The sequence below is a fragment of the Chionomys nivalis genome, chromosome 7 (genome assembly GCF_950005125.1).
Source record: "Chionomys nivalis chromosome 7, mChiNiv1.1, whole genome shotgun sequence".
In the NCBI taxonomy this organism is placed as follows: Eukaryota; Metazoa; Chordata; class Mammalia; order Rodentia; family Cricetidae; genus Chionomys; species Chionomys nivalis.
This window is the reverse complement of record NC_080092.1, coordinates 31,655,668-31,798,085: the sequence shown is the minus strand read 5'-3', so window position 1 is coordinate 31,798,085 and position 142,418 is coordinate 31,655,668. Positions and strand designations below refer to the sequence as shown.

Genomic DNA, 142,418 nt, shown 5'->3' with positions numbered 1-142,418 from the left:
AGCTACTTCTCCAGCACCATGTCTGCCTATAGGCTGCCATGATCCTCACCATGATGATAATGGACTAAACCTCTGAAACTGTAAGAGGTCCCAATTAAATGCTTTCCTTTATAAGAGTTGCCATGGTCGTGATTTCTCTTCACAGCAATAGAGTAGTGACCAAGGCAACAAAATATGAAGGAGTATCAGTTCCTACTCCTCACTCTGGCCTTGTAGCTGTGGCCCACTGCCATTCCTCAGTGTGAAGAGATGAGTTTACCTCATGTGGTTAGCCCAGGGAAAGGCCTTTATTCAAAACCCAAAGTGTCCCTTCTACCAAATGCCTATTGCCTCCACATTGTAGTGAAGAAAAACATTCCTTAAGTGACATCACTGCTGAGCTGGGGCCAGCCCAAGCAAAATGTGCAGATGTCCTAACCTGTTTATTCTTTTTTTTTTTTTTGGTTTTGGTTTTTTCGAGACAGGGTTTTTCTGTGGTTTTGGAGCCTGTCCTGGAACTAGCTCTTGTAGACCAGGCTGGTCTCAAACTCACAGAGATCCGCCTGCCTCTGCCTCCCGAGTGCTGGGATTAAAGGCGTGCACCACCACCGCCCGGCTAGCCTGTTTATTCTTGGCAAAACACACCCTGGTGTGTGAAAGGTCATAGACCAATAGAGGGGTCGCTGGGGCTTAGGGTTGAGAGTTAAATAGAGACAAATTCACAACTGGTTCATCCCAGGAGCAATAACAGGCCCCTCTATGCCAAGCAACTCTCTCAGTGGACTTGTAACACCCTCTTTCCAGATAGTACTTGTTAACCCCATTTGTGGAGTGCCTTCTACCTCCTGCCCCACCCTCAGGTCTGGAAGGCCTAGGAATTTGCAGAAGTTTCTATGGACAATCAACCCCCTGCCCCAGATTCTGAATTTTAGGTCTTAACCACTTCCAGAGGAGCGAGGCTGGAGAATAGGGGTTCCTAGACCCCTTCCTTAGCCACAGGCACAAAGCATGATGGCTCTCACATATATCTGATCCTGTCTGCTCAGGGGGGTTCTGGGAGGCTGCTCATTCAGCTGAGCTTTCCGTTCTGTGTGTTGAGGGAGTATGGAAGGGGCGTGTCATCCCTAGGCACCAGGCACTCGGGCAGACAATAAGAAGGGGAGACCCTGCTCCCCCCAAAGCACTGACTCCGTGAATGAAGTTGTGTGTAAGCTGGGCGTTAGCCATTCCTGGGTTTGGGGTTTGTGGGGGAGGAAGCTGGGCCTGAGACCCAGACACCAACAGCAGAGGGTGCTTTCAGGTGGGTGAGGCTGCAGTGTTGTAGGGGAGGCAGGGTGTGGTGGTTTGGGCTGGGGCTGGTGATGCGTTTGGAATTCCCCAGGGCTTTCCAGAAGTCAGAGAACTGGGGTGGAGTAGGCTGTTTCTCCAATCTTGTCCTCCCTGCTGGCCACAGAGGGGAAGCCCTGGGCGGGTGCTACAGACAGCTGGTACGCCCTGTCTTCAGCTGCGCTAGGAAAACACTAAGCGGGAAGGAGAGGTATCCTGGGGCTCCAAGATGAGGTCATGCCTCCTCTGTACTCAAGATAAGAATCCAGGGGCTAGGGGCAGGATGGCTCAGTGGTTAAGAGTACTTGCTGCTCTTGCCAAGACCCAGGTTCAAACCCCAGAACTTACATGGTGGTGCACAACCACCTGTCACTTCAGCTGGGCACATGTGTACATGTGCACACATACACACTCACTATGTATGTGTGTGTGTGTGTGTGTGTGTGTATATATGGAGAGAAAGAGAGAGAGAGAGAGAGAGAGAGAGAGAGAGAGAGAGAGAGAGAGAAGGTAAAGGGATAGTGAGTCAGGAAGCTACCTATCCATCATGGCATTGGAGAAAGGCTTGATTGGGTCGTATCAGGCCCAGAGGTGACTGCTTTGTGGCTATGGGACCTCTCCAGTTGGTCCTTATCCTCTACTGACCCCGAGGACCCAAAGGAGGGGAAGAAGAGAAATACATTTCACATGGTCAGAGAAGAAATATTCTCTCCCCAGTTTCAGACACAAAAGCTGAGGTTCGGGGTAGGGTTAAAGCATCAGTAGGTCTGGGCAAGTAGAAATAGACTTGGAGGAACTCAGGGTGCCCAACCACTGACCGCTGGAAGAAGGGATCAGCTCGTGTTGGGACAGGGAACAAGAGGGTGGAGAGTTCAGGAAGGTCACGGGGGTCAGAGCAGAGAAGGCTGCTATAGTCTTAAAGGGCCCCTGAAGTTCATGTGTTAGAAATTTCATCTTCCAGACCAACCAGTTGGCTCAACTAGTAGAGGCTAATCGTGTTTACCTGCGTTTCAGTCCTAGGACCTATGTGGTAGAAGGAGAGAGCTGACTTCTGCAAGTTGTCCTCTGACCTCCATATGCTTGCGTACACGGGAGTGCATGTTTGTGTACACACACACACACATACACACACAAATGAATAAATAAATAAATGTTTTTTTAAAAGCCAAAACCAAAATCTTTTGACTTCCATGCAGCTGTTTTGAGATGTGGGCTCACTAGGATTAAGTCATAAAAGCTTGGCTTCCATATATGCATGGATGCCATTACTGCAGGTTGTTTCATTATCTTTAGAATGGGCTTGTATAAAAGCCAGCCCCATAGCCGGGCGGTGGTGGCGCATGCCTTTAATCCCAGCACTTGGGAGGCAGAGGCAGGCAGATCTCTGTGAGTTCGAGATCAGCCTGGTCTACAGAGCTAGTTTCAGGACAGGCTCCAAAGCCACAGAGAAACCCTGTCTCGAAAAAACAAAAAAAAAAAAAAAACAAAAAAAAAGTACAAAAGCCAGCCCCACCCCCATAGGTTCCTTTGCTCCTCTGCCTTCTGCCATGGGATACACCTAAGACCCTCACTAGATGCAGGTCTTTCCTATGTCACAGCCTCCAGAACCATTAACTCTGTAAACTTCTGCTCACAAGAAATGATTCAATACTTGGTGTTCTGCTGGAGCAACACAGAAGGGGCTGAGGCAGAAGCAAGGGTGAGCTCAGACCCGGGTATCCCAGCATTAGCCAAGTTGCTGCTGGCCCAGAGCGCAGGGTCAAGATCAGGGCATCAGAACCAGAGCTTAAGTAGTCCGACAGGACTGTGACTCTGCCCAGAGGCCTCTGAGGTTTCCTGGGTCCAGCCCCCTCCCACTGACATTTGAGGCCTTCTGTGTTGATATGCCTGACCTCTGAAACCATTCCCGTGGCCTCCCTTTAGACGGGCCAGTCTCTCCTGTCTCCCATAAGCACATGTCAGCCTCATCTCTCACACTTTACCCTGCCTGAAATAGTCTATTCTTACACAAAGCCAGTCCCTTCTCCAGCTTTATCTCAGGAAGGCCCTCCAGGAAGCTCTTCCTGAGCATTCCAGCCAGAGAGACATGGAATGTCTCTGGAGCCTGGAACACATTGGCCAGTCACTCAACACAGGCATGGATTCCAGGATATGCCACCAGGCATCCTGGGGGAAATTGGCATCTGCTGTCCTTGTTGCATGGGACTGAGGGTCATAGGGGAGAGACAGACAGTAGCCAGGAGAATAATCAAACATACCGTCACAATGCTGACACCTATGAAGATGGAAACACACTGGCCACTGATGTCCTAGAGGATCTACTCTAGGGCTCCAAATGAGACCTTTCCTCCAAGACTGTCCAGGCTCTGACCTCTTAGCCCACAACCTGGCCCCTACTGGGTCTGAGCACCTCTTTCCTTGGGTCTGAGCTCATATTGGATTCTCCTGGTCCATTTGGTGCTGTATGTCACAATTTCCTCCCAAATATTCAGATGCTCAAATCCCTCTTCTAAAATAGTGTAATTTTTACATATAATCTGTATGCATCCTCCATATCCTTTAAATTATCTCTACATGACATATCTAACACAATACAATATCTTATTAATTTTTAAATAAAAAAATACACTTTATTTATTTGTGTGTGAGAGTGTATATCATAAGTGGGTACATATGTGCCAGGCGTAAGTGTGGAGGTCAGAGGACAATTTGAGGGGGTCAGTTCTCTCCTTCCATCATGTGGATCCTGGAGATTGAACTCAAGACATCAGGCCTGTCGGCAAGGTAAAGACCTGCTGAACCATCTCGCTGGCTCCATAAACAATTATTATATTGTATTATTTAGGAAACAGAGACAAGAAAATAATCTGTGTATGTTGGGTACAGACAAATGTTTTGAATATTTTAAATCTAGGGTTGACCTAATCCATGTTGCAGAACTCTGTGTTCTTAGAGTAGGCAAGCCTCTGACTTGGGCACAGAAGGTGACCCAAGACACTTAGGAAATTCTACAGCTACAGAGAGCTGGCCTGACTGGGATGGAGGCTGTTGTGGGGGACATGGGAAGTGGCACAGGGGGAGCGGAAGAAGCTGCTCCGCATCTCATGTGCTGAGGACCTGGTGACAAGTTTGAGCCGTGGTCTCAAAGCAACAGGAAGCCACCACTAGACAACACAGCTGCCCTGGAGAATACCTCTCTGACTGAGAGCAGCAGAGTGGGTTAAAGGAGTCAAGGCCGGATCCCAGGACATCACTTTACTTGAAGTGGTAATGAGAAGTGGATGTATTCGGGGTGCAGCATCAACCAAACTTGGGCGACAAGAAAGAGGAATGCCTAGGATCCTAGCAGAGGTGACCAGGTAGCAGGCAGGTCTAACTTTTTGACATTTTGAAACGTTATCTTCAAAGCAGGCTGAACATGCCTGATACAGCATGCAATCCGCTGAGGGAACCTACACAGCAGATCGGGCCGTGGGGGAGAAGTCCATGAGCTCCTTTGGGGATGGTAAGCACGAGATGCCAGTGGGTGACTCGCTGTGGGGTTTGGTAGCTCCGTGGAAGAACCTAGACGGAGCACTCAGGTCACCAAGGACACAAGTAGGAGGCATAGCTTATCCTGAACACAAAGTGTCCCCCATAGCCTCCGACCCTCCTCCTACCACCTCACTCCAAGTATCTGCAACACATCTTCAGAATGTGCAATGGTCTGTGCACAGCTTCAAGATTGAAAAGTCCTGGTCTAGTGGGATAACTAACCAGGATTCTGGCTGTTATGAGTGGGTGGAATAACATCATCCATGATAGAGGACAGAGAAGAAGGAATGGGAACAGGTGTGTGTGCGTGCATGTGTTTGTGTGTGTGCATGTGTGTATAACTATTGAATTCCATTTAGATCTTTAGAACTGTGCAAGCTTAAGAGCACTCAGTAGCAGTGTCTGAGAGGAACTAGGCACATGAAGAAGCAGGGATCTGGTAGGAGTGTAGCCATGGTAGAATTCTGTTACTGTGACAAACGCCCGAGATGATCAATGTTCGAAGAGAAGTTTATCATAGCACGGACTAGCATCATTTGTTAAAATATACATGCTCTATTGCACAAAATCATGACGAGGATAAATAACGCATCACAAACTTGAAAATTGCTAAAGGAGCAGGTTTTAAATGTTTTCAATTTAAAAAGTGGTAAGCATGTGAAGAGATGGATTTCATAATTATCCTGCTTTAATCATTCCCCATTGTAAACATGCATCAAAGTGTCGGGCTGTACCCTGTAAACACTCAGTTATTATTTGATAATTTTTAAAGTGTGCAAGGCTTTGACACCAAAGACTTGGATTCTGCCTCCCGGGGGTGGGGTAGCCATCATTTTAAAACAAAACAGAAATGAGGTTTAAGCTGCAGCTGTCTGCTCCTTTGAGCATTGCCGTGCTTAGTCAAAGAGGCTAATAGCGCCACCTTGTGGCGTTCATAGCGGTCACACCACCTTCCAAAAGGGAGATTTTCCCTTCTTGGACCCAGACTATCCTAATTCCCAACATTTCTGCAAGAAGACATTCTCACCTTCGTTTCATTCACGGGGAAGGCAAGACACAAACAGTCAAGAGAACATCTCTAAATAAGTCACACACTTGAGATGTTGAAGAGAACTAAATCCCAGCTCCGTTGTCTGTGCCAATGGTTTATAAATCTGGCTAATAAATAAAACCTTCCAGGCAGTCAGTCAGTCTTTGTGAACTGGTGGTGAGGCCCTTGGACCACTCACATGCATGTGGATTTTTGTCTTCCTAAGCAAGCATGTGTTTACCATAGATGGAGATTGGAAGAAGCCACCCAGGACAGGGAGTGACCTGGGATAGGCTCTGGACTTCCCTAATTTTATTGTCATTATTCTATAAGCAATGTCCTACAATTGCCCAGCTGCCGGCAATGCCCAAAAGTGCCAGGTTGGGAGAAAGGTGTCTACTATCTGCAATCTTACTCTGCCTTGTACTGACACTTGTCAGTCAACGAGTCCTGGCCTAACGTCCTGCTTCTTTCTTCCACATAAATATGAACAGGAGGAAGAGAACCAGTTAAAGGGCCTACAGAGTGTGGGAAGAGGCAGCACCCTTGAGATCCTCAAGGCATCCAACCAAGGTCAGCAAGTTACACAGCAATTACATTGTGTTGGGTACTGTGAGGAATCTAGAGCTAACTTAGTCTATGGAAGGATAAACATGAGCAAATGCACACACACACACACACACAAGAACTTATATGCCATATGCCATTTTATAAAAGGGCTTAAGCATTCTTGGGCTTGGGTATCTGGGGGGGGGGGGTCCTGTAGCCAATCCCTTACACTATGAAAGGATGAGTGTGCACTCTTGCACACACATGAACTTACAAGCATGAGCAAGAAAGGGAAGAGGGAGAAACACCAGCAATATCTGAAAGCCAGAAACAAACTCTTGAGTGGCAACTGACCTGGCTGTGTGCACTGATTTTCTGCTGTTTTCTGAACATCTCACAGAAATGAAGAGACCAGGCATAAAGGTCCTAGAACCTCTAACATGAAGGAAAGGGGATGCCAACAGTTAAAGGGCCCACAGAGTGTGGGAAGTGGCAGCACCCTTGAGATCCTCAAGGTATCCAACCAAGGTCAGTTCTGGCATCATGCCCAGCTGCCGGCAATGCTCAAAAGTGCCAGGTTGGGAGAAAGGTGTCTGTCTATCTGCAATCTTACTCTGCCTTGTACTGACACTTGTCAGTCAACGAGTCCTGGCCTAACGTCCTGCTTCTTTCTGCCACATAAATATGAACAGGAGGAAGAGAACCAGCCATTGACACTTGAGGAAAACCTGCTTCTGAAAAAGGAAGGCCAAAAAAGGGGAAGGAGACGGACTTTATCCCATGACCCTCACAGATATGGGGACAGATCCAGAAGTGGGGAAATCAAGAACAAGGAAAGCTAATGTTCTAATTAGCTTAGATTCTAATTAGATTCTACTACGGAAAGACGAGAAAAGCGATGCCGACTATCCTGTTTAGCTAAAAGATGTCTGCACCTCAGTTTTTCTCTCAGCGTTAGTCATGAGAGGTAATCATCAGTTAATTTGTTCCACATTTCTTTGTGCTCATGTTTCATCACGTGCTGGAGGGCCTGCGAGTTGATTCTGGGTTCTTTCTGTGTGTTTATGTGTGTGCATATGATGCATGTGTGTCTGTGGTGTGTGCACATGTGGAGATCAGAAGACGACACCGGCTGTGCTGTTCTAGAACACTCTACCTTATTCTCTTGAGACAGGATCTCTCACTGGACTTGAAGCCAGCCTGGCAGGGAGCAGACCCTAGCAAGCCTATCTCTACCTCCCACAGCTCTGGGCTTACAGACATGTATTCAGTCACACCAGACTGTTTATGTGTATCCTTGGGATGCGAATTCAGGACTCCATGCTTGCACAGCAAGTCTTCTTACCCCTGAATCATTTCCCCAGCTCCCCAGCTTTGATTTTTGTTTGGTTTTAGTTCTGTTCAAAATTACAAATGATGGGGCTGGAGAGATGGCTCAGCGGTTAAGAGCATTGCCTGCTCTTCCAAAGGTCCTGAGTTCAATTCCCAGCAACCGCATGGTGGCTCACAACCATCTGTAATGGGGTCTGGTGCCCTCTTCTGGCCTGCAGGCATACACACAGAACATTGTATACATAATAAATAAATAAATATTAAAAAAAAATTACAAATGATGCTTAGATTACATTTAACTTCCTTGGACTTCTGTTTATGGATATTAGTTCTGTTTATAACTTGTTATGTGTAAAATCAGGATGTATAATATATATTTATGATGTGGATTAAATGTAATTCATAGATATGAAACCGTAGAGCAATACTGGTTCCCAAGTTGGGGTGATTATGTACTCAGGACATCTGAAGGTATTTCTGGATGAAGAACTGACGGGGATGTTACCGGCATCCAGTAGGCTAGAGACAAAGGACGTTACTAAGCATTTCATGGTGTACAGGGTAGCCCTACAAGAAAGACTTTCCAAAGCCCAAAAAGTGGGAGTGCATGATCCAATCAATAAGTACAAGCCCTTGTTTCAAAGCTTCAATGAAAGTTCTTTCCTTTATTGTCTGCATAACACAGTGAGTCCCTCGAGACGATCATTCTCTTCAAATATGCATGAAGCTATTACCAAAATCACTTTACTCAGCCACTGGGACATCTAAGTGAATTAAAAAATGTAGGAGTTATTCTATGTTTCTTACCATGAAGCAATAACTGAGAAATTAATACAAAATGTAGATTCATCCTGCTCCATCCTTATCCTCTTGCCACATGCTCATAATTCTAACGCCAGTAAGAAGTTTAAATCTCACAAATAACCTTCCTCCTTCCTGTTCTTTTGTTTTTCAAGACAGGGTTTCTCTCTGTAGCCCTGGATGTCCTGGAACTAGCTCTTTTAGACCAAGTTGGCCTCAAACTCACAGATATCCGCCTGCCTCTGCCTCCCGAGTTCTGGGATTAAAGGTGTGCGCCACCACCACCCAGCAAATAACTATTTTCTAAAGAAGAAACAGAAAGGAAACAATCATTCCTGAAGTTATACCAATTAGAGTATTAGATGTTCAAAGTTCTTGAGTACACCCAAATGAAAACCCAGGGAAATAAACAGTCTTGTGAAGTTTTTAAAAATAAAGACAATTGAAAACAAAAGAGATGGGTTTTCTTTAACTTGTAGAGAGAAAACAAGGAAGGCAATAGTTACCAAGAGAGTAGGAGGAGAAATTTCATAATAATGAAATGAAACTAATGAAATACAAACCAAATGTGACCTCAATAAAGGCTGCTTTAAAATTCCAATAAAAATAAAAATAAAAATAAAAAAAGAGAAAAACTTGGATTCATAGTCTGACTTTAAAGGGGGAGAAACATTAGAAACAGAAGTAAGTAATATTGGGGCAATACATAATATGTAAGTAATATGAGGGAAGGACTATGAGCACAGATGCACAGGAAAGGGGCAGGGTGTAGAGTTCCGTGGTGGAGCACTTGGTTCTCATAACAGGCCTGGGTGCCGGCTACAGGTCTATAAAAGGATTCTGCAAATTCTGTTTAAGATGGAGTGTTGACTATACTGACCCAATTTCAGTTGTTCTTAAAAACTCCATGGGGCTGGAGAGATGGCTCAGAGGTTAAGAGTTCAATTCCCCATCAACCACATGGTGGCTCACAACCATCTGTACTGAGATCTGGCGCCCTCCTCTGGCGTGTGGGCATACATCGAGGCAGAATGTTGTATACATAATAAATAAATAAATCTTTAAAAAAAAAAACTCCATGAAAAATACAATAAAGAATCAAGACAGGAGAACAACACTTCCCCCCCCCCCAAAATAGGGAGAACAAAAGGGGGGTGACAACAAAAGGCTGGAAAGTAGGCACTTGAGTCATAATTTACTTAGACTCCAGATCATACAAACGAGCTGAAAACTCAGATTAAAACTTCAGTATAGCCGGGCGGTGGTGGCACACGCCTTTGATCCTAGCACTTGGGAGACAGAGGCAAGCAGATCTCCGTGAGTTTGAGGCCAGCCTGGTCTATAAGAGCTAGTTCCAGGACAGCCAGGACTACATAGAAAAACCTTGTCTTGAAAAGAACCAACTAACCAAATCCAAAAATTTCAGTATATTGGGTCAAGGGCGATGTCTCAGTGGGTAAACACGAGGAGTGTCTGAATCCCCAGCACCCATGTAGACAGCTGGGTGTGGTCATCCAAGAGCCCACAATACCAGCACTTTGGGGGTCAGAGACATGACATAAGGATCACTGGGACTTGTTAGCTGCCACCCTAGCTCCAGGTTCAGTGACAGACCCTGTCTCAATGGATTAAGACCAAGAGTAAGAGAGAGGACATCTGACATTCTCTTTTGACCTCTGAACTCACATGCCAAGCCCAAATAACACACACACATGCATGCATGCACACACGTACACATGCATGCACAAACACGTATGCATGAACACACATCTCTTCAAAATGCGTCTATCTGCCTCACTACAGCCAGGACTATACAATCCACCTGCATCAGTAGAGTGGTGAAATCACTCGCCATGCCAACTCTGGTTCTTTCGGGAGTGAGTAAAGTCCTGAGTCAATGTGTACTGTTCGACAGGGCACAGCCATATCAAGGACTCCAGTGCCTCAGACCCGTGGGAGTGGAAGAGCCTTGCCTGGGTGAGGCCAGAGAGACTGAGTGTGAATGCTGACAATGTGTAGATCTTTATAACCCCGCCTCCTTGTTTATCTGTGTACAATAATCCTCCTCCCTGTTCAGCTGTATAAAACAGACGTGCTGAGCTTCGGTCCTATTGTGGCTCCTCTGTCAGCACAGCCCACCTGACCCCAGTTTTTCTGTGCCTGGGTCTGTGTGTCCATACCCTTCCTTCATTCTCTCACCACTCCTAGACAGGTTTCTAGGACCAGGCCGTGTAAGGACATAGTACCTACTGTTCCACAGTCAAGGCCCTAACTATTACACTATTTGAGGTCACCGTCTTTAGCAGCAATGGTAGCCAAACCTTGGCAGGTTCCAGACCATACTCTACAGTCAGATAGACTTGAGGTGGCGACATCAGCAAAGCCCTGTGTCTTCTACCCTCCTTACGGTGGCATAAGGAGACCGCGGATTCTTCCTTTCTCCCTCCCTCCCCCCAAAAAAGTAGATAGGTGCCTTCTGCTGTCACAGAGGATGAAAGCAGGAACGGAATGGGAGTGCGGAGTATGAGGTGGCCTTGCAGCATCAGAAAAACAAACAAGACCAGGAGGGTACTGCAAGAGCTCAAAAGCCAAGTTATTGTCAGAGCTAAAGCTCACAAAGGAAGGCAGGACGCACTAATGTGGGTGACTGAAATAAGAGACTTAAAAGGTTCTCTCCTCCAATAACCAAAACAGGAAGGGTGCAGCAGAGAATCACTCATCATACCCAGAACCAGGGAAGCCACAATTTGCATTAGGGATGACCATCTCTGCCAATACTGACATGAACCAGATGTTGGGATGATATGTCAAGGAATCCAAAGTGCCAATCATAAAGGACATCAACAGTCACTTACAAATTCTATTGAAAAATTAAAAAAATAAGAAAGAAAACCTCATCAAAAGAAAAGTTGTAAAACAAAAAGGGAAATTATAAAACTGGAAAATGCGGGCTGGAGAGATGGCTTAGAGGTTAAGAGCACTGTCTGCTCTTCCAAACTCCTGAGTTCAATTCCCGCAACCACATGGTGGCTCACAACCATCTGTAATGAGGTTTGGTGCCCTCTTCTGGCCTGCAGGCATACACGCAGACAGAATACTGTATACTTAATAAAACAAAACAAAACAAAAAAAACCTGGAAAATGCAAGAATCACAACTTCAAGTCTTACAGGACAGACTTGGTCCCATGGAGGTGACAAACACCTCCTTCAGTGTCTCTCAAAACCCCGCATGGGTGACAGAGGACTCCTGAAGACAGACTGGAGGAAGTTACTCAGTCTGAAGAACAGAAGAATACAGACGGAGAGGGAACAATGTGCTGAGACTTGAGGTATGGCGTCAGCGCTCTCTTCTCTGTAATTTCACTGTCCATGGTTTTGGCTGTCCATGGTCAAGGGCAGTCATTTGGGAGAAAATGTCTTCAAAAAACAGTTCACAACTTTTAAACTGTGTGCCATTCCAAGTGGCATGATGAAACTGCATGCCTCCCTGGTCCAGACCATCCGGGATACGAAGCATCCCCTTTTCATGTCCTACCTGTTTGTTAGTCCCTTAGCAGACATCTTGGTTATCAGATGAACTGTTGTGATATTGCAGTTCAGGTAACCCTTACATTAACTGATAATGGCTCCAATGTATAAGTTTGTATTATATTGTTATAATTGTCCAATTTTGTAGTTAGTTCTTTTATTTAACTCATGGTGCCTAATTAACATTTTGACTTATTAATAAATTAAGCTTACCATAGGAATGCATGTATAAGTGGGAAAACACAGTATATAAACTGTAGTTTTACTATAAGTCTTGTAATATAACTCTGAGGATAAGGAGAAGCTATATAGGAAAGAATTTATACCATAAGAATTCTGGAAGGTAAACAAGACCATAAAAATTCTCAGTGAATGGCTATTTCCTTGGTGAAAGATATAAGTCTATAGATCCAAGAACAGAGGTGACTCTCAAATAGGAGGCCAAAGAAATCCATAAGACACATCATAATTAAAATTCTCAAGCCCAAACAACTTAAAAAATATTTAAAGCAGCTGAAGAAGAACAGGGCAATTACCTACAAAAGAACAATTAGGATTCCCATCTGAAACAATGGGTAGGAGGAAGTGGTGCCCTTCAAGTTTCTGGAAGAACCAAGACTCCCAGACTGTATAGCAGGTCAATCTGCTGTTAGGGAATTAAAGGGGAAGAGGACACCCTGAGTAAAGGAAAATAAAGGAAATGTGCTGCTGGCATGTTGGGGGCACGAAGGTCCTTGTGCCCAGAGCACTTGGCAACTAGAAATGTTAAACATACAGGGGGCCTCTCTTCAACAGAGGAGATAAAACACCTGTTTTCCCACCCAGGAAGGTGGGAGTAGATATTGTTAATGATCTGGTGACCTTTTGACTATCTGTGGAGGCAGACCTCATCCAAATCCCCCACAACGGTCATCCCAGATTCTCACTGCCTAGGCCATTATTTTAGCTCCCAGATAATAGAACCCATCCTTAGGGAAGATGCCACATGTACCTTACGGCTTGCTGATCTCTCTGCTCTCAGTCAGAGACCACACTAGACTCTAGGCCCTTTGCTCTAGAACCCATCTTCGTGGTCACACGTACTTTGTAAAGGAGTTTCTAAGTTGTCACACCTTAAGCTTTATTGTGCACCTGGAATTGGAATTGATTGTTGCCTGGAAACCTAGAATAGGACTGATTGTTGCCTGGAGACTTTTCCCAAACTGTATGGTGTCTTAAATATGCTGACAATGAACTGCCAGGCATTAGACTCTCCGAAGTCTGATCCAGGTTGACGACACACAAATAAAGTCGAGCAGTGGTGCACACCTTTAATCCCAGCACCTGGGAGGCAGAGGCAGATGAATCTCAGTGAGCTTGAGGCCAGTGTAGTCTACAAAGTGAGTTCCAGGACAGGCTCCAAAGCTACACAGAGAAAAAAAAACCCTGTCTTGAAAAACCAAAAAGAAGAAGAAAAAAAAAGACATACAAATAAAACTGTTACAGTTTGAATATATGTCCTCCACAGGTTCCTATAGTGGGGACTTGGTGGCTTTGGGGAAATAATTGGATCCTAAGGGCTCTTGTTTAAGCAATGGGATTATCTTTCGTGGCTTCTCAATGTGACAACATTGTTGGGAGGTATTAAAATTAGGCAGTGGGGTCCAGTTAGAGGAAGTAGGTCATTAGAAAGATATATCTCGGCCCCTTACTCTCTTACTCTCTTCTTAGCCACCATTAGGTGGACGGAGTCCTCTTCTGCATGCTCGTGGTTGGCCTCGTCCCAGGCCCAAAGTGATGGGACCTGTAGCCATGTACTGACACCTTTGAAACCACGCGCCACCGTAAGTTACCTCAAGTATCTTCGTCATGGCAACAAAAGTCTGGCATAGTCAAGAAAGTAAACAGATGTAAAAAGATAAAGGAATCCCGAGCTGAGAAGGAGTATTTCACCAAATATAAGATGTGTTCCTCCAAATAGAAGAGGGAGTACTTCACTGATTTTTAGGGACCAGTTTGACTCTCATACAAATATAGCACAAGAAAGAAAACCACAATCTATATTGCTCCTAAGCTTATGTAAATACACGCATGAAAACATTGGCAGATCGACTCCAAGAACGTACAAAAGGAATGACATGCCCGGGCTAACTGGGCTCTGTCCCAGTCACCCAAGATGTTTCAGTATTTGAAAATCAACAAGGAAAGTATATCAACCTAAGCAGAAGAGGCATTTGGTTGAAGACACCATGTATTTGTGATAAAACATTCATGATAAGAACTCTGTGTTGGGGCTGGAGAGATGGCTCAGGGGTTGGGAGCACTGGCTGCTCTTCCAGAGAACCTGAGTACAATTCCCAGCACCCACATGGTAGCTCACAACGGCTTGTAACTCCAGTTCTAGGGGATCCAACACCCTCATACAGGCAAACCAATGTACAGGAAATAAAAATAAATAAACCTTTTTTTTTTTTTAAAAAAAAAAAGGAGGCACTTTCTAAAACCTTGAGGGTACAATTCTCAATTTATTAAAAACAAAAACAAAACTCTGGTCTGTGAGTTGGGCATGTAGCTCAGTTGGTTAGGCGCATGCTTAGTGTATTAGTTAGGGCTCTGCAGAGGAACTGATAGAATAAATGAATGAGTATATTAAAGATTTATTTAATTTTATATGAATGAGTGCTTTGATTGAATGCATGTCTGTGTATTACATGTGTGCATGGTACCCAAGGGAGTCAGAAGAGGGGGTTGGATCCTATGGCACTGGAGTTGTGGGCAGTTTTGAGTCCGTGTGGATACTGGGAATTAAACCTGGATCCTCTGCAAGAATAAGTACTCTTAACTACTGAGCCATCTTTTCAGTCCCAAATCAATCTCTCTCTTTCTCTATTATTAGAGTAGATAATAAACCATGGTTCAGCCAGTCCACCAATGGTTGTCTCCTGACAGAAGGACCTAGAATCTGGTAGTGGGTCAGTCCACAAGGCTGGATGTCTCAGCCGGCCTTTCACTCTTCACTGGACTCCTGAAGTAGGTTTTACTAACAGCAAAGGAGTGCCTCAGCATCGGGTTAGATGGACTTGCCAGAGGAAGTGAGGGCAAGCAGGTAAAAAACAAAACTTCATTTTTTCATGCTCTTTATAAAAGCTGCCACAAGAAGATGTCACCAAGATTTAAGGTGAATCTTCCTACTTCAAATGATCCAGATTTAGGGTGAGCCCACTTCAGATAATCCAATCAAAAAAAATCCATAACAGGCATGCCAAGCTACTTGGGTTTTAGTTGGTTCCAGATATGGTCAAGTTGACAATCAAGATTAGTCATCATGTTTAGTGTGCGTAAAGTTCTGAGCTTGAAACATGGAACCACATAAACCAGTGGTGCTGCATGCCTGTGCGCTGAGCACCCAGGAGGAGGGGTCAGGAGGATCAGGAGCTCAAGGTCTCAGCCTGCGAGACTACTCAGTTGGTAAAGATACTTGTTGCCAAGCCTGATGATCTGAGTTCAATCCCTGGGTCCCAGATGATGGAAGAAGAGAACCAACTCCCTCAGGTTGTCCTCTGACCTTCACACATGCCCCCCCGACACACAAAGTATAAATAAAAATGTGTGGTTAAAACTTTAACAAAAAGGAAGAGGGCTAGAGGTATGGTTCTGTGGTTAAGACCACGTATTGCTCTTTTTGATGACTCAAGTTTGGTTCCCAATACCCACGTTAGGTACAACTTACATCTACCTGTAACTCCAGCCCCTGGGGGAATCTGATGCCCCCTCCTGAACTCTGCAGGTACCTGAATTCATATATACAAACCTTCCTCTCTCATGAACATAATTTAAAATAAGATAAGCTAGGCGTGGTGGTGCATTCCTTTAACCTCAGCCTACATAGCCAGTTCTGGCCAGCCAAGGCAATATAATGAGAACCAGCCTAAAACAAGATAATAATAAAGATGTTCAAGATAATCTTTGGCTACACAGCAAGTCCACAGCTAGTGTTGGATACAGGAGACACCATCTTTTAAAAAAAAAAAAAGGCATGGGGAAGTCTCAGTGTGTGAAGAACTTATTTCAAAAGCACAAGGATCTGAGTTTGAATCCCCAGAAGTCACATAAACACTCAGTGCAGTAGTGTTCTGTAATGCACATGTTCTTAATGCAAGATGGGAGAAGACAAGGGAATCCCCAAGGTGCTCATGGGCCAGCTCGTACCGCAGACACAGTGGAGAATAACACAGATACTCACACAAAGGAGAGAACCAATACTAGATGTGTTCTCCAACCTCAGTAACATGCTATGGCAATCTCATACCCACATTCACACACACGCAAACACATTCCTCACACACCATTACAGCTACACATGCCAAAATTAAAAAAAGAGTCTCTGGTAATAATGATTCATGCATGCACCCAGGTTGTCTGGAAGAACAATAAATGCTCTTAACTGCTGGGCTATCCAGGCCCCAGTTGCACATTGAAACAGTGTAATCAGTAATAAGTAATTTGGTGAGCCTAATGCCTGCTGTTTCACAGCAGTAAATGAGTTAAAGCAGTATCTCAAGTCATCTCCAGTGTACTCTTCTATGGGATGGAAATGCTTTACAACTGGAGAGAGGAGGTGGGTTTACAATATCACAAGTACACTAAATGCCGCTAAATTATACATTTTAAAGTGGTTAACTTTTACACAGTAAGAATCTTACCTTAGTAAGGAAATTGATTAATTGAATTATTTGAGGAGAAAAATGAGCTTCTCCACAACTGGATAGAAAATGAAAATACCTGCTTTGAATTTCCAGTGGTGATAGAGGTGCTGCTCACCTTCCTGTGCTTGCTACCTGTTCTTAGTTTCTATTGTTGCTAACACTTCAGCTCATGGTTCCAGGTGATAGCCCATCATTGCAGGGAATTCACAGCAGCAGGAGCTTCAGATAGCTGGGCATACTGCACCCGCAGTAAGAAGCAGAGAGCATAGATGAATGCATACTGCTGCCTAGTCTACTTTCCCATCGACGGAGTCCAGGATCTATGTTAGGGGATGGTGCCACCCACTTCAGTTAACCTAGTCAGGATAATCTATGGGCCTGCCCAGATGCCCATATCTAGAGGGATTTTAAATTTGGTCACGCTGACAATGAACACCAATGTCACTCTGTTCTAATCTATTTTTCTTTTGCTAATATTATAAAACCACAGGCTGATTAACTTATAAAGGGGAAATGTTTATTTCAGGTCATGCTTTAGATCAATATTGAAGGACCATGTCTGATAACGGCCTTCTTGATGCCAGAATTCAAAGACATCTCAGGCGTTACAGTTTGGAACTGGTACATTCACCAAAAGCTCATGTGTTAAAAGACTTGGCCACCAACCGGTGGTGCCAATGGGAGGTGGTGAAGACTTTAGGACAGTGGTTCTCAATATGTGGGTCACAACCCCTCTGAGGGTGCTGTGAGACAATGGTCTGTCCCCTGTCACTTGTATTTTAAATAAACGCTGATTGGCCAGCAGCCAGGCAGGAAGTATAGGCAGGGCAATCAGGCAGGAAATAAAGGCGGGGCAATGAGAACAGGAGAATTCTGGGAAGAGGAAAGTGTCAGTCTGTAGTTGTGACCAGCAGCGGAGAATGCAAGATGAGAATGTCTCGCTGAAAAGGGACCAAGCCATGTGGCTAACACAGACAAGAATTATGGGCTAATATAAGTGAAAAGAGTTAATAAGAAGCCTGAGCTAATAGGGCAATCAGTTTATGATTAATGCAGACCTCTGTGTGTTTTTTGGGGACTGAATGATTGTGGGACCCAGCGGGATAAAAACACTTGCCAACATGAGGGGTCGAGCAAACTTACAGGGGTCGAATATCAGATATCCTGTATATCAGATACTTATATTACAATTCATATACAGTAGCAAAATTGCAGTTATGAAATAGCAATGACATAATTTTAAGGTTGGGGATTACTACAATATGAGGGACTGAATTTAAGACCATAATATGAAGAACTGAATTTACAAGTCACAGCATTAGGAGTGTCCACTGCTTTAGGAGGTAAGCCTAGTAGGAGGAAGTTAGGCTATTGGAGGCATGCCCTTAGGAGGATATTGCAACCCCTGTGCCTTCCTGTCCTTCTTTCTACTTTCACCCACCATGAGCTAAGGAGCTCTCGGCACTGTATGCTCCCACCACCAAGTACCATTTGCTTGCCTCTGGCACAAAGGCAACAAGGGGAAGCAACATGAGCTGATGCCTCTAATAAACCTTTTTGTAATTTGGTCTGCATAATGAGTTCCAGGCCATCTAGGGCTGCATAGTGAGCCCCTGTGTCAAAACAAACAAATACACAGATAGAAATAAAAATGAGTATTCCTCATAGAGACCTGCCATTTAATTGATTCCAGACCCAGTCAAATTGACAGGCAAAGCTAATCATCACAGGATGCAGGATCAGTTCTGAGAAACTTAACAGGCTTGCTATCTGCCGCAACAAAGTCCTTCTCTCAGTGTTTAGGCCACTCTCTCTAGTAAACCCATTTCGGACTCTCCAGTACAGGCTCCTGCCATCACTCTACACCTCATGTCTCATAACAAGAATGTACCTGGAAGTGCTCCTCACCCAGGGGAGTATCGATGATGAATCGCTTGAAGGCGTTGGCATCTTACATTTGAGGTGGGAGGAATCGCCAGGTTTTTCCAGCATTGCCCAAACCAAACTCCAACTTCTGCCCTACACATCAGAGCTGACACCAAAGCACCTACCAGTTGCTGGAGCCAAAGCTCTGAAAGCCATACCTGACTGCCCTCCGCCTCTCACCCCACACCTCAAACCCTCAGACATTCCTGGGGAAAGTACAGTAACTACTAGTCAGGGTGTGTGTTGCACACATGAGGAGATCAGAAAGATGATGGACGTCTTTGAGCTTGCACAGGAAGTGCTCTTACCCACTGAACCATCTCCTCACCCAGCCACCTCTGATATAAATTTACAGGTTCACTCACCTGAAATGGTATCTGGTACTGAAATAAATTGGGCATATTATATGGAATGTGATTGACATACTTTTAAAACTTGTTTTAAGCTGGGCGATGATGGCGCACGCCTTTAATCCCAGCACTTGGGAGGCAGAGGCAGGCGGATCTCTGTGAGTTCGAGACCAGCCTGGTCTACAGAGCTAGTTCCAGGACAGGCTCCAAAGCCACAGAGAAACCCTGTCTCGAAAAACCAAAAAACAAAACAAAACAAAAAAAAAACAAAAACAAAAACAAAAAACTTGTTTTAAGATATTCTGAGCACATATATTAAACCTTAGGACATGAAACCTTTAGGAGTTCAGACACCTCAGTGTGACTTCTCATCTAAGTACTTTTGTCTGGGGATAAGTTTGAGGTTTACCAATAATTAATCCAAATGCTCAGCTTTTCAGGGTGTGGCTGAGGTGTGAACCAGGGCGAAATATACTTTCTTCTTCATGCTTCTCTGGTATTTTTGTTTGTTTTGTTTGTTTGTTTGTTTGGTTTTTATTTTTTATTTTATTATTATTTTTTTTTTTTGGTTTTTCGAGACAGGGTTTCTCTGTGGTTTTGGAGCCTGTCCTGGAACTAGCTCTTGTAGACCAGGCTGGTCTCGAACTCACAGAGATCCACCTGCCTCTGCCTCCCGAGTGCTGGGATTAAAGGCGTGCGCCACCACCGCCCGGCTGGTTGGTTTTTAAAGACAGGGTTTCTCTTTGTTTTTTAAGACATGTTTCTCTAAGACAGTCCCAACTATCCTAGAACTCACTTTGTAGACCAGGCTGGTCTCGAACTCACAGAGATCTACTTACCTCTGCGTCTCTAGTGCAGGGATTAAAGGCATGCATCAACACAAACTGGCTCTTTTCTGTTTTTTAAGGGTTTTTCCCTCCCTCAAATTCACAACTAACCATTTTTATTATTTATTTCCAGTGAGGATCCAAGCCAGAGCCCTGTGCACAATGGGCAAGCGCCGCACCCCAGGGTGTCTTCCTAGTTCCTAATAATTTTTGTTTAGCAAAAATTTAATTCTTTGAGACTGTGACATATATACAAAAAAGCAGAAACAAACCTGGTGCCTTGACCATTTCTGGCGGGTCTTCTAAGGTGAGTCCTCAGGGAGCACGTTGAGTTCAGAATGGAAGTTTATAAGGTTTCCAGGTATCTTCTCACAATTCCACCTACTAGGAGTGAAGCCAGGACAAACTGGGCGTGCTGAGAAGAAGCTAGCAGGGCTCTGTGTGCAGGAGACCTGACAAAGAATAAACCTTAGGTTGTTGTGTCTTTCTGCTTCTCTTTCCCAACAACATCATCTCATCTCCATTTCCCTCTCTGCCTATTCTCTCCATCTGTTCCTTATATTCTTTTGTTGGGGTGGATATTTTTCAAGACAGGGTTTTTCTGTGTAACAGTCCTGGCTGTCCTGGCACTCTCCCTGTAGACCAGGCTGGCTTCAAACTCACAGAGATCCACCTGCCTCTGCTTCCCAAGTGCTGGGATTAAAGGTGTGTGCCACCACCGCCACTGGCTGTGCTCCTTATATTCTTTAGGAGAGACTGAATCCTGCTCACTTACATGGGATGGGGTGGACTGTGACTTCTTTCTGGCCAGGGCACACTATGTTCCCCTAAATCATGGTTTTTTGTTCAGGAATGGAAATGAAAGCTAGTTCAGGACAGACTCATTTTCTTGCTGGTCTTAAACCCTGTAGAAGATGGAAGCAGGTAGAGCTTAGAAAGTCTTCAGTCCTCACATCAAGTAACACCTGAACGGTGTATTTTCCCTGACCTTTAAAACTATTTGAGCCAACTATCTTAGTTAGGGTTTTTGTTTCTGTGAAGAGACACCATGACCATGGTAACTGATAAGGAAAACATTTAACCAGGTGGCTTACAGTTAAGAGGTTCAGTCCCTTATCATCATGGTGGGACAGGGCAGCATGCAGGTAGACATGGTGCTGGAGAAGGAGCTGAGAGTCCTACATCTTATGCAGGCATCAGGAAGTAGTCTGAGACACTGGGCAGTATCTTGAGCATATAAGAGACCTCAAAGTCCACCTCCACAATGACACACTTCCTCTAACAAGACCACACTTTATAATAGTGCCATTCCCTTTGAGCTTATGGGGGCCAATTACATTCAAACCACCACACCAACTACTTCCTTTCCTTTCTTTTTTTACCCTAAAGCTGTTTGAACTTGATTTTGAATCAAATGAAGTCTAATACACTAGGCCTAGAGACGATAAAGAACATGAGGAAGATCTATGGAGACCTGTAACTTTATAATACCAGATTCTAACTAAAGAAAACTGTGACCCTGAGCCCAGAGAAATGGAGGAAGGCAAGGATATACAACGCCCTTAGTCCTAAACAAGGAAAAAGAACTCAGGTTGCCAGTGACAATCCTTGGATACCAAGTCTCCAGCCCTACAGAGGACATGTCAGACTTTCAGAGTTGACTAGCTAACCAGGGTCCATATTTCAGGATCACCAGTGTCTGGTGCAGCTTGGTTTTCCCTGTGCTTACCCACTAGAAGAACCATGAATCTTCCGTCACAGCATTCTGGTTCCTTAGCAGTTCAGATTGTCAGGATCGGCTTCGATGGGCAGTCTTCATGGCAATTTTGTTACTGGAATCAGATTGAACAGTATCATGCATTTCTGGGGACCCCAGTATTTGCAGGGTGTGTGCCTCAAAGGCACTGAATATGTCCACCACTCCCTCTGTGTTCACACAGCTATTCCTTTGTTCCTGTCCTCTTTTAAACCTGCCCTGGGCTTATGACGGCTTGGTGATGAATACAGAGGAAGAGACATACTTAAGGAGAGCTGAGTCCTTCTATTTCTTCCTCTTGGAGCCCTGAGTTGCCCTGTTAGTGACCCAGGATGACCTCAGCTGAGGAGAGCATCCACAAAGGAAGTATTGCCAACACAGAACGAGGAGCTTTATTAAGGAACATGGAGATGCCAGGGATCCAACATCCATCCACCTTTGCGAGGTATTGGCATGAAAGACCACAAGTGAGACCAGCAGAACTGTCTAGCTAAGCATCTGATTCATGAACTCTAATAGAATTATTGCTTAATGAAGCCAAGGCTTTTGTTACACAACCAGACTTCTCCTCTGGGGGCATACAGTCACTCTCAAACAGGCAGTTCCCCTTGGGCAAGTGAATTACAACAGGAACCCTCTTCTCTAGGCGGGAGCACAGGTTGCCAGGGCACAGCAGTGGAATGGGAATGGCCCAGGAGGATCAGTGGCCCCTCAGCCTCGTACCCTTTGTATAAGATAGACAGTGAACAACTTGAGTAGGTCAGGCTGGGAGGTTATTGGAGGAATATCTTCAGGTAGCTACTCTGCACCCGTCCTTACTAACTCCTCATGGATGACGGTTGCCTGCATTGCATTAACTTTGTCTAGTGTCCCACGGCACCAGAGGCCTAGGCTAGCACTGCTATCCTGGCGAAGGGCAGGCAATGATCATCTCAAGGCAATGCTGGAGCCAAGCAAACACAAAACTGTTTGTCTTGAACAGAACGTCTGCTTCTGGGAAGGGCTTTTGTCCTTCAGCGCTTTGCCCTCCCAGCTCTCCTCAGCCTCAGGCAACAGCCACCCATTTCCCAGACTTCCGTGAGGGACGCGCGCTTATTTCTTCCTTGTTAGTTCCTGGAAACCATTTCGCCTCATCTTTTGGGCTGATTTGACACGAGGTAGAGACAGCTATTGTCCTTCACACTATACCTTACAACAGCAGTGTATTTTGTCTGTCAAGATGTTACTCTTGCCCATACACCATCACTCTGACTCAAGACAAGGTGGAGTCTGATTAATCCCTGTGCCCCAAATACCAGTCAACTATTATTCCCTGACGTAAACATCATTAATCAGCCCATTTCTTTCCCGGTTTACCTGCAACCACAGTTTGCCCAGGATGGATAGACTGTGTTAGCCTTTGAATGCGGCTTTGGTTCCTAACTTAAACTAGGATTCTATAAAAACAAAACAAAACAAACAAAAACTGCCTGCTAATTAATTTTTTTCTGCATAGTTAGGACAGGAACAATTGGTCACCTATTCAAGATTGAACGTTTTTTTCTCTGGCCAGATCAAGATACTGGATAGGTTAAAAGTCTGTGAGAGTTTATCTGTGCTTCCAAGTGACTGACAGGCCAAAGAAAAGAAAAGTGAATGAAGAGAAGGAAAACATCAAGGGAAAAGTGGAGATAAAGGTGAACGAGATGAGAGCAGCTGAAAGGCGGAGGAAGAGGAGGAGACCGGAGGCATGGAGAAGGCTAGGCGCAAAGAGAGCGGGAAGAGAGGCAGGGAGGGCGGGCAGGAGCGCGCTGGCCCGGCTCATTGCTCCGCCACGCGGGGGGAACGGAGACCGGGCTTGAGCGACGGCCCGCGAAGAGCCACCCCTCCCGACGCGGAATGGTCGCGCCCAGTAGTATCAGCCAATGGGAAGCCAGGATGTTGGCGAGGCGGCGGTGAGCGGGGCGCTCGCTGGCTGGGGTGGGAGGGGGACGGCGGCCGCCGCCATGATGCTTGTTTGCTTTCAATGAAAACGAGGGGGGCGCGGAAGAGGAGGCGTCGGCGTCGGTGGCGGCGGCGTCGACGGCGCGGAGGCGAAGGCGGCGGCGGGCGCGGCGAAGAGGGCGAGGCCGGGGGTCGAGAGGGCGGCAGAGCGTAGCGGCGGCTCGTGGGGTCCGGGCGGCCGAGGCGGGCGGCTGAGGAGCGGCGCCTGAGGAGGGGGAAACAAAGAGCGGCGGCTGAGGCGGCTGAGGAGCGGCGGCGGCGGCGGCGCTGCAGCAGCGGGCGGGACTGGTATGGTGGTTTCACAGGGCAGACCCCGCTGCACTCACCGGGAGGAGCAGGCGGCGGCAGCGGCGGAGGAAGGCGGCGCGGCTCGAGAGGTGAGCGCGGCCGGCTTAGCCGAGTCCCGCCGAGGCTCTGTTGCCTGCGCTCTCTCCCATCCCCCGGGGGGTGGGGGGGTTCGTGCCCTGGGGACCCCGAGCGCGCAGTCACACACAACTTAGTAGTGCTCGGAGAGACGTCTGTCGCTCCCCCTTCTTGACACCCAGCGGTCGCGATCCCGTTGGTGCCCGGGCCGCGCCCCCGCGCGGAGTCCCGGGGATTCGGTCGGGTGTGTGTGTGTTGGGGGGGGGGAGTGTTGATTGACGGCAGGGCGACGGCGTCTGGAGGGGCGGTGGCGTGAGCCCCAGCTTCTCGGACCCCCGGTTCTGGTCACGCGCGCCCGGAGACGAGCTGGTGTCCCGGGACTCGGGGCGAAGATCGGTGGCAACTTTAGTGAAGTGGCCGTGTGGGGTGGCGCTCTGTGCGGCGTGGAACTTGGCACTCCGTGGACAAACTTAGCGCTCACCGTTCCCCCCCCCCCCCCGAGTGTTGGAAAGTCAGTTTAAGGCTGATATTTTCTTGTTAGTGTGGAGCGGATTACGTGGCCAAAGAAGTAATTCTCAGATGTCGAGATTATCAGGACTTGGCGTACTAATTCCTCGAAGAAAATTTCCATGGTTTAACCAAAAAGCTAAACTAGCCTTTTCATATTTCAGCAACAGTGGTTATTTTCTTTGGTAACTCCCCCCCCCCCCCGACTCTTTCTATTGACATGATCTTTAGAGGCTGTTCCGAAGCAACTGTAATCTTTGCTTTTAACTGCAAGTGACCAAATTGCGAGCGTCGTCTTGTTACCGAGTTGAATAGTCTGCTCGAATTTGCGTTCAGGCAGACCTGTTTTGCGGGTAGACTGCCTGTGTTTGGGATTTTCCCCTTGGGAGAAGAGCGGGGCTATACATTAAGCGAAAACCAATTCGGTGTGTAATAGAACCACTTCCCACACTTGCCTAGCCTTCTTCACCGTTCCACAACAGTTCTGTAGGCTAGTCAAAAGATTGTGAAAGCATAGTTTGCTGTTTGTAATTGCTTTTGAATTTGATGCTTTCTAGAATAAATTTTAGAGTTAAAATTACATGGAACTTGTGGTCTAGTTTAATTCTCTTAAGATGCCACAAGGAAACTGAACCCTAGAAAGAATACGGTGATTCAACCAAGATATTAGTTATGAGGATAAACATCAGGCTTTGTGTGTTCATGATATTAAGTAAGTATTAGTTTTTAGAGAAGGAAGTGTTTTAACCAATAGTTATTATTTAAGGTAGGTAGATCATTGTGGCTGTTTCTCACTAGGTGGACAAGGTGCTTGCTAACCTGGACAAAAAGTATGTGACAAAAAGACATTTTCTTGTGTGACTGGTGATATCTCCTTGGAAGTCAGTACTTGTGTAACTTAAATGTGTCTGGTTGCTGGGAATTTTCAGGGTTTTTTTGTTTTGTTTTTGATTGAACAAAGGTTGGAGTACAGAACTTGGTTCTGACTACAAATAAATACTATACATGCAGTTTTTTTTTTATACATGCAGTTTTAACTAGTATTTTGGTTAATGTTTCGACATCCCACTGTACCCATGTTAACTTAAAAAAAAGTCAGGACTCTAAGTCCCTGCTGTCCTGACACTTAGAAATCCTCCTGTCTGCCTCTGGAGGGCTAGGATTAAAGGTGTGCAGCACTTTGACTAAGTTTTTCTTATAGTGCAGTCCAGGAAGGTAATATATATATAAGATACTGGAATAAATGTTTGAGGTAGCTTATAGTTGTGTTCTTGGTCCTTGTGTGGTGAGAGCTCAGTATCTTCAATACATTTGCAGCCCTCTGCTAAGTGCAAGATCCACTGGTTAGGAACCTCTGGCTTAAATCTTCTGTCACTTTGAGAATGCCCACATATATTCACTTACCTGGTGTGAATTTTTTGAAACCTTATAGCTTCTGCAAAATCTTTTGTTGATTTACATTTCTCCTTAATTGTACCCATTATCAGGCTATGGATGTAGCTATGTTACAATGAAATATGATTAATAAACACTAGTAAGTTAAGTGCTGACTAAACCCAAGTATAATCTGACTATATATTCATAGCATATGTGCATTTGAGCACAGTGGAATGCAATGGAGTTTGGTGTTTGAATAAGTACTTAAAGAAGAAAAGAATATTGCTTGAATCTAAGATGGAGGCTGGTTCAGGCTGCCTTCATTTTACCCTCTGGGCTTTACTTTTATTTTGTCCATTTATATTTTTCTGTTAAGCTGCACATCAAGGAGTAGCATATGATGGTCCTGAGGTAGACGATGAGAATTCAGAGGTGACCGAATTCAGTTTCTGCCTTCCTGTCCTGCGTAGGAGTAATGGGTGCACAAAGTGCTTCAAGGAACAGAAGAAAGATTAAATTTACGGAGGGTGTGGTGCCAGTTTAAAAAAAGTAACACTGACTAGAAGCTTGCCAGGTTGGAGATGGGGATCATTCTAAACAAAGGGAACAGTGAGTGTACTCAGGTATCAGGTTTGAGGGTAAGGCCAGTGGTAAGATGTTACTGAACAGTGGAGTGACTTGAGAGCAGCTTTACAAAGGTATGTCTAGCCTGGATTGTGAAGGGCTATGCTTGCTAAGCTAAAAGTTTGTTCCTTTCTCCTGTAGCAAAGGAGGGTCTAATTTTTTTTTTTTTTAAAGCTAGGGACAGAGTGATTTAAAGGTCACTGGGCATCAGTGTGGGGAATAGAAGCAGCAAGTAAAATTCAAATCATACTTGAAATAATACTGAATTTGTAACTAAGTGTGTTTTTTGACTTAGATGTGGTGTCTGTGGCTCCTTTTGTAATGGGCTTGAAGACTGCCCAATTGCTCTACAATAAAGGGCCTTGTAAAATCAGAATGGCAGTGTTTTGGAAAACGTTAAAAAATAGTCAAAATTGTGAAAGCCCTAAAATGGTACACAGGAAACTTCAGGTTTGTCAACTTTACTTCTTAGAGGCTCAGGCAGGCTAGAGAACTTAAATGGAACAGACAACCCTGTGCTCAACTGGAAAATCAAAACAATCAAGCTGTTGTTAGGATATAATAAATATTTGTGGGTTTTTTTGGGGAAAGACAAGAGTTTTTGTTAAAATTCCTGAAAGTAGAATATTGAGACAGAAGCCTTAGACTTTTTTTTTTCCTTTGGTTTGGTTATTCTAGAGAGTTTCCAGGCTGGCCTTGAACTCAGAGACCCACCTGCCTCTGCCTCCTGAGTGCTGGGATTTAAGATATGTGCCACCATTGCCCAGTCATAGAACTCTTAATAAAGCTGTTGTTACAGGTTTTGTATGGAAATCACAGGACTTGGGAGGAAGTGGAATTGGGGTATAAAACCCAAAACTTTAAAAAAACAGGAACATGATAAGACTGGTATAGGAATGATAGGATAAAAGGGTAGATTATTGAATCTTTTAAACTAAAAAACAACTATTAATCTCATATTTTACATTGGTATGAATTTTTGTATATTAATAGAAATTTAAGATTATGCTGTGTATATGTTTCTACTCTTGTTTACGGTATTGTACTCTACAGCTCATTTAAAAATGTAATGTATAGTTCTAGTTCTTAAAAGCTTTATTACAAACTATTTAGGATAATTAAGAAATACAGGTTAGCAGTTAGTCATCAAATTTGTAGTCATGTTAGATATGTTTTTAAGGTCAAACATATTTTAGATAGACAGATGGTCTTTAAATTCTTGAGAGACCTACAGAATATTTTTTAATAACATAAGGCTTTTTATAACAGTGAGACATGTCTGTTCCTGATAGCACCAGTCCACTTCAGAAAAGAATGGTGGGCATCAAAAAACCTCAATGTGGAGTTTGCATTCATTTGTGGCAAAGTTAGCCGCTGGACAAAGAAACTGCATTTGCCTTGACTACTGACAGTATGCTGTCCAAATTTGGACAAACGAGACATAAAGGCAACTGCCGTACTTTGCTATGACAAGGTGAGACAGTTCTTCAAAATTCCTGCATCATAGAAGAGTCTGTTAGATATTTTAGGCCTGCAGGCTGAAGATGGGTACCCTAACGTTGTAGAGGAATCCTGGGGTGACTGTCCAGGTAGCCAAATGTCTCTGTTGATTCTTAGTTTTAGAAGTTGGCTTGCTCTGCACCTCCTGTTTACCCAGGTAATATTATATCCTTCTTGGATCTTTGATGGGGTTGAAGACTGGATAGTTGTAGTTACAGTTTTCCTTAGTCATAATAGAAAGTAATAAATTAGGTACAAAATTTTGGACTCATCAAGAGAGGATAGTCTAATGGAATAGTTTCTCTGAATTTGCAAAATACAAATGGACTGGACATTGTGAATGTAATTCTTACCTGATGATTGTTACTGTATATAGTTTTACTGTGTTAGAATTAAAACCCTTTCCATTTTATTTAGACAAAAGGGAAATATTGCAGAATATTTGTTTATACTGTGTGAAGATTGTGTCATTGTGATTAGCTTAATAAAGAGCTAAATGACCAATAGCTAGGCAGGAGAAAATAGGCAGAGAGAGGAACTCAGGATGAATCTAGACTCAGGGAGAGACACCAGCAAGACCCTGAAGAAGTTGGACATACAGTACAGAGTAAAAGTAACCAAGCCATATAGCACAACATAGATTAATAGAAGCAGGTTAACTTAAGTTATAAGAGCTAGTTGGGAGCTGGGCGATGGTGGCGCACGCCTTGAATCCCAGCACTCGGGAGGCAGAGGCAGGCGGATCTCTGTGAGTTCGAGCCCAGCCTGTCTACAAGAGCTAGTTCCAGAACAGGCTCCAAGGCTACAGAGAAACCCTGTCTCGAAAAACCAAAAAAAAAAAAAAAAAAAAAAAAAAAAAAAAAAAAGCTAGTTGGGGAAAAGCCTAAGCAGCTTTCATAATAAGTCTCGTGTTGTTGCTGGTGGCCCAAAGGAAAGTCGAACTACAATGGTAGCATTTTTTTCATGTTAAATGATTAAGAAGTAGATAAATATTATAATAACTGGTATTTAAAAGCCACCTGGTTTGTTTGTGTGGCTGTACATCCACAGAATTGCTGCTTGTAAGTTACTCTGAATTGCTAGGAGAGCCTGAAAGCTGTGACACCAGAATGAATAGGTGTGGTACAAACACAGGGAGGAGCCGACTTGCTAGTTAGTCTTGCATATTTTTGTACAGCTCAGTTTCACCTGGGGCAGTTTTCAGTCTTTGTCTAGTGGGTTTTTTTGTTTGTTTGTTTGTTTTTATTCAACAGATAAAATAGCACATAAACAAGCGAGAAATTTGCAGTGTGCTCAAATTGTTCAGTATTAAGTCAGTCATGTTGGAATAAATTCACATTTTTCCAAATAAGTGTTATATATTTGAAAGTAGTATTATTCGTTTCAATGGGTTTTTATTAGTGCAGAGAGAAAGAAAAATGAAAATAAATGTATGAAGTTATATGATAATTAAAAGTATATAAAACAGTTTGTGTGTCCTTAGGAAGACACACAAATCTAATTTTGCCTGGGAACTTGGAAGGAGTTACTTCAAAGATCTTTGGGCTGCAGTTAGAAGATGAGTAAGGGTGATCAGGCTGAATAGGGTATTTCAGAGAAAGCATCAACGTGTCCACAACCTGGACTATGCAGCATAGGTTGCCAGAATAAGAGCTAGGAGTAGAAGTCAGTAACAGCCTAGGCTGCTTTTCTTAGTGTTAGAACATCTTCCTGTATATGGTGGGAACCCACTGATTTGGGGTGGAGATATGTCGCGTGTGACTTACTTAGGAAGTAGGTAGTAAAAATAGGGAGATTGGATGAAAGGGATAAGGATATTGGGACTAGAGAGTTCATTTAGGTCTTAATGAGAGGATATGAGCATCAGCATAGAGGATAGAAAAGCTAGCGTACTGTATAATTTGAAAGTACTAGACTTAGTGATAGATAAGCAGTGAGCTGTGGTTCAAAAATTAACTTTACTGGAAAAAGATTTTGTCTCAGGTTCAGTGAGAGTCAAATAAAATGTTGTTTGGGGGCAGTCACAAAGATGATACCTAGAATGGATGAAGGTAGGAGGAGAGTAGATCAAAGAAATAAATCTGAGACTGTACAAATGACTCAGATAAGAGCTGAAGGGCTTAAGGCAGAATTGATGAGAAATTTGTTAGAATTGGAGTCTGAAATACTCACTTTTGTCTTAGAAAACTTTTAGTGTTCCACTGAGTACGACTCCTGCATGAGGTTTCTTATCTGTTAAGTATGTGATGGAAATTTGCCCAGAAAGAACAAATGTGATACTTTTTTTTTCTCCCAAGGCTGTCTCAGCTTCCTGGTTCTTTTTCCTCTACCTCTCTAGTGCTGGGAATACAGGCTTTCAGCACTACATGGGGCAGTATGATGACTTTGAGAATCTAGGTGATGCATAACTAAGTTGAGGTTATAAAGTAAGTTAGGACTGTCTTCCAAGACATCATCTTAATTTATAGAATACAACTAATATATATTAAAACAAGGTAAATGTTTTTTCTTTTTTTACTCTCATACAATATATCCTCCTGCAGCCTTTCCTCCCTCTACTGCTCTCAGTTGTCTCCCCCATCCCTCACCTTCTCCTCAGAAAAGAGCAGGCCATCTAGAGACATTAACTGAACAAGGCATAACTAGATGCAATAAGACTAGACACACCCTCGTGTCAAGGTTGGATGAGGCAGCCCAGGAGGAGGAAAAGCGTTCTAAGAGCAGGCAAAAGAGTCAGATAACTCCACTTGCAGGAGTTCCACAAAAAGCCCAAGCTAAACAAGCATAGCATGTATGCAGAGGACCTAGTGCAGACCCATGCAGGCTCCGTGGTTGCTGCTTCAGTCTCTGTTAGCCCCTATGAGCCCTGCTTAATTGATTTGTGAACCATGTTCTCTTGGTGTCCTAAATTCCACTGGCCCCTACAATCCTTCCTCACCCTCTTCTCCTGGGTTCCCTGAGCTCCACCTATCATTTGGGTATGGGTCTCAACATCTGCTAGAGGAATCCTTCTCTCTGATGACGATTGGGCTAGGTACCAATCTGGTCTTCTAGCAGGCATGGTCTGTGGACAAGATAAATAGTTTAAGGCATGTGGTAGGCCTGATGTCATGCCATAATTTTAATGCAGAATTCCATATTATTTCCATCTTAAAAAATAGTATTTGCCAAATTCTTGCATTTTTGTGACATTTTAAAATTGTTTATGTGTCTTAGGAGAAACAACACAACAAATTAGTCTTCATTTTTACCTAAAAATTCTTAAATGTACCTATGAATGAGTTATCTCTTTGTGTTATATTCCAAAAGAAATTAATTTGGGTTGTAGGGTTTATAGCTTCAGAGTAGTGGCTTGGTGACTTTTTGTAATAATGAAAAGTGGGAAGTTTTCTTTTGATAAACAGTAATTTACTTTATTTCTATTTTGCACTATCAGTGTTTTGGGCTTGTTGTACAGTTCAGTGGTAGAGTGCTTGCATAGCATGCACAAGACTTAGCTTCCATTCCGCAGCACTGTTACTGTTTCCATAAAAATTACTATTTCCCTACTTCTCCCATTGAAAATATAGTTTAGGACTCAGTTCTGTTCATCTATATTGAAATTTGTAAACTAATATTGAGTTCTCTTCCCACTGTAAGATAAAAGGCTATATATAGTATATTTGGTATAGGATTATTGGAAACATGAGTTATTGTATTCTATTGTCTTATGACACTATTAATTTCCAGATGGTCTTTGGAAGATGAATAAATCTTGAGACTGTTCATTGTGGTGGACTTCTTTAATCTCAGCGTTTGGGAGGCAGAGTCAAATGGATCTCTGAGAGCTCAAGGCAATCTGGTCTGCATATTGAAGGTCCAGGCCAGCTAGGGCTATATAGTGAGAATCTGCCTACAAACAAATAGGCCTGGGGAGCACTTGCTGTTCTTAGAGAGGACTAGGGTTTGGTTCCTAGCATCCATATAGTAGCTCACAACTACCTATATATAGCTCCAGTTTGAGGGGATCCAGCAACTCCTTTTTTCTGTAGGCACTTTTGTATACACATAAAATGAAAACGAATCTTTAGGGATGTTTTTTGAAGGACATTCAACAGAACGTTATTATTGTTTTGTCTAATCTTGTTTGGTGAGTGTATTCATGCTTCTATGTTGTGGGAAAACAGTGTGGTCCACCAGTTAGCCTTAAAGATAATAGCCTAGAGTTTCAATGTGCAGATGACAGAACTAATATTTTGGAGGCAAAAGTAGAGCATATCTGAAGCATGTTATTTTGTTTGCTGGCTCTGTCAAAAAGTTTAAAAAAAAAAGTATTGGGACAGAAGTGGGAAAGATAGGGTAGCATACATCTTTAATCCCAGCACTTAAGAGGCAAAGACAGGCCGATCTCTGAGTTGGAGGACAGCTTGGTCTACAAAGTGAGTTCCAGGACAGCCAGGGCTACACAGAGAAATCTAGTCTCAAAAAACCACCACCACCACAAACAGAGAGTGGCGGCGAGGGGGGGGGGGGATTCTGAATGATAACCTACGGAGTTTGAGTTTATTTTTTATGAGATATGGAAATTTTTTTCTCTTTTTCAGTGCATAAGGTAGAATCCATAGCTTTGTGTATGCTAAGTAGGCACTCTTCCATAGAGCTACATTTCCATTCCAACAGATCAGAAAAAGGAGTAGAGGGGGTGCCGTAGATTCTTAGTTTAAAACTCACATAGGATCAGAAGTTAACTCTAGTTAAGCTTTGCCATTTTAGAGTCAGAAGTATGTGTGATGAAGGATGGCTCTTTAATGTAGTATAATTAGATAGAACTCAGCTGTAGGAAGAATGATTGAGTGGTTTATAGGCCACTCATAATTCATATCATCTAGAAGAAATAAAGCAATAAAAATAAATGGCTAGAGTATGATTATATTGCTGTAACATTTTTGTTTTTCTTTGTAGGTTAAAGCTTTCTCGTTTATTTTTCATTTCTAGTACCTGACTCTGCTTGACACTAAAATTTCTCAGCAGATATTTCATGAATGGATGGCTGTATATAGAACTTTCACTTAAGAAAGCTTAGTTTAGCCGGGCGGTGGTGGCGCACGCCTTTAATCCCAGCACTCGGGAGGCAGAGGCAGGCGGATCTCTGTGAGTTCTAGGCCAGCTTGGTCTACAAGAGCTAGTGCCAGGATAGGCTCCAAAGGTACAGAGAAACCCTATCTCGAAAAACTTTAAAAAAAAAAAAAAGCTTAGTTTATCTGTATCAAATTGTTTTTGGACTTTTGTAAAAATTTATTTCTGGGCCACAGGGAAAAAATAAATCTTATTGCTCTTGAGGTATCATCTGGTCAGATCCTTTCGTTTTCAGTCAAGGTAAACATTCATAGTTTATCACATTACGTCACCTGAGGCCTAGTTCTCTGCTGTTATGATTGACAAGGAAGTGGGTAACAGTTTATTTCTCTGCTGAACATTTTTCTAGTTTATGCTCTAAAAGTAGCCCATGGTGTTATTATCTTAGCATTCTTTTTAGTGCTAATGGTTTTAACCTAGCTTATATTCCTTGCCTAAATAGTGTTCATTAGGAGTTACAAAATTGCTATATCTTGTACATTATAGAATTGACTTTTAATTCTTTCATTTGATTTCTTAGCTGTTTTGTCTATCCAAAGCAGGGTTTTCTATGTTACCTTGGCTTTTTTTTTTTTTTTTTTTTTTTTTGGTTTTTCGAGACAGGGTTTCTCTGTGGTTTTGGAGCCTGTCCTGGAACTAGCTCTTGTAGACCAGGCTGGTCTCGAACTCACAGAGGAGTTACAGACAGTTGTGAGCCACCATCAGGGTACTGGGAATTGAGCCCTGGTCCTCTGAAAGAACAGACGGGGATCTTAAACTTTGAACCATCTCTTTACTAGCCACAAAATCAGGCTCTGTTAGTTGTCATTCTTTTGTAAAGTAGCGCTTTCCTTTAGCTGAGGTTTGATTCCTCTGAATGCCCTTCATTTCTGAAAGGATAACTAGATAAGCTTCTCTCTCTCTTTTTAAATTACTGTTTTTATTGAGCTATATATTTTTCTCTGCTCTCCTCCCTTCCTCCCCATTCTCCTTCTACTGTCTTCCATGATCCCCGTCCTCCCAATTTACTCAGAAGATCTTGTTTTATCTACTTCCCGTGTAGATTAGATCCATGTCTCTCTTAGGGTCTTCTTTGTTGTCTAGGTTCTCTGGGGTTGTGAATTGTAGGCTGGTTTTTCTTTGCTTTATGTGTAAAAGCCACTTATGAGTGCATACATATTATATTTATCTTTCTGGGTCTAGGTTACCTCACTCAGTATGATGTTTTCTAGACCCACCCATTTGTCCACAGATTTCAAGGTGTTATTATTTTTTCCATCGTGTAAAATGTACCACATTTTCTTTATCCATTCTTCTGTTGAGGGGCATTTTGGTTGTTTCTAGGTTCTGGCTATTGCAAATAATGCTGTTATAAACATAGTTGAGCACATGTCCTTGTGGTACAACTAAGCATTCTTTAGGTATATACCCAAAAGTGGTATTGCTGGGTCTCGAGGTAGGTTGTTTCCTAATTTTCTAAGAAAACACTATACTGATTTCCAAAGTGGCTGTACCAGTTTGCACTTCCATCAGCAATGCAGGAGTTTTTCCTTTACCCCACAACCTCTCCAGCATAAGTTGTCACCAGTGTTTTTGATTTTGGCCATTCTTACAGGTGTGAGATGGAATCTCGGAGTGGTTTTGATTTGCATGTCTCTGATGGCTAAGGATGTTAAACATTTTCTTAAGTGTCTTAGCCATTTCAGATTTGTCTGTTGAGAGTTCTCTTTTCAAGTCTGTACCTCATTTTAAGAAAGCGTATTCAACAAATAGTGCAGGCATAACTGGATATCAACATGTAGAAAAATGAAAATAGATCCATATCTTTTGCCATGCACAAAACTCAAGTCCAAATGAATCAAAGACTTCAACATAAATCTTTTTTTTTTTTTTTTCCCCAAGACAGGGTTTCTCTGTGGCTTTTGGAGCCTGTCCTGGAACTAGCTCTTGTAGACCAGGCTGGTCTCGAACTCACAGAGATCCGCCTGCCTCTGCCTCCCAAGTGCTGGGATTAAAGGCGTGCGCCACCACCGCCCGGCCTCAACATAAATCTAACCACACTGAACCTCATAGAAGAGAAAGTAAGTATACTTGAACACATTGGCACAGGAGACCACTTCCTAAATATAACTCCAGTAGCACAGACACTGAGAGCAACAATTAATAAATGGGACCTTCTGAAACTGAGGAGCTTCAGTAAAGCAAAGGACAGGCATGGTCAACAGGACAAAACGACAGCCCCAGAATGGGAAAAGATCTTCACCAACCCCACATTGGACAAGGGGCTGATCTCCAAAATATACAAAGAACCCAAGAAACTGGTCATCAAAAGAACAAATAATCCAATAAGCCTTTCTCTTTAGGTTATCAGCTCTCTGTTTTTCTACATCAAAGTGACTAGTTTGCATACTGGTCTCTGCTACTTGCTCTCTTCTGCTCTCTCCTTCTTGCTTTGATGGTTATTGTAGTAGTATCTCTGCTATTATTTCATCTTCTACATTACGCTTTTCTGTAGGACATGTAGCATCATGTTAATCCCTCTTATTTTAGCATTCTTTCTTTGAGGTACTCATATTTTATTGATTGTGCTTTAGTCTATTATAATTGTGTTTTTTCTTAACTAAATTATCACTATGATCAGTGAAATAGTTCCTTTAGATTTTGCTTTTTGGCACTGAAAGATATACTAGATTTATGTTTATTTCTTGTATCATATTTACAACTATCTTTTGTTGTTAGTACTTTATTTTTCTGAAGTTTCATTTTTCTCTGGTCATTATTACTTCAAAAATAATAAGTGGAAAATTACTGAAGTAAGCATAAACTCATAAGTTTTAGTTCACAAGCCATTTCAATAGCATGCTTAATACTTGTGCTTTCCCACACCCAAGAAATGAATCATGCAGCCAGGCGGTGGTGGCGTACGCCTTTAATCCCAGCGCTCAGGAGGCAGAGGCAGGTGGATCTCTGTGAGTTTGAGGCCAGCCTGGTCTACAAAAGCTAGTTCCAGGACAGGCTCCAAAGCTACAGAGAAACCCTGTCTCAAAAAACTTAAAAAAAGAAAGAAAAAAAGAAAGAAAGAGAAATGAATCATGCATGCCTTTATCCCATGAATTCATATTGTATATATTACCAGCCCCTTAATCATTTGCTCTGGCATATTAGATGAATTATGAAAGTACCACAATAACTAGTGTTCAAGTAATTCTTATTTTACTCGGTGTCCCCAAGACACTAGATACTAGCAATTTGGTGGATACACTGAAGAGAAGTGTAAGCGGCTTATCTAGAGTATAGAAGTTTACCCCATATATAGTGGAGTTTATTCTAAGATTCTCAGTGGATGCATAAGACTCTAATGATACCAAATCCTGTGTATATTGTATGATTACTCTTCATACACATTTATGTTTAATTTCTAAATCTTAAGCATGATGGATTAATAACAGATTAATGAACTTGCTTTTCTTAAGTTGAGAACTTTTATAAGTCAAATAAAACACTTTGCTATATCTCTTTGCTTACTAAATTCTGAGCATCACTGTTGTTGCTTCTTGGGATATTAGTAAACAAGATACTTAAATATAGGCACTATGATACCGTGACAATATATTCTTTTTTTTTTTAATATTTATTTATTTATTATGTATACAATATTCTGTCTGTGTGTACGCCTGCAGGCCAGAAGAGGGCATCAGATCTCATTACAGATGGTTGTGAGCCACCATGTGGTTGCCGGGAATTGAACTCAGGACCTTTGGAAGAGCAGGCAATGCTCTTAACCTCTGAGCCATCTCTCCAGCCCCCGTGACAATATATTCTAAATAACTGCTAAGGGACTAATGAACAGCCAGTGTATACAGTGTGGACATACTGTGTAAAAGCATGATTCCCTGGGTCCCACTTGGTAGAAGGAGAGAGTGTTTTCTGCAGATTTCCCTTTGACCTCTACATGTATGGCACCTGCAGTTTATATTGATTCAGTTGTAGTTACTCATGTGATGTTTAGATTTTCTTATTTTTGGCCAGTGGAACCCTTTTCAAGCTAACAGTATGTTTTCTTCAACTATCTCATCTTTATTATCTTTCTGGATTTAATCAGCTGTATCCTGGCTCTAAAAAATCGCTATTTCTAGCCTGGCAGGTGGTAGTGCATGCCTTTAACCTCAGTACTTAGGAGGCAGAGGCAGGTGTATTTCTGTGAGTTCAAGGCCAGCCTGGTCTATAAGAGCTAGTTCTAGGATAGGCTCCAAAACTACAGAGAAACCGTGTCTCGAAAAACAAAAAACAAACAAAAAAAGTTGCCATTTCTACATGTAATTCCTAGTTCCTTTTGGTAACAAATTGTATTTAATGAATGATCCTAATATAGGTGTCTGCTTTTTAAAAAAATGATACTTTTATATATTTGGTTCTTCAGTATGTACTGATCCATTTCTTTTCTTCATTTTTTTTTAACAGGCATGCCCAAAGAAAAATACGAGCCCCCTGACCCTCGGAGGATGTACACAATTATGTCCTCTGAGGAAGCAGCAAATGGAAAGAAATCACATTGGGTAGAGCTTGAAATAAGTGGTAAGACATGGAAACATGGATTTATGTATAGAAATTAAAAATTTGGTGGAAAGTTAGGTTTTCTAATACTAATATATAAAAACAACACATTTGAATCAGAATTTAAATCTCATTGACTGCCCATTACTTACTTCTACTTGTGTATGCTCTTCCTCTCACTTCCTTAAGATGTCATAAACTCTAAGGATAGGGACTGTAGATTTTAGGGTTTTTATTAATATGTTCACTTTGTTGTTTTGGTATGTAACAGGTAAGCTTGTATTTGGAAGCAGTCTAGTTGAAGTCTTAATGTTGAGACTGTTTTCTTTTTTTTGTTGTTGTTTATTTATTGTGTACAACATCCTGCTTCCCACACACCAGAAGAGGGCGCCAGATCTCATCACAGATGGTTGTGAGCCATCATGTGGTTGCTGGGAATTGAACTCAGGACCTCTGGAAGAGCAGTCAGTGCTCTTAACCTCTGAGCCATCTCTCCAGCCCGAGACTGTTTTCATAGAGATGATTTAGCTTAAGTTTTCTCTTTTTCTTTTCCAAGACAGGGTTTCTCTGTGTGGCCCTAACTGTCCTAGAACTTGTTTTGTAGGCCAGACTGATCTCTACTCACAGAGATCCGTCTGCGTTTGCCTCCCAAGTGCTGTGACTAAAGGCGTGAGCCACCACCACCTGGCTGGCATAAGTTTCTTAAGAGACTGTATTTAAAAGTTCTGTAGGAAATTGGAGAGATGGCCCCATGGTTCCTAGTACGTGCTGCTTTTCCAGAGGACTACAGTTTGTTTGCCAGCACTCATATCAGGATCATACCAGTCCATCCTTGTAGTTTTTAATTATGTTTATTTAATTATAGAATAGCTCCTCTACTCTCTTTATCTAATATCTTTCTTTATTTACAGGTTCCTCCTTCAGATTTTCTTTTTCTTGCAGTTTATGTGTTGACAATCAAGCATTTTGTTTTCCCAGCCTATATTTTTTAGGTTGCATAGTCAAAATGAAGCTCAGTATGTTCTTCGTTTTGAGTATTTTCTACAGATGGGCGCATGGGTCCAGAGTCTAGAACAGACCTGGGGTTTAAGCTTTTGGACAGGATTTAAGGTGCTATTTCATAGGTGTCGTGCAGATGGTGCGGTACCTTTCCTTCAGGAGCAATGTTAGGACCCGAAAGCTTTCCTATTGCCGTTTTTTGGCCAAAGCCATTAATTCTTTGAGGATTTGCAGTATGGATTCTTTTCTATAATTTTTTCATTAGCTGAAATATATTTATAAAAAGTGACATTCTTCTGTTTACCTTTTATTGCCTGATTGTCCTAGTTAAGGTTTCTATTGCTGTGAAGAGACACCATGACCACAACAGCTCTTATAAAGGAAAGTATTTAGTCGAGGTTTAGTCTACACTCAGGTAGACATAGTGCTGGCGAGGTTCCTGGCTTGGGCATTTGAAACCCAAAACTGACCCCTCCTCCTCCATCAAGGCCATACTTCCTAATGCCACTCCCTAAACACTATGCTTAGGGCGTCTATGGGGTCATTCTCATTCAAACCACCACACTGATAAACATTTTGTATAGGAAGGAAAGCTATCTGTCTTTTCATAGGTATGTATGCCAGAGGTTGGTGGTAGGTGTCTGCTCAGTTGTTCTCCACCTTAGTTTTTGAGGCTTTGTCTTTAGCTGAAAAACTTCCCAGCAAAACTGAATCTAAGTCTGTAGTTTCTATGTTCCTGCCTATAACAGTCTTCTCCCATAGGTAACATCTTTTATCAGTGATACATTTATTACAATTAGTAAGTTGACACATCATCATTCAAAGCCTGTAGTTTACGTTAGGGTTTCCTGTGGTGTTCTGCATAATGGTACAGAGGGTATAGAGCAGAAGTTCTCAACCTGTGGGTTGGGGCCCCTTTGGGGTCATATTCCAGATATTTACGTTATGATTTATAACAGTAGCAAAATTAGTTATAAAGTAATGAAACTTTTTTTTTGCTGTTTACTTTATTTACTTTGTTTTTTCTTTGCAAATGGGCAGTACTGTACTGTTGACAGAAACTTACATAGAGTGGGAAGGCAATCTCCAGTTAGAAACTCGCAACACAAGACTCACCACAAACATATCAGTAAAGGCATGTCAGGAGAATGCAAGGAAAAAGAATCCATTGGGATCACAGTATGATCTTATAGAAAATGGTAGAAGTCAAGGCATAAGCAGAATTCATCATGATGTTTATGGTGATTAAGAGGTCCCCGTAAGACTATGGGGATCAACTGTAGCTCCCTAAGTTTCCCCTGATTTCTCTCATCTCTTCCATGAACATTTTCATATGATCTCCCTCTGCACCCAACACATCATTAATCTGCCTATTGGGTATGACTCATCAGAAGTTAGGGGCAGGTCGACCAGCCTGTCCTCTGGTTCTGGTTGTTTACAACAGGCTGGAGGCCATAACCTCCTCCCTAAGGATAGTCTTCCTGTCAGTTCTGCAGGGGCTGCTCCATTTCTTCATTTTTCTGGATCTCTGCCTTGCCACATAGACCTCTCAATTCTCACTGCAAGATGCATTGCCCCAGCTCTCAGCAGACCTGCTCTGCTCGGTCAGGGCCTGATGCTAGCCCGCTGTGCACAGGGAAGCATGGAGCTGGTGGCCAGAAGCAAGTCTCAATGAAATAATTGTATGGTTGGGGGTCACCACAACATGAGGAATTGTTTTAAAGGATTGCAGCATTTGGAAGGTTGAGAGCCACCATTATAGTATTACACAGAATAGTTTTTCTTCTCAAGAAATTCTGTTTCAGAATATTCATTCTCCCATGCCTGGCAATCATATTTCTGTTCTCATAGGTGCGTCTTTTTTGTGAAGGTGGAATAATTGGAATCATACAGTATGTATTCTTTTCAGATCAGCTGTTTTCACTGAATCCTGTGCCTTTCGTGACTCGGTTTCATTTTACTTAGCCCTGCATAATGCCACACTATCTGGAAGTACCATCATCTCTTGCTTACTCATGTCCTAAAGAACATCTTGGGTTCTTGCATGTTTTGACATTTTTACATATTGCTACTCCAAACATCTGCCTGTGGATTTTGCTAAGGACAAAGAAGCTCATATGCTAAGAGTATGCTTGGTTTTTACGAGAAACTACTCAAGTGTTTTCTGAAGTGCAGCTGTGTACTGTGTTTCCACCAGAGCGAACAAAAATTTCTATTTTACAGTCTCTTTAGGATTTCTTGTCCTCAGTGCTTTGAGTTTGGCCATCGTGATGGTGTGTGTTGGTTATCTCCTTTTAAATTCAGTTTCTTAATGACATGTAGTATTGTCTTTTCATATGCTTGTCATTGATGTTTTCTTTGATAAAGTATCTGTTCAGATCTTTTGACCATTTTAAATAAGTTTTTTTCCTTTGTTGTTTAACTTTTAATAGATCTCTATATAGCATAAATAACAGCTCTGTTGTGGTTTAAATGCGAAATGTCCGCCTTTAGGTTGCTGTGTTTAAATACTAGCTGATGGTGTGAGAGTTCTGTAGGCTTTAGGAGGTGGAGTCTTGGAGGAAGTGGGTCATTGGGGAAGGGCCTTGAGGCTATATCTGTCTTGGTTCCATTTTCTGTTCATTCTGTTTTCCTGAAAGTTGATGCTGTATTTTCTGCTTTCTACCTTCCTTGTCTTTCCTGCTGTGCTGAAATGGAGGCCCTAGAATACTGATTCTCAAGTTGTGGGTTGTGACTCCTTTAACAAATCTCTATCTCCAAAAATATTCACATTATGATTCATAACAGTAGCAAAATTACAGTTACGAAGTAGCAGCCAATCAATTTTTGTTGTAGAGAGGCCTCTTGCTTGTTCCCAGCCGCCCAGACTCCTGAAATAATCACACAGAAACTATATTATTTGCAATACTGTTTGGCCAATAGCTTAAGCATATTGTTAGCTAGCTCTTACATCTAGAATTAATCCATTTCCATTATTTTATATTTTACCACAAGGTTCGTGGCATACTGGCAAGGTTCCAACATGTTTGTCTCCAGCGGCAGCTCCATGGCTTCTCCAACTCTACCTTCTTTCTTCTAGCATTCAGTTTAGGTCGGTCCCCCCCCTCCCCCCCCGCCTCCCCAGATCTACTCGGCCCTATCAGGCCAAGCCAGTTTATTAACCAATGATATTCACAGCATGTAGAGGGGGAAAGGAAAGTTTTAACTTTAATATAGTAAAATTACATATAACAAAACAGGTATCAATTAAGAATTACAGTTACAACATTTATTCTACTTTTTCTTTTATCATAACTAAGGAAAACTATAATTATAACTATATATTCTTAACTCTATCAAAGACTCCAGAAGGATATAATATTACCTAAGTAACAGAAAGTGCATTGAAAGCAACTTCCAAATCTCTAGAATTGACAAAGACATCTCGCTACCTGGACATTCATTCACCCAAAGTTTTTCTGTATTATTGGGGCATCCATCTTCAGCCCACAGGCCCATACTATCCAGCAGACTTTTCCATGAAGCATAAAATTTCAGACAGTTTTGCCTATATTGGCAGTTTGTAAGTAGCCCCACCAGAGACAGATGCCGGATGGAACTTTACCTGGTAAACCACAGCCATCTGGCAATGCAGTTTAGTAGAAATAGGTTAAATTAAGATGTTAGCCAATAAGAAACTAGAGCTAATGGTCCAAGCAGTGATTTAATTAATACAGTTTCTGTGTGGTTATTTTGGGATCTGGGCAACCGGGAAATGAACAAGCGGCCTCCTACAACGAATTTTATGGCTGGGATCACCACAACATGAAGAACTGTATTAAAGGTTCATAGCATTAGGGAGGTTGAGAGCCATTGGGTAGAACAATGAGCCAGAACAAGCCCATTCTTCCCTTATAATGCTTTGTCAGCAACAATAACTAATACAGTCTTTAATCAGATGTCTTTCCCACTCTTGTGTTTTCACTTTGGAGATGAAGTCCAGGGCCTCATGCACGTTAAGCGTGTTCTTCTCCAGAACTACATCTCCCAGATGTGCCCTTTTATAAATAGCTTCTTTCAGTCTATGGCTTATCTTCTCCATAGTCAAGGGCAGACTTTTTTTTATTTAAATGTTTTTCTTTTCTTTCCTTTCCTTTCTTTTTTTTTTTTTTTTTTTTTTTTTGGTATTACATTGAGTCTGTATATTAAGTTGAGAAGAACTGACATTTTTGGCAATATTCAGTTTTCCTAGCCGTGAACGTGGACTGTCTTTTTACTTATTCATTCTTACTTGATATCTTTTTATGGAATTTCATACTTTTCCTCATTTTGTATCTCTCCTTTTTTTTTTTTCATAGTGCACATGTAAATGGTGTTTTTACTTTGAATTCCATTATTCGTTGCTGGCATATCAAACAGACTGACTTTAAGTCTTCCTTTATGATTTTTAAATTTTACTCTTGTATTCTAGTTCTAAGCCTCATTATATGTTGGTAGTTTCATTACATGAGAAATAATAAGTTGTTTTTGCCCACCTAGGTTTTCTAGTGTTCTTCAGTTTTATAAAGGCAAATTTCTGTTTCTTTTCTCCTTCTAACTGAAATACTTGTAATGAAAGTAGTGATAGGTTTTTTTTTTTTTTTTTTTCAGATTCTGGGTCATTTTGTTTTGCTGTTTTGAAAGGTTTTAGCTGGAGGAAGAATTCTTCGTTAATGGATTGTATTCTTCAATAAGGCTCACCTTTGCCTCTTGTTTATGTCGTTTTTCTTAAGTCTACTACAATCATTCCTATCATTGCTTCTGTTATGCTGTTATGTATGTCCATTTTATGAAACAATTTTTAAGAGATTTTTGTCATTGGTTTTAAGTACCATGATTATAATGTGTTTTTGTAGTGTTCCCCACACATACACACTTCTTTGGTGATTAGATTTTGTTAAACTTCTTAGATCTGTGGGTTTACAATTTATATTGTCAGATAATTTTGTTCTGCTTTCTTCCCTGTCCATTTAGGAGTGTGTGGTTAGTTGCATTTTAGCTTACTTAAATTGTCTTTTATATTGGTTAGGCTTAATTTACTGTTACCTTTATTGTATTATTATTTTTTTTAATTTTGAACTAGTTTTCATTTCTATACCCTTAATTTCATTAATTTTATTGCAGTGTCATCTAATATTTTCATCACTAGAGGTTATGGGAATTTCTTTTCCTTGCCTTTACATTTACATCTTTCTCTTTTCAAAGCATATATCAAATATAACTATTATCTTTTTATTATCTTTGGAACTGTTTCCGTTTGAGGTTGGTTAAAGTCATTTTGTTTCTTCTTGTTTGCATGCTTTTATAATTTTTGTTTGAATATACAAAGTACAGAGGTCTATTTCTTGAGTTCTGGATAATTTTATATTCTTAGAAATACTCTTGAGCTTTGTTCTGAGAGTTAAATATCTTGGAAACCGTTTGATTTCCTTGAAGCTTGCTTTTAAGTAGTACTTTCCTAAGTATTCTCTGGCTAATAGGTTTTCCGTTCTGGCTGGTGGAAAATCAAATCAAATCATTGAGATCCCAAGCATTGCTTTCTCTGTTCTTATCAGTTTTTCTCTGCTCTCCTCTTCATGTTAGGGTTATTTCGTGCATGAAAACTTTCTTCACATCTTATGTAGCTCTCTATTTAGCGCTCCATTCTGTGAATGTTACCTGCCTTGACCTCTCCCGACTCCAGCTTCATCTCAACTTAAATAGACCATCAGACTCTGCCTGGGTTCTGTCCTGTTGCATGTTTTCAGGACACTGGGTAGAAGGCTGAAACAGTTATTTGAGCTGACTTTATTTTCCACCTTTAACTGCTGCCGTGCTGCCTAGTGCCCACCATCTGGAAATGTCCCCTTCCTTCTGAGCCTCTTAGAGGTTTTGGTCTATTGTTTTTCTTTTCCTTGCAGTTTTCAGTTCTTTGATAGTTGCTGGAAATGGAAATTTCATGACCTTTTTTTCTTTAGGAGTAAATCTACTTGTTTATTTTTCAGCTATTATGGAGGGGTGGGTGACCTTAATCTAATCAGGGACTGATCTGACTTGAACCAGATTTCACTGGTTGTGAGCACCTCTGCCTGTTGTTAGATCATCCCTCTTCCATTTATAGCTCCCAGCTGGAATTTTGGTTTAACATGCTCTTCTTCCTCAGGTTTCAGAGTTCCCCTTCTTGAATATATAAGATAGCTTAGATTCTGTTTGGCCTCGGCATCTGCTTTCAGTTTACTTTTCAGCTGCTGTTGGTGATTCTGCAACTGGTACTCTTGGAGCGTGTCCCCCTTCATACCTGTCTATGCTTCCCTGTCTCCAGGTTTCCTGTCATATCTTTGCTGCCTTTGTTTTCCCCAGTACAACAGTTGGCCAACAGCAGTGTTGTTGAACAAACAGGTGCTTTAAACTTAGTTTTATTTATTTTTAAATTTCATATAATACATTTTAATCCTACTCACTCTCCACCCCAACTCCTACCAGATCTTTTCCTACCTCCCTGCCTGTCCAACTTCATGTTCTCTTTCTTTCTCTTAGCAAACAAACAAATAAAAGACATGGAGTCCAGTTTGTATTGGCCAATTACTTCTGAATGTGAGATATGTCCTGGAGTGTAGTTAATATTTCAAGTGTCAGCTCCATTGATGAAAACTGACTTTTCCCTTACATAGCAGCAATCAAATGCCAATAGCTTCTTGACTGGGGGGTGGTACTTTTTGCCCACCACAAACAAACTCTTGTCACAGGAATCTTAAATTAGATGTGTATAAAAAATTCTGCCTTAAGATGTCAACTTTCATATCTCTTTTGTACCCATTTTAATGGGGGGGGGAACTGTGATTATCTACTTTTGAGATGCACCTGTAGTGTTCAACAGCTGTGTTTGTTCCAGGCCTTTTTGAGATGTACCAGTGTAGGGCAGAAGGAATTGCACTAAGCAAAACTATATGCAGTGAACTTCCAGGAGATACAGGCTTGGCTCTGAACTTAGTGGCACTTACTGAAAAGATTTTTGAAGCGGGTGCTTTGCCTTTAGGCCACACATTAGTTTTTATCTGTGACACTGTAACATTTGAGTTTATTGAGAAAGCTTTATTCAGATTTACTTTTCTGTGAAGAATAACATACTATGACTAAAATATTGAATCAATAACTTTATGATTTTTAAAACTATTATATGAAGCTCTTTTGATAAGGATTAAGTATAACTTAAGAATAAGTCAGACTAAAGTGGGAGAGGAAGAAACTCTAAGTAGAGACAGCAGATGCTGAGTGGTGGTTTTAAATCGTCACTCACTTGTTAGAAATTATTTATATGCCATTCATTCATTTCTTTCTGAGCTGATGAGTAGGCAGTTAAATATAAAGATTTCCAGAACTTTACAAACTGTAGGAGTTCCTGACATGATAGTTATGAAACTGTGATACATAGAGAACACAAATGCTTGAAGTGTTATCTTTGAGAAGGTTTTACTAGCTTGGCATGATTAAGGAAAGCTTCTGAGATGATGATATAAGCCAAATAGAACTGAGATAAGGGAACTTTAGGAAGGGAAACACAAAAATATTTTTTAAAAAGAGCACAGCGAAGCCAGATAGCTAGCCCTGCCCCTCACTGGCCTTGTGAGAACTGGCCTGTGTGGCAGGAGAGATGTAATCACAGGAGAGCTAGTTCCATCCCTACCTAGCCTGCTTCCAGAGTGATTCAGGCATGGAACAGTTGGCCCTGGCCCTCACTTTGGCAGGGGGCAGTCCTAGTAGATGCCCGTTGACCAACTCAGCTACACCCAGGCCCACATCCAGGGTTTTGAGTTGGCCTACCCCATGTATGGCCTGCTAGAGTACATGAAGGGACTGGTCCTGGAACCATAGCTACAGGATCTCCATGACAGCAGGATATCTGAGAGGAGTTTGAGTGAGGTATTGATAGTGTTTAAACCAGAACCTTTGAAGAACAAGGCCAATAACTCACTGCAAGAATATTTGCAAGTAAACCTTTTTGGATAAAATGGTACTGTGTGACACATTGCAGCTCCCAATGCCACTACAGCAGATGAATATGCGATAGGATGGGAGGAAAGAAGGAGCAATGTTTTGTGAGTTTTGTTTTTTGTTTTTGAGGGAGGGCGCTACAAGGGTAGAGGTAGACATGGAGGCATTAGGAAATAAGTGGGATTGGGGTACATGATACGAAATTCCCAAAGAATCAATAAAAAACTTTTGTTAAATTTTAAAAAGTACACAGCAGGGCTGGAAAGATGGCTCAGAGGTTAAGAGTATTGGCTCTTCTTCTAGAGGTCCTGAGTTCAATTCCCAACAACCACATGGTGGCTCACAACCATCTGTAATGAGATCTGGTGCCCTCATCTGGCCTGCAGGCATACATGCAATCAGAACACTGTATACTTAATAAATTAATAAGTCTTTACAACAAAAAAGCGAACAGCAAAAGTCTGTTTTCCATTATTTCTCTCTGCATGTTTCTTTGCATCCCTCTAGAGTTGCTTTGTGCAAACACATAAACGAGTTATTCTATTCCTCTTTTTTAATTAAAATGATATATCTGTAGATCTGTATTTTGAGTGGGTTTTTCTTTCAAGTTTATTAAGCACATCACAGTCTCCAGCTTCACTGAGGTGGCTGGCCATGTTTACAACCAAAGCCGCCTCTAAACTGGAATTCAGCTGCTGAGCCAGTCCCAGCCTCAGCTTTCTTTTTCAGCCCCAGAGGACACACAGCATTCCTTCTGTCAATATCTCTGCAGTTCACTCACCCTCCAGAACCCCTAGGCTGATGCCTGCCAGTTTTAAGATGGGGGCAGGGCAGGGCAAGGTGTCAGGCATGATCACCGGATGTAGGTGGGGGTAATTTCAGAGATATTGGATACCCTTGTTCATAAGGTAGCAGTAGAAATGTCTCCAGGCAAACTGCTCCTTTACCTAGCCTTTAGACTTGAGAGGCTTAGTGGCCTTCATTACTTGAAGGTTGGGCACATTCTTGTCTAATAGCTCAGGATGTTTGGGCATATGCACATCTTTTTTGGCAACCATCACTTCTTCCTTAAAAAGGAGTTCATAGATGACAAACCAGTTCTTCTTAGGAATCAACATCTCAGAGGCTACAGGGTTCGAGGCAGAGTCTGGAAAGGAACAAGAAGAGACTTTGTGTTTTTCGAGACTGGGTTTCTCTGCATAGCCCTGGCTGTCCTGGAAATCACTCTGTAGACCAGACTGGCCTCAAGCTCACAGATATCTGCCTGCATCTGCTTCCCGAGTGCTGGGATTAAAGGTGTGTGCCATTGCCACATGGCAACAATGGGCTATTTTATATTGTTCCTAATATCTATAGTCAAAGGTATATCCATTTGTAGTTTTGACATGTGATATTTTGAAGTTTTTTTTTTTTAATTTACAAGGAACAGTATCATCCTGGAGATTTTTTTGTTATGATCATATATAAATTAAGATGGTTATGATGATTTTCTTATGTTTTCTCCATTAGTTTTACATACTTATTATACCTACTAGTTAGTTTACCTTTTTGTTTGTGTGATAAATAAGGTCCTACTTTATTGTTATATGCACAAACATACATTTGGTTAATATATGCATTCTATATGCTAACAGGAATGTTCTTTGTCAATGCTATGAACTTTTTCTTTTTTTCTAAATCTTTGTAGATCTGTGGGTTAGTTAAAGCGCTTTGATTTCTTGATAGGTTCACTCTGCCTAGTCCTTTAGGATTGTTTGCAGGCAGACCTTACTGAACTGCTGTGAATGTGTGCATTAGGTAACTTCTTGTCTGCTTCTCACATATCTGAATGACTGATTTAGTGTTTGTGGGGGAATCAAAGCAATACTAAACCAAGAAACAGTAAAGATCAACTGTAATTCTTGTTTCTTCTAGAATGTCAGTTAGATGTTTAATTTATTTTTTCCAGAATCTTTATAAATGTATAGTTTAGTTATTTGGATTTCTTGGTAGGTTCATTAATTATGCACATAGTCTCTTAGTAGCTTGCTAATCACCACTGTCTAATTTCAGGGAACAATAATTCTTTCTGTCTCCTGATATTTAGCAATAAAATATTCTGGGAACTTTAGAATGAAGTCACTTAGTTGAATGTGGCTCTTAACTGACTTAGGAGTACATTTTTCACTTAGAGAAATGTTCTTGGATCAAAGTAGTCATAGTTTTACCAAAGTGTAATTCACATGCAGAAATTGGCATGCATGGGGTGGGGGGCGCTTGACTGGATAAATGTCTTGGTGACATACTGCTCTTGCATGTCCTCTTACAGAGGACCCCAAGTGAGTTCCTAGCATCCACATCAGGTGGTTCAAAAATAACTGTAACTGCAATTCCTTGGGATTGCATGCCTACACAGCACAGAGTCCCACTCACACACAATTAAAAATAAGTTTTTTAAATCAGCATGTATATATTGTAATAATGTGTATTCTGACCTGTAGGTATGCTTTTTAGTGAGTGTATCCATCATTCCTGAGAATCTGTGATCCTTTGTTTCTCTGCCATTTTTGCATTTCTTCTCTCATTTCTATACTAGATTTGTGTTTTATAGAATTTATGTAAATGACACCAAGATTGTTTTTGTTTTTCTGGTAGGCATGTTTTCTTGTAGTCTTGGTTGTTCTTGAATTTGATATGTAGTCAAGGATGACTTTAATTTTTTTTTATCTTTCTGTCCCTGTGTCCTTCATTCTGGGACCAGCCACATGCATACATGTTATATACCTGGTATATGTTAGCACTGGTAATCAAACCCAGGACTGCATGTATGCCTGGCAAGCACTCTGCCAACTGAAGTGAATCCTCACTTCCAGTGTGTTCTTTTGTTTTGACTTGTTCTTTCTCTAGTTACTCATACTTAATTTGGGGTTCGTTTGTGTTTTCTTCCTTCCTTCCTTCCTTCCTTCCTTCCTTCCTTCCTTCCTTCCTTCCTTCCTTCCTTCCTTCTTTCCTTCCTTTCTTTCTTATTTTCTTTCTTTCTAATGGAGTAGTAGTCTGTTGCATAGTATGGTAGCATTTGTTTATCCATTAACCTGTTGGATGTAGAGGGGCTATTATTTATAGTGTTTCATCATTACAAATTAGGCCACTGTAAATGGTCTTGTTGGTGTGGGCATAGCTTTTATTTCTCTGGGTTAAATATCTGTAGTCAAATGATAGTGTATTTTTAAACTTCTGAAACTCTCGAGACTGTTTAGAAGCAGGTTTGTTTCCTTTTTTCCTCCCTTCCTCCCTTTCTTTTCGTTTCCTTTTCATTTAGTTTCGTTTTACTAGATGTCTGATCAGCATCATTAGCACAGTGGCATATAGTGAGTGTTTTAGACTCAGCTGTCCTTACATGTAATACTATCTTATTGTAGTAAGGAGGATGCTAATTTGTTCCCAGCTACTTAGACCCAAAATAATCACACAGAAACTGTATTAATTAAATACAGTTGGCCCATTAGCTCTAGCTTCTTATTGGCTTAACTCTTACATATTAATTTAACCTATTTCTATTAATCTGTGTATTGCAACGTGGCTATGGGTAGCTTACCAGCTAACATTCCCAGTGTCTGTCTCTGGCGGGTTACATGACTTCTCTCTGACTCCACCTTCCTTCTACCTTGCTATAGGCCAAGCCAGTTTCTTTTATTCATTAACCAATAAAAGCAACACATAGACTGAAGAACCTCCCACATCATCTTATTGTGACTTTAATCTGTGTTTTTTAAATTACTGCTTGTTGAACATATTTCAGTATAACTTATCTGCCATCTCTTTGTCCTTTTTGCTGAAGTGTTTGTTTAAATTTTGCACTTCTTTTGAAAAGAGTATTTTTAAGTTCTTTATTGTCTTAGTCCTTTTAAAATATGCCACAGGCTAGGTAATTTATAAACAGTTCAAAGTTGTTTTATATTGTCAGAGTCTAGAGCAGTGGCTCTCAACTTTCCTATTCCTGTGACCCTTTAATACAGTTCCTCATGTTGTGGTGACCCCCAACCATAAAATTATTTGTGTTGCTACATCATAACTATAATTTTGCTATTGCTATGAATCGTAATGTAAATGCCTAGTTTTTTCAGTGGTCTCAGGCGACTCTGAAAGGGTCATTTGACCCCTAAGGGAGTCACAATTCACGGGTTGAGAACTATTGTTATAGAGACTGAGAGACTGAGATGAAAAGAGAATAGGTGAAAGCATGGCATGGCTGGAGGGTGAGAGAGAGAGAGGTTGAGAAGAGACCATAAACTTTCATAAATTTTTCTCATCATAACAACATCAGTCTGTTGATGAGAACAGAATGTGGTGAACTGAACATACGTCATGTCCTGCTGGCATTATATATCAGATATATATATATATTCATTTAGTATTCAAAGCTGTGTAAGTGCTCACTGTTAGCATTCCAATGCTTGTTTGGAGCACTTAACATCATCCAGTTCCTGCTTGGACAGCTAAATGGTTTTCCTGGTTTTGGAAATGATTGTTAAAGCCACTATAAACTTCTGGGATTTCATTTCATGACCCATTTCTTTCCTTTTTTTCCACATGGTGCTGGAGATTGAACTCAGAGGCTTGTGGACTTTACCCCCAACAGAGTGTGATTTGTTTGTTTTAAAGGCAAGGTCTCACCATTGTCTGTGCTGGCCTTAGACTCATATTTGTTTCTGGCGAGAGGTATGTGTGTGTATTTTTTCACTTGTCAAAAGCACCAGCTGTTGGTTCATTGGTTTAATCTGTTCTCTTACTATTTCAGGTTTGGATTAAAATTCTTCTTTTCTAGTTTATTAATACAGAAGCCAAATCCATTCCTTCATTGATTTGAAACTTATGTTTCTTTTCTTTCTATATAGAATAGTTTCCAGTTAGTCTTTTAATTGTTCTGACCAGTGAGGCAATTTCTAGCATTTTCTAGGCATCTGTACCGATTTCTAAATTTAATCCCAACATGATTTTGACAGAAAACATTTTTTATTGTAATCTCTTTGAGTTTATGGAGTCTTGTCTAGTAAACATTCCATCTACACTTGATGTAAGTTGTCTTTTGCTGCTGTTGTGTGGTCTTTTAAATCAGTGAAGTTAGGTTAGTTGAACTGTGGCATGGTCCGTATCATTTTTGTCTTGTTAATTGAGAGGAGGGTTCTGAAATCTCTTGATTGGATTTCTCTTTCTCTTCACAGTCTTACCTGATTTTGCCAAAGTGTTTTCACAACTTTCTTACAAGTTCCATAAATAACCTAGGAGTCTGTATTCCTGATTAAGTTGACTTTATTATGGTAGGATTTAGTCATTTGGTTCCTTTGTCTGTTAGCAGCACAGCTACTCCAGCTTTCTTCTCACTGTATTAGATTATTTTTGTACTCTTGTCCCTATGTATTTAAAACTGGCAAATAGTACATGTTATTGGGGTCTATTTAGGCATTTTCGTGTGACTGTTAGATCTTGAACTCACCATCTTACTAGTTTTTAATGACCCCATTCTGTTCTGTATTTTGTTTTCTTACCTCTCTTTGAAATAAATGGATGTATGAATGTTTGACATATTTTAGTATACATTATCGTATGCCACTTTCTGTATTGTGTTAGAACCTCACACTTCACTTTCTCATCTTTATGCTTTTGTTATATGTTATATTCGTCTGCCCTAAATCTTGTAGTTTCTATTAGTTTTACTTTAAAATAGTCCATGTTTGTTTGTTTTGAGATAGTGTTATGTGTAGCCAGACTGGCCTTGAACTTAATACACTAAGGATGATCTTGAATGCCTAACACTTGTGCCTAATCCTTCTGCCTTCACTTCCCAAAGGACAGTATTGTAGGCATGTGCCATCACACCTGACATTAGTCAGTTGTTTGGTTGGTTGGTTGGTTTTAGTTTTTTGAGACAGGGTTTCTCTGTGTAACAGCTCCGGTTGTCCTGAAACTTTTTTGTAGATCAGGCTGACCTCGAATTCAGAGATCCACCTGACTCTGTCTCCCAAGTGTGCCACTCCTGCCTGATAAGTAAAAATTATAAGAAAAGGGCAACTCCGCCAGCACAAGAAATCCAATTAGGTCAAATCAAACCAAATCAAAATCCCATTGTTTTATTAAGAATAACGCTCTCGGATGGCCAAGTGCATGGTGGGGAGACAGGGCAGCAGGGAGCCCATGCAGACCTGAAAACAACTTGTTTCTCCTCTGGGAGCTCTTTTAAATACCCTGTGGGAACCGTCCTGACCTCTCCTCCTCTCCACCCCCCTCCCACCCCCCCCCCCGCAGGGAGGGGTCAGGACCTGGCATGCTGGGATTTAGAGTCTAGAGGAGTGCAACTCCCAGACCAGGGGCTGGGGTCCACGCTCCCAACTTAACACTGCCCAGCTAGTCAGTTGTTTTATAGAGAAATTTAAAATTTTTTTAAAAGTTTGTATATTTACTACAGATATGAACATTCCTAATCTGAAGGTCCTGAGATCTAATACTTAATATCCATGTTTTAAAATCTCAGATTTTGGAACATTTCAGATTATTAGATTAGGAATTTCACTGGTCATATCTATATGCCAATAATTCCAAATCTGAAAATCTCAGTAGAGCTCTATAGCTTGTATTTCTAATAAATTTCCATCTGGTAATACTGTTTTTATACTACCTAAAGAATTTTCTACCTTATACAGCTACTGTCAATAAATTCTTTCAGCTTCCCTCTAACAAAAAACTTGCCTTCATTTGGCAGGATCTTTCCCCCAGAACGTTAAAGGCTGTGCTCCAGTCATTTTTTATAACTAGACATCTATTAACATTTTATCTTTGTTCTTTTTGAAATGTAATTTTTCCCCATATGACTGCCTTTTATTTATTTTAAGCCCTATGTAATATTATAAATAATATATAAAATAAATATTTTGTTTATTTTGGTTACTGTGTGTGTTCATATAAGTTTTCTTTTTCTGCAATTTTTTGTTAGAAATAATTTATCTGGCTAGAGAAATCTTGATAATTAACTTTCATTTATTATCAGTGATATAGATTCACTTTCTATAGTGAAGGACTTCCATGAAGGCATTTTCATTCATATTCTCCCTTCTGTCTCTCTTTCCTTCTTCCCAACTTCCCCTTCTTGCTAGTCTCCATGTTTGAATTTGCTGAACTTTTGTGTCTGTTGGTATATTAGTTACATGTCTCATTGCTAGTTCAAAATACGTGACAAATGCAACCTACGGGAAGGGGAGGGTTTGCTTTGGCTCTCAGTTTCAGGAAGTACAGTCTATGATTGGGAGCATATAGTGTCTGGAGCAGGAGACAGGCAAGAAGCAGAGGTGAATGCTGTGAATGCTGGTGCTCAACCGAATGTTTTTTTCCAGTCTGAAACCTTAAGCATAGAATTGTACCACCCACTCCCACCTCAGCTAACCTAATCTAGATAAATCCTTCAGAGACATGTCCAGAGATTTGTTTCCATGGTGATTCTGAGTTCCATCAGATTGACCGTCAAGATTAGCTATCACACTGGCTTAATAGTCCTCTTTGCATAAGTAACTTTTTTTGTCTCCTTTTCTCTTTTTCTTACAACAGCTTGAAATACAATTCATACATCATATAGTTCATCAACCTAAAGTGAAGCTTGGTGAATTTTGTATAGTTATAGATTTATGCAGTGTTCATCTCAGTTTCAAAATGCTGTATTTACTAGCATTCGTGGTTTTTGTTTGTTTGTTTGTTTGTTTTTGTTTTCCATTTCCCCTTAGCATCCTTTCCAAGAAGTGTTTCTCTTCCCTCTTGGTGGGTTTTTACTGTCTGGACATTTCGTGTAAGGGCATTCATATGATAGATGATATTTCATCACCAGCTCTTTCCCTTTAACAAGTATTTTAACAAGTTGGTCCTTGTTCTAGCACATATTTGTTTTGCAAATAATATTGTATGGCGATGAGCATACCATATTTTATTTAAATAATTATCAAGTCAGTTATCTGGATTGTTTGCAGTTTTGAGTCTTAAAACATTCTTCTGTAATTATTTTTGTTGTTGTTATTTGTTTTGTTTTTCGAGACAGGATTTCTTTGTGTGGCTTTGGAACCTGTTCTGAAACTTGCTCTATAGCCCAGGCTGACCTCGAACTCAGAGATCCTCCTGCCTCCATCTCCTGAGTGTTGGGATTAAAGGCATGCGCCACCACCATTCAGCCTTCTGTAGTCATTTATGTGCACATATGAGAAAATACTGAAGTATTACCTGCCTGCTCGTATATTAATTCCATATTGAACTTTTTTTTTTTTTTTTTGATTTTTCGAGATAGGGTTTCTCTGTAGCTTTGGAGCCTGCCTGGAACTCCCTTTGTAGACCAGGCTGGCCTCGAACTCACAGAGATCCGCCTGCCTCTGCCTCCCTAGTGCTGGGATTAAAGGCGTGAGTCACCACCGCCCGAGTTCGAGGTCAGCCTGGTCTACAAGAGCTAGTGCCAGGACTGGCTCCAAAGCTACAGAGAAATGATGGAGGAAGGTCATTGGTTAAATAATAAAGAAACTGCCTAGGCCCATTTATAGGCCAACCCTTAGGTGGGTGGAGTAAACAGAACAGAATGCTGGGAAAAAGAAGCCGAGTAAGGAGTCGCCATGATTCTCCCACTCCAGACAGACGCAGGTTAAGATCTTTCCTGGTAAGCCAGCTCGTGGTACTTACTACACAGAATATTAAAAATGGGTTAGATCAATATGTAAGAGCTAGCCAATAAGAGGCTGGAACTAATGGGCCAGGCAATGTTCAAAAGAATACAGTTTCCATGTAATTATTTCGGGGCATAAGCTAACCATGCGGGCGGCTGGGTGCTAGGAACTTAGCCCCACCGCTCCTATTTACAACAGAGAAACCCTGCCTTGAAAAAAAAAATTGTAAACTGAGAAGCAAACTCCATATTGAACTTTTTAAGGAACTGCCATGCTGATAAGTACCTGGGCCATTTTATGTTTTCACTAGCAGCACATAAATAAGGTTTGAGTTTTTTTCTGCTTATTGTCTCTGTGTATATTGATCCAAGTGGGTTTGAAGTAGTTCATCGTTTTGATTTGGGTGGGCTACATTTCCATTTCCCTTATAGATAATGATATTAAATACCTTTTCATGTGGTTGTTGGCCCTTTGTGTATTTTTTTTGGAGAAATATGTATTACATTGAGTGTTTTTGAGATCTCACTGTGTATGTAGCCCAAGCTGGTGTCAGACTTGTGAGCTTTTTGCCTCCACCTCCCAAGTGCTGGAATTAAAGGCAAACTACTATTCTAGTTGTACTCAGATTTTTTCTTTTTTTGTAAAATTGTGTGTGCACGAGTGTGCGTTCATTTGTATGTAAATACAGATGCACAGGTGCTGCTGTGCTGTATGGAAGTCAGGACAACCTTGGTCTACCCACCATTCAACCTTGTTTGAGACAGGGTCCCTGTATTTTGTTTGTTTGTTTTCTGCATCTGCTGCCAGGACTACAAGTTTCTAAGCGCTTCTCTGGATTGTCTTTTCTCTGCCTCCCATCTTCCTGAGGACTCTGGGATTATAGATGCTCACACTGTCTGGTATTTAGTGTAAATTCTGGGAATTGGAACTCAGGCCCTTATACTTGCCTAAGTGCTTTTACCCATTGAGCCAACTCTCCAGCCTCTCTTGAGTTTTAAGAATATAAATGATTTAGCAGATTTATGATTTGCAAATATTCTTTTTTTCTATGTGTTTTACTTTTCTGATGTAAATAGAAAGCAGATTTCCTATTTTCTGGTGTATAGAATGAACAGTTTTTCAGGCATTAGTACTTGATTTTGTCTTATATTTTATAGTATACAAATTCTAGATTTAGCATTTTAGCATTGCTGTGAATTATTGATGTTTTATCATATCTGAGATTATTTAAAGGATAAATTCTTTGCAGTGTGCTCTTAAAATAAAGGTACTTTCAAGTATTGACACTTCATTTTAAAAGTTTAAATTTTAGTTTTCTTCTGCTAATTAAATTGTTCAGTGCATGCAGTAAATTGTTCTAAAATAGATTAAAATTTTTCTTGTTAAGCTTTCTCAAACTTTTTTAAAAAGTAAGTTAAGTACCTAATCAAAACGTCTGAATTTTATTTAATACATGGGCCAAATTTTGGAGATCGCTATTTAATCCTTTCCTCTTTTTTTCTGTCTTGCAGGAAAAGTAAGAAGCTTAAGCTCATCTTTGTGGTCACTAACTCACTTGACAGCTTTGCATCTGAGTGACAATTCCCTGTCCTGTATTCCTTCAGACATTGCCAAGCTTCACAATCTGCTATATCTGGACCTGTCCCATAACCAAATCCAGAGTTTACCGGCAGAACTCGGAAACATGGTATCACTCAGGTATGCAGACTCAGTTTTGGACATTTAGGTCCCCCAGAACAAAGGCAGCCATATATATATCTTGTTAGGAAATAAAGCCATTTTATATTTAAATAAAGGGGGCATCATAACTGTATCTTTTGGTGAAATATTTTAGTAAGAATTGAATGTCTAATAATAAAAATTAAATAGGTCCCTTGCTTGGTTTTGATGATGTTGCTGTTAATTATTTTTTTGGAGACAGAGTTTTTCTGGTTGTTCTTGCTCTATAGACCAGGCTAGCCTCAAACTCAGAGATCCACCTGCCTCTGCCTTCCCAGTGCTGGGATTAAAGGAATGCACCACTACTTCCTGACATTGCTTAGTTTTTTATTGCTGTTTTGTTATGTATTTTCTTTTTGAACCAAAAAAAAAAAAAAACAAAAAAAACTCTTAAACATAACTCTTTTTTGATTCTTTGGAATTTGACATCATACATTCCAGTCCTGCTCACCCCCAGTCTCTCCTTATCCACCCCTCACCCTGTAGCATCACCCCCCCATCTCCCTCCTCTGTCTTTCCAGCACCTCTTTATTCCTCCCAGTGGCATCAGAATCTGTGGTGTGTCATGCAGTATTCCCTTTTGTCCAGTCAGCCTCACCCACAAAGTGTTCATTACAGTGAGTCATTGGTCTGAACCAAAAAATTTTGAACACTGTAAAGCACTGTGCTGTACTTGGCTTATGGCCAGCAGTTGATGCCACGCAAACATCCTTAATAACACTGGTCCTCAGAACCTGTTGCCTGTAGTAGGAAAGCCCTGGCATGAACCAAGCTAGAGTCAGTTGCTGCGCTCATGGTAGAATTTGTAGTGATGCTGTCCTTAGGCGTTTAAAAGTTACGTGGTCTTGAACAGGCTTCTTAGGCAGAAGTTAGGGATGTTGTCAGTGATGAGTAAACATAACTAACTCCGTCCAGTTTTAATGTTTCAGCAAATGATAATTGCTGAGTGTGCATTTGTTTGTTGTTTTTTTTTTTAAACCTTTGAAGATAGATAAGATCAACATAAATACAAAGCCAAACCCAGTGTACCTACTCTTGCACAGTGGTTTTCATGGCTTCTAGTGTAAAGAATGGAGATTTTTATGGATGTTTCTTTGTCTTTATTGCTCTTACACTAGCCTTTTAACAATTTTCTTGGCTTAGTTATTGAGTATTTACTAGACTATTTTTAATCCTTGGAAACAAAGCAGATTTTATTTTTCTTGTTCAGTTTTCTCAAAAGCAACCAAGATTTGTAAAGAAACAAGAATAGTAGAAATCATTCTTCTAAAATCTGGTTAGTAAAACTTTGTGTAGGAACTAGTCTTTTGTTTATATAAATTTTACTTTTAAACTGAAAATTTTGTAAATCTGGAGAACTATTAAACATAAACTTAACTTGGAGCCATCATTAAGCTCGTTTAAACAGTCCTCATGGTAGCTGCGTATGAACTACTTTTCTTGTTGTGACCAAATACCCCAAAAATAGCTTCAAGGAGAAGCTTTTTCATTTGACTCCTGGTTTGAGTAAATAGAGTCCATCATGGTAGCAGAAATGCCCAGCAGCTGATCACATTGCTTCCACCATCAGGAGGTGAAGTTGGGACAGTCCTAGTCCCCTTTGGTGGTACTACCCATATTGAGGCTGGGTCCTCCTCAGTTGAACCTCTCTGGGAGTACCCTCACATGTACCTCTTGGCTGTTTCATCCTTTCTGCTTTCTTAAGCACATGTGCCAAACTAGCACTGCTTTGCTGCCTGCAAACCATGTGCCTATCGTGAGGTAAGTACTTCAGTTGAGAGTAATCTGATATATCCATGAATTTAACAACTTATAAAAATTGAAGCTTGTATCATACTTTTTTATTTATTTTTCCCCTTAAAATATATTACCAAAGGTTTGATCTGTGGCAGTTTTGTTGCTGTTGTTGTTGTTTAACTACATAGGAAGGCCAAGGCTAGATAATGGAATATAATGTATAAAACTTTGTCACTCTTAGGTACATACTTTCCTAGAAATAACATTGTTGATTTTAGCTGTCAAGGTTAAAATTAACATGTCTTCTGACTTCCTGGAAATTTTTGATCAACAGGGAGCTCCATTTAAATTACAACCAGTTACGAGTTCTACCTTTTGAGCTGGGAAAACTGTTTCAGTTACAGACTTTAAGCCTGAAAGGTAGGATTTTATTTTTTCTTACATATTTTTTTTTTCTTCAAAAAGCTTTAAGAGTTCTTACTGGAATCTTTGGCAGGCAGTGTTGTTACTCTGCTCTATTGCTTTAACTATGCTGCAGTTCTCCGTTTCTGTGACTTGTGACTTCCAACCCCAGGCCAACTGTGTCTTTGTGATCTCTTCTGCTCTCGGCCTCTCTGCTTTCTTGTCTTGATGATACATGACTTACACCATGCTTTCTCATCATGTCATAGATAGCTTTTTCTCATGTTCAAATCAGAGTGTAGCTTTCCATAAAGTAAGAAAAACTTTCCTCAGTAAATAGAAATTTTTGATTTAGTCCTGGTATTAAAAATTGGGCTTTTGGGGGTTTCTTTTTTAAAAAGAAGTTGATTTATGGGTACTTAATTAGTGTTGGAAATGGGAAAGAGGGCACAAATAATGCAGGAACCATTGTAAAGTTCCGTAAGCCAGAAGTCAAAGTCACATTTTTACAGTGTGAAGATAAATGGGCCTGTTTTATGATGTAATTGGTTCTTTACCAGTCTGGGCAGGTGTGGACAGACGGCTGTCTCCTAAAGGAAGGCCTTTGGATAAAGAGTTAAATTCATATTTCTAAAAGATAGGTACAGAATCAGGTTATATTCTTACAAGTCCCTGAGATATATCATAAGAACTTTTTAAGAAGTAAATGTAAAATAAAAATATACACTTACATATGTAATTTTTAGCAGCCATTAGTTTTGCAAGTGGTTCAAATCCATTTCTTGCCAGAGAAAGCTGCTGTCTTATGCCCTTCCAGTTTAGAGCTGACACAGAATACTTGCATATTAACATTAACCCATTAATCATCTTTTTGAGTATTCCTGTAAAACTGCAAATTTTGAGGCTGGAGAGATGACTCAGTGGTTGAGAGTCTTCCAGAGGACCCTGGTTCAATTTCCAGCACCCACATGGTGGTTCACAGCCATTTGTAACTCCAGTTTCAGGTGATCCAGTTCCTCTTTTCTGGCCTCAAAAGTCATAGCCATGCCAGTGATGCACAGACGTAGATGCAGGCAAAACACCCATATGCATAAAACAAATCTTTAAAAAAAAGAAACTTAAAAAACAGTGAAATTTTTATATGAAAATTTCAAAAGTGATATTTTTATTTATTAAGTTTTTAGCAACTATAATGTAACAGTGTTGTAATATTATAATTTTTTGTGGCATTAGGTGATTATTTTGCTAAATTTTTCTAAGTTTGAAACATTGTATTATCTTAATTTACCTACTTAAAATTGCCCCAGGAAATCCACTTACCCAAGATATATTGAACCTCTGTCTGGAGCCAGATGGAACAAGAAGGCTACTGAACTACTTGCTCGATAATTTGTCAGGTACTGCAAAAAGAAGTAAGTGATCATTTGTTTAGACTTTTTATTAGGAAGACATGTAAGAATATCACTTAATTATTATTATTCTTATTTTTATATATATATATACACCCAGTTTCAACAGAACAACCACCTCCAAGATCGTGGATCATGTTACAAGAACCAGACAGAACAAGACCAACGGGTTGGTAGCTCTATTTTCTTTTTAACTATTAATGTCACCAGGTCTTGATAAATCTGCAAGTATTGTTGGAATACTTTAGATTTTTAACAGCATTGAAGGCAGTGTGGTTATAGGTTCATTTAGTTTGGGAAATAATGGTAAAGATTTAATTCTGTAATACATTGCTTGTCAGCCAAGAACAGTTTTTTATGGGGTGGGGTGTTGAGACAGGATTTTTCTGTGTAGCTTTGGAACCTGTCCTGAAACTCACTCTGTAGACCAGACTAGTCTCAAACTCACAAAGATCCATCTGTCTCTGCCTCCCAAGTGCTGGGATTGGATTAAAGGCGTGTGCCACCACCGCCAGGTTAGCTAGGAGCACTTTTATCTCTGGGGAACATGTATCAATTTTGACAATTCTGATTGTTAAAAGTGGGAGAAATATTGCTGGAACCTAGAGATTGAAGTCAGGGACACAGCTAAATACCCTGCATCATCTGATCTAGTCAGTCCTCCTAGCCACACAGAATGTCAGTACTGACACTATTGAGCACTTGACCTCTATTACATCAGGTTTGCTGAAAATTTTCCACCTGGGAGGATTCCATGTGTTGATATGTTCTAAAGGTACTTGATATTATTAAAGTCTAAGATAATTTTCTTACTTGAGAGGAAAAACATTGAATTAATGGTCTCTGGTATATATTTCAATGTAAGTTTTATAAAAATAGTTTAATTCTTAAGGTATTCTTTAACAGGATTTGCTTCTGTATGGATAAACACAGGCTATCTTGTTTAATGTTGCTTTGCATTATTTTGCTTCATAGATAATTAAAATGTGTTGTGGGTTTTTGTTGCAACCCCATGTCAATAAAATCTACCATTGCCTTTTTTTCTGTAGCTCAGACAATAATTTTTTTTTTTTGGCAAAAATATATATCTTAGTCTGTGTGTTTAAGACAGTGCTGTTCTATAGATTATAATGAAAAACTTTTTTGTGCCCCAGGAACCCAAAAATAACTTCTGTGATTTGCTTTGTTGAGTACTTACTATTTTAGTGTTCTGGAGCCAAACGCACAGTTAGTCTGTAGTTGCCTATTATGGAAACTGCTTGTCAAGTTTCCAAATCCTACCGTAACAGTTAGTGGCATAGAGGAAATAAGGAGTCTTGGTATATCGAATTAAGACTCAAGAACCTGTCTTAGCTTCTGTAGATACAAGCACATTGTATCCTAATTGGTTTGTTTATTTGTACTTCCATTACTTATTTTTCTTTCTTTCTCCTCAGCTGGCATAGAATAATAGCTTTTTGGTAACTATAGGTTGAGTGGTTGAAATCAGACTAAATATAGTGAGGACTATTGCTGAAGTAATTTTGGTTATTGGTCTTTTTCTGCCGTGTGTGAATCAGTTATCTTTCCTACAGCCTTGTTTTCTGTCATGTGCTATAATGTTCTTTGTGATAAATATGCGACCCGGCAGTTATACGGCTACTGTCCATCATGGGCGTTAAACTGGGACTACAGGAAAAAGGCCATTATTCAAGAAATCTTGAGCTGCAATGCTGATATTATCAGTCTTCAGGTAAGTCATGCAAAAGACTCTTAAGTTGTGTGATCCTTCAAACCAGGACAAAACAAGAAACAGTTATACTAGAATATATTATGCTAATATATTTGAAATCTTAGCTTCAGCGGCTCTTAAAATTCTAGGCTTTTCTGGTTTAGGAGAATTCTGAGAACAGTAACTCTTGCTTTGCAACACTGTGCTGTCAGATAAAGCAAAACAGGTTTAACTAGGTTTTAAAAATTGACAGTAACTTTCCTCTTTCCTCCAGTGTCCCTGTATACTGCATTTGAATTGGATGGCTAAGTTACTAAAATTGTGGCTTTTCTGGATATATTCTTGTTTTACCAGCACTGTTACTAGAAATGTTAGGGTGAAGTGGAAAAAGATTGGATTGTCTGCATAGTAATGTGGGGTTTTTAACCCAACTCTCATAATAACTTACACAGTTTGAGTCAATTTGTTTTTCTTCAATGGGTCTAGAATTAAAATATGTGACAACTGTAATTCCTTCTTATATGGTTCTTGTTCCATCAGTTCTAAGACAAATCACTTTACTTCTAAAGTAAACTACAACGAACTGGCATTGGCATCTGGTGCAATAAAGTCTTCTGATTGGTTTTAGACCAATTATATTTTGAAAATGTTCTTTTCTTTAGTATATTGTGATCTTTTGAAAAAATATTTCAGACTGTACACATGGGTTAATGTATAGGACATATTTTTGTCCTTGAAGTAACTTTGCTGGTTATGATTTTTCAGGAGGTCGAAACAGAACAGTATTACAGTTTTTTTCTGGTAGAACTGAAAGAACGTGGCTATAATGGATTCTTCAGTCCTAAGTCTAGAGCTAGGACGATGTCGGAACAAGAAAGAAAGCATGTTGATGGCTGTGCAATATTCTTCAAGACAGAAAAGTAAGTCTATCTAACTTTTTGTTTTTTTAAAGGTAGTGTCTTCAATATTTGCAGGGTGGGGCCAAGGATATCTCAGTTACTTAGCAAATAAGAGAATGAAGTGCTATATTATTCAAGAAAACACTAATATTTAAAGTTTAAATGGTCTTTTTGTTTGAAATAACTTGTTTTGGAGGGGATATTGAAAGTGCTGTTATTTTTTAGGGTTGTTTACTAGGGCTTTAATTCCAACTGCTAATTGAAATATATATAAGTAAAATTCCCTCTCGGAAACCTATGCTTTGGAAGATAATTGTTTAAAAATTATGAAATGAAATATTCCAGCACTAATGGTAAGGGTGACTGACCATACTATATTATGTTGTAAAGGTATTTCCAGGTTTTGTTTTTATCAGGAACAGATTAAAAACAACTTTAAGGCCTGGTGATATACATCAGTGTTTAGGGTCAGTGGGTATACAATTAATGGTAGAGAATTTGCCTAACATGTACAAGACCCTGGGCTTGATGCTCAGTACCACAAAAGAAACAAGCCAAGTTAGACTAGAAACAACCTTAAATGAATTTAGGGAGCTTGGTACTATGGAGGATTTCCCACAGTATGACTGAAGTGTCTTTATTTGGTAATGAAGTTTGGAAGAAAGACATTTCCCTTGGAACTAATGTCTCGCATTCCCAATCGCATATTTGTGCTTCGTTTCAGATTTACTTTGGTTCAGAAACACACTGTTGAATTTAACCAGCTAGCAATGGCGAACTCAGAAGGGTCTGAAGCTATGCTGAACAGAGTCATGACGAAAGATAATATTGGAGTTGCTGTACTGCTAGAACTTCGAAAGGAATTAATTGAGATGTCATGTGAGTGATTGTTTCACTTCCTGTCAAATTGACAGCCCCATCCCTACCAGTTTAGTAGTTTTGATAAGATATCTTCAAACCAAAATCTCACTATATATTTAATGGTCTGATCTAACACGTAAAGAAAGTCAGTGAGTATTTTTCTTTTCTAAAATACCATGCATCTTTTTCTTTAGTTCAAAGGTAAAGATGAAAAGTCATTGCCCAGAAAAATTATTGCCTTGAAAAGGCATAAAGGTAAAAGGATATTTGTGAAATTATGGAGGTAAATAGTAATTGAAATAACTGTTCAGGGATCAGAATTCCATATGCTTCATGGTTTCTTGTCAGCAAGGGTTTTTGGTAAAGCTAACTTTTTAATGTCAGTCTTCCTGTGACTGATTTATACTAATTATGTTAAGGTCTTGAATTTGAGGAAAGCGACTACTTTTTAAAAATTATGAGTATGGGGGCTGGAGAGATGGCTCAGAGGTTAAGAGCATTGCCTGCTCTTCCAAAGGTCCTGAGTTCAATTCCCAGCAACCACATGGTGGCTCACAACCATCTGTAATGGGGTCTGGTGCCTTCTTCTGGCCTGTAGGCATACACACAGAAAGAATATTGTATATAATAAATAAATAAATATTTTTTTAAAAAAATTATGAGTATGTATATAGTGACTTGGATACTGAGAACTGGAACTTCCATCACTTGTTGTGGAATGTGGGATATTATTGTAAAGATAAAAATAAAAGATAAAGCTAGCGACGGGATTGTGTGCCAGTGCTAGTACTTGCATAAATCTAGACAGAACAAAACCCCAAAGCCAAAGAATTAGTAACTGCTAAAAAGTATATATCTAAGAGAATTTAGGTTCAAATCTGAGAGATTTGTTTTAGGATATCTAGAAATACCTCATGGACTGTCTCTGTCTAAGTAGTCTTTACTGCTGGATATATCAAATAGATTTAGAGATAGAATTCTTGGGATTCATTGATCGGGTAGGAAATCAGTAGATACATTTTAGATTCTTTTGAGAAATTTCACTTGCTTTCAGATGCTGCAAGAAACTATAGACCAATGCAGATTTTTCTGTTTGTTTGCTTTTAAATCTACTATAGCTGGAAAACCACATCTGGGAACAGAAAAACAACTTATTCTTGTGGCTAATGCTCATATGCATTGGGACCCTGAATACTCAGATGTGAAGTTGGTACAAACTATGATGTTCCTCTCAGAAGTGAAGAATATTATTGATAAAGCCTCTCGGAGCCTCAAATCCAGTGTGTTGGGAGAATGTGGAACTATTCCGCTTGTCTTATGTGCAGATCTGAATTCTTTGCCAGACTCTGGTGAGAAAAGTAATATTTTATATGAAATCGGTACTTTTTAACTGAAGTTTCTCTGTGTTTTATAAAACACTTAGTATAAGTGCATGTATACTGAACATGTCAAGGTTTGCATGCGGGTCAAAGAACACTAAAGGGAATTGATTCTCTCCTTACATGAGTTCAGAAGATAGAGCTCAGGTAATCAGGACAAGAATCTACACCAGCCCTGTAATGTGTTCTTTTGATAATTCAGAATTTAGTCTAAAGGAAAATTCATTTTGTAGTGGCATCAGTGAATGGGTTTTACAATTTTTTAAAAATAAGATGCGAAGGGGGAAGAGCATAGAAACCTAGGGGGCTAATGATAGGCATTTTTTTCCTGTGTTTTGTTTTAAATTTACCTAAAGACATTTATAATCCAGATGCTAGAAAGCTGTTAAGATAACTTCTTTGGGATTCCAGCCTATGGTAAAATAATATCACAGTTAAATTTGACCTAAAGTATGTTACAGAATCCCAAATTTTGTTTCTTATGACTTTCATAAAAAGTACAGAGTACATCTGAGGTAGAGATTAGGACCTTTTATCAAAAGCAGTGCTCTTGATTTTTGTCATGAAGTAGACAAAAGTAGATTTGGAAAGCCTGATTGATCTTAAATGCTTTTCTATAGATAGTACAGAGAATAAACCAGAGCCCTGCCAATAGCAAACTAGACATCCCATCTGTATTCCAGCTCTTTGATTGTATTCTTAACACACAATGCTTTTGGACTTGCCTTTCTGTATGACTGTACACCATCATGTTGATAGTCGAATTTGATACTATATTATTGCTATCTCAATAGATAGAGCCACGAAGAAGAAACTTAAAATTTGTTTTCAAGGGCAGCAAAAAGTCCCTGAGATTGCTAATTCTTTAGCCCCATGTCATCGAGCTGTCTGGGGATCACTGCTGCTGAACAGCCGAGGATTCTCTGACAACTTCTCCATATGCTATTCTACCCTCTAGCTGCAAAGTATTGGAGATGGGGGAAGATTTCTGATAGCATTGTGGGGAAATGTCCCATCTTGCTAAGTAATTGTTTGTAGAGCCTACTTTATGATTGAGAATTTATGAAAATAGTTAAGTTGCTTTCTCACTTGGTGGCATTCTGTACCATAGTTTGGTAGTATGATAACACATAAAACCCAAAAGAGTTGCATAACCCTGTAGATAATTTAGGATATGAAGAATCCTGCACACTATTTTGATGGTGATGTTGTCTTTAACTCTTTTTTTAAAAGTGGAAATAACCTAGAGTTCAGCAGTCATATTCCAGGCAACCTTTATATAAAACCATTGAAGAATTTGAGAGGACACATCTATTTATCAGATAGTTTTAAACAATCCAAAATTTAAATTTTTGGGTACTGTAATTACATAAAAACGAACTTGAACAAATTACGACTAATTAAGAAAAACATTTTAGAGAATAGGAATTTGTGTGGCTTTTTGAACTCTTAAATGCTCTTTTAAAATTATATTTTGTTTGCTGTAGTATGCTTGACAAATACAAGTGCATTTTCGTTTGTTTAGGTGTTGTAGAGTATTTGAGCACTGGTGGGGTAGAGACCAATCATAAAGACTTTAAGGAACTGAGGTACAATGAAAGTCTCACAAACTTCAGCTGTAACGGGAAGAATGGTATGACCAATGGAAGGATCACTCATGGTTTCAAGTTAAAGAGTGCCTATGAGAATGGCCTGATGCCTTACACGAATTACACATTTGATTTCAAGGTATGTCTTGTTATTGATAAGCTTTCAAAACCTTATTTTTATCAGCAAGTCTTATAACTTCTAAAGTCATAAACACCAGTGTATGTTCTGACTGGAACTGAGCAGCCTTAACTTACTAACAGAAGATGTCGTTGCTCTTCCATAGACAACCACGTGATTGGTGTTAGTCAAATGGTTTCCATAGTGAGAAGTTGGGTGAAATATGACAGCAAAGCAGTCCTTGGTTACTCTTTATCCTGGTGTTTATTTCTTAAATACTGGCTACTAAAAGCTGGATACTGTAGTGTCTAGTTTGCTATCTCTGTTACACCTTAACTGAAACTTCTTTTTATGCCAAAATGAGGTTCATCTTAGCCACTGTTAAACAGTACTTATTTTGTGTATATGTGGGTGTTTATGTTGCCACAGTGCTTGTGTTAGTCTTAAGGGCAGCTTGGAGGAGTCAGTTCTCTCCTTCTATCATGTGGATGGGCCCCTGGGGATTGGACATAGGTTGTCATGCTTGGTGACAAATGCCTTTACCCACTGAGCCATCTTGCCAGCCCTGTAGTTGTAGGGTTTTTTTTTGTGTGTGTGTGTTGTGCTGGGAATTGAATCCAAGGTCTTGTGTTTACTAGGCAAGTGTTCTTCTAAGCTTGTTCCTAGCCCTGGTTTTCAAAGTATGTTATGTGCTGTCTTACACAGTTAACAGCTTGCAGCCACCTTTTCTCAGTGACTGTCATTTTTGTACTGATAATGGTTTAGATTCTTAGGCAGATTGAGAGAAGAAATTGTTTTCACCCATTTCTGTTGCTGATGCAAAGATAGACACTTGCATATGCTTTAGTGTCTTAGGCAAGAACACATGAGAAAGGGGGGTGAAGTTAATGGAGGAGAGACTCCCAAATCAGCAGATCGATTCCTGTGTGCTAGATGTACCCTGCACTTCTGAAGATGTGCAAAACAGACATAGCCCTGCACTTGTGCAGCTTTGATCAAATGGGAAAGACATCTTATTTTTTGTTTGAGACGGTCATGCCACATAACCCACGCTTCTCAGATTCTTAGTCTTCTTAGCCTCCTAAGTGATGGCATTACAGCTATACATCACCACACTTAGCTTAAAAAAGCATACCTCATATCAGATAGCTTCACTAGTGTAACACAATGCTTGTAGTGATTATCTTGATTATCTTGTTTGTTTGTTTGTTTTTGGCTCTCGTTTTTGAAGGTTCTTGTATATGATCAAGTTGTGCTATAGCTGTGGGCCTCTGTACTAGGACAGAATATCATAGTGGGAGCATTTGACAGAGCAAATTGTTCACCTCACTTGCCAGCAAGGGAAAACTAATAAAGGAAAAGGAGAGCCTGGGCTTCCAAAATCTTCTTTAGGAATGTGCTTCTGGTGACCTAAGGACTTCCCAGAAGGTTCTACCTCCTAAAGGTTCTTGGCATCTCCCAGTAGTACTCCTTGGGGTACCAAACCTTTTAACACCTTTGTGAGGACGTTTATTAAGGTTATATATAGTCAGTGTCAGCCATATAGGTGAGTATGTTCTTAACACCTTAGTGTGGGTGTTAGCAAGGGAAGAGAGCAGTGACTGTAGGACTTAGGAGGGTTTGATGGTTGATAAGGAGTTAGCCAGGTGACAGGAAGAACATGAATATATATGTGTAGGTTGTTAGGAAAGAGCTTATTGACAGGACTGGTTGTTGTGGGGTAGAATATTTAACTATGTAAAAATATTATATTTGTTTATGTTGCAGAATATTTGTTTTAACTCTGTAAAGATATGTTGCATTTGCTTATGTTGCATTTGTTTAACTATGTAAAGATGTATTGCATTTGTTTATACTGCACTGATTTAATTATGTAAAGATGTGCTGCTGTTTCACCTTGCCTGTCTAAGGCACCTGATTGGTCTAATAAAAAGCAGAACAACAAATAGCTAGACAGAGGAGGGATAGGCAGGGCTGGCATAGAGAATAAATAGGAGGGGGAATCTAGGCTTGGGAGAGAAGGAGTGAGAGGGAGAAAAAGTAGGAGATGGCCAGGGGCCAGCCAGACATGGAGGAAGCAGGAAAATAGAACATACAGAATGAAAGAAGTAAAAAGTTCCAAGGCAAAATATAAAGAGAAACAGGTTAGGTTAAGTTATAAGAGCTAGCTAGAAATGAGCATAAGTTTTTTTTTTTTGTGTTTTTTTTTTTTGGTTTTTTTTTTTTTTTTTTTTTTTTTGGTTTTTTGAGACAGGGTCTCTCTGTAGCTTTGGTGCCTGTCCCGGAACTAGCTCTTGTAGACCAGGCTGGCCTCGAACTCCCAGAGATCCACCTGCCTCTGCCTCCCGAGTGCTGGGATTAAAGACGTGTGCCACCACTGCCCGGCTAAAATGAGCATAAGTTAAGGCCAAGCACCCATAACTGTGTTGTGATTTGGGGGCTGACAGTCTGAGAAAGCCTGCTGCAGCTGGGTTGATTCTGCTGAATTTGACTTTGACAGGTTTGTTTTCTGTTGATTATTTATTTATTTTTGGTTTTTCGAGGCAGGGTTTCTCGCAACTTTGGAGCTGTCCTGGAACTAGCTCTTATAGACCAGGTTGGCCTCAAACTCACAGAGATCCACCTGCCTCTGCCTCCTGAGTGCATGTGCCACAAGTGCCTGGCTGTTTCCTGGTTTTTGTGTGGTGCTGGGACTTGCACATACTGCTGTTTCTTCAAGCTAGCAAGTTGTTTTTGTTTACCAAATATGACTTCTAAGGATATGTCTTTGAAAAAACTTGAGATTTTTGTGTTTTCATGCTTAAGCCTTAACCATTTTTATTGTTGTTTTTCAGGGTATAATTGACTATATCTTCTATTCTAAACCTCAACTGAATACTTTGGCCATCCTGGGACCTCTGGACCACCATTGGCTAGTTGAAAATAATATCAGCGGCTGCCCACATCCACTTATTCCCTCCGACCACTTCTCACTTTTTGCACAATTAGAGCTCTTACTGCCTTTCCTGCCCCAGGTTAATGGCATTCACCTTCCTGGCAGGAGGTAGTCAAGTACTCTCAGAGGACCTCAGATTTACTTGTAAACTCATGAAAATCTGAATATAGAGGAGTGAGGTATGGCCAATAGGGATTTTTCTCAATGATCATTTGAATTTTCAGTCTGATTATTTGATAAAGGATATAGTATGAAAGCCAGGTGCTAGCAACAGACAAATTCTGAGCCCAGTATGCTTTATATACTGCTAGACAGGGACTGGTGTGTTTACACCTATCTTTTAATTTGTTACCAGTAATTTTCCTGTTTCTTCTCTCCAGTGTATATTGTCATGCCTTGAAATAGGAAGATTTGTGAGCAGTGTGCTATTTGCACAGAAATCACAGCACTGTTGTCTGAGGCCAGTAGTCACACCCGAGACCACTCTTCCAGACTGTACCCCTCTTTTTTCAGACTTGTTTGTAAAATGATAGTTTGAATTTAGTCTTTATGATTGTATATGATCCACAGAAGACATGATTTATGAAATTTTGTACTTAAAAAGATTGAAAACAATTGTAAGCTAAGGTTTTTTTGTTTTGTTTTTGTTTTGTTTTTTTTTTAACCTGTGTCCTATGTTCTGAAAGCCAGCTGGTAACAAAGTTGCAACAGACTTTCTCTGCAGTGATTTGCACTGTTGGGGTTTTGTTAGCCCTTTTGTACTACTTTATTTTTAAATTGAGAACATTACTCTTTAAATGTAAGTTTGCTTAGACCTTGGGATATTTTCTTGGACCAGAGGCAACTTATGTATGAATTCCTGAATTTCTATGGAAACTTTCTACCAGGACAGATAAGCTGATCTGTAGGCATTTATGGACTGAATAAGATAGTTGACATATGTACATTTTGGTATTTTTAAATCTTTAACTTTTTAAGTTAAAAATTTACAGCTGTTTAGGTGCAGCTTCTAAGTTCTTCCTGAGACATGTTCTGTTCTGTCTCCACTGTGCCTGCCTAAATTTGTTCTCACCAAGCACTGCCTGTGCATGCAGAGAAAATCTGTGCATCTTTTATATTTTTTAAAAACTAACATTTGTGAGACTTTTATGAAAATGCTTTTGTATGAGCTGTGGCTTTTCCTCGTTGTGAAGCGTTGGATAGCACATTCTGGAACATGTTCTTGGGTCCTGGGTCTTTGCTCACAGACCTAAGCACTGCTTCTTGGTGCCATTGCACCCAGAGTACCACTATCATGTGTATTCCTTATTTTCTTATGTTTTTAAAAATCATTCCTTTTTTAAAAGAAGAGTAATTTTCTGTTTATGAAGCAGTATAAATTAGATGCATTTTCAAAACAGGTTCCCTAAGACAATTGTTCGGATCATTTTTAAAGTGACTAAGGAATTATAATATGTCAACCAAGATGAAAGTTATACTGTACCCTATATTTTGCCCATAGTGCCATTAGTAGATTAGAAATTAAAGTCACCTTTAACTTTACAAAGTTAACTTGTATATGTTCTGTTCTCAGTCATTGGTTCTCTCAAAATCAAATGAATTCAGAGGGAACTTGTCTGGCTGCTTTTGTTTCAACTGCAGGCAGTGGAGCAGAAGGACGCCGTGTGGCACTAAAATGAACTGTTGAGTAGTAACAGTTTTATACAGAGACTGAGCCATTTTGGATGACTCAAAATTTTATGAGAAAACATTTAATTGCGTATGCTGTTTTTAAGAGGAAATAAAATTACATACTGTTTAAATAAATGAATTTTTTCTTTTTAAGAAATTCTGTAAAAGGTCTTGATCTTGAATCTGCCTTGGACCTTTCCTTTAAGGTTTTTGTTTTGTTTAATCTTAATTATGATGGTGAGTTTGTTTGTTTGTTGTGGGTTTTCTCTTTGTTCAAGTTGTGCTGGCACCAAACACATCTCGTTTGTAATCAACACTGGTATAGAACCAGTGCTCGCTCGCTCTCTCTCTCTCTCTCTCTCTCTCTCTCTCTCTCTCTCTCTCTCTCTCTCTCTCTCTCTCTCTCAGTGTGAACATAGGATGTGTTGACTTTATTTTCATAAACACTGTGTTGGTAGTGCACATCATGACAGTTTCCAGTGAGGATGAACTAGAGATGGCTGGACTGATGACACTGAGGAAGCCATTTTCCCTGTGACCTGCTTAGAGAATCACAGGTCCAGAGAGTGTGTGGTGGGAGGAGCCGAGAGGAGCACTTACTCATTTTTGCATTTGTTAGTGAAAGATGTATTCTTTCCATGGATGCTGGAACTAGAATGCACTTGTTAGATGCTAAAGGTTTGAGCTTTATACAAAAAGTTTCATCTGTATTCATTACTGTCTACAATATATTTGCATTTGGGGGGCAGCATAGTAAGATATAATTGCCTATTATGTCTTGAAGTGCTTGTTTTGCCTCTTGGGGGCATACTGCATTCTGTGGGTCAGTTTGGACATCTCCACCTTGTTTAGATAGTGATAAGTTGACCGAGAGTGTAGATTTACAAATATAACTTTCAAAAGAAAAATATTCTGAATCTATAGAGAATAAATGTTCACACCAAAATATACTGATAACTTTTGTTAAGCAAGGTTTTATGTTTTAAATGCTTTGTGTCCAGAATAATTTCCAAGAACCTATATTCCTTAAAATGCATAAAACTAGTCTGTTTTCATAATGTAGATTATTTTTTAAAAATTCTGTAATAAATATATGTAATGTTTTGCTATAATGTAATTTCAGTGTTCTTGCTGATAAATACATCTTAGTGTTTTACAAAATGTTTGGAATATGTTTCCTATTCTAAAGATGAGAAGATTGGAGGCACTCAAATTCTTGTAAATCTTTGAAGCACAGTTTACAGTATTGGTGGTAATTATTTATGCTTTGAGAATTTAAATAATGTTCATTGAAATTAATTTATGGCATAGTATAAATTGAAACTGTAGAAGTAAATTGTTGATTGCAACTTTAATAATCCCAGAACACAGGCAGAAGAACATCTCTAAGAAATTTGGGTTTTTTGTACTTTGATTTGGTGACAACTAGAGAAGCTTGTTTTGTATTAGCACTTTGAAACCTAAAGATATAATTAAATTGGGTAGAATGCACTTCTAAATCTTCAAATTATAGTTGAACCCTCTAAGATCCCATTTTCCAATAATAACATTCATGGTTTAGTTTCAGTTTTTTACTGTTTAAACTACAGAACTCATTTCCATCATGACTTTTAAGTTTGGTGGTTATGTCATAGGACAAAATCAACCCAGGCAAGACAATTACAGGAGATGGTCAGTCACAGTATCCAGTACAGGTGTTGCAGAGAATTCAGAGGACATAAGCAGGTGTCCTCTGACTGTAAGCAGTATTTTAAGATGTTCACTTTGTTCCTTTTGGTTACATAAATCTTAAAAACTGGTATGTTGATGTAGAGTCTGAAATAGAGTAGTCTTTATTCACAGTACCTGATATTGTGTAATGCACTGGACTAACTCTTGTTTACCATTCGTGTCACAAAATCCAGCACACTGTCTGCACTAAGCTCAAGAATGTCACATCCGCCTAGGCAGCTCTTCGATAAGGGTGATGAAAAGCTGAATTTACACCATATAGACTGGTGGTAACAAGGGCTTTTACTGTTCTTTTCAGTGGAATCTTCTTGGTCAAATTGTAACTAGCTAGTATTATATTTATATACAGGGTCTCTTTTCCTTACCGATGTATTTTCCTACTCATAGCCAACCAATAAATTCAATATCTGTTTCAAATATTTTAAAAGTGTAATTTGTACAGCTGTAGCACTGAGGCTTCAAAGCAGGTGTTAACCAGGAGACCACACATTACAGTTCAGAGTCCTCTGGGGCAGGGGAGGAATGAGTAGGGACAGGGCATGGTGCAGCAAAACAGTGTGGACACCTTTCCTCATTGGCTGTGTAGTGCTCATCTTTCCAAAGTTCAGTTTCCTATCTAGGTTGTGAATGGTCCTTTGGCATTTAGGGTTCTTGTTACCATATACCTCATGATATAAAAACGGGCTCGTGTTATGGAAGGGCGTGGGCATATATTTTAAATAAATGCTTTTAAATACAGTAGCAGACATTGTGTTGGGGTTATGATAATTATTAAAGGTCTTATTGTTAAATCTCTAAATTTCATATAGAAGGTGTGTATAACCTTTAAAAAGTTTTGATTTCCCACATTTTCATATGTGGGCTTATAGTCTAAAACCAAAACATTTGATTTCCTTTTAAGAATTTACACAGTTCTATTTCCATTCTTAGGAGGCTGAGGCAGGAGGATGATGGGTTCCCGTCTTCTTTCTTCAAAAAGAGGAAGGACATGTTTTATAAGCTTTATGTACATGCTGGAAAGAATGTTTAAAATCGGAAGACTGCAGAGAAAACAATCTTAGGTTCTTAGAGTAAGCACACGCCACATAAATCTGATGTCTAATATTTGCTAAATGCACTTACTGTTAAAAGCAAATAAGTGTCAAAGTTAAGTATACTTTATAAATTCTATCTAGTGATGTAGAAAACAGTTATCTAAAATAGGAGCTGAAAATATAACGTTTTCAACTTTTAGGTAGCAGTGTTAATGTATATCCCAGATTCCAATTTAAATTGATTTTAAGATAAGCTGTTAAAAATACTACAGAGGCTTTCTTTAGATATCCTGTGATCTACCTCTGACTTCCTCTGGAGCGACAGGGTTAAAGTGTTCTCTAACACTCCAAGTTTAACCTAACACATATTAGAGAATATGTGTTGCAAAAGAGTTCTTACTAGAGGGTGGTGGGTTTTTTGTTTGTTTGAACATTTGTTCCAAATCAGGTTCTAAGAACTCCGAATGAGTATAACTTGTGGGTCTGTCTGTACCTAGGAAGGGGGGAGACTGCTAGGTAATGATGATGTCAGAACGCCGTCTCCAGGCTCTTCAGCACTTCTAATCACGTGAACGAGATGTCAGTGTTCTCGTTTTGTTTTGAGCTGCACACTTAAATCATTTTGTAATCTATCCCATAGCTATTAAATTTATTTTGGACCTGTCTGGACAAACTGCATTTTCTGTCAACTGTGACCTGATGCAGACTTCAACAGCTCTTACTACCACTGTTCTCCAGCCTGTGGGCAGAGTAAGTCTAAGCCTTTGGGCTCAGACTCAGTAAGAAGAGTAGGGAGGACTCTGTGTTACTGATACATCTTGATGAATGATGGTGGTTAAGCCATTTTTCGTTGCATCAATGAATGCTCATTTTGAACTGCAGGTGTTATACCTAGTTTGGAAATAGATTTACAGGTACAGTCTCTACTTTGTTGGTCCTTATAATGCAGTAAATGCCACACATACACCAAGGAGCAACTGCCTGTATGGGTCAAGAGGTGAACTTGTGGCTCTATCTTAAAGGACTGAGATCTTATTTCCCAGAGAACAACAGAAGTTATATTAAAAACCTTTATGGACTATCTATGGCCACAATGGGTGGAGTTGGCATATGATGTGGCCCAAACTCATGGAGTACACTAGCAAAGTATCTAGGACGTGGTGGCATCTTTGGAAGTTTGAACATCCTATGAGTGGTGTAAGGAGCCACATGAAGGTTTGAGTGGGGAGTAGTGTTGCCAGAGTCAAATATTCTGGAAACATTGCTGTAAGCAGCTCTGGAGGAGAGATGAAAGCAATGAGACTAGTGACTAACAGCTAGCTTCAGTATGGTTCATTGCAAGATGCACTACACATACACGCACACAGAAAATCAAACCAACAAAGTAGAGCAGCCCTTTGAAGACTGAAGCAATCCAAGAATTTTTAATGTACTTTCTTCTGCAAGGGATTAGCTCTTGGCCTTGGTCATCCACGTCTTTTAAGTTCTGAAACTTTATTCTGCACCTGAAATCTGACTCTAATAGGCACCATGAAGTATGTTTGATTACTTATGAAACTTGGCTTTTTAAAAAGCTTTTTAATTAAAAAAAATTATGCTGGGCAGTGGTGATGCATATCTTTAATCCCAGCATTTGGGAGGTAGAGGCTGGTGCATCTCTGTGAGGCCAGTTTGGTCTACAGAGCGAGTTCTAGGACAGCAAGGGCTGTTAGAGAAACCCTGTCTCGAAAAACTTAAAGAAAAATTTAAGGTGTGTGTGTATAGTGTTTACTGATAAGAAAGCAAGTGCTCCTGAACTGCTCGGCCATCTCTGGTCTGTTGGCTCATCTTTATGGGACTCCTTGCATTGTGCGAAGTTGGGAACTGCCATGTTTGGTCTGTATTACACACAAACATCCCATTAGTCAGTCTTAAATTGAATTCTAGGCATGTATCGCAATTAGCCAATGCACTGTAAAGTTGGTCTGAGTATTTTGTACAAGAGGCACTGGAAATATCTAGTAAAGGAAAGAATAAAGTGTAGTAGCACCTATGTATATTTGTATTAAGTCTTTTATAAGTGTGGGCAAGTTAGAATCAGTTCTAATATAGAACTTGGGTATGCAGAGCTAATAATTACAGCAGGAATAGTGAAAACTAGGTGTGTCACAAAAGCCTGCATGGATTACAATAGCAGAGTAAAAGAAAAGGCTTTGTTGTATAACATGGTAAAATTACAGGCAGTAATATGAACAGTATGGTTCTTACCCAAAATGTGTATCTCAATACTTTATTGGTCAAGAAGATGATGCAGGGCAGTGGTGGCCCATACCTTTAATCCCACACCTTAATCCTAGGCAGAGGCAGGCGGATCTCTATGAGTTCGAGGCCAGCCTGGTCTACAAGAGCTAGTTCCAGGACAGGCACCAAAGCTACAGAGAAACCCTGTCTCGGAAAAAAAAAAAAAAAAAAATCTGAAGATACGGGCTTTTTTTTTTTCTGGCCAGCTTTATGAAAGAGCTCATATTGCACTGGAGGGAGATGGTGTGTTAGATGGAAAACAATTTGTTAGGGAAATCTTTATGACAAAATTATGAAAAGACGAAGTATCTTATGAAAGTGCAAGGTTTGCAGTTAGCCCAGCAGTGTCCTGTAGAGTTCTTGTGCCACAGGTCCTTTGATTGAAGGACTGTAGAGGTGGCTCAGCAATTAGGGGTCTTGGAGAGGACCTGGGTTTAACCTCCATTGCGCACACGGTTTACTTGCTGCCCAATTTACACTTTGTTCTGTCTTTAAAAATCTTCAGGTTAAAAAGGAATTCATAACCTAAAAAAGCAAAACTTGGCTGGGGAGATGACTTGGCATGTAAAGCCCTTGCTGTCCGAGCCCGAGGACCTGAGTTCAGATTCTCAGCACGCACATAATTATATACTGTCTACAGGAGATGCTTTAGGTTCAAAGGTGCAAGTAGGTTGGCAATAAGATTAAATATGTCACGTACGCATAACAAGTTGCAAGTGGCCATGCCAATCAGACAACACAGGCTTAAATTATTGTTAGAAAATAAGGGTTTGCTTGTCATGATGAGCACACCAGACCACAGAGTTCAGACTCATGACCTAAAGCCAACACAATGGAGACAACTTAGTTGACAACTCAAGTGCTAGGCTGGCGCACCACCAGTTACTGAACAGCATAGCAAGGTTCCATGTCAAAACAAAACTGGGCAGAATATAAAAGGTAGTGGGAAATTGAGCAGTGCTTTAACCCAACTAGATCTAATAAATGCATAAGACTAATAGAGTGCTTGCCCTTTCAACTGTACAGGGATGGTTTGAATTAATACAAAATTTAAGCTCTAGTTAGTGACATGAAATTAAGTTGGAAAATTTAAGAATAAGTGGAACTTAACACTAAAATAGCCCATGGATCGAAGAAAAGAGAAAGCAACGTTCCCTGAGATGAATGAAAACAACATTGAAGCAAGCAGTGAGGGTAATGCCCAGAAGGACGTTACAGTGCAGACATTAAAGAAAGGGATCTAGTAACAGGACAAGCCAAAGCGGACAGTGGGAAAGAATGGGGAGTAGAGGGGGCTGGAGAGATGGCTCAGCGGTTAAGAGCATTGCCTGCTCTTCCAAAGGTCCTGAGTTCAATTCCCGGCAACCACATGGTGGCTCACAACCATCTGGATTGAGGTCTGGTGCCCTCTTCTGGCCTGCAGACATACAGACAGAATATTGTATACATAATAAATAAATATTAAAAAAAAAGAATGGGGAGTAGAGCAGAGAATTATGGAATAGGGAATAGAAAGTGGAAAATAAAGATTGGTCTTTATAAAGATAACAAATTCATGAATGCCCAAGTCAGGAGAAGAGAAAAAGTTAATAAAATTAGGTACTAAAGGGACATTACCAACCTCACAGAACAGAGACATCTAGTGTTATTTAATAATTTTTTTTAAAAAAAGTTACCCCATAATATTGCTTTGCTTACATTTTATAAAATCAGTTCCCTCGGGCTGGAGAGATGGCTCAGAGGTTAAGAGCATTCATTGCCTGCTCTTCCAAAGGTCCTGAGTTCAATTCCCAGCAACCACATGGTGGCTCACAACCATCTGTAAAGGGGTCCGGTGCCCTCTTCTGACCTGCAGGCATACACACAGAATATTGTATACATTATAAATAAATATTTAAAAAAAAACCCAGTTCCCTCATCAAGTGATTTCCTGTGTTGGATTCAGAAAGGCAAGACACATTCTTGGTTATTTCTTTTATCCATTTTATTTTTTTTAACATTTTTAAAAACAAATCTATTTTATATACCAATCCCAATTCCTTCTCCCCTGTTTCCCCCACTTCTTTCCCCCCCACTCCCCATCCAATCCTCAGAGAGGGTGAGGCCTCCCATGGGGAGTCAACAAAGTCTGTTCCATCACTTGAGGCAAGACCAAGGCCCTCCACCCTGTATCCAGGTTGGTATTCCTCCAAAGGGAATGGGCTCCAAAAAGCCAGTTCCTGCACTAGAGGTAAATACTAGTTCCACGGCCAGTTGCCCCACAGACTGCCCAAGCCACACAACTGTCATCTACAATCAGAGGGTCTTCAGTCTTATGCAGGTTGTCCAGCTGTCAATCCCGAGTCAGTGAGCTCTGACTAGCTCGGGTCAGTTGTCTCTGTGGGTTTCCCCATCATGGTCTAGAACCTTTCTTTTATCCATTTTCAAAATAACAAGTTTCCCTGCATCCTTTGTCAAAAAGGTTATCTAATAAGCCATTATTTGCCCAAGGTATCAAGAATATGGATTTAAAGGCATGGGTGGGGCATATTTGTTCCAGCTATTACTGTTAACATTCATGATCTCTGGCCCATGTATTGTTGAGGCGGTCCTGGTAGTCGTTGGTAACTTCCTGTCTAATCCGAAAAGCTGATTCTTTTATGCTTCCTGAACCAGGCCTCTACTTAACTATTAATTCAAAGAGTTCTGGTTCTTAAAGCAGGAAATTGCATATAAAGATCAAAACTACATAATGCAGGAAGGAGTGCTTTTAGTCACTGTTCTGGCTATAGAAATGAGAATTTCCCCCATCAATAAAATATATCTGTGGTGTTTTGAAAGAGAAGTGTTCCCTATAGTCTTGGACATTTGGATACTTGGTTGCCAGTTTGTGGTGCTGTTTGGGGCAGCTTAGGAGTGGCATTGTTGGAGGAGGTCTCTCTCTCTCTCTCTCTCTCTCTCTCTCTCTCTCTCTCTCTCTCTCGCTCGCTCTCGCTCTCTCTCTCTCTCTCTCTGCTGGTGCTTGCTGCTCAAGCTGTGAGCTCTGAGCTTCTGCTGGTCTGCTGCCACACTGCTCCATCATGGTGGACTCTTAGGCCTCTGGAATCGGAAACCTTTCTATTGGTCATCTTGGTCTTAGTTACGGTCACAGCGATGGAAATTTTTTTTCCATGTCTCCCCATTCACAATACAGACCAGGCACAGTGGCCTGGGCTGAGGTGTACATGGGGTGGCTTTATTATGCCTCCTCTTTCTATACAGCCAGTGTAAGAACACAGCCTGTGGTAAGCACAAGGAGTCCAGAAATGTTAATAATATGTTAAACGTTGACTGTCCTACTTCGGTTTTCATTTGAGCCAGAAGGTTTTTACTTAAACTTGCTGATCTTAAGTCAGTGGCAAGAAAAACCCTTGGGTTTCAGTTATACCCAAAAAATTGATTTTTTTTTTAAAAAAATAAAGATCCTTTCATCCCCAGTATTGGGACTGGAATCTAAAGCCTTGTGCATGCTAGGTCAGTACTCCACCACTGAGCTCATACTTATCCATGTAACTTAGGGTGTGCTACAGATGACCTCAGGATAGCAATGCCACGACCTGCAAAAATCTAATGTTATTTAGGCGATTCTTGTTCTTAGGGCCTGCCCACTTTCACACCAGGTTGGAATTTAACTGCCATCTTTTTCCATTATATGGATCACCTCTATTGTTATCTTCAGACACAAAATTAGATTTACTTTTTAATGCCTTGTTTTAGAGATTGTCTTTAAAAGTATTTGATTTCTGTAGTACTCTCATGGTTACAATGGCAAATTAGCAACGTAAGATTTATTTAAGGAAATGAAACTTCTTAATTTTTTTCTTTCTCCCTGATAGATTTTAGTGGGTTCCTGTTTTAACCTGTATAGTTATATTTTATTTATGTTGTATAAGTAAAGCTTGCTTAAAAACCAGAAGGAAAAACTAAGCCAGTGGTGTTGCACACCTTTAATCCCAGGATTTGGGAGACAGAGGCAAATGGATCTCCGTGAGTTCAAGCCCACCCTGGGTTACACAAGATCAATGCAGAAACAGATCCAAGTGGTGGTGGCTCACACCTTTAATCCCAGCACTAGAGAGGAATATATACTGGAATGAGACAGGAACTCACTCTCTTTCAGTCTGAGGGTTTCTTAGAAGTAAGAACTCTCTAGTGGCTTGGCTGCTTTGCTTTTCTGATCTTTAGGTCAAACTCCAATATCTGTCTCTGGGTTTTTGCTATTCATGCTACAAGTCTGTCTTGTTTTGGTTTGTTTTAACAGAGGTCTCTTTGTTAAGCAAATAGAACCTATCTCACGGTGAGTTCTCTAGGATACTGGTTTGTGTGCAGGAATTCAACAAGAGAAGATGGAGAGATGGTCCAACCTTTGAAAGATGAAAATTGGGAGCTGGAGAAATAGATAGTTAAGAGTGCTTGCTGCTCTCACAGAGAACCCGAGTTCAATTCTCAGCGCCCATATCAGGCAGTTTATAATTGCTGGTAACTCCAGGACTAAGGAATCAGACACTTCCTTCTAACCTCGTCGCACACATGCATGCATGTATATATACACACATTCACATAAACAAACAAACCACTTTTTAAGGAAAAGGGGAAAGATGACACTTGTGTGACTGGGAAGCCAGCCTCCAGAACACGCACACATGTCAAGGTAATAACAATTCTGTGGTGGTGTGGAAAAAAAATTAAGGAATTAGTATTGGGCAAAGGAGAAGCTGTGAGGTAACGAATCACAAAGCCCTCAGATGATTCCATGCGAGTGTAGAGATCCTGGTCCTGTGAAGGCCCTTAAGATTTGTGCCCTCTTGAAGCCAAGAGTCCAGGTTTTTATGACCTATGCCAGAGAGCTGGTGACATAGAAATAAATAGATCCTACGTCAGCCAGAATCCAGGCTTCTGGCTCAGAGTGACCTTGCAGTTCTTTGAGGGCAGTTCTCAGAAAGCAACAGCTGGGGGCTGTCAGTTGCCAACACTCTAAAGAGCTATGGAAAGGACCTCTGGTAGGGGAACCTGGGTGACATGGTACAGCCAATTCAACCCACCCTTTCACATTCCCCACATTTCTCAAAGAACAGATTGGGGGACCAGCCTCTTCAGGATTATGCTGGTTTAATTTCTCCAGGAATCTGGAGGAGCTGGGCTTGGGCTTCAGTCCTAAGGTCTCTTCTAAGCATTTATCTCTCATTGTCCTGGAGGAGAATTCACAAGTTACATAGAGTAGCAGTTCCAGCTTGGAATGGGCTCTTTTTATCTGGTACAAGCCTGCTTACTCCCAGGTTTAGTGAGCTTCTGTAGTGTACAGTGTTCCCATGGCAACATAGGGCATAGTTATCAGATAATCTACAGAGTCTGGACATGTTACTGTTATCCAGGGACATGTCAGGGAGTCCCCACCTGCTTCACCGGAGATGAAAAACAATTCATCTTATTAGCATTGGTGATTCTTCAGACCGCTATCTTCCACAGAGATCCATACCCCTTGATGACCGTAGGGGCAATGTATTGAAAACGAGATTCAAACCTCATCCGAGTCCAGGTGGCCTTTCACTTTACTCTAGTTTGTGAGCAAATCACCTCCCCAAATTGGAAACTTGAAATCCCCGATTTTTCTTACCATAATAGGAACGGAAAACTTCAAGCCCTATGTCTTAGTGTAAAAGATCCAAGTCAGAGAGGTGAGTGAAGCCCTTCACAGGAAGCATAATGCAGTTGTTAATGGAGTTTGCTAGAACATGTCCCCTGATGTGGGTATCAGTGTTCGAGTTCTATGGGGCCTTTCCTTGAACATTGGGGTCAGACCATCATGGTCTCTTTGGTAGAACAGAGAATAGAGGAAATCAAAGGTATCCAGATATCTGAGCAAAGACACCAGAAACCACAGAAAGCAAGAACATCCTCTCCCCGGCTCCCCCCCCCCCACAGGCACGGTGCTTTTTGTTTCCTATAGGGATTGGCTTTGAGGCAAGAAGACACTAACTGCAGAGCTGCTCTAGTCACGTTTATTAAGGCAGAAGGAAGTCATGAGTGGTAGGGTTTCCGTCTCTCATTGAAGAACACGTCTCTGTAGGCAGAGTCATTCCTAGTTCACCTCAACCGAACGCTGTCAGGGCACCCTGGAAGAGAGAAGCCAAGCTTGAGAGTGCCCTTCACTGCTACCAGAGATTGCTAAGGAGAGGACCTGGGCATCCGAGGTTACTCAGACAGAAACGCATAGCTGCTGGTTCTGAGGAAGGCTCCTGTGAACCCCATGGGGGACGGTTTCTAGGACAAGTGTCAAGGCCTGCTGGCAGCCACTTGTGAAAGGTATGCCCTGACCAACTCCTTGGGCTCCTCACAGGTTGGTTAGGATATGGCTTGCAGAAGCAGAACAGAAAGCAGGGGGTCCCTGATGCAGGCTGGGCTGCCTCCTACATGATGGTGAAGGTGGCTGGGGAGGGGTACCCACATAGGGAGGGAGAGCCATGCAAGGAAGATGTCCACATTACCAACAGTGTCTTCACAGCCCCTACAGTCTCAGGGCCCAGCTCGGTGACACACTTCCTGGAACCCTCTATGAGGGGATCCAACGGAACGCCCAGGCCGGCCAGGATGAACCTCAGGATGCTCAAGTAGCTTAATGGTAGGCTAGGCACAGCCCCAGCCACAGCCTCCGCAGCTGGGGCAACGGCAGCCACGGGTTCTGGCACAGATTTGGCCACTGAGTTCACGAAGAAAGCAATACCTGCCAACACAAACAGAGAACCTAGGGCCTTCTCAAGGATCCTGAAGACCCAGATCCTCCAGAGAGGGAGACTTCAAGCCACCCACCTACTTCCTGGTTGGTGACTGCCCAGTATCAAACGAGACACCAACAGTGAGGAAAGGGTGACCTCACAGTGGGCTGGAGGAGGGGGAGATGGCTGCAGAGAGAGCGATAGGAGATGGGTAGGGTTTCAGAGTTGAGGCCATTCCTACTTTGCCTTAATGAATGGGGGGACATTTATCAGGTTTAGAACAGATGGGATGGCCGTTCTCAAGCCAGTGCTGGCCTTTGACTCAGTTGTCAAGCTGGTGGGTGAAGAGAAGAAGCCAAAGGTGGGTGGGCATATGAGAGGTAGCTGGAAGGCTCAGTGGGCCTGACAGAAGAAGGCTTTGAAGGCCACAGGAAAAGAAGAGAGGAAAGCCTTGAAGGGGTAAGCGGAGGAGCGGTGGAGGTGTTTCTGCTAGAAAAGCTGCCATCAGCACCCACTGCACCAGAGCGGGAGGCTATAGGGCCAAATGCAACTGGAATAGGGTCCAGGTACTGATGGCAGGTCCCTCCACAGAAGATGCTAAGCCCCAAGGGAACTCACCAGAGTCACTGAGCAGAGCCACACAGAACACTAGGAAGGTGATGGTAAGCTTCATGGTGGAATGAGACTCAGAAGATGGACCTAGGACACTCTTCCTGGAGCCTGTTCCTGAGGGTCTCATATACCCAGGGGTAGAGCCCCACCCTCCTGAGAAATGTGCTGTTTGCTCAGCTAATAGGCAGAACTTCAGCCAACTTCCTTCTGGGCCATGGACCCTGGGAGGATTGCATATCCCACCCCAGGCCTGGGGATTTCCTCTTGGCAGGGTCTCCTGATCTCAAGTGCTGGCCCTTTCTTCCTGAGAACAGGAACGGAGGATGTGCTTTGTCTCCTTGGGCCCACCCTGGCCTACACCTAGATACTGTGGTCTGACCCCACTTCAATGTCACTGCAGTCCAGCCCTGGGGCCCAGGCTCCCCACAGGTGTGAAAGGGCTGAATGGTTATGGAGGTGCTGGGGCTGGAAGCCTGAAGAGCACAGTGTAAATCGTCAGGTCCCCAGGACCCTAGATCCCCCAGAACTATTGGTCCCTGGTCCCAGGCTATAGAAATGTCACAGTGACAGTCTTCCCAGCTCCTGCTGGCGTGGGAGCCCCAGTGTATTGGACCCAGAAAGGAAAGCCTACTAGCCTGGCTGGGTGACCAGTCCTTACTCTTGACTACCTTCTTAATTGGGCCGCAGGTAGCTGCTGATGCAAAAGGGTGTGGGTGGTGGGATGTTTCTCTGTCTTTAAAATCCCTCTCAAAGGCTGGGGATGAGGGTGATGTGTTAAGAGTTTCTCTAAAGCCCTTTCTTCTCTGCTGCCCGCAGAACTGTAGCAGAGAACAAGTGTTGATACCCCTCCCATAGGCCCAGTAATGCTGAGACCTGACTTCAGGAATTTCAAATGCCTCTACCACAGCAGATGAGGCATGGTTTGGTCTTCATAGCTGGTGTGAAGACCCACAGTGGGCAAATCCCTCATTTTCAGCACGTGACTCAACACTGACCATACTCACAGCGGCCCTGCTCATTCCTTACCTCTTTTCCTTACTGTCTGATCTGGGAGGCTTTTATCAGTCACCATTGGAGTAGTAAGTTCAGTGGGAAGTGAGTTTGTAACTTGTGAGGCCGCACCCCCTTTTGACAGTTTTCCTGAAAGGAACGCTTGCAAGACGGTGTCAAGACCATCTGTGTTACTGTGGACCTAGTGGGTTCCACCGCCACCCCCAGAATACCCCGAGCCTCTTCGTCAGGAGGGCACATTCAGGAAACGGATACCGTTCTGACCAGCCACCTTCCTGAGAAGCCACGGCCAACTGACTTGCCGGCAGTGTCTACCTTAACCATGGCTTCGCTTGCCGTGATAACTATAGTCTGAAACATTAAACAGAGAATTTCACAACTAACAGTTCTCAACTCCTTTGAGGATTTTACCAGGGGAACCCGCCTTACTTTTCTTCTTTTTTATCTTTGAATTTATAATTATAGATATAGGCTGTGATATTGGTGGGTTTCACTGTGACATTTCCATGCAGCATGCATGTTGCGTTGACCACGGCTCACTCGTCCAATGCTCTTTCTTGCCCTCCGTCTGTCTTCCTCCTCTACCCCGTCCCCTTGCTCTACTCTAGTATTGCCTCTTCTGCTTTCAGCCGTGTGTGTTGCATTTCTGGATCCCGTGTATGAGAGAAAACATGGAATATTCATGACGAAGCGTGTTATTTAGTCTATGTGTCTGTATATTTTTTTGCTATGTCTCCTGCTGTTGGTTTCTGATTTTATCTCATTATGATCTGATCAGATGTAAGAGATCATTTAAAAATTTTGTATTTGTTAGGACTTGCTTTAGGGTGTAAAATATCTATTTTGAAAAAAGTTTCAGAACTGGAAAAAAGTAAAATGTATGTTCTTGCTGCTGGACGGAGTATTCTGTAATGACTGCTAAATTCAGTTATCTAATGCAACGGTTTTCAACCTGTGGGTCACAGGTTGTTGATGAGCCTTCACAGGGTCGCATGCCAGATGTCCTTCATATTAGATATTCACATTACAATTCGTAACAGTAGCAAAATTACAGTTATGAAGTAACATCGAAAATAATTTTGTGGCTGGGGGTCACCACAGCATGAGGAACTGTATTAAAGGATGGCAGTACCAGGAAGATAGAGAACAATATCTCTCATATACTGTGTTGTCCTCCTTAATTCACTAATAATTTGTTGCTTACTTTTTTTTTTTAATCCGTGAGTCACTTAAAAATGTTCTGAATTCATTTTTTGTCCAGCATTTCATCCACTTTGGTATCTTTGGTTACTGAAAAGCTATGAATTTTTGGAGGAGTCATATGAGCCCCCACACCATGTTTCTTGTGTTTCTGTGCTGAGATTTGTGCATATGTTGGGGTGGATAGTGTCTTTTTTTATGTGGGGGAGTTTCAGTGATTAGCTTCTCTGGAGAACTCCATCCCCAGTCCTGTCCAAAGAGGAAGCAGTGGTAGCAACAGCGACGTTAAAGACAAATCAGATACAGTGGTACACTTTGAAGATTTAAAAACTGCTTTCTGCCGGGCGGTGATGGTGCACGCCTTTAATCCTAGCACTCGGGAGGCAGAGGCAGGCAGATCTCTGGGAGTTCGAGGTCAGCCTGGTCTAAAGAGAGAGTTCCAGAAAGAGAGAGAGACAAAGATAGAGGGAGAGGGAGAGAATAGTGTTAAGTACAGGCAATAAAGCAGAGGGGAATATGATGGAGTAAAAAGAAAAACAGCTAGCTGGGAAGGGGTTGCAGTACCAATGTGTAAGGACACATATGTATAAAGATGCCACGAGGAAAGTAATTACTCTGGATCCTAACTAAAAATTAGTTTTAAAAACGACCACAGGTCTAATCCATATCACACAGACATCTGTGATGCCTTTACATGCTTCTTAAAGGTATGACTGACCATTGGCCCCACCCGTCTCTAGAACCCTTCTTCTTACAGAACTGAAACCCGTGCCTCTTCTTCCTCTCTTCTTCATGCCCTGGGAAATTACCATCCTGTCCTTGCCCCTTAGGTAACTCTAGATCCTGCTATAATATCATGGATCAAGACAAGGCAAGCAGGGACTGCTGCAGCTGGAAGTGGGGTTGTTGGATCATAGTATTTCTTGTTTTTGAGTAATCACCAATCTTTTCCATAGCAACTGTGCCATTTTGCGTTTCCACAAATGGTGCGCGTATATACTCATTGGCAGTCCGTATTCTCTTCCGGCAGGATTCCAGCGGCTCAAGTTTAGGCAAAGCTCTGAATGACCCAAGAGGCTGTGAGGAGGAGGAAGCCTGACATCCATGAGACTTCAATGTCTTGTGGACTCCTGGTGTCAGTCCAGTGGCCTCCCTGCGCACCCTTCCTGGCATTCTTTGTCTTTAAAACAACCTTCCAGCAGGATGTGGTGTTGCAGGCTTGGGCTTCATAACAGTACCCAATATTAAAAATCAAAAACAAACAAACAAAAAACAGAACAAAACAAAATGAACTTTCCTGGGGCTGAACCGTAGCTTACTAGCGGAGTAGTTGCCTCGCAAGAGGAAGGCCCTAGATCGGATCTCCAATGCTGAAAAATGACAGACAAAACACAGCAAAACCAGCAACCCCCTCAAAACCCAACTCTTTTCACCTTCGAGATCCAATAGGTTGAGTGATCCCTTCCTGACTTTCCATGAGCCTGCAGTGTGACCACAGGCCTTCATCACATGACCGCCAAAAGACATCCTCACAGTATGTGTGTCTATATTCCCCTCCCTCACACTTTCCCCGGCTGCAATCATCCAAGCCAGGGCTTATCCCCATCAAGCCCAATCCTTCCCCACACACTGACTTTTAGAACTGTCCTTGTGACCGCGCTCGGGGTTAGTCCCTGGGGATAGTTGAGATTGGCCTGCATCATGAGGCAGATGAAGTGTCTGGTTTATCTGGAGGCTGCTGTCAACACCTCCCTGGTGGCTGGAAACAGCACACAGTTTCTTGCTCACTCTGCTGGAGACCACTGGGTTGAAAGCCAAGGGTTGCCAGGGCTGCGCTCCTCAGCGGCTCTGTGGGAAGGTCCACTCCTGGCTTCTAGCTCCTGGCATTCCTTGGCTCTGACTGTATCCTTCCAATGCCTGTTTCTGCCATCAGATTGTCAGTGTGATGTGTGTGTGTGTGTGTGCGTGTGCGCGTGTGTGTGGTCTCTTTGCCTTTCTATTACGACTACATGTGATTGCCTTTAGAACTGACCCAGAAAATCCAGGAAAATTGCCTTGTCTCCAAATAATGAACTTAGTTGGATTGCTAACTCTCCACGGAAAGTGACATTCAAAGGACTTGGCAATTAGCACCATTTACCTTTTCCTTCAATACCTGTGTTGCTTTCTCAGAGGCCAGTGGAGTGTCTCCAGTGGATGCTAAAGCCTACCTGGCATGTGGAGAGAGGGGGCAAGGGTGGTCAGCATCCATTCTGACCTCCTCCACCCAGTTCCTGTATGCCTGTCCCCTGGTGGCAGAGTGCTGGCTATGATACTGAGGAAATGCTTGGCACTTCTTCAGATAACAGGGTCAGCTTGTCCCAGGACATGTTTGCAGGACATCCCATGGGCCAAAACAAACATTCATGCCTTGCCTATCCTCTGGGAATTCAGGAAGTGCTAGACGTAAACAGTGGCTTTGAAGGCTCTGAGCAGGAGCCAGACATCCACTTTGGAACTGTGGAAGAACCATGAAGGCTTCAGAGCTGGGTGCTCAGCCAATGGGGTGCTCCAGCAGAGGGGGCCTCCGCCATGGTTCCTGGCTTCAAGAAACCCCAGGGGAAGGTTGTCCAGGCAGGATGCTCAGGGCTATGCCCCAGGAAACAAAGACAGCCTGTTTCAGAGACTGAGCCTGTGGCAACAACAGAGGCCTGTCTGCTCCTTCAAAGTTCATCAACAGTCCCCCTGTTTGAAAAGCCCCTAGGCCTGACCATTCTTTTCCCATGCTTAGATTCCTATCCCAGGTCCAACTCAATGCCTGGCCTGGCTCCAGGGTCTCCTTGGTCCATGTTTGGTGCCCCTCCACTCATGTGTACATATCTGGGCCCAAAGTATGGCTGTCGTGGGCATGCAGACCTGGAGCTGAGATGTGGGCTTAGACTGCCAGCAAAGAAGCTCCCTTATTATTTTTTCTACTTTCCTTTTGCCAGTCACTAAGATATACCACCCAGAGCGCTCCCTGGTACCCAGGCTAGTACATTATTAACAAAATTGTGGACCCAATTCCATCTCTGAGTGAGGAGTACCTGCCCTCCCTGAGCAGGTAGACCAGCTTCTCCGCCCTTCAGATCAGGCATCTTGGTCATTACTCATCATGGGAGTTGTCCGGGGGAGGCTGCGAGTCTTCCATGATAACCTTTTCAGATTTTCCCATGACTCATTGCCTTGTTGCCTTGCTGTGGACTAGCTAGGTGGGAGCTCTGTCGTGTGGTTATTCTGTGCTGCTGTAGGATTGGTTATTCTGTGCTGCTGTGGGATTGGTTATTCTGTGCTGCTGTGGGATTGGTTATTCTGTGCTGCTGTGGGATTGGTTATTCTGTGCTGCTGTGGGATTGGTTATTCTGTGCTGCTGTGGGATTGGTTATTCTGTGCTGCTGTGGGATTGGTTATTCTGTGCTGCTGTGGGACTGGTTATTCTGTGCTGCTGTAGGATTGGTTATTCTATGCTGCTGTGGGATTGGTTATCCTGTGCTGCTGTGGGATTGGTTATTCTGTGCTGCTGTGGGATTGGTTATCCTGTGTTGCTGTAGGATTGGTTATTCTGTGCTGCTGTGGGATTGGTTATTCTGTGCTGCTGTGGGACTGGTTATTCTGTGCTGCTGTGGGATTGATTTTACAGAAATTGTTCCCATCTCTGTGTAAGGCCCAAGAAGGCCGGAGCTTGTAAATGGACTGTGTTGAGTTTCTCTTCATTCTTTCTGCATTCTTTTCCCACCAGGAGGTGGGGATGGATGGACAGCCTCTGGGGTGAGCCAGTGTGCAGTCTCTTCCCAAGATCCTGGGCCCCTTCTTAAGTCTATGGAGATGTCTGATCTTAAGTTCCCTTCCTTTCCACCAATATGGTCATCTTTATCCGGATGTCATCATCCTGGGTTATGGCAGTTGGATGGCCAAGGAGTGCATCCTTCCACCTCTCTCTTCCTTGAGTAGTCACCACAAAGCCAGGTGAGTACACTGAGGCTCTACTGGCAGCTAAGATGAGGCTACCACGGCAGGGTCCTGGATTCTGTTTAACATCAGTTAAAGGAGGCTTGAGGAAGAAGCCAGGATCTATTTGGTACGGCTGGGGCCACTAGCAGGGTCAGAGAAGTGAGGGTTGCTGAGATCTCCCGGAATCCCTGGCTCACCCACCAGGAACATAGAGATGCTGTGCCCTCTTCCGGGGCCACTCATGAATCTCTGCCAGCATGTCCTCCTCAGTGGCCTTCTTCCTCCTTCCTCATAGCTCAGCCAACTGGGCCACGGGGTTCTTTACAATGGTGTATCCAATGTGCCTTGCTGGCACTTGTATGGACACCTTCACTTTGGTCAATATTGATCTGACTCTTGCAAGCACTTCTTCCTTTCCCAAGGCCCCTACAAAGGACTCTGTAGTGGAGAGGGTGGGACAGAGCTGTCAGCGTGGTTCTCACTGGCAGGGCTCAGGACGTGGCTGAAGGTGGGCTCTGGGGATTTCATTTGGCCCCTGGGATTGCAAGGCAAGCCCATTATTGACTAACCTATCTCTTCATCCCTTGGTGGGGTAGGCTCATATACATGAACACTTGGTCCCCAGTCAGCGCAGCTGTTTGAGCTGTTTGGGAGGGATTAGGAGGCACGGCTTTGTTGGAGGAGGTGTATCGCTGGGGGAAGTCTTGGAGGTTTGTAAGGCACATGTAGTTTCTATTCCCCTGCCTCGGTCTCGTTTGTAGGTCAGATGCAAGCGCTAAGCTGCTGCTCTTGTGTCAAGCTTGCCTCCCTGCTGCCATTCTCCTCACCATGACAACCATGGATTCTATCCCTCTGGATCTGTGAGGTGCAGGCTAAACGCTTCTTTCATAGGTTGCCTTGGTCATGATGTCTTGCCACACCAAAAGGAACTAAGACACTTGGCTTCTTCTAACAAGGGAAAAGCCCCATTGCTGAAGGCTCCACCTTTTGGCCTGATTCCCTCTCGAAGGCTCTGTCCCTCTTACCATCCTCTTGTGATAGGGTCTGGAGAGGTCACAAGGGTCCAGCCCACCGCAGATGTCTACAGGGATGAGTGTGCATGTGATGGGGGGATCTTATCGACTTGATTGGACCGATACCTACGACTTCAGGAAAGCACACCTCTGTAGGTTCTAGGAAGGTTTTTGTCAAGAGAGAATTAACTAAAGGGAGCGATTTATGCTGGATGTGGTGGGTAGCATCGTCCAGAAGACTGGGGTCAAGATGTAACCAATGGGAAGGGGTGCGGGGGTGGCAGGGAACCTGCCAGTGGACATGACTTGGTGGGATCGGAACATCCTCCAGTACCACGGTTTTTACCACAGCTCTCAAGATGGCAAGTCATAGGGAGACACTGAGGAGCTGATGGGCTCTGGTGTACCCCGGCTTACCCAGCTTCAGGGAGCCACATCTGGTCACTTACCTTCCTCTCTCAGCCTTGCACAACCCCACAGTCCAGCCTGGTCTTGCCTCTCTGGCTAGTGAGAGAGGAGATCTAGTTCTGGGGACAGACAGGCTTCTGTCTCTGATTCTGTGGTCAAATGCAGTTAATTATAGCACAACATTAAGTGTCAAAATATTTGTGTTTTGCCGGGCGGTGGTGGCGCACGCCTTTAATCCCAGCACTTGGGAGGCAGAGGCAGGTGGATCTCTGTGAGTTCGAGACCAGCCTGGTCTACAAGAGCTAGTTCCAGGACAGGCTCCAAAACCACAGAGAAACCCTGTCTCAAAAAACCAAAAAAAAAAAAAAAATTGTGTTTAGTGTGGAATTTTTTTCCCCTTTTAAGATTGAGATTTAGTATAGAAGCCAGGATAAAACAAAGCACCCTGCCACTAGCAGTTACCGCTGTGGGGAGGGGCTCCTCCCACCAGAATGAAGAAAACCAGGGGACAGCAGGAATCACCGGGCAGGCCCAGAATGTGAAGCTGGCCCACCAAAGTATTGACTTGTCTCTGGCCTTTGCCGGGCTCTTTTCTGTTCTCTTGGGCGAGGGGCCCATCTATCTGTGCTGGCTGCCTGTTCTTGGGTGCTTAAGTCCCCACCAGCCTGGTACAGCTGACAGGCCTGTTGCCACCCAGTGGCCATCGCTGGCTTTCGCTTCTGGGCCCCTGGGAAACAACCTGGAGACAACCTCAGGGGTATGCTGGACCTGCTTCCTTGGAAGAGGACGTAGGAGCTGGTGCAGAGGACTTGCCTGGAGCTGAGCCTTCTGTGTCTACCACTGCTGGTGCTCAAGGGGCAATACGTGACTTTGGTAGGTGGCAAGAAAGCACTACTTTACATTATAGATGAAGTAAGGATTAGGAGAACGTGTGTGTAAGCAAACTGGTGTAGCTAGAGTAGGTGAAAGCTGAGCAGGCACGCTAATGTCTCTTCAGCGCCCTCTGCTGGCAGTTTCGGGGAATGTGAGCAAGGGGACCACGCTATGATTCCTTTGAGCCCAGAGGCCCTTTTGGACTATATATGGTGAAGACCAGAATTTGACAGACAGCTTATTCAGAATCCATTCATTATAACTCAAAGACTGGCATCAAATTTATTATTATCTTTCGTTAAATATCTTAGATCATTTCAGAGAACACTGCCTAAAAGGGCAGAGTATGTATTTCTTCCCCAGTACATTTTGTATGTTTGTAGTTACAAGGCAGGAGAGGTGACACAGACAGGTGATACACACGTGGGGGAGGAGTGAGAAGGGCTCTGCGCCCCCATTGCAGCCTTTGGTCCTCTGAGAGAACAGTCTCTCTGCTTCCACGAGGCAAACTTGAGACTCAATCCCACGGACAGGTTAGATGTGATGTGGAGGAGTGGGGGTGGGGGAGGGCCACGGGGGACAAAGAAGACTAGAGTCATACATGCATTCAACATATCATAGAGGAACAATACACTGAGTGGGGGAGGGTCTGCTGAGCAAGCCCCTGCTTGCTGTATGGTCGCCTGTCCTGCAAGCGCTCTTGCGGGGGTGGAGCTGGGATTGATGAGATTCTGCAGCTTTCTTCTGTAGTGACGGTTGGGCAGTTTGAGCCAGGATGGAGGGGTTCTGGGCAGGAAGGCCCCAGGTTCCATGGAGCATTCTCTCAGGACAAAGGTTTGATTTGTTCAGGTGTCAGTATCAGGTATAAGTATAGGTTTAGCAGAAGGCAGGGGCCTCCAAGGGGCCTGGGGACATGGAGCATTGGCTGAATGGCCCTGGGCCATGTGGTCCTCTGTGCCAGCGCCCGAAGCCTTCCTCGACAGAATCCACAAATCCTGGCTCTAGCGGAAAGATCCAAGTAAGGGTTTCTCAGGCTCTGGGCCATGCACGTGGAGCCTGGGAGCCTTCAGGAGGGAGACCGAGAGCTGTAGTGACTGGTGTGCTATCATGGCCATTCAGGTAGTTGTTGGGGACCGAGATTCAGAAGGACTGTCCTTGGGCTCCTTTCCCACACGACTCTTTGATGAGTATATTCTTCACAGCAGCGCCTGGTTCTGATAATAAAAAAATGGATCTTCTCAGCACTCAGGCAGAGGTGCTGCTTCGCTGTGGGGTCTCTCATTGCACACAGTTGCCATGGGCTAGTGAGTGTTTAGAGGACTTCTCCTCCATTCATTCTTCTGGGCTTTGAGATGGAAATGCGATCATCTCTCTTCAGCCCTGGTGGGCCAGGAGAAAGAAACGGGAAGACAGATGGAAGTGGGGGATTTCAAGTCGGGGAGGGGAGGGGATCGTGTTTGGACCAGGACGTGGAGGCTGTGGTCTAACTCGACCTGGATCCACTGTGTGTGTGACTCTCAGACACATGCGTTCTTTATCAGAATCCTGTTACCCACCAGCGTGATCAAAGCAGGTGCCGGAGAAGGGTTCTTTGCTGGAGTGCCTATCCGAGGGTCATCATCTGTGAATGCTGAGCTACCAGGCAGCTGAACTGTGAGGGTGAGGATGACTGTCTGATGAAGGGCACAGGGGTGGTGCAGAGTTCAAGGGAGCCCTTGTGTCTGAGTGTGACTCTTCCTGGCTAGGAAGACTGTAGAGGGGGATAGAAAACTCCTCCAGAGCTAGAGTTAGAAATGAATGCCCAGTCTGGGCCTCCAGCCTTGCTCTGCTAGGGATGTCCTCCAGACCAGCTGCCAGAGCCTGGTTTTAGCAGGGGGTAGGAGGCCTTGCCGAGTGTTTCCTTAATAGCTGCTGTCTGTGAAGAAGGGGGAGCCGGCAGATGGTGAGCACTTGTCTTCTTTACACGGCTGGGAGACCTCCCCATACTCGCTGTTGTAAAACACCTTGCCTCCTTGTGCCCCTTGGGTGGGCCGCCGACGCCTCCCCTGGGGGTCAGGATGTCCTCTGGGGATATCCATGTGCTGGCCAGGACCTTTACAGCTGCCGAGAGAGGGAGGATGGTCTTAATAAGCAAAGTGAGGACCCCGAGTCAGGGTCTGATTGGAATCACCAGACACAGGCAGAGTGCGATGCAGGCACAGATGCTCTGAGGTGCAGATTTGGCATCAGCCAGCACAGCAGCCAGATCTGATGTGACAGGGACAATTTTCCTGCCCTAAGCCCCGACACAGGGCCTTGGAGATGGCAGAAAGAGCTCTCTCCAGCCTCAGCTTTCCCTGTTTAATAAAGATCCTTCTGCGTTCCTGTTTTAGTTTTGCAGTAACTTCGGATGGAGAGAGTATGTGTTTTTCTCTTTGTGAACACTCCTGCTGGAATTTCCTACATCAGAAGTAGCAGGTTGACCCCCTGCAAGGGTTATCACGGTTCCTAAGCGGGAAAGTCAATCCTCAGTGCCACTGTGTGGCACGATGATTCGGTTCAGGCAATGGACTGATGTCAGAAAAACTGGGGTCCTCTTTCACACTGCTCTTACATTGCCGTGGGGTCACGCTACAAGAAGGACCCCACCAGACCCCGGCACCCTACCTTCAGACGTCTCAGCCTCGAAGGACATGAATCAACTGCACTTCTGCTCCCTCTAAGCCGCCCAGGCTCAGGTTTGCCATGACAGCAGCAGAAGGTAAACCGAGGCTGGTGGCTGCCTAGGTTCCCTCATCCAAAAGCGTCATTCCAGACCCACATCTTTAGTTTCACTGCAGGTCCTCTTGATTGCATCTTTCCAAAACCTCTACCGTCCTGCTTTATAGCAACACCATAGCCAATACCTTCTGTGCGATCCTGCTGCCTGACCCAAACCTACATCTCTCAAGCTCGCCTTCCACCCATGGAGGAACAGGGTTCTGCAGAGTGTGGGGTCTGCATCCTGAATGGCCATTTGAAAAAACAAATGATATAATTGGAGTTGATGAAGAGTTGATGAAGAGTGTGGCCCAAGGGTTAAAAAAGTGGGAAGGACCTGGGCCAGTCAACTCCCTCTTCCTCCTTATAGACTTCACCCATCCACAGCCTGTCATTCCTCAGCACCTGCCCAGTGATATGCTGCTACTCCTTTTAAGAGCTCATCCTGATGCATTTCCAGGGAAACCTGTGCAAACAGGAGCGCCCTCTGCTGCTGTCCTAGTGAAGTGCAGCTTCTGCAATAAATGCTTTTTCTTCCTCCTCTTCTAGCCTCTTCCCCTAGCCTCTCTTCCTCTGAATTATGGACATCATCTTACTTCTGTAGGGTCATTATCTTATCTTTCAGAACTTTCTTCTTCCCTTGTCACCAGGCAGCAGTCCCCTCCAGTTCACCAACCTCTCTGAAGCAATGCCTTCCCAAGATAGCTGCCTCTGGAGCTTCAGACTTGGGCCAGGGTCTTTGCTCTTCTCTGTTAAGCTTAGCCTTCTCCATTGTTTACTGTCTGTGTGACACATGACTTTCATGGGACTATTCCCAACTGGCTCTCCTGCTGTGGCTTGGGCCTGGTTCTGTTTAGCACGATATGTCAAGAACACACACCCAAACACACATACACACACAGACACAGGAACATACACACACACACACACAGAGACACACACAGACACACACATACATAGACATACATACACACATAGACACATATAGACACAAATGTATACACAGATACACAAAGACACAGACACACATGGACACAGAGACACAGATACACACACATAGACATACATATATATACACAGTCACTAGACACACATACACACCCACACAGATATACTCACACAGATACACATATACAGATATACACAGATACAGACACAAATACACACAGACACAAATACACATAGAGACACAGACACACACACATACACAGACACACAGATACACATAGACACAGAGACACAGACACACACACACATAAACATACATATATACACATATACACAGTCACATAGACACACATACACACCCACACATACGTAGATACACATAGAAATACGGACACAAATACACACAGACAGAAACACACATAGAGACACAGACACACACACAGACACACACAGACACACACACACAGACACACACACACACAGACATACACACAAGACTTCCTCAGGTGCATCACAGGCATGAGCCGAGTGCCTTCATTCTAACTCCTCAAGGAACCGTCTGTTTAAGGAAGTGTGGAGATTTGAATTTCCACCGTTATCACCCCCTTTGGTGGTGGGGAGTGGGGCAGGGCACTGGGTGGAGCAGTGATTTGGGTCTCAGAGACGCTCATTTTGAAAACATAGAGAAAATAGGAGGAGGCACAAAATCTTTCCGGCAAGAGTGCCAGAGCACTGCCCGGCCCCGGCTGCACTAGCAGGTGCCCGCTCGGGGCCCTCCTGAGGATGGCACGTCCACTTCTGGAGGCCCTTACCTGAAGCTGCCTTCTTGTCTATGCCTGCTCTCTATCTGCTCAAACTCCTCCGAGGCCAGCACCATCCCGCTGTCTGTCTGGTTATCCTGTGGGGAGAGAACCAGCCAAACCTGTGGGCCACGTGTGAGGCTCTCTTGCAGGGCAGCTGCGTCCCAGCCTGGCCAGGTGTTGAGGAACCTGAGCCTTGCTGGCCTTATACCTATATCTATGGGGACTGGTATATCTATGGGGACTGGTATATCTATGGGGACTGAGTTAGGCCAGTCATTTACAGCCCATCAGAATGTGCAGAGAGGGCCACATCTCTGACACACAGTGAGAAACTATGGCCTTGGTGGAGGTCTGGAGGGAAGGAGCTGTGTCTGGTCCATGGGACACTCCAGACCCGAGGGCAACAGGCTGAGCATGTACTCATTCTGAGTCCCCTAGGAGGTGAGAGCTGGAATGTCGGAGCTATTCCCAAAGGTCTTCATTGAGTGCTGAAGACGTAAGCCTAGGTATCTGTGGCCTGCTCAAAGGCCCCTCCCTGAAGACCTTATCATCCCCGCTTCTCGGGCCACAGCTCACTGTGTCCAGGATCCATGGCCCTGTTGGTTGGAATTAGTTCTGAAGCTGTAGCACTGACCCCAAGTCCTCGGCCACCAGAGCTCAGGCCTGGAGAGCCAGGCTCATCAGTTACAAACAGACACACTTGCTGAGTGTCACAGAGCCTCACCACATGTGACCTGATCCGAGGACACAAGGTGTCCACGACTGAGTGGACACCCTGCAAACTTCCTGTTCCCCACATCCTAACCTCTTTCAATGACACTTGTGCTCTCTGGGTTAGCGGTGCCAACCACCACCCACAGGGGCATCTGTGGCCTAGGCTGTTAGAATGTGAGCTGTCTCCGCCATTCACATATATGTATGTATATGAATATACATGGATGTCACAGTGTGTGCCTGAAGGTCAGAGAACAACTTGGAGTCAAATTAACTCTTTCCACCATTTGGAAGGGATTGAACTCAGGGTTATAAGCTTGTCCATTGAGCTGTCTCACTGACTCTAAGTTCTCTCTCTCTCTCTCTCTCTCTCTCTCTCTCTCTCTCTCTCTCTCTCTCTCTCTCCATCTCTGTTCTTAAAAGCCATGGTTTCTACACAGCTGGGATAAAATGGACAGGGAGGCCACGTGTGAGAATGATCAGCAGCTGAGAGAGGAGAGCTTGGAGTGAGCACCAAGATGCAAAAGAGCTTAAAGTGTTCCCTGGGCTTGATATTTTCAAGGACTTTCCCAAGAAGACACCTTCATACCAGCCAAGGTGCAGTCAACAGAGGATGGAACAGGAAAATGTGGTGTGTGTACACAATGGAGTTTTATTCAGCCACAGAGATGAATAAAACACTTTTCTTTGCAGGAAATGAATGGAATTGGAGGAGACCACGTTAAGTGAAATAAGCCGCACGGAAAGATGAGTACGGCACGTTCTCTCACGTGGAAGCTAAAAAACGGTTGACCTGGAAGTAGAACAGCCATTAGTAGAGGTTGGGAGGAGGGAGAGGAAGTAGATAAAGGGAGGCTGGATTTTATTAGTGAATTCTAGATGCGCGTCTTGAAATATCATTGCATCCATTAATATGTACATTTTACAAATTAATAAAAAATTAAAATACTTTAGAAGTCTTGCTTGCTTTTCTGTTATTTGTATTGGGAAGACTTGATACTGTTCCCTGCCTCTTAGCTTCCCTTGGTCCCATCTGAGGTGCCCATCCCTCCTCCCTCCACCTGCTCTTACCACGGAGGCTTTGTAGGTTGTAGGGGTCATGGGGAATTCTTCAAACGTCTTCATCCTGGAGGAGCTTGGAGTCTGAGTCCCTCTGGTCAGGCACCCAGGAAAGGACACACAATTGTAATATCTGCGGGGAGGACACAGAAGGTTCTGATGAATTCATCCTTGCTTCTCCCATCTCTTGGGCTGCTTCTCTTCCCAGTGAGAAAGGCCTTCCAGCTGGAGGCAGAGTATGGGCGGGGCCTAGGTCCAAGGTCTGGACTGGTTCTCAGATTCCACGTCGGTGCCACGGCACAGCTCAGCCCCTCCTCACTCCTTCCCTGCACTGCCTTTTCTCTCCTGCAGAAGAGAACTGAGTCCAGTGTTGGGGCTCTGCTGTGGGAGGGGAGAGGGTAGCTACCCCAGGCTGAGCATAGTATGGAGCCCAGTGGTAGGTATGACCTTCTCCTCAGGATGGGCCACTGGGACGAGGCAGGCCATTTTCCTGTTACTAACCACTGACTGCCCTGCCCACATATGCACTGTGTGCACAAGTGTCAGTGTGCACAGGGTGTTGGGGGGCTTGGTGAATGCAGTCTGGCAAGCACCAACTTGCTGTTCTGTCCCCAGGCATGTCACTGCCCTGAGCATAGGGGACAGGAGATGCACATGAGGCAGGAGTCCTGGAGTCCCAGCCTTTGTTATGCTGGTGAGAACATGAATGTTACAACCTAGTAGGGGTGTAAATAGCCAGGTGTAAGAGACCTTGGACCCAGAATTCTAGAAACAGGTTGTTTCACTCCTGGGATATGGTGAGTGTGTGGTCTTCACTGCTCTGAGGGCCTTGTCTGTGGTCCTGGGGACATGCTCTGGAGAAGAAACAGCAATTGCACCCTAGGAGGGATCTTGGCCCAAACACAGCCACTCTACTTTGTGTCCCCAAAGAAAAAAATGTTCAAGATGGATGCTCTCTTGAAAGTGGGATGAAGGAGAGAGAAACAGATTTGGAGGAGGCCGGTTCTGTGGTTTGGATATGTTTAGAGTGTGTCACCAAGGTCTGTGTGCTAGAAGCTTCATCCCCCATGTGGGGACACAGAGATGTGCCCTAGTGCATGGGAGCACCAGCCTCAGAATGTTGGCCCTCAAGATGCTGAGATGCTGTAAGAAGCGTAGCGAGGGCCTCTGGCTCCCTCTGGCCCCCGTTCTCACCACAAGCTTTTTTCTTCATGTGCTTCTGCTGTCATGATACCACCTGCCACGATGCTCTCTCGAGATAAGCAAATGCGGATGCCATGTTCTTCAACTTCCATTGATGGGAACTGAATGGGCCTCTTTTCTTTTTAGAACTATCAGCCTCAGATATTTTGTTACAGCAACGGGCTAAGACACTCATGGGAAGAGACCTCTCAAGTCACTGTAAGTTGCTCTTCCTTGAGGACTCATAACATATGACACCTCCAAACCGCTGTCACCATCAGACCCATGCCCAGCCCTGGGGAGAGAGACACCGACCTGGCTGCCAGGCTGTGGCAATGCAGACTGGGTGGACTACTCTCGGCGTCGGCTTCGGTGATGTGCAGAGCTGTGGTGGATGCCTGCATGAAGCCACCCTCCTCCGAGCTCTGAGAACTGTGCAGGGCCATGCATTCCTCTTCCTCCTCCTGGCAGGAATGGAAGAAGTTTCCAGGGTCAGCGGCTACCCCATGCCCACCCTCAGTCTTAATGCTGCACTCAGGACTACTGTGGTCTCAACCTCTGCCACAGGGTTGGGATTGGGTTGTGCTTGTGATCGAGTTCTGAGGATTAAGTGGGTCTATGCTGGGCCCTAGCACACTTTAATGTCCACAGCAGGCCAAGCGTGAAGGTTGCTAGATGCCTGCTGGGCTGGCCTTATTCAGTTCTTCCAACCGCCCTTCCAGGTCCAGGCAAGTGGGCCAGGCCAGGCCTCAGCAGGGCATTCTCAAGTCAGGTTCTAGAGCATAAGGTACCAGTCCCAAGCTGCTGCTCTCAGGAAGTAACTTCTGGGAAGGGAGACATGGAGGATACACAAGTCCAGTGTTTTTGTGCTCAGGGGTGCCAGAAGGTAAATTTGCTATCATTGTGTTTGAGGATAGCATTGCCTTGCAGGCTTCGTGTGGGCTAGCCTGGGACTCCTTGTGGGTAAAGATGGCCTCTGACCATCGATCTGTATGGCAGCTAGAGCAGCCCCTGGTGATGTTTGCCCAGCTTCATGTTGAATGAGATGGAGCTGTGGGCAGTGGGAGGACAGGCCCGTGGACTTGAGGTCAGACATGTATGACCCTTGCTTGGTAACTGACCAGGGCTTAGAGGGACTTAGAAAGACAGACGGGGCAGGAACTCAGGATTGGGCCATGGGTTGCAGCAGGAAAGGACAAAGATGGGGCTCACCTGCCAGCCTCCACCCTGGAGCAGGTCTCCCAGGATCTCCACTAGCTCGGAGAAAGCCGGCCTCGCTTTAGGGTCTCCAGACCAGCAGCTCTGCATGATGTGGCGTCTGTGGGTTGCAGCTGGCTGTTGACCCGTGATCTGAGTGCACCATGACCCTCCCACCAGCCGGCCCCGTCACTCCTGAATCGCCTGGGTTATTACGGCAATTTGGATAGGCAGTGTGTCCCCTAAGGTTCATGCAATGGGAGCTTGGTCCCTAGAATGGCTAACCACTGTTGAGGTGAAGGACCTTACAGAGATGGGACCCGCTGAGAGATCAAGGGGGCTCATGACTGAATTAATGCTTGTCTTGAGGTGTGGGGTCTCCTGAGAGCAGGCTATTGTATATAAATTCGCTTGTTTCCTATCTCACTGTGTGATCTGTCACTTTCATGTGCTCCCGGGATGATGCCATCTGCTATACTGGGATGCAGACAGCAGGCCCCCACCAGAGCTGAGTTAGACAAAGGGGGTGTCTGTTTTTGAACTTCCAAAATTGAGCTAAAGAACCCTCCCCTGATCCTTATTAAGTATCCTGTGTCCAGTATGCTATAGAAACACAAAATGGACTGAAGTCTCTCCATTTGTTCTGCTGTTTCTACTTCAGATTTAGTATTGACAGTCTCTCCTGCCCCTCCCCCATCCTTCTCTAGACATTTTCAGTTCCTAAAGCATTTCTAGTGCTTCTCAGGTGCTCCCAGAGTGTCTGTGTCCCATCTCATTATGTGACTACCATCAGCGTGTGTCCTCAGGGGTGGGGACCCGGCCTGCTTTATGGGCTCCGGGTTTCCTGAGGATGGACAGCAGTGGGTCCAGGATTGGGGGCATGTTAGTGATGGATCAGTGCTGGAGTGAGACGTGTCTATCACAGATGTCATGTCCCTGTGCCACCCCCTGCCTGCCTGCTCTCCTTTCTGGGCTTGACTACCATCCCCTGCCCCACAACCCCATGCCCTCCTTCCCTTGAGTGTCCCCAAGCCTTCCCTGAGACCGTACTCCATTCATGGAGATTTCTCTTTCTGCCTTCCATCTCGAGATCTGCACCAGCTCTCCCCATGCCCCATGCCTGCACACTTTTCCCTCGATGCCTGTCCCCCAACAATTGTGTGGCCAACCAGGAGACTCACATGGCAGGAGTGGCCAGCTCTGGGGCCCTCATTCGCGTGCCATCCTTCAGCCGCTGGCAGAACTCCTCGTTGATCTGCACCCCAGGGTATGGAGAGGCCCCTGATGGAGGAAAAGTGGTGGGGTGGGTGAGGTGGGGAGCAGTCTGCCCTCTGTTCAGTCCGGCCTATCTTTTTGTTTTTTTTTCCCCCAAGACAGGGTTTCTCTGTAGCTTTGGAGTCTGTCCTGACTCACTCACTAGACCAAGCTGGCCTTGAACTCATGAAGAACTAAGTGTTGGGATTAAAGGTGTGTGCCACCACCATCCGGCAAAGCCCAGCCTATTTTGTCTCTTCCTCTCTTTTACATCGCTGCTGGTGTCAGTATGCTGTCTCTACCCAGGGACTGGGCTAGCTGCTAGGCCCGCCCCTTCTAGTTTTTCCTCTAGTTAAATGGAAAAATGGCTGAATGGGGCCAGAGAGATGTCTCAGCAGTTAGGAACACTTGCCGCTCAGTCATGAAGAAAAGACTTCACATCCCAACACCTAGGTCACAAGCTGGGCATGTGGCACATGCCTGTAACCCCAGATCCAAACAAAGCAGAGACAGGAGCATCACTGGAGATTGCTGGCTTCTAGAATAGCCAAGAAAATGCTAGCCTAGTTCTTGGAGATACCCTGCCTCAGCGGAACAGACAGAACACCTGATGTCCTTTTCTGACCTACAAGGGCACCTACATAAGCACATGGACCCACGTAACCCACACACAGCTGTGCATATTCTCTCTCCCCCGACATAAATAAACAAATAAATCTTTAAAATAGGATCGGTGAAATTGCTTGTTTGCTAGGGTACCACGAGTACCCACATAGTCATCGTGGGTTGTGAGACTAGTTCCTGGGATAGGGGTACAGCCTCACAGAACCTGTTCAAACAAAGTCCGGAACTACCCAGAATCTTCCCGCTCCTGTTTTTAGGAACAATGTTTCGTGACTGCCATTCAGTGACACTGATGTTTTGCTCATCGTCCTCTTCCACCCTTCAGGAGGCCTTCACCCTGTTCCCATGTAGGATCTGTGTAAGCAGGTGTAACTGAATGCGGTGGTTTGTGGGAGAACGGCCCCCGAAAGCTCATACATTTGAATGCTTGGCCACCAAGGAGCTGAACTGTGTGAAAGGATTACAAGGGCTGGGAGGTGTGGCTTCGTTGGAGGAAATGTGTCACTGGGGGTTGCCTTTGAGGTTCCAAAAGCCCATGCCAGGGGCTGGAGAGATGGCTCAGTGGTTAAGAGCATTGCCTGCTCTTCCAAAGGTCCTGAGTTCAATTCCCAGCAACCACATGGTGGCTCACAACCATCTGTAATGAGGTCTGGTGCCCTCTTCTGGCCTTCAGCATACACACAGATAGGCTATTGTATACATAATAAATAATAAATAAATATTTAAAAAAAAAAACAAAAAAAACCCAAAAGCCCATGCCAGGCCCCAGTCTTTCTCTGCTGACTAAGGATTAGGAAGTAGCTCCCAGCTAGTTCTCCAGCACCTTGCCTGTCTTCACACCACATGCTCCCACTATGATGATAATGGACTACCAACTAAAACTGTAGGTAAACCCCCAACCAAATGCTTTCCTTTATAAGAGTTGCCTTGGGCATTGTTTCTCTTCACAGCAATAGAACTGAATGAGTACTGAACCACTTGCCTCAGAAGGCCCTGAGCTAATAGATCCACACACAGCTACAGTTGTATGACCAGCCTGCCCCCCAAGGCAGGTGATCCCCTTCCCTCTCCTGGGGTGGCACCTTGCCCTTTACTCACCCAGGGAGAAAATCTCCCACAGCAGCACTCCGAAGGACCACACGTCACTCTGCGTGGTGTACACCTTATCAAAGATGCTCTCAGGGGCCATCCATTTCAGAGGCAGTCGGGCCTGAGTGGTGGAGGGGAGAGAGATGAGGCCAAACACCAGGATAGCCACGACTCCGAGTTCTTTCTGTTCCTCTCTTCACCCTCTCTTTCTCTCTCTCCCTCACTTCTTCTACCTCTCTCTCCCCTCCCTTCCCTTTTTATCTTTCTCCCTCTCTCTTCCCAACAGTTGTCCTTTGTTCCCAGATATCTTCATCTTCTTTGCCTCTCTCTCCATCTCCCTCCCCATCACCTTTTCTATTCTCTCTCGCTGTCCCCTCTTCTTCTGTCTCTTTCTCCTCTCTTTTCTTCCCTTCTCTCTCTTTCCTTCTGTCTTTCTTTTTCTCCTCTCCTTTCCCTTCCCTCCCTCTCCTTTTCTCTCCTCTCTTCTCCTCTTCTCTCCTTTCCTCTCCTCTTCTCTCTCTGCTCCTCTCCTTCTCCCTCTCCCTGCTCTTTCTTGAACTTGTTATCCTCCTGCCTGCTCCTCTTTAGTTCAAGCATGCCTCCCCACAGTCTGCTTCTGAGGGTGGATCTTGTATCTGCCCCTGCAGTTGGAGAGAATTAACTCAGCCTCCTGCGAGAATGTATCATGCACACCACCAATATTTTCTCTTGACAAACGATAATCAACTCACTTTGTCCCCACACCAGAAGCAGATTTCTCATTCCCTCTTCCTCAAGCTCTTAATGATGCTTCCCCATTATCTGTCTCCTTCCATCTTATGGCTGCATCTGGGAACACATCCAGACTGTCCTCTGCTTCCAACTAGCGTTCCCAGTCCCTTCTTCTGACAGCTTACAGGTGGGGGTAGAAATGCATACCTATTTCCGCCCTGTATTTGCTTCCCACACCTGTGAGTCAGCATGAAGGACAAAAGCCTTCTGTGGGGTTGCCACTCTGGATAGGGTGGCCATCACACCACACCCTGGACTCTCCCATCTCCAACCATGTTCCTTCTTCTCCCGGGCATAACACCTCACTTAGCTATGGTCACTCATTCAAGCACCCTTCTCTGAGCTCTGCCAGTTACCCTGCCATTGTGTCTGGGGCCTGTCTGCGATGGATTATCTAGCATAGATTAATTGAGATGGGAAGACCCACCCTAAATGTGGGCTCCACCATTCCGTGTGCATGGATCCCAGGCTAAATAAAAGGAGAAAAAGAAGGGAGAAGCGAGGCCACCATTGAGAAGTGGAAGGAAGCCAAGCTGAGCTGAGCACAAATGCTCATCACTCTCTCCTTCCTAACTGACACCTTATGAGCAACAGCCCCCTGTTCTGGACACAATGCTATGTCATGATGTATCCCCTGGAGCTTTTTAGCCAAAACAAACTCTTCCTCAAGTTGATTTTGTCCAGTGTTTCATCTAAGCAATAAGACAAGCAACCAGCATACTTGGTGAGCTCCTAGGAATAGTGAGTCTCCCAGCTGCTGGGCATGAAGCCTGGCAGACCAAGTGGACAGTTGGCCTAAGGTTTCCCTCTCCCCACCCACTCCGAGTCCCCTGCCTCTCAGGGCCTGTACTCACACTGCCTTTTCGGACATAGTCAGGGTCTTTGTAGATGTCTCGGGCAAGACCGAAGTCGCAGATCTTCACTATGTCACTTTCTGACAGGAGGATGTTCCGAGCAGCCAGGTCTCTGTGGATGCACTAGGGGCGAAGGGATGTAGGTGGAAGTGAGTTTGGCTTCAGCCCCCCAGAGCAGCATCTCAGCCTGGGGCTCTGAGGCGCTCTAGGTACACCCTGCCCTGCCTGCATCTTGCTCATTTGGAGAGAGATTAATGGGAGAAGACATATGGGATTGAGGTGAAGTGAGTTAGGGACTCAGACACGCCGATTCCATGACCGATGCTTAACCTCGAGAACTGGGGGAGGGGATTCCTTGCTTTGGGCTGAGTTTTCTTCAAAATGGGACAGATCTGAAGTGGTCCCAAGGCCACTGTGGAGTAAAATTACAACCGGGCATATCTGTACCGAGGGCTGTGTACCCTTCTCTTCTGAAAAGGACCTGGTGGGGTTCTGGGGACCTGCCTTGCGGGAAGCCAGGAACTCCATTCCGCGGGCCACCTGGAAACTGTAGCAGACAAGATCTTCCATGGTCAGTGGGCTCAGCCATAGGTCCTCAGCTGCACGGAAGGAGGGCAGCTCAGGAGGTGCTTCTACAGTAGTTCATCTTCCATCTCCACTCCAATATTAACATTTGTGCACCCACCCCTGACCACGGCTCTCCTGGCCAGGCCCCGGAAACTCCAGACACTAGATACCCTGTTTATACCTGTTACCTTCATGATCTCTGGGGCATCAACTTTGCACCCACTATTTGGCTTTGTAGCCCTCCCTGACCCTGTCTGCAAGGCATTGCTGTTTATCCTGTGATACCAAGTTAAACTTCATTGCCTGCCTCTTGGGTGTCTGATGTGGGATTCCCCTCTGTATCCTGTGAATTGGTTAATAAAAAAGGTGCTTTGAACTTATTGCAGCGCAGAATAGGGAAAGGTGGAAATTCCAAGCAGCCAGAGGAGGAAAGAGTAGGCAGAGTCAAAGAGAAGTCATGTAGCCGCTACAGGAGACAGACTCCAGACACTGGACGGAATCTTATCGGTTGGCCACAACCATGTGGTGATCCACAGATTTAATAGAAATGGGTTAATATAAGATAAAAGAGTTAGTCAATAAGAAGCGTGAGCTAAAAGGGCAAACAGTTGTAATAATATAGTTTCAGTGTGATTATTTCGGGTCTGAGTCTCTGGGAAAACGAACAAGCAGCCTCCGCCTACAGGTATCTTCCTCTCATGAAGCAGAGCCTTACAGTTCTCCCATGGATGACTCTGCACGGAGTGTCGCAGGCTAAGTTATCCCTGGGCGCCAACTGCGAGACTTTAACTGGGCCAGGCAGACACAGGCAAGAGGATGCCAAGTTCTTACCTTCTTGGACAAGGGGGGCCCTCCGTGCTCCTCCCTTGCCCATCAGGAGCCGCGTGAGCAGGGCCCTGTCGCTGCTTCCAGGTCTCCTCCTATCAGCCTTGGCGCCTTCTACCATCGCGCGGAAGCGCCTGCGTTGTTCAGGAGACTTCTCCTGCCAAAGCGAAGTGTAAAGCTAGTCTGCTTTTCATCTTGGACTTCCACCCTCAGTCCACCATGGTGTTAACTGCCCTGTGGCAACAGGCTGGTGTGCCTACTTACCGCGTAGGGGCTAAACGCATCCCGTTTGGCACGCAAGAAGTTGGAGAGGTTGCCGTACTTGCAAAATTCCACGATCACCATTAGAGGGCCTATGACACGGCGGAGCAGAAGCCAGGTACTTGGTGATGCCCGCAGAGCAGCGGCACTGCCCCTCTGCGGACCATCCTTGCTGTACCCTGCCCGGCTCCAACGTGGGCCCATCCTAGGACCCACATGGCTCCTCCCACCTGTAGTGAAAGTGCCAGCGCCCACTGCCCGGTCCTTTCCCCAGGACATCTCATTTCCATACCATTCGGCTTGGTGCACGCCCCCAGGAGGTTGACCACATTGAGGTGGTTACCAATGTGAATTAGGATCTTGAGCTCTGACATCAGGGCACGGTGTTCGCTGGCAGTAGCGCCATCTGGGGGGGGGGGGGGAGACAAAGGGGCGTGGCACAATGCCAAACCTGTCCTGGGACTTTTCCCAATTTGCTCAACCCTCCTGAGACACTGCCTTAGCAAAAGCGTGCTCAGTGCTGGTGCTGGGAGTGCGGGCTGCGCTAGGGCCCTGGTACGTGCTGTGACCCTAGAGAGGCAGAGGGTTCAGGCAGAGGCTTGGATTTGATTCCCTTTGCCTTTCTATGGAATCGTGGCTGAGACTGTAGCTCTGTTTTCCTTCTTGCCCTTGCATCGCCGTCCCACCCTGAGTCCTCCCCCCGCCCCGCCCCCCAGCCCCCCCCCCACAGTCCCTTCTACCCACGAGCCCCGTACCTTTCAGCATCTTCACCGCCACGGTGTCACAGCTGCTGCCTTTATTGATGCCGAAAGCTGAGGCTTCCACCACCTTCCCGAAAGCCCCGTGGCCTAGGACTCTCCCTGTGGAGGCAGGGGGCCAGCTCCAGGTGAGCTGTATAGGGGGTGTGGGGGGTTGAGGATGGAGAAGGATGGACAGCAGGGGTGACCTGTCCCAAGAGCTTGGGACAGAAGGAAAATGGAAGCTTCTCTGCCAAACAGGAAGGGAGTAGGGAGTGGAGTCTTAGAGAGGGAAAGCTGGAGAACAGAGGAGAGACAGGAAGGCCCCAGCATCCTCTCCAGGCAGGTGGGACAGGTCCACCCTACTCAGAGCAGCAGGAAATGACCTCGAGGGCCTGGGAACTGGGAGCCCTGGCTGTGGTTCTGGGGAGTCAGGCTCAGCTGGAACTGGTCAGGCCAGGTGGGAACCAGACAGACCATTCTGGCATAAGTTCTAAGAATGGAAGGATTTCTGTCACTTCAGCCTGCTTGACCCTGTGGCAGCTGAAGCTGTCTCTGTCAGGCGGTGCATGCTGGGTAGGGCAAGCTGGGTGCTGGCCTCACCGAGGTGTAACCTTTCCCTGGGGAACTCCCACTGGCTGGCGTCATAGGACAGGTATTCACACTGCTCCTCCAAAGGCACCTCCCCGGGGTCCATGATGATAGACAGGTAGCCCGTCTTGATGTCTGCGTGGGCAGGCTGGGGGTGGGGGTGGAGACAGCTCATTGATTTGGACATACCACTGTGGCTTGGATATATTTTGCCTAGGGCACATGGCCCTTGCTTCTGAGTTCTCAGTCAAGGAAGGGGCAGGTCAACAGGCAACCTCTGCCGGGTTTGGAACCCAGCATAGAAGGGTGGGGAAGATTCCCAGGGCAGGACATTGACAAGTGAACCAGAATGGGACTCTTAAGGGCTTGCTGGAATGAGAATGGAATGGGGAAACGGGATGCCCCATTAGGTGATGGAGAGAACCATGGCAGAGGGAGACCCTCACCCTTTTCATATTACAGAAGATGAGGAGGAGGAGGACCCAGAAGAAGACAGCGATGACGCCAGTGCCAATGAGTATCACAATCTCCATGCTGCCTTTATCTTCGGAGCCTGGGTGGATAGATAGTGGCTGGGTGAGAGGGAGAATGTACCCAGCAGGAAGTGGCCCTCGTTCTTGGGTACCACTTCATTAACTAGCCAAGGGAGAGCGCCTGCTGGGTGTGTGAGGTGAGCTGAACAGAGCCAGGCAGGCACGCACCTTCCACTGCCACACTGGCAGAGGAGTTTACGCAGCCCTTAGCATTGCACACACTGCACAGATAACGACCCGCATCCTCCTCGCGCACGCGCTGGATGCTCAGCCTCTGATTCGAGTCTGCCAGGTCGATTCCTGCAAGCGATAGGATTGAAGGTTTCAGCTCAGGTGGGGACATCGGCTTGCAGACCCCCGGACGCTGTCCGTCATCCAGGGCCATTTTCCCTACCAGACTCTTTCTCCAGGAGCCTCTCATCTTTGTACCACACAATACTGGGTACATGTGCTCCGGCCACGGGGCATCGCATCTCCAGCGAGTCGCTCACGTTCACCAGGAGGTCGGTCAAGTTCTGTGTGAGTCGAGGAGCTTCCAGGGCTGGGACAGAGTGGAGAGAGAACTAAATGAAGGCGCAGAAACCAAGAAGGTAGCTCGGTTGTAGTGCGGGGCGGGACATGACACTGAGGGACTGAGCATGCCAAGGACTGAGTACTTCTACGGCTAGTTTAGGCTGCAGGGGTGCTCCTGAAGAACCAGGCTTGTGATTTGAACACCCAGGGCTGTGCTAGGTCGCATAAATAGAATCTGCAAGGGCTGCGAAACGTGGCCCCGCCCTCTCTTGCTTGCCACGTCCATCTCACCCTGCACGGACAGGTACTTCTTGTGGCAGTGCTTGTCTTGGCTGCGCCTATCCTGCACCTCACACACGTAGTCACCCTCGTGCTCGGGCGCCACTCGGGGGATATTCAAACTGAGGGTGGCGTGGCGGGCCCCGGGCTCCGCCTCCTCTAGGTTGGCCGCTAGGGGCGTGGCATACAGGTGCACGTTTTTGCAGTCGAGCAGTAGGGGGTTCCCTTGAGCGTCGTGTAGCGTGGAGAGGTTGAGCCGGTACCAGCGCAGATGCTCGTAAGTGTAGTTGTCTGCCCGGCAACTGAGGCGCACCGACTGGCCTTCTAAGGGGTCCTCGGAAGGCTCTGACTCGATACTGAAGCCGTCCGGGATGGCTGGGGAGGAAAGAGGGACCCGAGAGACATTGCGTGTTTGCTCACCTTACCAGCCGTAGGGTGGGTCTCTCTCTTCACTGTTGACCTTGAGACGCAATCAGTTCTCAATCACGGGTGTATATAATGTGTATCCAGGCTTTCATACTGTCTAGAACCCACTTCCTCTCCTTTTTCTTCCCCTCCCTGATCAAAGGACCCACCAATCAACTTTTGGAAGTCAGCCCCACCCCTTGGGGTTAGGCTCCTCCTGCACTCCTACCTTTTGGATTCTTTTAGCTATGCGTCAAGCAGGGAGCTGTCCACACACTCCCAGGAGGTCAGGTCCTTAAACTTTTATCACCAGACCCAACTGACCTCCTCTTTTGCAACTGACACCCTCTGACCCTGGCTTGTCCTTGGAATGATTTCATTAGCTTTTGCCAGCGCCATTGTCTTGATTGCCATCAGCCTTTTCAGGTGACTTCATCTATACCCCTGAACCCAGCAAGTGCCACCACCTGTGACCCCTTTCTTTCTAGAGGTCACTAACTCATTTAAAAATCTGAATAAATGATGGGAATTTCTCCCCAGGCCAAAATGCACACAGGAATCACAGGACTCTAAAGTGAGAAAGGATGGGACTTCTCTGCTGGGGGTACCTTCCACTGGAACCAGCACCCAGTCTATAGAGGAGCATCCTTAAATTTATCTCCCACTCTGTGTCATGGTGGTAGTGGTGGTAATCCCACGCTGGGTGCTCCCATGGTCACCAGAAACTCAGTAAGCTCATTCCTGGCACCCAGGACTGCATAGATGAAGTGGTACCGCTTGGGGACAGTCTGGTTACTCACTGGTCACATAGAAGTAGATGAGACGCTCGTCCTGGCCCACTTTGTTGAAGACCACACACTTGTACATGGCTGACACATTGGCGTCCTGGATCACCAGCTTGCTCACCGTCTACCCAGAACAGAGGCAGAAGGCTCCATTGCTTACCTAGACCCTCCTCCTCATCAAAGAGGCTACTGTGCTCACTAGAAATGGGGGAATAGGTTTGGCCAAAGTCTAGAGACAGATCAGACGATAAGACAATGTCCTTTGTCAGTAGGGAGGTGTCACCTCAGAAAACCAAGAGATAGTGTGTGGACAGCTGGCCGGACCAGAGGGATTTATCTGTGCCATGTCTCAGACCGTGGCTATGTTGAGGGGGTCAAAAGTCATTTTGGCAACTGGGCCTCTCTAAGCAAGGGTTAAAATCCAGACAGTAATGAGTCACATCAGGGCCAGTCTCTTAAAATTATGGCCTAAGGTCAGGAGCTGGTCACTGTGCAAGGTCTTTGTGATCTGCCTACGTTAGTCCAAAGGCATATAACACTTCTTCAAGATCCAGGGTAGTAGAGGAGGTGTGTATACATACGTGTAGGGAGGTATCCCAGGAGTCTAGAAAAATTCTGCCCTTAGGGACTAGGGAGTTTGAAAAGTAGGGGAGGAGAGAGGGCCAAAGGCCCTGCCTACCATCCAAAGACCCCCACCCCCACCCCAAGCCGGGCACTTCCTGGCCAGGCCTGGAACAGGAAGAGGCCTGGAGGTGTGTAGGAAAACAGGAAGTGACTGTAGGAAGTGGGTGCCTTTGTTCAGTCCCCCTCCCCCTCCTGGTCAGCCGCTCACCAGCCTGCTATGGAGACCTAGTCAGCCCCCAGCCCCATCCCCTTCCAGACTTGGGACTTGTGGGCAGCTGGGTTCTCCTCCTGGATCTCAGTTTCCTTGTCTGGGAAGGCCTGGCTCACAGGCAGGCAGGGAAGCTGGGGCCCAGAGAGCGCAGAAAAGTCACCTGGCTGGCAGCTGCAGCTCCCAGAGCTCTGCAGGCCAGATGGACACCGAGAACAGGCAAGGGGGAGCTCGCCCAGCCTCCCCCCTCTGTCTACTCTCACTGCTCTAACTCGCCTGCACCCGGGACTTCTCTTGCCCTATGATCCGTACCTTATTCTTCCCCTCCACAAACTCGGTCCAGGTGTCCAGGCTCTCGATGGGGTTCACGGCGTCCTGAGTGGTCACCTCCCTCCAGTCTCGGCACTGTGGCATGCGATCCCGCTGCTGCCGTCTCCGACTGCCGTAGACCAAGAGGGACAAGGGCAGATCAGGGCTAAGGACGGGGAAGACCTAAGCTGGGGGTTGGGTGGGCCACACCACTGTCATCCTCAGACGTCGGCTCGCAGCACAGTGGGTAAGAGACAGCCCTAAGGCTGGGAACAAGGGCAATGAGGGGTTGGAACACGGCTGCCGTCCTGCAATCCTTCCTCCACATGGACACGGCTCTGCCCTACTTGTGCTCTGTGCCTTCCTTCAGAGTCCAGCTTGTATGTGCTCACCCAGCTTCCAGGAGGAGCACAGGTCACCTCTCAGTCCCACAAACCCCACCCCAGCTGCCTCTCCTTCTCTCTCCTCCTAGGCATGCCCAGGGCTTCATCCTGAGATGGGGCAAGTGGAGCAAGAGGACATCTTGTCTGCCTTTATCTGTAGAGTGGGGAGGGGGCATCCCAGGACTCTGTCGTCATTTGACACAGGGCCTGATAGTGGATCACCAGAAGGGGCAAGGATGGAGGCACCAGGTAAGCTGTAGGCTGCGTGGTTCACAAGAGTCCCTCAAGAGCCTTGCATCTGTCACTTCTGAGCTTCCCCACTGACTGCTCTGGAGCCACAGCCTCTGGGCCAGCAGGTGGGGCTAGACTCCTTTCCTGGCTTCTGTTCAGTCCCTAGCATGTGACCACAGAATCTTTCACTAAGTGGCAAACCTGACTTGTCATTCTCCTGCTGAAAGCCCTTCACGGGCTCCCCGACGACTTCCAAGTTCCTGCTCACGTGGCACCCGCCTCCTCTCCTCTTCCTTATATGTCTAATTTGTCTCTGCCCAGAATGTCCTTCTAGGTTCCCTTGTCTATTTTGTTTTCTGTTATTCTGACTTTGAGCTCACTATGTGGCCAAAGACGACCTTCAATTCCTGATCCTCTTGCCTCCACCTCCCAAGTGTTGGGGTAACAGGCACATGCCACCACACCCACCCAGCTCCTCCTGTCCTTCTGATATGGAGCTGGGTGTAGGGAGCATGGCTCAACATTTGGGCAGGCTCTGTGGTTTACAGCTTTGACCTTGGGAATTTCGTCTCCCTTCTCTCGTCCTGTTTCCTTACCATACAGGATGAGCTAAGATTTTGTGTGTAGTAGAGGAGATTGGGGAGACTAGGGTGTGGTGGGGGGGACATACTCACAGGCTGCGCTGGGCAAATGTCTTGCAGGGTGTCCAGGGCCTCCAGTGCCACTGGACACTGAGAGGTTGGGGTACCCCATAGGCGGTGCAGGTGAGGGTCTGGCGGCTGTGGCGGGAGTAGATGCTGGGTGAGGAGGCTTCCTTTTCATGGATGTGGGGAGGCACTGGGGACATAGGCAAATAGACAGTCAGCTGGCTCCCATCGCCACCCCACACACCTGGGGACTCATCCCTTCTCCCATCCTTCCGGCCTATACCATTCACCACCAGCTCCAGGCTGATGTTTTGCCTCAGACCAGCTGCAGAGTTCCACAGGGCAAGAGTGTAGATGCCAGCACTGGCCTCGGTCACCTCTTTGAGCACTAGAGCATGCGGATTGTGGCGCCCAGTCACTGCCTTTCTGTCCTTGTACCTGGCAGAGGAAAGGAATTCAGAAGTTCTGTGGGCCCCATGCCAGCTCTGTACGGGCATCTGCAGGCCCTCCAATGAGAGTGGTTCTCGGTTTCCTGTTGGTCACCAAAATCTTTAATGATCAATCTAAAATACTTGAGCACATCAACAAGAACAAATTTTGTGTGAGGATGCCATACTGAATTCTATAGTTTGTATGCTAATTAAAAATAAATAAACCAAGACAAAATAAAACAAAAAAATACCTGAAGCTCAAGTCTCTTCTGTAAAGTAACTTAGAATTTGCACAAAAGTTATAGACAGCCCTCTGTATACCGTAAATCATCTTGAGATAACATCTGGTACTCAAGACACCGTGTTGCATAAAAGGTTGTGATATTCACATGCTCAAGGACTATGGCAAAAAACAAAGGTCCATATGCTTGGTACAGACACATCTAAAAAGATATTTTCCACCCAAGGTTCACTGACTCTGTGGCTGCAGAATACACACATAGGAAGGGCCCACACCTTCTGCTAGAAGTGGGAAGAGAAGGTCATGTGGCCTGTCTTGATAGGTCAGGCTAGAGAGCAAGAGGCCTCTCCCGCACCAGACCAAGGAGGGCAGCAGGAGTATGGGGTGAGCAGGAGTCTCTGGTCTCAGAAGAGGCAGACAAAAGCTCCAAATAGGCTGAATCAAGCCACTGTCATTACTTCTATGGCCATCTCGGCAATGGCACTGACCTTCAGGACCATTGTGAGATCTGCAGTGGCACTTCTGGACTCCCCCCTAAATCCTGACATCCCCCCAGCCCCCAGAAACCGGTTTCTGCTTAGGGCAGCTACTCTCTCTTTGTCCCATCTGTGAGCTTGGCCTAGGGACGAAGAAGGCAGCGTGCCAGTTCCTTCATACCTGCTGACCTTCAGCACCAGAGACTGACCACAATGCCCTCAGTGGGTCCCTATTCTTTCTCACAGCGCGTATTGACGAGTGAAGGGACAGTGACAGGTGATCACATGGAGTGGCAATTGCCTGGTTCTCTGACACCTGGCTCTGGGTGCTTCTGTAGGTTCTCCAAACACGTAGCCTTCACAGGGCTTTTGACTTAGTGCTATACTAGCTTGGGTGCTTTTTCTGTGGATGACAATTTGTATGATTCTCTCTTTTCTTCACTGGGGCCAGGGTACTGACTCTTCAACGATGGTTGTCATCTGGTCCTGCCTACCCTGTTCCCCTTCCTTCCTTCCTTCCTTCCTTCCTTCCTTCCTTCCTTCCTTCCTTCCTTCCTTCCTTCCTCCCTCCCTCCCTCCCTCCCTCCCTCCCTCCCTCCCTCCCCCCTCCCTCTCTCCCCTTCCCCCATTCCCTCCCTCCCTCTCTTCCTCCTTCCTTCCATCCCTTCTTTTTCTCCTCTAGATCAAACCCAGGACCTCCACACCCTATGCCAGTGTTCTACCACTTAGTTACACTCCTGCCAGGCACACTGGGTTTTCTATAAGTATCCGTTGGTTGACTCTCCTCTCCCTGAGCTGTGGGCTTCAGTGAGGACAGTGACAGCCCCGGGCTGTATCCTGTTTACACAATGCCCCACCAGGCATGTGTGGTCACTCTAGACCTCTGCTGCATGCTCAAACAAATGCCTCACAAGCTGGACTGTTCCTGCAGCCTGAGTCCTGGACTTGGAGCTAGTTCTCCCAGGCCCCTCCCCTCCGGATAGGCTAAGCCGTGACTCTACAGCTCTGAACTGACACATCTCTTAGGTAAAGACCTAAGATAGGACAGATTTAGGGATCCTGCTCTCAACGGTTGGTAGCAGCCAGAGCTTAGAGAGGCAAGTGACTTGCCTAGGATCACAGAGCAGGGCAGGTAGGACAGAGTCAGAATCGAGGCCATGCTCTCTGCCTGGCTGTGCTGCAGAAGGCTTCTGGAACTCCAGGCTTTTTAGTTTGTTGGGTATGTAACCCTTGGGAGATCCCTTAACTGTCCCAAACCTCGGTGTCTTTACTTAGAAACTGGAGCATTATTCTTGCAGTAATCTCAAAGGCTCAGCACACTGGGCCAAAGACCCAGCCCGTCTGTCTGTCTACTAGACCAGCCACCATTCACTGACTTAGAGTACTTCTACCATCATGCCACTCGGGTAGTGGTCACCTGTGGGGCTGTTATGAGCGCAAGTGCCCTGGGACAGCTGCACACTTCTGAGAGGAAGATGTTGGCTAAGTGGGAATGGAAAGGTCAGAGAAGGTAAGCTTGTTCCTGTGGAAGGCTATGCTGAGCACAGGCTCAGTCCTGCTGGCCTTGGGGGTCAGGGGTCTCTAGGACTCTAAAAGTTGCGTTTACGCAACAGATGCTCCTAGCTTCATCCGTGCCTTCAGGACCTTCCCTCAAGGCTTCTGGTACTATGCTATGTGGAACTATATGACCCAAAGCTATGACCTTAAATGGAGGATTCAGGGTCACAAGATTTATGACTGGGACATCCTGAGCCTTCCCAGAAGCCAATTTCCAGCCTATGGCCAGTGGGTCCTGGCTGAGGACCTTTGGGGCCTTTGCTTGTCCTGGCGCCAGAACCTCGTATCAGGTGCGAGGTGTCTCACACTTAGAAGGGCAGGGCTGCTCTGGGTTGACAAGAAAAGACAGAACAGGAACTCCTCCCAGGAGACCTGGAGCTCCGGTGGGAATGCTTGTCCCTCCTCTGGCCCATTTCCTTATCTACAGTGTAGACAGAGGCTGCAATAGGATCTATCATGATTGAATCAAGGCGACAGCTCAGAGTGTATGGGAGGATCAGGAAGATGCTGTGTTCTCCTGGGAGCATCTAGAAGGATGTAGCCATCCCTGAGGGATCCCTCTGTGCCCTGGGCACACCCTGTGGGGAAAGCCTAACTCTCAGCTCTTCTGCAGCCCTCTCACTGCCATGTGTCTCAGAGCCAGGCTCCACAACAGTTTATCAGTCTCGTGACATCTCAAATTTGTGGGTCAGAAGGAACTCTTATAGGAAGGGAGACCAGAGAACAAGCCACTACAGGGCAGACCCTGAGTTTTCTCAGTGTGGAAATCCATTTGGCAGAGTCTTGGAGATTCTGGGGGGAGGCAAGGAGCAGGTAGATAAAATCCTGTGCTGTCCATACCAGAACCTGGCATTTAAACATTCTGGGGTTTAGCAGCTCCAGGAATAACCTCCCTTCTAGCTGAATATGTGCACTCCCTTTCGGGGCTCTGTTTAGTAAGGGTTCCACCTGAGTTTCAGGGTATGCAGGCCCTGATGGGCAGGGACAGATCCCCTTCTGAGATCCAGGGCTAATGATCTGATGGGGAAGGACACTGTCCTTCTCACTCTCTGGCCAGTCCTTGTGTTAATCCTGGCATTGGCAGTAAGGGGAGGGGGCCTGGATTGTTACCATTGGAACTCCGGTGGGGGATAAGCTGCCAGCTTCACAGGCAGTTTCACCAGCTCGTCACCGGCTGTGGCTTCCAGGACAGGTCCTTTGAGCCAGTCGACACTGATGAAGGGCTTCTCTGCCAAAGAGGAGGCAAGAGTGTAAACTCGGGGCTGAGCTACCATCCACCAGGCTTCCCAGCCTCCCCCTGCAGACTGGAGCTTGCCTTGCTGTCCAGCTGGTAGAAGCTGGGCAGGGCTTCCCCTCACAGCCTTTCCTTCCTTTCGGCCGGCCCCTGCTGCTCAGGTGCATCATGACCTCTGACCCACACTGCACAAGGACCCTTGTTCTCCAGGCTCAGTGATACTGAACCCATCCCATCCCATGCCGGGCACATGACCTCAGCCTCCCAGGTCATACCGTGCACAATGACCTCTGTGCTTTCCCGGAACCGCTGAATGCCATTGTTGGCCTCACACACGTAGGGACCCAGGTCGTGTTGGCTGACATTGTGGATGGTCAGGATGCTGGAGAGTTCTGTGTGAGTCTGCTGGGAACGTCGCTCAGGTACCCACTTACCCCGCTCTGCCTGCCACACCCAGGGGAAGCCCAGGATCAGCAGGCAGGCAGGGGCAGACCCAACCTAGCAAAGCCACACACCCCTGTCCAAACACAAGTAGCTCTGGATATCTAGCCCCTGAGCTGGTTTTGGGATGGGAAAACTTCCCCAACACATTTGGGTTCATGAGTCTATATCTCCTCCGCACAGGGGCCCAGTATGTGCCAGGTACAGGTAGCCTGGGCATGGCGAGTCCTAGAGGTGGTGCTGAGGACAGGGCAGTGGGAAGAAGGTACCTGGCAGAGCTGCTGACCTTACCTGCTTTCCTGGATAATCCCAGTCGAAGGTGACACCCGAGTTGAACTCAGCCCACACCGTACAGTTCAAAACCAGCTTCTCTCCAACCAACAGCTCCAGTGACTTCTTGGGGAACAGCTGGATGTCATATAGCTCATTGCCTGGTGACACACACAGTGTCACCTCCCACACTTCTCATAGGACAACACACACAGCGTGGAGAGCAGTGGGTGATAAGACCGTGATGCTAACAGCCCTGTGACTTGGAACTAGTGGCACAGGGTTACAGTATGCCTGCCCTGCTCTCCTTGGGGTGCAGAAGTGTGGTAACTGGGGTGAGATGGAAGTGGCAGCCCCTACCTGTGATGTGCACGATGAAAGGATTGGAAAGGAAGTCCCGGTCACCCCAGGTGGTCTCGCATTGCAGGTACAGGGCGTCGCGCAGCAGCAGTGTGGGTACCTGCATGCCCCGGCGGTCATCCCATAGCACCTTTTGCCCATCGGGGTGTAGCACTGAGCTTTGCTGGAGGGACACAGGGACTGTCATGCCTTTCCCAGGGATGGCACTGGAGGATGGGATCATGGGGTGAGGCCGGGGAAGGGAAGAGTACCGAGCGCAGAGTGATGTTGAGGCCGGGAATGGACACCAAGCAGGGCACCCACATCAAGTCCTTCCTGGTGACCAGGAGCGTGTCAGGCTTGTTGATGAAGGGCTGTTCAAAGTCTGTAGAGATGGCGTAGAAGTTGGGTAAGGCAGCCGTCCAGGATGTCTCTGGCTAGGGCTTGGGGTGTGGGAAGTATAAGGGAGCCCATGGGTCAGGGTGGTGAAGTTCTAGCCTCCTGCTTCTGTGTGGAGCATAGGAAGGCCCCATAATCACTCCTGCCTGCCTGGTGTCAGCAGGCTGGAGGTGGTGCCTAGGCACCAGCTACTCCCTCCAGGACCCGGCCCCAGACAGGCCTCACCTCTTACAAACACATAGGTGCTGGCAGCTGTGGTGCCCTCAATTCTGGCCTTGATGTACTTGTAGTAGCAGTGGTAGCTGCCCGTGTTGTTGGCGTGAGTCTGGGCCAGCAGCAGCACCTTGCAGTAAGGCCTAGCTTCTGTGCCTTCACAGTCTTGCACAACCTGGGTCTCCTCACCGTCCTTCCCACCTGTGGTCAGTACCTCCTGGGCCCCTGGCCAGGTCCACTCAAGGGGGTGCTGTCCCCTAGCAGAGGATAGTAGAAATAAGCATCTCTCCTTCCCAGTTTTAGCTTAGAGTCACAGTCTCCAAGGAGCCTCCCTCAAGGGCCAAGCAAGAGCTTTGGCTATCATTATCTCTTCCCAGAGAAGGGCAACCCAAGCTTGGGGTATATTCCACAGATCCACTCCCTGAGCCCTTGACTCTCTGCCTAGTTCTTGGAGCTGTGAATGGACAGGCTGGTAACACAGGCCTTCTTCAATAGCTGGTACTCTGAGGAGGCTCTGGGATCTGAGGGGTAGGCCTGAGGCTAGTGAGAGGTAGCTGGGAATGGATTAGGCGATCTGGAAGAGGTTTTAGGGGAGGTTGGGTGAGTGCAGGTGCCTCTGGGAGACCACATCCTAGGACTCCCACTCAGCCTACTCTGGGGAGTTCTTTGGTCAGCTCCCTCTTTTCTCAGTCTAGGGCAGCCTTCATGGACCGCCAGGTGGGGAGGGGCCAGTACCTGCAGGATATGGATAGGCTGTCCCCAGTGTCAATGACGTATGAGTCCTCTGTGATGTTCAGGGTTGGAGGGGTCATGGAGTAACCATTTGCCAGGCCTGAGGTGAAAGGCAACGTTACAGCGGTGTTACGTCATGGGGTCACGCGACAGCTCCTGCAACGTCCGGGCACAGTTGGGCCCTCTGGGATGTTTCCCCAAGGCAGGGCTAGTCTAGTGGCTTTCAGTCAGCCTAGCCTTCTCCCCATGTGTAGCCTTGCTACAGCGTCGACCCAAAGGTGCCACAACAAATGCCAATCTCTGCCACAAACTGTCCCTTGCTCTGGTCAAGGCCACCGGTCCCCACCACAGCCCTGCCCTGTCTCCGTCCACAAATGGAGCCCAATTCCAGCTAACTTTGACTGCTGCTCTGACTTTTGACTTTAAATGAGCTGAGCTGCTAGCAGGAAGCAGGAAGAGGAGGAGCCTCCAGGTCTCCTCCTATGGGATGGGGCTAGCAGGAGATTGGAGAAGAGATTTGGAGTTTGGAGACTCCCCAGTTTTGCCCGAGACCTCCCTCCATCCCGAATCCCACACCCATACCTACTGCTTATGAGGGGTTTGTGTATCCTAGATCCATGCTCCGCCCATGACCTCACCCTCTCCCAGGTCCCAGACAGTTCCTTTCTTCAGTTTCTGGGCTCTACCAGCTTCTCTCTGCTCTGCCTGTCTGAGCCTCCTCTAGTTTTGCCTGCTCAGGTCTCTTCCACACCCTCAGGCCTTCCCATGGTGCTCCTCTCCAGATGCACAAGTGAACCCGCTTTGGCAGAACCCACCTTCTGCCTTCCATGGCTAGGCTGGTTAGGTGAGGCCTCTCTGCTCTCCAGGATCTCACCTCTGTAGCTCACACACATAGTTCTGCACCATCAACCATCTCCTAGTAGGATGTGCATGTGCACATGCACATATGTGTGTCTGCACGTGTGTACAAGTGGGGTCTTCTGTGTACCTACATCTATTTGTATCTGCAGGCATGGGTGAGCAGACATGCATATCTCTGAGAGATGTGTATGGCTCTAGCTGTGTTCACAAGTGTGCACAGTTGTGCCATCTCCGACGGCTTCTCAATTGCATATACGTGAGGGGGTGGATTCCTGATGGGGGCAGAAGGGAGCATGGCCTGAGGGAGGTCTGGCCCTGGAACTTTGGCAGATGCATCCTGCCAGGACCGTCCTGAGACAACAGGAAGGGAGGACTGTGCGGCTGGAGGCCCAGGGCTGCGTCCTGTACCCCTCCCCATTCCCTGTCCTCCTGGGATGGTGGTCACAGACCACTCTCCTGCCCCTAGCCCCCTTTTAGTCCTACAGGCCCTTGGGGTTTGGAGCAGCAACTCAGACCGTTTTGTCCCTCAGCTGGTTCTGTGGTCCCAGATTTATGCCTTATAGCTAGTGGGGAGCGGGGAGAGAGCCTGGAGTATCCCACTGCGGATGGTTCTACACACTGACCACAAGTCACCTGACGGGGTGGATGGTGCCAGGAAAACATGCTCCACACACAATGGATCATCATGCAGACAGCCCAGCTACCAGTTAACACACGGTGGTCTCTCTTCTGGTTACAATTTGGAACCATTTTCCCTCTTCTATTCATGTCACCTCACAGCCAGACTTGCCTGGGACCTCATCAAGTATCTAGTCCTATGGTACAGTCAGGGAAACTGAGGCCTCAGCTGGACCGCGGATCTGCCCTATGAAGGTAGCTTCTTGACAGCTTGCGAGCTGCTGTGACTGCTGCCAAGGACTCCCCCACTTTGTGTTCAGCTCTTGATACACAGACTAGTAGCCCTGGCCTTGGGACACAGCTTTCTCTGGGTTTCTGAGGCGAGAAGTGTCTGGACTCTGCAGACTGTTCTCCGAACAAAAGGGTACCTGACCTATGCATGGTAGGTAGGTCTGAGTCTGAGGAGACATCTACCGTGTTGGGAAGAGAACTCAATTTCAGGGCTTGAAGGAGTCCCAAAAGGCTCTTTGCGGAGCTAGGCTTTAAAGCGGTTCTTTTTGTCTGCTAAACACTGAAAAAAATTAATAAAGCCATACTAGGTAAACAGCTGGGCAAACACGTAGGTGATTGAGTGGACAGTGGTCTATAATCTGAGCTACAGAAGGAGGTGGTGTGATTGGCATGGGTCTTGACCTGTGGGAGTGAGAGAACTGTCCCCTCCTGATGGCCCTGATGGAGACCAGGGTGAAAGTGACATGTGGCATACGAGAAGAGCTGCTATGGTCAGTGCCCATCTACCTCAACCCTACTTAGGATAGAGGACTTTCCCCCCACCCCCAATGAAATTGGGAGTGTACACCCTTGCACATTCCTGGCAATTGCCAGCTGCAGGACTGTGGCAACTGGAAGCCCAGCTTTCTTTGGTGGCTTTTGCTTTTTCTTAGCTTTCTGAGACGCAGCAGAGGAGCAGCCGACCTGCTGGCTGCTCCTTGTCCCTCTGGCCTCAGCTCCTAAGAGGCCCAGGGCATTGCAGCTAGCCTGTCCTGCAGTCTAGGACATTCCCATTTCCTTCCCTTCTGGGGATATCCCTCTTTAGTCTAGTTCAATAAGCCCCTTCCCTAGGGAGCAGTCATCATCATTCAGGCTTCCGCCTTGTCCTCCTGGGGGATCCTGCTGTTAGAATGGTAATTAGCCTGGATTGTGGCTTTTATCTTCCTGAACTCTAAACGGGAGATGCACACCAAAGATTCAGAAGGAGGATGTGAGACTGGCTGGTGGGTAATAGAAGGAAAGAGAATAAGATGAATGATGAACCATCAGGGGAACGAATGGGATGGATGGGAGATTGGGCAGGTAGATGGATGAAGTACACAGACTGATGGATGAATGAATGGATGGATGATTGGGAGAGGGTGGGTAGATAGATGGATGGAAAGAATAGAGCCCATCCATACTGCATCCCCCAGAGTAGGAATTAATCCTAATTAAGACTATCCATCCTGTTTCCTCCTGCTTATGTGAAACCTGACTGAGGACACCATTTCCTCTGCTGGGTTCTTCCCCCCAGACCCCATATTCCAGATGGAGAATGCCTTTTGGCCATTTCCCCTCCCTGCAGCAAGCCTGCAGGCTCATGCTTTTGATGGCACCATACTCTCCCCCACTAAAGCTGTCACCAGCTTCTCTCCTGCTCACTTCCTTTCATTCTCTGCCGACTATAGCTCCTGGCTCACCATCCTCCTCCCCACCCCAGCTCATGCCATTCCCCATGACTTCAACATCCACAGGATGACTCACCCGCTCCCTCCCTCAACTTTGAGATCCTCTCCTCCTCTCCTGTCGGCCACTGGCTTCCAGGGGGCACACCCTGGATGTGGTCACCACCAGAAACCGCGCCATCCCCAAATGCCTGCTATCCTAGGTTTCCTTTGTTTTCCTTCCTCCTTCCTTTCTTGCTCAGGTGTCCTTACCCACCACTGATAAATTTTTCGTCTTCATCAAAAACATCTATCGCCCCATCTCCTCTCCTGGCTCTGTTCATAGGAAATCACTCTGATTGTCCTTTTGCCTATAATCCTCCCTTCCAAGCCAGGATGCCACATTCCGGAGAAACTCAACCCTGCTTAGTGAAGGTCCTCACACTGACCATGTTCCATTGATTTTACTTCTTGCAGACTGAACAGGTTAATATGTCCAGAATGTTCCTTCTTTCCCAACTGTCAGCATTCACAAACAAGACAATATCAGATGGAATGATTTGCTGTCCTTCATCTGAAGCCCATACCCACCTCAAGGAAGGACTTCTGGAATTCTGGCTATCAAACCACACTTGTGTGCCCCAACTCCCTACATCCGGGTCTCACAGATGATAATTCCATTCTCTTTTGATTGCTAGTCTTTCTCTATGGAAACACCTCCCATCTTCATACCAGAAACACAGCGAAGCAATTCTCCACTTCTCTGGCTACTGTTTTTTCATATTCTTCTTTGTGGCCAAAGTTCTCCTTCACACCTGCTTGTATTGTACACTTCTGGGTGAAGTCCTACTATGTAGCGATTCCCATGCCTCAGATTTGGAGGTGACTCAGGACACTCGTTTGTTTCCCTGACCTCGTTCTATCTTCTTCTTTAGTCTCCTCTGCCCACCATTGCCTTCTTTTACTCTCCCTTCCTTATGCTCTCTCTTCTCAAGGTCCAGATAACTAAAAAACATTTATCTTTAGCTCAGACCACTTCCCTCAACTCAACTAAAGGCATCCTGATGTGCATTGGATTTGGCCCCACAGACACTCACTCCAACTTTCATTTTCCTCATCTAAAAGCCAGATGCAGACTCTGTTACCCCTGTCAAAGGCTCCTTCTTCTAGAGTCTTGGTGTCTCCAAATGGGAATCACCGTGGATGGCTGCCTTCTTTCCCCTAATTCACACACCACAATGCCTGGTAGGTCCCATGCATTACGTATTCGGTCTGTGCTCACTTTCTGGGGGCCTACTAGCTACATTTGCCTCCAAAGTATCCTCTTGTCTTTCTCATGATTTTCTCCATGCATTTGTTGGTAATAACAAATATTATTAATATGTTATTATTATTAACACACAGTGGGGGGGGGTTGAAGAGATGGCTCAGTGATTAAGAGCACTGGCTATTCTTCCAGAAGACTGGATTTGATTCTTAGCAACCACATGTTAGCTCACAACCATCCGCAACTCCAATTCCAGGGGCTCTGATACCTTCTGGACTCTGTGGGCACCAGAGTCCAGTGGTGCAAAACACCCAAACACATAAAAAGTCACATATATTAAATGCAATATAAAATATATTTTATAATATTTAATTACATATTATAGGTCTGATGTGTGTGTGTGTGTGTATCATAATGAAGCCATATTCAATATATCTTTGAATCTTTTATGTGACTTCACACTGCCTTTCTGGGAAAATCCGAATTTCTGGCAGGCCTAGTGCCTGCTCACCTCTGCATACGCTCATGGCCATTCCTGCCTCACATCCACTTCCCCTCACCACCACACTGTGCAGCAGCATGCCATGCTCATTCTGCCTTAGGGCCACGAGCTTTCTCTGCTTAACTCCAGGCCACAGCTTAGACGTGATCTCCTCACTTGTACAAAACCCAAGTTTCTGCTTCAAGCTCTTCAGATTTGTGCTTGCTTATGCAATCATTTGTCCCCCCCCCCCCCCCGCTTTCCATTGGCCTCCGTTTGAAATAAGCGTCAATGGGTAAGGAAGGAACAAGGTAATTCTCTCTTCTACCCCTCCCCATGCCTAGTTCAGCACCAGGCAAGATAAAGAATCTCTGAATGACTAAGAGGATGGGTGGATGGAACGATGGGTGAATAGCAGGACAGATGGATGAACAGACAGACAGACAGGCAAAAGTGAGAATGGATGGATGATTGGATGGATGATACAGAGATGGAAGGACGCAGTTTGTTGTGGTACTAGATGAGAGTGTGAACCGATAGATGGATGGATAGATGGCTTGGTAGAGGGACTGAAAGGCATAGTTGGCAGAGTGAATAGATGGGTCTGTTGATGGATGTATGGATGGGTGGGTGGGTGGGTAGCTGTATGGAAGATGGGCTAAACAGAGCTCAGCGTTATTTCTTTGGGCTGGAACTATGTAGGACCTCAGTGCTTCCAGTTTTGAATGGGCAGGAGAACATCAGATTACTCAGTAGCTGGGCCCATTTGGGTCTGAAGGCTGCTGTGTCCAGAGGCTCTGTGACTGCCCAGCCCCCACATGCAACCCTGAAAAGGGTGCATCCTTCCTGCTTGGCTGTTGACTGTCTCTGCTGTCCTTCCTTTCCCGCAGCAGGAAGTACTGTCATCCTGGTCTCTGCTGCGCTCCCCCTGCCTTCCTGTTCCTGACTCGGGAACTGACTTCTTCCTCCCAGGGCCAGCAGGTCCCTGGCCCCCAAGGCTGCAGCAGGGCAGTAGAGGCAGACGCCAAGCAGGGGTCAGGAAGGCCAGAGTGCACACCTCCACTTCCCTGTGCTGTCAGCAGTCCTGGGGCACCATCCAGCCTTGGGTCACAGAGACCCTGGTGTCAGGCGCAAGAGACCGTGGTGCAGCTGCTCCCGAGGCAAAGCTGGCATCTAGCTGAGGGTTAAACAGGTGCTACGGAAATCTTCTGGCAGATAAGTGCTGGGTGCCGGCCAGGCAAATGGGTAGCTGGCCTGGTGATCCACATCTCAGTTAGTACTCACAGCAGCCTTAGAGGGAGGGGAGGATCCTGAATCCAGTCAGTGGCGAGGAATCTGAGGTAGCAGGTAGCAATTTTAGGGTAGTCCAGATCTAGCTAAGCATAGGTACATCCCTGCTTCAGAGCCTAAGGGCAAAGATCCTCTGGGCAGAAGCTAGAGCTTTCTCTTCCTCCGAATCCCTCACCGAAAGCCTTAGAGACCCCCTCATAGGAAAGCCCATGCAGGAAGCTATGTAGTCCTGAGCCGCCAGTTTTCCCATCATTTTTTTCTGCTTCCTGTTCATCTATTTCTTTAGTTTCATGGTCCAGTTTATGGCCAGCAAATCCCTTTAAACCACCAACCATTTTCCCCTTCTTTCCTTTTCTGACAGGGTTTCATGTAGCCAAGGCTCATCTTAAACTCTCTATCCTCTTGCCTCAGCCTCCCAGACGCTGTGATTACAGTATCTACCTCCATCCCCAGCCAAGACACATTTTCAAAAGCACCTTCCCAGAGGGTCAAGCGGAGCTCGACCAATCACAAGAACCGCTGAGACCTAGTGAGAATTCTTCCTTTACTGTAGCTGTCCCTGGGCTGGGTGTGTCCCTGAGTCCTGCCCAGGTGGGTCCAGAGAGAGGATGCTGAGGAAATATGAAGGATGCTAAAGATGCATGTAGAAAGGGAGACAAAGAAGTCTGAAACCAAGGGAGGGGACAGAACGTGCCCAGGAGATATTCTGGAACTCCAGAAGGTGAAAAGTGTTGATTTTCTTTGCAGGGCAGGTTGGAGGGGATTTTGGGGAGCTGCTCCACAGGTCCTGGGATGAAGCCAAGGAAAGTAGGCATGACGGAATGAGGTACCAACGGGCACACCTTTGACACTCCTCCTCGCCCTCATCCTAACACCTCTCTGTCCTTTCTCTCTTGTCATTCTGAGCACTGGCCTGACTCCTCGGTGCCCAGCAGCCTCCTTGGCCTCTAGCCTACTTCTAAGCACAGAGGGACAATGTTGCTTCAGGGCCCTGTCCATCTGGAGCTATGGATGTCCTCAGGCTGGCCTTATTTCCTGAAAGGCTGCATGTTTCCACATTCAGGCTGAGCACATTGAGTTGGCCTGGCTTCGGGCAATGTCTTCTGACCTCCTTGTCTACACCTGGATAATTAATGCAGCTCTGAGGCCCGTGCAACCTCTCTGTCTGGTAGTGAGCCTTAGAGTAATGCCTGCAGTCCAGCCCTGACCCGAATCTCCAGGAGGGTTTGCGTCAGGTGAGGGTGCCAAGAGGCGGAACATTAGCAGCTCGCATCCAGGTCCTTAAGTCCAGTATGATGGTCGTGGAACGATACCGGGGTCTCTGCCCCTGAGCTGACTCAGAAAACAGGCTTGTCGTGTCAAGAGTGACATGCGCTCTCTTACGTGGCTACGCCCAGGAGGACAGAGACAGCCAGGCTGTTGCCTACAGACAAGCTATGGTGGGATATAATGGGACATAGCTGGCTGGGCGGAGCTCAGGTTCTAGGGCATTATTCTCAGGGCTGCCCCTGTGCTCCCCCTGGCTCGGCAGACACCTGGCAGGGAGATGGCAGGAGTGTTCTATTCTGGAGTCCTCCTGAGCTGGCTGACACCCCTTGCCTTCTGAGCTCAAGGCTCAAGTGGCCATCGGGATCTCGTTTCCCACCTATAGGGCTGGAGTTTCCAGGGCTAGAGGGTGCTGCCCTGGGTATGCTTGGAGCTGGCCGGTTCGTCACCACAACGGCCTGGACCAGATTTCAGTTCCTCTCTCTAAGCTCCCATATCGTCCCCCTGTGGGATGTGAATTCCTCTTAAGATTACCGTGAGTGATAGACCACAAATACGGCAATACATACCCAGAAACCACTACAAGTTTAGAATAAATAGTGACTGACCCATTGCTACCATCTGCCTGCTGAGTGCTCAGCTTATGGCTTCTGTGTCTGCCAATCATTCTATGTTGTGTCTGAACAGGCAGGGAGGAGGCTTGGGGCAGCCTTGTTTGATGGGGGCCAGGGAGGGTGTTTTTGAGAGCTCATCTGCAGTTTGTCAACCTAATGGGAAGTTACAGACCTACATGGTAACTGAAAACCAGGTAGATGGAAGAGAGAGAGAGAGAGAGAGAGAGAGAGAGAGAGAGAGAGAGAGAGAGAGAGAGGGAGAGAGATGAGAGATTATGATGTGGGCGATGAGGCCATATAAAAAGGCCCAGGCTCCCGCCCTGCTTACTGGATACAGACTTGTTTACTTACTTATAGCCCTGCTTACAATGGCATACCTTGGGTACTTCAACCCTGTTTTGTGTTCCCAGACCCTCCTCCCAAAAGCTCTCCTGCATTTCTGTCCTGATGGGACCCTCAGCTTTCCGACCCAGGCCACGTCTAACATCAGCAGAACACACAGGAACCTGGGAACACATGAGCGCCCACTCATCTGATGAATAAGAACCGAAAGCACGCACTTCCTGGGGTTGGCAAGGATGTAGAGAAGCAGCGGCTCACGCAGCAGCAATAAAATATGTTCACACGCGCTGACCCCCAAATTCTGCTTATACCAATACATCCTGTTACAACAATAAAAGCAAATGCGTATTTAGCACTTTTTGTGCACCAGCGCGGCAACACACTGCTCACACTCCCTATTCCCAGTTATACGCTCCCCGTGCCAGCTAGGTACGGTCAATACCATGGTACAGAGGGGAAATTGAGGCACTTGCCTGAAATTTCACAGCTAGTAATAGATCGCCTTTGGGGACAGGCTTATGCCACCTTTCACAGATGTCAGTATTACCTGCACTTCTGCAGTTTATGAATGAGTACCAGCTTTCTCCTGCTATTACTGCGCATCCTCTGCTTAGGTTGGCGGTCTGATGGCGGTTATTCCACCAGTTGTCAGTAACCACCCATCTCCCACAGCTAACGAGTCTCCATACCATGCCTGTTCTTAGAGCTGAAACAGGCTCTGTAGACTGAGTAGGAGCTTGCTCGCCCAGGAGGAGGACATCAAAGATAATGTGACAGGAACACTAGGTCCCGATCCTTCCTCTCCTTATCATGCCGGCATTGAATTTTGCACTCAGAGTTTAGATGCCTCACGGGGCTGACCTTCTCCATCCCTCCTTCTGTCCGCTAAATTGTCTGGACTAGCACAGGCTATCAGTCCTGGACCAGCATATTCTCATCTGCCCAGTGGCCAGAGGATCTTTCTAGAACGCAACTCTCTTTCCTGATGAAACTGTCTTGTGCCTGCCTCCTGCTTGGGTGCAGTATGGATGCTCTTGACTTCCTGGTCATCCACACTGTCCCTCCCCAGCCCTGGAGATGCTGTCTTCCCTGTATCATCTTTGTGTGACAATCTCTTCCTCTACTCCTGTGTATTAGCCCAATGTTCCCCGACCCCGCCAGACTCCCTTCAGAAGACCCCCACACTTGTTTGAGGCTTCGTGGAAAAGTTGGTTTCTCACACCTGACAATTTTCTAGTTCAAAACTGAGGTTTTCAATTATCTTTGCTGTGGCAGCCTCACCGTGTTCCTGTGAGATAAAATATACTTTTTGAATGATTAACCTGTGGCTGGCTTTGGGGGACACTATGTATTATATGTGCACATGCAGAGGGGAGGGAGGTGGAACCTGGTAAAGGGGAGATGCCATGTGCTGAGGTGTGCACCTCAGGCCAGAGCTAGACCTATGGGAAATATAATGCCCAGCCCTGTTTGGGGGCAGGATGGGGACATCAACATGAAAATATTTGAGGGGTCGGACCTCCAATGTTGTCCTATATGCCCTCTCTTGGGTCTCAATGTCATCTGGGGTCAGACACATGTCACTTTCTTGTAACCAATTCACCCCTGGTATCTAGTGGCATTTAGTGAGCCATTTCACCCTCCTGGCTTTAATTTCCAGATTTCCAAAATGAGAGCAGTAATGCCTACATCACAAGGGTAAATTCTCCATACACTCTTATGTCAAGTGATTTGATGAATCATTTTATACTGAGGTGATATGTATAGCTTACTCCTAGACCCTGTGTGTGTGTGTTTGGGAATACTCATGTATACTTGGCATGTGGCTTAAAATACAGATGAACCACCACTTGGGAGAAGCTATGAAAGTTTTGAAGCTGGTAGTCCAGACTCTTTCTAAGCCCGAGCTGGAAGCTTGGAATCTGTACTCCTGGGCACACAGAGAATGGGAGTGAGCCCATTCCCCCTGGTGGACCTCTGCAGTGGAACTAACTTCTTCCTGGAGCTTCCAGCAGCCCTCCAGGAGCCTGAGTGGAGCAGGAAAGGGTCAGTATTGAGTTAGGGATGCAATGGGTGTAGTCTGGGTGCCTGAGGGCTTAGGTGGGTGCAAGCTGGGACCTGTGGGACTAGGTGTGTGAAGGCGGGGTGCCTCTTAGGTCAGGGTGCCCTTGGAATCCAGAAGGAAAGATCTGCTCCACTAGCAGGAGCTTGTGCTTATGTTTGGGGGCTTCTGGGAGATTCAGATCTGTGTTTCAAAGATGTCCCTTGGAGAAGCACTATGGCAAACATCTGGAAGGTGCTGGAACTCAAGAGTCAGGGATGAGGTTGGGAGTACAGGCTGCCTCTATATTCTGTGGGGTGCAGGAGAAGACGGAGGGGACTCTAGCACCTGCTGAGCTCTGGGCACTGGGTGGCTATGGTGTTGCCAGCTGTGCCAGCCAGTTGCCCTGGACACCCTGGGGCCAGGTCTCTGCTTAGTGGCTGGCAAGACAAGTCACTTTATCACACAATCCAGCTGGCTCAGAGGTGGCCCCTCAGCACTGCTAAATCGGGGCCACCAGCTCCTGCCTCAGGAAGAGGGAAATGCAGGCAGGATGTCCTCTCTTGTGGCCGACAAGTCCTTTCCCATGAACCCCTGCTGACCTTGCCGGCCACGTGGCAGGGGGCTCCCCCACTTGCCACCAGGACCTGCGCCTGCCTAGGCCTGGCCATCAGGGACAGGGTGGCAGCTGAGCTGAGGAGCAAGGGCAGCGGGTGTGACTGCTACTAACACCGCCCGGCAGGGCAGGGCAGGAGCCCTGAGCCTCTGAGCTGCCTCCAGCATAGTGCCTGCACCTTCCTGCTCCCAGACGTGTCCCCGCAGTGTGACCGGAAAACTGAGATCCCAGAGGAAGCCAGTGTCTGAAAAGGACCAAAACTCAGCAATCCCTGGCTCTGGCGGGGACATGCCGGCTGCTTCTCTATCAGAGATGTCCCGATGGAGTGCAGGATTGTCTTTGGACACATCTCTCTAGAAGCTTCCCAGAAGCTGTGGGGGTGCAAGTCAGGCGTGGTGGAGAGACACCTAACCGGTAGAGGAAAACACCGAGCTGCTAGACACAGAGGACTTTCTTTCTTTCCTCCCTGGCGTTGCACTCAGGTTCTCCCAACTTTCCTTCCTTATCTGACCTGGCTGCATGAACTGGCATCTTCCAGAAAGTCATCTGGATGCCTCCATCTGGAGACCATGTTTCTCCAGGCCTCTTCCTCCTCAGACGGATGACCTTACTATCCACCTGTTTGCTCAAGCCGGCGTCCTGGAGCATCACCTCCCCTCTTCCCACTTACTAATGTCCCATTTACTGGTAGGCTCTGGCTCACCTGGACAGTCACCTGTGGCTGCTGGCTCCTGCCATCTCTTCTGTCACTCCCTGTCTAGCCATCCCAAGCTCTGGCTAGCCTCAGCTTACGTTCACTTGTCTTCAACTGGGCATTTCTATCTCTGGGCCTCATTTGAGAGGCTCCTCACTCTGCTCAGAATTCCCTTTCTGGGTGCTCTGCAGATCCCTCCTAGAAGCTCCTAGATGAGTTGTGCTCAACATGTGGGTCATGACCCCTTAGAGGGTCCAATGACTCTTTCACAGGGTTGCCAAAGACCATCTGCATATCAGATATTCACATTACGATTCAAAACAGTAGTAACATTACCATTATGAAGTAGCAACGAAAATAATTTTATGGCTGGGGGTCACCACAACATGAGGAACTGTATGAAAAGGCCACAGCCTTAGGAAGGTTGAGCACTACTGCCCTAGATGGACGTGACCTTGCCTTCTTGTGCAGCCCACAGACGACAACTGGGTCTCTGAGCACTTTCAGCCCCACGCTGTGGATACCCAGTGCCACATAAGAGTTCCTACCAGTCTGGCACTTGGAAAGCCCCTGCAGGATGGGGTCATGCCCCTGTCCTTCCTGCCAGGCTGAGCAGGTGATGTATGTCTGTGGCTGTGCAGAGCTACAGTCTTCTTCCCTGAGACACTGGGGAGCTTGTCAGACTGTCCACAACGCCATCCCAGACCTGGCTCTCATGAGGGATCAGGGTCCTTTTTGCTACACTGGTTCTGAGAGACACTTGTATCTCGGCCTCCAGAGCTCTGAGCTAGGCCCAGAAGGCCACAGCCACTTGCAGACCTCACTGTCCTGGACCTGGGCCACACCTAACAGCAGGGATATCAGAGATGGGCGGCCATGTTTGATACAGGCCATGGAAATAAAGAGCATCCTTAGGTGAAGCCAGAACAGATGCCCAGAAGTCTCCTGGTTCCTAGCTAGCATCCTTGTAGGCTAGTCCTGAGATGATGTTTCTTGAAGCTGCCACTTGCTCTTTCTACAAGGACGCTGCTGGGATCAGACTTAAGGGACTGGATCAGGACACTGAGCATCCAAGTCCAGCCCAAGTCCAAGAAGCCCCTCTTTGTCTACCTGTCTGCCCACAAAGCATGAAGAAACATTAGTGCTGGGTGTGGAAAGGAGGGCTCAGGCTACAACTTGAGGACTTCAAGGCACAGCTAAGACAAAAGCACAAGTCTCCTGCCTTCGAGGACTTCATTGTAGGGTTCTCAGGCTTCACACAGGTCTCCCACTCTGGCTTGCCTGTTCTTAGGGGATTTTCTTTCTATTCTCTACCACTGAGCTGTATACCCCGCTCTCTGCACTTGGGGGTTCATGTTCCTGCAGTAGCATCCTCCACCAGGCTGGGAGCTCCTGGGTCCTCTCCGACCCAGCAGAGGGTGGAACTAGGCACAGGGCTGAGGGAAGCTTGATCTCTTTCCACTGGTAGTCCCCTCCCTACACTCCCATCCATTCTAGGACATCCTATTGAGCCATCTCCTTCCCTTCACAGCCCACATGGTCAGTCCCACCTCCCCAGTTCCTACTGACCTCAACTGGTCCTCACATCCTCACAAAGCACCTGTCTGTCAAGACGCCCCTCTCCTTTCAGGCCTCTTACCCCAGGATTCCAGCAGCGGGGAGGGAAGAATTTGCACAGCTTACATTCCTGCCAACCTAACTTCCTAGAGCCTCAGATACCGTACTTGGCTAAATGTGGGAGGTCTCCCGGGCACAGGGAAGTCTCATTCCTCACCCAGGTTGTCCAGCCAGAGCCCCATTTACCTCTCCCACACACTCAGTCACTTCACAAACACATCCTGAACATAGGTGAAGAGCCTGGTTCAGGGTTGGGTGCAGGGGAGCAAGAAACAGCCAAAGGGTCAGCCTTCTTGCATCGTCTATACACAGGCTCACCCACATCCCCTTCGGCTTGTCTCTCCGACGGGACAGAGTGGGAGCTGAGAGCAAGGCTCTGAGAGCAAAACTGGCATTGGTTAGTTCCCATCCTGCCCCACGCCTGAGAACCTTGGGAGGTTACACGTTTTCCCCCACATATAAGAGATCTCACACTCTGTGGGGGTAACGACGAAACATGCAAAGTCAATTTTTACAGTATACAAACATACAGGTTTCTCTCTCCAAGGCCTCTCACTCCTCCATCAAGCATCAGGAGCTCTGTGATGATCCAGCCACCCTGGATTTCCAGGGACAGAGGATCCTGGGCGGATGCCCCCTCATCTCATGCCTTATCCCCAGCGCTTCCTTCCTGGCCCCTCCTCGCAACCACTCTGCCACTCTTCAGGACTGCAGAGCCAAGCTCTCAGCGCAAACTTGAACCTGTCCAAGTCTCCCACTTTGCAGCCTCTGCTTCACGGTTCAAGTCTCCTTTCCTTTCTGACCCGGAGATCCCCTCAAATTCCAAGAGCCCAGGCCTTTCACCGCGACTTGGATCGGTCCAGAGTTGCGGACTCAAGAATTCGCCTTAGGTTTCACCTTGCACCTCGGATCACCTGGGATAGCGCTAGTGTCGGGTGCTGGGAGTTGGGTGCGGGGGTTGGGTGTCCCGAGTTCTCAATCTCAGCCCGGGAGAAGGTAGACGCCCGTTGGGAGCGCCCTCTGGGGGACCTCGGGGGACCGACCTCCAGAGCAGACGCAAGGCGTCGGGAAGTGCGCACCCAAGTGCGGGGTCGGGCGGGGATCGATGGGGAAATGATTCACGCTAGAGGATCGGGACCCAGAGGCGTGCGCCCAGGACTCCCTGGGGAGCGAGTAAGGACCCGAAGGAGCCAGGCTAAGGATGCAGTTCACCCCGGACCGTAGATCTAAGACTGGGATTTGGTTACAGCCCGCCACCCTGTCAGTGACCCGGCTGCAGTCCCGGCCCGTTCTTTCCTGCTCCCCGCGGTCCGGGATCTCTGCCCCAGGACTCCTCCTGGCTCTCCGGGCTCCAGCGAGCGTCAGCACACCCAGGCTCCCAAGTTGTCCGTCCCTCCTCCCGCCCCGTCGGTGCGGTCTCACCACTGGCCCCTGGAGCGCGGCGGCCCCCGGGCGATTAAAAGAGGCCTGGGCTTGGGTTGAGGCCAGGGAGCTCACCGTGAAGGAGTCCGAGGCAGAGCCAAAGGCGCAGGCTCAGTGCGGCGCCCGGCTGCATCTCCGGCCCCTGGGCGCGGGTGGGACCTGCGCGGCCGCAGCTCTGGGCTGGGAGTGAGAGCGCGCGCCGAGGCGCCGACGGGGCGCGGACCGGGCAGCGATCCGGGGGCGGGGCTGAGGCGGCGCGGGGCGGGGCGGGGCCCGGGGGGAGGAGGGTCATGGTAGCCTCAGCCCGGCCCTCGCCCCTCTCCGTCCCTTCCAGTCCGTCCCGGCAGAATCCGTGGCCCCGGTAAAGAGAGAGCCCGCTTTGCGCAGCCTGAGCCAAGATAGTTCCAAAGTAGCCGCCACCAAGCTCCCCTTCGAGGGCCCCTGCGGGCGGGCGAGGAGCGCAGGTGACTGCACTGTTCTCTGTGCGCGTTGTGGCGCCGGGCAGCGGACAAAACCGGGTAGTGGTGTTTTCCTGCATTTTCTTTCCATCAATGGGCAAAGTGGCAACGAATATAAGGTGAAAACAGCTGTATGTTAAGTTTTAGCGAGCTCCCTGCAGAAGTCTCTCACTCTTTCTATAGCGTGAATGGAGCCTGATACCTTAGGGTAACTGCCTCCCCACGCCCTCCGACCTTGGAGGACTGACTTTCGCTTTGGTTTCCCCACCAAATGCTTTTGCTCTGAGCTCATTCATAAGTCTTTTTTATCAGGTGACACCTCACTTTCTGTTTTGGCAAACGCTCTCGCACAGACTTCCTTTCTCTTTGTGGCTCTTTTGCTAGAATTTTCCTATTTCAAAATAAATCCGAATGACAATGACGATCCCAACTTCTCCTGTTTTTATTTAATCTGTTCACATTGTTCCCACGCTCCCCACCTCCCAGTCCCCGCCATCCTTGCCAAAAATCAAGGCCAGACTGATGATGATGATCGTTATAAAATCTCCCACTCTCAAGCACGAGCAATTGTTTTCTGCTGAATAGGAATGAAATTGCTATGCATATAAGTCTTCAAAGTGGGCAGACAGCACTGACGAGTTTTACATTTTATTTAGCTTGTACTGGAATTCCATTATGGTATTAATTGGCTATTCCCTAACTGCCCATGATGCTGATCATACTTTTTAAAACTGGCCATTTGGGTTTCAAATCTTTTGCTCTAGCTCCTGTAGTTTTCCTTATTGATCTGTAGGGAGGTTTGTTTGTTTGTTTTGTTTTTTTAAATAAATTTGGTGCGTCCTTGGTCAGTTGTGTTTGCTAGGGCAGTGTAACAATTTACCTCAAAATGTGAGACATGAGGTAGCAACTCTTGGGTTTCTGTTTTTGTTTTGATTTTGGAGACAGGGTTTCTTCGTGTAGCCCTGGCTGTCCTGGAATTAGCTTTGTAGACCAGGCTAGCCTTAACTCAGAGATCCACCTGTTTCTGCTTCCTGAGTGGTGGGATGAAAGCAAGGTATATGTCACCACACCCAGCTTTGAAATGGCAACTTTTATCTCATTCCTGTTTGGAGAAGCCAGGAGCCTTTAAAAGGCGTTTTTGTGACTCTTGATTGGGTTGTCAGCCATCTGAAGGTACTGGTTGGGGAAGCTTCAGGGGTTGGCTGGCAGTTCAGCTGAACCTGTTAGCTGGTACACTCACCCATGGCCTTTCCTGTGTGACAGTCTTATACAGAGCAGTGGCTTCTCCAAAGAGAGTTGTGAAGCGATTCTGAGGGAACAGAGCCTGAGCAAAGGGCATTCTCCCTACCTCTTGACAGGGCAAAGCAAGAAGTGTGGGGTGGGAGAGACTGTGGACGCCATCTCTGGAAAACACACTTGGCCACTGAGGTCACAATGACCTTCTCCCATTCAACATCTTAGCTTCACTCTTTCTGAGACAGAATCTCGCTCTGCTGCCTAGGCTGCCCTCAAACTCTTGGGCTCGAACAGTCCTTCTGTCTCAACCTCCTGCCGCACGCCACGGCTCCAGCTCACCCTCTTACAGTGTCTTAGGACTGTGGAGACAACGGGGTGTTACTTTAACGCAGCATTCTTATGCGCTGAACCACTTTCCTTTGGGCTAGTGCCATTTTTATTCCCATTCAAAGAAGTATTTTTCTGTCTCGATATCACAAAGAAATTTACTGCCTTTGTCAATGACAACGATGTCATTGTTTTCTTTTACATGTAGACCCAGGGCGCAGGTAGTAGCTGTGAAGTAGAGAAGGGTCAAGCTTAACTTCTTTTTCTCTATAACCATTTGGGAAGAGATAATTTTTTTTCTGCAGTGCTTTCTATTTCTACCTTGGCTGAAAACAGAGCATCTGTGTGGAATGGACTGTTTTTGAGCTTTGTCTCACTGTCCAGTGTTATACTGATCCACCATGGTTGAACTTTTGCTTCACATCCAGAAATATAAACCCTCCTAACTTGCTCTTCAAAAGTGACAGCAATTCTCTCCAAGTTACATCTCTGTTCACATTTCAGACTCATTTCTGTCAGTTTCCAGACACTTTTGATATCCTGGGATGCTGATTTAAATAATTAGTCTACTACCAATTTGGGAAAGCCGACTTCCTTTCAACCCACAGGCATTGAATATTGCAATATTGCTCCATTTTAAGGTTTATCTGTCAGTCACCTTTCATAGCTTGTGTGTCACGCTCTTGAATACTGTTAGACTTATCCCCAGATGGTGGATATTCTTGTGCATTTGCACAGGTAAACGCATGTGAACATTTTGTCTTCTCATTATTTGCTGCTTTTATATGAAAATGTTTGCTGTTTTTAAAAGTGGTTTGTTTCCAGGCTAGTTATATATCAGAGCTCATTGAATATTTAGACACAGAAATATAATTGATCAGAAATATGATTTGTAAATGTTACCTGTACTTTTTCTTGCCATTCTCTTAAGAGTTACTGTCTTTGCGGGAAGCGGGAGAGATGGCCCAGTGGTTAATAACACCTGCTATTCTTGCAGAAGACCTGGACTCAATTCCTAGGATCCATGCTCAATTCCCAACCACCTATAACTCCAGCTCCAGGAGATTTACTTTGTCTTCTGACCTCCATGGCACCGCAGACATGTGATGCATGTATATGCATACATACATATAACCTAATCACATAAAATGAAGATACGTGAATCTCAAACTTTTTAAACCTTTATTTTTATTTTATGTATGTGAGTGTTTTGCCTCCACGTATGCCTGTGTACCACCTGCATGCAGTGCCAGAGAAGGCCAAGGGTTAGATCCCCTGGGACTGGAGTTACAGATGGTTGTGAGCTGTCATGTGGGTTCTGAGAACTGAATCTAGAAGAGCAACCTGTGCTCTTATCCACCGATTCATCTCTCCAGTCCCAAAGATAAATAAATTAAAAAAAATAGTGTATTTGGTAAAGCAGAAGTTTTTGGCTTTGATGAAGTTCAGTTCACTGATTTGTTATGTTAGAGATCATAATTTCACATAGGTTTCATCGCCTTGATCCAGGCAGTGCCCGTAGACAGAAAGTTGAGATATTTATAGGTCTTACTTGATTTGCTACCCAACAGCGTCTGCTCAGTTCTTTCATGCACTTTCTACTGGTTTGTCATTCTTTCTTGAATCTGTAAACGTTCCTCACTTAGCCATATGTCACTTAATGACAGGAGGGTGTTCCAAGCAGCATGTGGCCAAGCGATGTTTGCTGCTCAGGTGTCATAGCATACACATACAAAAACCTCCTCACATCTAGGATCTAGGGTCTAGAAAGATGTGTACAAGGCACCGTCTATCTCTCTCTTGGTAGTGATACCAAAAAAACAAAAGATTAAATCAAGCACAAGAAACTCATGCAAGAATATAGTGATAGTTATTCTATGTTTTAATAAATAAAGCTTGCCTGAATATCAGAAGGGCAAATCTAAACCACTAGAGGTCGGGTAATGGCGACACACACCTTTAATCCCAGGATTTGGGATACAGAGGCAGATGGATCTTTTTGAGTTTAAGGCCACCCTGGGCTACACAAGATCAATGCAGAAACAGATCCAGGTGATAGTGGCTCACACCTTTAATCCCAGTATTAGGGAGTCACACACCTTTAATCCCAGCACTAGGAGGAATATAAAATGGGAGGAGAGAGGCTCTGGCTGTTTCAGTTGACTGAGTCTGCTGAGTCTGCTTAGTCCGTGGTTGTCCAGTCTTTGTAGAGGTAAGACTTCGCTAGTGGTTTGGCTGCTTTGTTTTTCTGGTTTTCGGGTTGAACCCCAATATCTGTCTCTGGGTTTTTTTATTATTCATACTATAAAAGAAATATGAAATTATGTAGCTGTTGCTGGCTTAACATGGCCCATTCACTGTTTCAGGGTAAATGCCTGGCTGTCCTAGTTAGGGTTACTGTTGCTGTGATGAAACACCATGACCAAAGCAACTTGTGAAGGAAAAAGTTTATCCAGCTTACACTTCCATATCACAGTTCTTCATCAAAGGAAGCCAGGATAGGGACTCAAGCAGGGTAGGGACCTGATGCAGGAGGATCAGCTGCAGGAGCTGATGCAGAGCCCATGGAGGGGTGCTACTGACTGATTTGCTTTCCATGGCTTGCTTAGTTTGCTTTCTCATAGAACCCAGGACAACCAGCCTAGGGATGGCACCACTTACAATGGGCTGGGCCATTCCATCCATCCCTAATGTAAAAAATGCCTTATAGTCAGATATTATGGAAGCATTTTTTTTAAAACGAGGTCCTCTCCTTTTGGATAACTCTAACTTGTGTGTCAAGTTGACATAAGACTAGCCAACACACAGGTGTGGGGTGACTAATCTTGATAGTCAACATGTCATAGCTGGAAAGAAGGATTCTCAAGTGAGTGAAGAATTGTCTCCATTGGACTGGCCTGTGGGCATGTCTACAGGAGTACTTTCTTTGTTTTTAACTAATGTAGGAGGACCCAGGACACTGCGGATGGTGCTGTTCCTAGGTATATGGGCCTGGACTGTGTAAGAAAGGTAGTTGAACAGCCAGGGAAGCAAGCTCATTCCTTTGTGTTTTCTGCTTCCAGTTCCTGCCTTCACTTCTGGCTTGACTGCCCTGGGTGGCAGACTGTGACCTGTAGAATGAAATAAATCCTGTCTTCCCAAAGCTGCTTGTGGTCATGGTGCTTGTTACAGTAACAGAGATGAGAATTCGGAAATAGAAGGGACACACTGCAGCCATGAGGCGCTAGCAGCCCCTTGTCATTCCTAGTGCACACCACGTACTTCACGGAACTGTGACTGTTACACCTCTGCGTGTGTGACTGTGTGGTAGATTCCTTTCCCTTGGGTGTGTGTGGCGACATTCTAATTTTTGTCTGTATAAGCAGTTGCTTTTGAATGTCCTAGTCTTTAACGACTGGCTTCAAAGGGAGGAAAATTAAGAACATGAAGGAGGAAAATTGTCACCTTCCTTTAAACACCCTAAAAGTTGATTCAGCAAGGATGTGGGGGCTTGCCACAGTGGAAGGAGAAGCGAATATGGCTGCCACTTCTCCATTCGCATCTCTGATTAGATACAGGTTTCAGCAGTCTGGTCAAGCGTTCTTCATAGTTGTGCCCCCTTGGCTCCGAGAACTACCGGTACATTGCTACTCCAGGAACATGTGCAGAGATGCCCACCTCACAGCTGAGCTAGGAACAGATATGGTCCATGATTTGCTAGTCAAGTCTTCTGTTGGATGTTGCCTTCTATAGACTACAGACAGCCAAGACAGTGACATGTCTAAGCTCTGCCAATGTAGTCATCCCATCAGGGAAACAGATTTCGGGTGCTTCTCTGTTATCAATTAACTTTTGGACAAGATTTCCAAGGTCCTTAACTTGGGGAAGAAATAGCCTCTTCAGTAAGTGGGATTGGTGCCAAGGGACAGTCACGAGCAGTTAAGCTGGACCTTTATCTCACACGATCCACAAATATTAATTAAAATGCGTCAATCAGCTTTCTCTAAAGAAATAGAACTGATAAAATGAATATATACTGTATATAGATATATAGATATATAGGCCGGGTGGTGGTGGCGCACGCCTTTAATCCAGCACTTGGGAGGCAGAGGCAGGCGGATCTCTGTGAGTTTGAGATCAGCTTGGTCTACAAGATCTAGTTCCAGGATAGGCTCCAAAGCTACAGAGAAACCCTCTCTTGAAAAACAAACAAAACAAAACAAAAAAGGATATATAGTATATATTACTTATATTAGAAGTAATTTCCTATGTTGTTCTCTTCCGTTCATATGGTAGATTTCAAAGACAGCCACTAACACTCCTTACTTTTCATGCCCACTCACTGACATGGCGATTTTTTTCTTTAATGGAGAGTTGGACTACTGACTGACTTTAGCTGAGCCGACTCAGCAAAAGTGGCACCAAGAAGAGTTTTCCTTGTCACTCTTGTGACTCAGCAGTCAACACGAGATACACATGCCTATGGCAGTCAACACGAGATACACATGCCTATGGCAGTGTGTTGGAAGTTTTGGAAAGGGAGGTGGATCTTCAAGAAGAAATTAACTAGCCAAGGATTTCAGATTAAATGTTTTAGAACACAGAAAAAAGTATATATCCTCAATGCTAAAAGCATTTTGATTGGAGCTTGGTAGGGGTGCTAGACGGTTCTGGTTTGAACTCTGGGAAGGCCAGCCTTGGAAGGGCCAGACCACAGAGTTTATAAAATGAAGCCGCAAGGGAGTAGGGAAAGAGGCAGCTACTAACAAAGATTCTGCCCCCTCCAGCCCCAAGGAAAGCTGTGCATATCACAGGCAGATAGGGGGAAGGGAATGAGGCAGGAATTCAACAAGAGTCGGATAAGGTCTACATTCTCAAAGAAAGTTCCCAGGGCTCAGGCCCTGGCTCACCAAGAGACAGAGCAGGAGTGGCCATGGGAGGGTACCTCGAGGTGTGGAGGCAACACTTCACCTCTGAGGGAGCTGCCAGGAATACTGTGGGTCCTGCAGAAAAGACCGCAGAATCAGTTAGCCTGAGGAATGGACTCAGAGAGATGCTTAGAGTAACAGGCCCAAAGCAGCTCCCCAAGGAGGGCTCTATTCAGTACAAGCTAGGGGGACTGAGGAGAAGTCCCTGGACCAGTGCCCACAGTATTCTAGCAGATGTGGCTTGGAGGAGCCACAGTCACCATGGGAAGCTTCAGCAGAGCATAGCTCCAATCAGCCAGCCACATACCAGTGGTCAAAAACAGAGGAGAGCTCGGGCTGTGGGGTATAACTGAGGTTGAAGGAGGAACTTGGTGTAGCCTTTACAATATTGACATGTGATGGAAGGGGGGGTGGTGGGCATTTGGAAGACCAAGCACTCACCGAAGGGAGTCAGGGCGAGTCAAGCAGGACCGGATTTAATCCTGCTATAAACGGCTGGACAGTCTATAGGCATAGATTGCTGGCTCACACAGTCTTCACAAACGGGGGATTGGTTTCTGGCTGTAATTCCATTCAGTTATGGAGAGAAATGTGTAATTCTGGGCTTGTGAGTTACAGTGTATGAAT

The 142,418-nt window shown here is 45.0% G+C and overlaps 3 protein-coding genes, 1 non-coding gene and 2 pseudogenes across 9 annotated transcripts; 1 reads left to right on the top strand and 5 right to left on the bottom strand.

The window, feature by feature from the left end:
- The first annotated feature begins 23,595 nt into the window (after positions 1-23,595).
- Positions 23,596-73,942, top strand: Cnot6 (CCR4-NOT transcription complex subunit 6). Of its 2 annotated transcripts, none has more exons than XM_057774527.1 (12): positions 23,596-23,984; positions 37,534-37,647; positions 56,792-56,978; positions 59,071-59,156; positions 60,446-60,535; positions 60,648-60,716; positions 62,122-62,279; positions 63,024-63,178; positions 63,882-64,036; positions 65,137-65,367; positions 66,923-67,125; positions 69,939-73,942. In XM_057774527.1, exons 2-12 carry the CDS (start codon positions 37,536-37,538, stop codon positions 70,149-70,151), a joined length of 1,659 nt encoding a protein of 552 aa, XP_057630510.1. In that variant the 5' UTR covers positions 23,596-23,984; positions 37,534-37,535; the 3' UTR covers positions 70,152-73,942. The 2 variants fall into 2 exon arrangements, with proteins under 2 accessions (XP_057630510.1, XP_057630509.1); XM_057774526.1 differs by having other exon boundaries at positions 60,446-60,550.
- Positions 39,813-49,386, bottom strand: LOC130878562 (protein BEX3-like; annotated as a pseudogene).
- Positions 47,251-47,732, bottom strand: LOC130877334 (40S ribosomal protein S10-like; annotated as a pseudogene).
- Positions 73,943-79,902: 5,960 nt separating the features above from the next.
- LOC130878881 (small nucleolar RNA SNORA51) lies at positions 79,903-80,035 on the bottom strand. Its single transcript, XR_009057497.1, has one exon. It is a non-coding gene; the product is annotated as a small nucleolar RNA SNORA51 (small nucleolar RNA).
- Positions 80,036-82,764: 2,729 nt separating this feature from the next.
- On the bottom strand, positions 82,765-84,184 carry Scgb3a1 (secretoglobin family 3A member 1). The gene is made up of 3 exons (XM_057776589.1): positions 84,105-84,184; positions 83,259-83,494; positions 82,765-82,886 (listed from the first exon to the last, which is right to left on the bottom strand). Exons 1-3 carry the CDS (start codon positions 84,157-84,159, stop codon positions 82,863-82,865), a joined length of 315 nt encoding a protein of 104 aa, XP_057632572.1. The 5' UTR covers positions 84,160-84,184; the 3' UTR covers positions 82,765-82,862.
- Positions 84,185-92,848: 8,664 nt separating this feature from the next.
- Flt4 (fms related receptor tyrosine kinase 4) lies at positions 92,849-135,033 on the bottom strand. Of its 5 annotated transcripts, XM_057776133.1 has the most exons (30): positions 134,939-135,033; positions 120,041-120,137; positions 119,318-119,562; positions 118,966-119,078; positions 118,715-118,877; positions 118,376-118,515; positions 117,919-118,087; positions 117,520-117,637; positions 113,988-114,142; positions 113,732-113,894; positions 112,447-112,573; positions 111,318-111,426; positions 110,125-110,487; positions 109,715-109,861; positions 109,489-109,620; positions 109,234-109,340; positions 108,800-108,935; positions 108,215-108,319; positions 107,752-107,865; positions 107,463-107,551; positions 107,205-107,355; positions 106,311-106,405; positions 105,807-105,929; positions 104,191-104,302; positions 102,396-102,495; positions 101,230-101,335; positions 100,333-100,481; positions 98,848-98,968; positions 97,072-97,157; positions 92,849-94,672 (listed from the first exon to the last, which is right to left on the bottom strand). In XM_057776133.1, the coding sequence occupies exons 1-30, from the start codon at positions 134,994-134,996 to the stop codon at positions 94,474-94,476; spliced, it is 4,092 nt and encodes a 1,363-aa protein (XP_057632116.1). In that variant the 5' UTR covers positions 134,997-135,033; the 3' UTR covers positions 92,849-94,473. The 5 variants fall into 5 exon arrangements, with proteins under 5 accessions (XP_057632116.1, XP_057632117.1, XP_057632119.1 ...); XM_057776134.1 differs by lacking the exons at positions 108,800-108,935; positions 109,234-109,340; XM_057776136.1 differs by lacking the exons at positions 119,318-119,562; positions 120,041-120,137; positions 134,939-135,033 and having other exon boundaries at positions 118,376-118,492; positions 118,966-119,080.
- Between the last annotated feature and the right edge of the window lie 7,385 nt (positions 135,034-142,418).

Coding starts and splice junctions, on each gene's coding strand:
- Cnot6 (XM_057774526.1), top strand. CDS start 37,536: ATGCCCAAAGAAAAATACGAGCCCCCTGACCCTCGGAGGATGTACACA. Junction 37,648..56,791: donor GGTAGAGCTTGAAATAAGTG/GTAAGACATGGA, acceptor TCTGTCTTGCAG/GAAAAGTAAGAAGCTTAAGC. Junction 62,280..63,023: donor CTGATATTATCAGTCTTCAG/GTAAGTCATGCA, acceptor ATGATTTTTCAG/GAGGTCGAAACAGAACAGTA.
- Scgb3a1 (XM_057776589.1), bottom strand. CDS start 84,159: ATGAAGCTTACCATCACCTTCCTAGTGTTCTGTGTGGCTCTGCTCAGT. Junction 83,495..84,104: donor GGCTCTGCTCAGTGACTCTG/GTGAGTTCCCTT, acceptor TTGTGTTGGCAG/GTATTGCTTTCTTCGTGAAC. Junction 82,887..83,258: donor GGGCTGTGAAGACACTGTTG/GTAATGTGGACA, acceptor TCTCTCTTCCAG/GGTGCCCTGACAGCGTTCGG.
- Flt4 (XM_057776133.1), bottom strand. CDS start 134,996: ATGCAGCCGGGCGCCGCACTGAGCCTGCGCCTTTGGCTCTGCCTCGGA. Junction 119,079..119,317: donor CACCTATGTGTTTGTAAGAG/GTGAGGCCTGTC, acceptor CCATCTCTACAG/ACTTTGAACAGCCCTTCATC. Junction 108,320..108,799: donor CAGGGAAAGGTTACACCTCG/GTGAGGCCAGCA, acceptor CTGCCTCCACAG/GGAGAGTCCTAGGCCACGGG.